Source organism: Theobroma cacao, chromosome 9 (genome assembly GCF_053813885.1).
Source record: "Theobroma cacao isolate CCN51 chromosome 9, ASM5381388v1, whole genome shotgun sequence".
NCBI lineage: Eukaryota > Viridiplantae > Streptophyta > Magnoliopsida > Malvales > Malvaceae > Theobroma > Theobroma cacao.
The window spans coordinates 7,687,588-7,802,368 of record NC_142647.1 but is presented as its reverse complement, the minus strand read 5'-3'; the positions used below and the strand labels follow the sequence as shown (position 1 = coordinate 7,802,368).

The 114,781-nt window shown below is 34.9% G+C and overlaps 16 protein-coding genes and 1 pseudogene across 19 annotated transcripts; 9 read left to right on the top strand and 8 right to left on the bottom strand.

Moving 5' to 3' along the window:
• Positions 1–851: 851 nt before the first annotated feature.
• Positions 852–2,356, bottom strand: LOC148760670 (uncharacterized; annotated as a pseudogene).
• Positions 2,357–3,233: 877 nt separating this feature from the next.
• LOC148760669 (uncharacterized) lies at positions 3,234–8,573 on the top strand. The gene is made up of 11 exons (XM_088810330.1): positions 3,234–3,583; positions 4,493–4,615; positions 4,695–4,791; positions 4,988–5,023; positions 5,308–5,495; positions 5,609–5,711; positions 6,313–6,494; positions 6,581–6,658; positions 6,922–7,024; positions 7,099–7,192; positions 8,002–8,573. The coding sequence occupies exons 1-11, from the start codon at positions 3,246–3,248 to the stop codon at positions 8,349–8,351; spliced, it is 1,692 nt and encodes a 563-aa protein (XP_088666456.1). The 5' UTR covers positions 3,234–3,245; the 3' UTR covers positions 8,352–8,573.
• A 503-nt stretch (positions 8,574–9,076) lies between these two features.
• On the bottom strand, positions 9,077–13,884 carry LOC18588868 (protein OS-9 homolog). The gene is given in 9 exon segments (XM_007013564.3): positions 9,077–9,331; positions 10,032–10,138; positions 10,268–10,334; positions 10,506–10,621; positions 11,099–11,170; positions 11,362–11,432; positions 11,435–11,564; positions 12,452–12,528; positions 13,690–13,884. Coding segments are annotated over 9 exon segments (870 nt in total). The 5' UTR covers positions 13,775–13,884; the 3' UTR covers positions 9,077–9,186.
• Positions 13,885–17,156: 3,272 nt separating this feature from the next.
• Positions 17,157–21,085, top strand: LOC18588867 (protein PHOX1-like). The gene is made up of 3 exons (XM_018127569.2): positions 17,157–19,913; positions 20,004–20,260; positions 20,602–21,085. Exons 1-2 carry the CDS (start codon positions 17,924–17,926, stop codon positions 20,150–20,152), a joined length of 2,139 nt encoding a protein of 712 aa, XP_017983058.2. The 5' UTR covers positions 17,157–17,923; the 3' UTR covers positions 20,153–20,260; positions 20,602–21,085.
• A 285-nt stretch (positions 21,086–21,370) lies between these two features.
• LOC18588866 (uncharacterized) lies at positions 21,371–30,926 on the bottom strand. 3 transcript variants are annotated; one of them, XM_007013562.3, is made up of 16 exons: positions 30,768–30,926; positions 29,553–29,875; positions 29,343–29,471; positions 29,032–29,239; positions 28,272–28,418; positions 27,697–27,771; positions 27,334–27,405; positions 26,672–26,743; positions 26,163–26,234; positions 25,998–26,069; positions 25,200–25,271; positions 25,014–25,085; positions 24,234–24,377; positions 23,280–23,351; positions 22,287–22,433; positions 21,371–21,812 (listed from the first exon to the last, which is right to left on the bottom strand). In XM_007013562.3, the coding sequence occupies exons 2-16, from the start codon at positions 29,748–29,750 to the stop codon at positions 21,628–21,630; spliced, it is 1,737 nt and encodes a 578-aa protein (XP_007013624.3). In that variant the 5' UTR covers positions 29,751–29,875; positions 30,768–30,926; the 3' UTR covers positions 21,371–21,627. The 3 variants fall into 3 exon arrangements, with proteins under 3 accessions (XP_007013624.3, XP_017983059.2, XP_088665720.1); XM_018127570.2 differs by having other exon boundaries at positions 30,745–30,901; XM_088809594.1 differs by lacking the exon at positions 25,998–26,069 and having other exon boundaries at positions 30,745–30,901.
• An 892-nt stretch (positions 30,927–31,818) lies between these two features.
• Positions 31,819–38,941, bottom strand: TIP1 (Ankyrin repeat family protein with DHHC zinc finger domain-containing protein). The gene is made up of 13 exons (XM_007013559.3): positions 38,393–38,941; positions 37,917–38,057; positions 37,070–37,182; positions 36,341–36,420; positions 36,036–36,199; positions 35,218–35,356; positions 35,037–35,136; positions 34,283–34,340; positions 34,038–34,115; positions 33,841–33,939; positions 33,486–33,564; positions 33,235–33,383; positions 31,819–32,471 (listed from the first exon to the last, which is right to left on the bottom strand). The coding sequence occupies exons 1-13, from the start codon at positions 38,687–38,689 to the stop codon at positions 32,046–32,048; spliced, it is 1,923 nt and encodes a 640-aa protein (XP_007013621.3). The 5' UTR covers positions 38,690–38,941; the 3' UTR covers positions 31,819–32,045.
• A 1,306-nt stretch (positions 38,942–40,247) lies between these two features.
• On the top strand, positions 40,248–42,951 carry LOC18588864 (uncharacterized). The gene is made up of 4 exons (XM_007013558.3): positions 40,248–40,443; positions 40,526–40,681; positions 42,238–42,296; positions 42,390–42,951. The coding sequence occupies exons 2-4, from the start codon at positions 40,562–40,564 to the stop codon at positions 42,718–42,720; spliced, it is 510 nt and encodes a 169-aa protein (XP_007013620.2). The 5' UTR covers positions 40,248–40,443; positions 40,526–40,561; the 3' UTR covers positions 42,721–42,951.
• A 709-nt stretch (positions 42,952–43,660) lies between these two features.
• On the bottom strand, positions 43,661–46,770 carry LOC18588863 (adenylate cyclase). The gene is made up of 2 exons (XM_007013557.3): positions 45,927–46,770; positions 43,661–43,903 (listed from the first exon to the last, which is right to left on the bottom strand). The coding sequence occupies exon 1, from the start codon at positions 46,534–46,536 to the stop codon at positions 45,931–45,933; it is 606 nt and encodes a 201-aa protein (XP_007013619.3). The 5' UTR covers positions 46,537–46,770; the 3' UTR covers positions 43,661–43,903; positions 45,927–45,930.
• A 2,378-nt stretch (positions 46,771–49,148) lies between these two features.
• Positions 49,149–49,764, top strand: LOC18588861 (uncharacterized). Its single transcript, XM_018127075.2, has one exon. It carries the CDS (start codon positions 49,149–49,151, stop codon positions 49,731–49,733), a length of 585 nt encoding a protein of 194 aa, XP_017982564.2. The 3' UTR covers positions 49,734–49,764.
• Positions 49,765–51,271: 1,507 nt separating this feature from the next.
• LOC18588862 (uncharacterized) lies at positions 51,272–53,917 on the top strand. Its single transcript, XM_088809351.1, has 2 exons — positions 51,272–51,680; positions 53,465–53,917. The coding sequence occupies exons 1-2, from the start codon at positions 51,276–51,278 to the stop codon at positions 53,846–53,848; spliced, it is 789 nt and encodes a 262-aa protein (XP_088665477.1). The 5' UTR covers positions 51,272–51,275; the 3' UTR covers positions 53,849–53,917.
• Positions 53,918–59,347: 5,430 nt separating this feature from the next.
• Positions 59,348–64,214, top strand: GUS3 (glucuronidase 3). Of its 2 annotated transcripts, XM_007013551.3 has the most exons (10): positions 59,348–60,058; positions 60,531–60,567; positions 60,649–60,832; positions 60,926–61,074; positions 61,227–61,457; positions 61,556–61,745; positions 61,835–61,960; positions 62,376–62,475; positions 62,556–62,939; positions 63,641–64,214. In XM_007013551.3, exons 1-10 carry the CDS (start codon positions 59,801–59,803, stop codon positions 63,827–63,829), a joined length of 1,848 nt encoding a protein of 615 aa, XP_007013613.3. In that variant the 5' UTR covers positions 59,348–59,800; the 3' UTR covers positions 63,830–64,214. The 2 variants fall into 2 exon arrangements, with proteins under 2 accessions (XP_007013613.3, XP_088666374.1); XM_088810248.1 differs by lacking the exon at positions 63,641–64,214 and having other exon boundaries at positions 59,350–60,058; positions 62,556–63,014.
• Positions 63,004–81,310, bottom strand: PHT4;5 (phosphate transporter 4;5). The gene is made up of 16 exons (XM_007013547.3): positions 80,740–81,310; positions 79,989–80,134; positions 78,569–78,668; positions 78,215–78,267; positions 72,160–72,234; positions 71,500–71,580; positions 71,181–71,242; positions 67,628–67,737; positions 66,102–66,217; positions 65,749–65,785; positions 65,370–65,465; positions 64,888–65,029; positions 64,712–64,764; positions 63,986–64,072; positions 63,724–63,893; positions 63,004–63,429 (listed from the first exon to the last, which is right to left on the bottom strand). The coding sequence occupies exons 1-15, from the start codon at positions 81,121–81,123 to the stop codon at positions 63,792–63,794; spliced, it is 1,644 nt and encodes a 547-aa protein (XP_007013609.1). The 5' UTR covers positions 81,124–81,310; the 3' UTR covers positions 63,004–63,429; positions 63,724–63,791.
• A 2,849-nt stretch (positions 81,311–84,159) lies between these two features.
• On the top strand, positions 84,160–86,392 carry LOC18588856 (protein SRG1-like). The gene is made up of 4 exons (XM_018126738.2): positions 84,160–84,489; positions 84,920–85,167; positions 85,391–85,718; positions 85,908–86,392. The coding sequence occupies exons 1-4, from the start codon at positions 84,229–84,231 to the stop codon at positions 86,142–86,144; spliced, it is 1,074 nt and encodes a 357-aa protein (XP_017982227.2). The 5' UTR covers positions 84,160–84,228; the 3' UTR covers positions 86,145–86,392.
• A 705-nt stretch (positions 86,393–87,097) lies between these two features.
• Positions 87,098–89,618, top strand: LOC108663172 (protein SRG1-like). The gene is made up of 4 exons (XM_018126608.2): positions 87,098–87,581; positions 87,783–88,030; positions 88,294–88,621; positions 89,087–89,618. Exons 1-4 carry the CDS (start codon positions 87,339–87,341, stop codon positions 89,327–89,329), a joined length of 1,062 nt encoding a protein of 353 aa, XP_017982097.2. The 5' UTR covers positions 87,098–87,338; the 3' UTR covers positions 89,330–89,618.
• A 1,430-nt stretch (positions 89,619–91,048) lies between these two features.
• Positions 91,049–93,305, top strand: LOC18588855 (protein LATERAL BRANCHING OXIDOREDUCTASE 1-like). The gene is made up of 4 exons (XM_007013544.3): positions 91,049–91,627; positions 92,005–92,252; positions 92,402–92,729; positions 92,947–93,305. The coding sequence occupies exons 1-4, from the start codon at positions 91,379–91,381 to the stop codon at positions 93,181–93,183; spliced, it is 1,062 nt and encodes a 353-aa protein (XP_007013606.1). The 5' UTR covers positions 91,049–91,378; the 3' UTR covers positions 93,184–93,305.
• Positions 93,306–96,608: 3,303 nt separating this feature from the next.
• Positions 96,609–100,560, bottom strand: LOC18588854 (arogenate dehydrogenase 1, chloroplastic-like). Its single transcript, XM_018126419.2, has 3 exons — positions 99,310–100,560; positions 97,771–98,746; positions 96,609–97,200 (listed from the first exon to the last, which is right to left on the bottom strand). The coding sequence occupies exons 1-2, from the start codon at positions 100,398–100,400 to the stop codon at positions 97,792–97,794; spliced, it is 2,046 nt and encodes a 681-aa protein (XP_017981908.2). The 5' UTR covers positions 100,401–100,560; the 3' UTR covers positions 96,609–97,200; positions 97,771–97,791.
• A 4,345-nt stretch (positions 100,561–104,905) lies between these two features.
• LOC18588852 (arogenate dehydrogenase 1, chloroplastic-like) lies at positions 104,906–107,934 on the bottom strand. Its single transcript, XM_018126603.2, has 2 exons — positions 106,703–107,934; positions 104,906–106,250 (listed from the first exon to the last, which is right to left on the bottom strand). The coding sequence occupies exons 1-2, from the start codon at positions 107,809–107,811 to the stop codon at positions 105,155–105,157; spliced, it is 2,205 nt and encodes a 734-aa protein (XP_017982092.2). The 5' UTR covers positions 107,812–107,934; the 3' UTR covers positions 104,906–105,154.
• Between the last annotated feature and the right edge of the window lie 6,847 nt (positions 107,935–114,781).

The following is a 114,781-nucleotide window of genomic DNA, read 5'->3' as shown; positions in this document are numbered from 1 at the left end:
AGGCATTGAAATGAAAGTCTCAACTTTAATTAGGGTAGTCTGGGTTATGATCCACATAATCTCGCTTTATTCTTTATGTTCCTTTTTCTCCATCCCCTTAAAGGATAGGAAAAAGAAAAATACGTTGTCAAATTTCAACCTTTTGCTTTAACTTATTGTACAGATCGAAAAAAGCTTGTGATAATGTGTGACTAAAAACTGAAGTTCATTAATGTAGCAACTTTCTATCATGGGTGGGTAGGTTTGCAAGATTCAAGAGATAAAACAACTCTTAGATTCTCTTCAATGTGGGGGAAAATAATTTATCAATGAAGTCCCAACTGCAAATTATCAGTTGGTGACCTTGGACAATACAATCTACCAACTGATTATGTGCATGTTACTAATTATTTCCTTTTGGCAAATGACTCTTTTTTGTGAACCTACCAACATACAAGGACTTCATTGTGACAGATTTAAGGTTGCTCAATTCAAATTCATCTGACGGTAGGAAAAAGTTAGTGGCATCAAGACATGGTTGTTTCCCGTGTATAATTTGTAATGTCTTCTAAAATGGTATAATGTCTTCTAAAATGGTGTTCTTTGGAGTGCTAATCAAAAAATGGTTTGGCTTCCAACAATCACACTCTGTTCATATAATGCTTCTATTTTTATGTTCTTTTTACCCTTACTTAAATGAAAGGAAGAATTGTAATTTTAGAACTTCAACTTTTTGTGCCAACTTATTGTTTAGAAATTAGACAGAAGAAGCTTGTGTTCTTGTTTGACTAAAACATGAAGTATTTTAAACAGAAGTTCTCTAACTAGCAGGTTTTTGCTACGGGTAGGTAAGTTTGCAACATTGAAAAGAATAATCTTTGAACTAGTAATTCTACATTAGATTTCTACACCATGTGTATTCAAAACTGTCTAGGATCCAAAGATATCAACATATTTCCCCCAGCAAACTGGATCAAAAGCAATTCCTATATAACATTGAAGTATTCACATACAATTTACCAAGGTGATAATAAACTACAACTATCACTTGGCGAGCATACAATTATGGCATTCATTTTCTCAAACTCACCCAATTTAAGTGCTGAGCAATGGCATCCCAGATCCTCTGCCAGATCTCATTCACCTCTTCTTCAAAGACAGGCCTCAGCTCCTCTTCGTCCTCCCTTAAAGACCTCCACATTTTCTTCTGGCAATGACTCGCTGAACTTAATTAAAAAATTATGCAACAAAGCTCGTCACAATCACAAACGGTAAATATTTAACACATCTCTCTTTCCACCTCTTAGAAAGAAGCTGCCAGCTAGCTCTAACTCTCCCAAAAGCCATCTCAATCAATCCCATTGCCTGACTGTGCACCGCATTGAACTCTTTCTTGGGTAAATTCAAACTATCTCCTTCCTTATTGGGCCTCAAATAAGGGGTTATAAGCCATGGCAAGAGAGGGAAACAAGAATCGTCCAATATGTATTGAGGAACTGAATTTCCATCACCAAGCTTATAACAAGGCCCATTAATAACTCTCTTGATTCCTCTACTCACGAGAAAAGCTTTGTTTGAGGCAAACTTGATTAAGGTTTTCTTGAACAAGGCCAAGTAGTTGAGATATCCAAAAATCTACCTTCAGAGTCCACCAATGCCTGAACTAAAAACGACCCAATTAAACCCATCAGCTGCCCATCAACCTCGAAACGCCGCAACAATCGGGAAGTGAAATCCACCAAAAACCCACCACAATACGGATGATATCAGCTTGAAAATCGAGGGAATTGCCTAATTTATCGTTGATTAACTTGCAAACTGTGTAGATGGCACGGTAAGTATCAGCGAAGGAGGAAAAACTGAAGCGACAGGCGAGGAATTGGTAAGAGGCACCGTGAGTAAGGCAGAAAACAGTAGCGACCAGGGAGGAATCAGGAGGGAAAGAGGGAGGAAAGAAAAGAGTTGAAAGGAGCTGAGAGAAAGTTGGTTAGAAATTCGAAAAAAGCGGGGCCAAAAGGGTTCGGAGATGGAAGAGGAAAGAGAAAGGAAGCGGTTGAACCAAAGGGAAGGAAAGGGAGGAAATGGAGGGGGACGAGGGGAAAGGAGGAGAATGGCGAGGAAAGAGAGGAGGGATTCAAGGGAGAAGCATTGGGAAGGGAGGAGAAAGAGATCGTGGCTGAGGATGAAGAAATGGGCGACGAAAGTGGCAGAGGAGAGGAGGGAGACCAGTTGTGGGGTTAATGCTTGATTTTGGGTTTGCATTTTTTGAACATGCGCTTGGTGGCAGCAGTTGCGATTTTTGGAATGGCGCGACCAACGCCGGTAGCCATGGCTGTGGGAGGGCAGTGGAAGACTAGTAAGAAAGCAAGCTCTGAGACTTTGACAGGGACTTAAAGTAATGTAAAGCGTTTTGTCTTCTTTGATATTTTTTATCTTTTCCGTTACTGTTGCTGGTCTGCTGGTCGCTGAAAAACTTTCCCAGATCCAAGACTTATCACTACAACTTAGCCATACCAAATTAATTTCATATATTAATAATCATAAAAAAAAATTCATACCCATGTTCACATTTTTACACTAGTTATTGACATATCAAATGACAATTCTATATAGTTATCTTATCATTTTTTTTGTTTAGTTTTCACTCAATCTAACTATAGAAATCAAATTATAAGTTAAAATTTTTAATATAGATATTATGAAAAGCCTTTTTATTATAAAGAGAAAAGCATTTTCCTTGCTGCAATTTATTTGTTATAAAGAGAAAAATATGTTAAAAATGATGTAAACAAATACTAGTATGTTGCAAAGTGCAAAAAAAAAAAAACCTGATTATAATGACGAAAAGAAAGGAAGAATATTTAAAAGAGTAACGTTTTTCTAGGGAAAAATAATGGTATTTTATTTGATTTACTAGTAAAGCACTATGTTTTAAATAATAATTTAGGGGAAAAATGTAAATGATAAAATTCAAAAACTTCAATTGTGGCATCTATATATGAATTTGATACTAGACTTTAGGGGATAATATAACCAATCAAAATTTTAATTATTCCAAATGTTATTTTTTCATTAGCAAAGTTAAAAGTACAGACTCCCAATCGCACTGTGGCATTCTAAAATCCAAAGTAATAGCCCCAATAGAACTACGTAACCTTGCTCCCGAAGTTACCCTATCAACTTTTCTTTTTTTTCCTCAATCTATAAATATACACGACACCATTTAGTTCTCCCATTTTTATCTCTCGCACCTACTTTTCACTCTCATGCTAAAAGAAAAAAAGAACATCTTTGCTGCCATGGCGAAATTGAGGATCGGAGGGACATGGGCAGGAGTGATAGAGTTAGAATTGGAGAATTGGACGGTGGCCATGTTGAGGGATGAGGTAGCCAAACGATCAAACGTCGAAGGTCCTGACTCTATTAACCTTATATGTGCAGGCAAAGTATTGAAAGATGGTGACGGCACTGAAAAGTTAAGCCACTTGGGTATCAAAAACAACGCTAAGATTTTGGCCAGTCGTGTCTCTGTTGATGAAGGCAAGTCCTTGAAACATGAGTTGATGGCTGAGGAAGAACGCTCTCGTAGACTTGCTCGAGTCAAGTGAGTCTTTTCGTCAACTCTCTTTCTCTCTGTGTTTCTTTTAATGATTTATTAGTATTGAATTTAATAGAAAAGTAACTGACTGCTTATTGGGTTTTTGGTTTCATTCGAATTCTGGATTTAATCAAAGTTGGCAAATTTATTGTTTTATGAAAAAAATAAATTGATATTTATGATGATTTTCATGTATTTTTGGTATTCGGCTTGTCAATCAAATATGCCAAAAGGGGAATTGTGTTCATGGAATATTTCTGGGTTATTTCTCCTTATGTTTTCTTGGCTTGTATATTATAATTGAATTGTGACTGTTTTGGGTTTGTACATAAAGAGATGGAATTCTCTTTTTTCCTCTTTTGTTTTCAGCGTAGTTAATTCCACGAGGTATTTTGATTTTACTTTTTTCTTATTTTTTATGGAATTGATTCAATGTTTCATGTAATAAAATCAAAGTGGTGTAATGTAGTCTGAAGTCTATGATTGAATTGATAATGAAATACTACTATGTTTCCGTGTAGAGAGATGTTAGTCCTTTACAGTTTACCCTAAGTTGAGATGATATAAAGTGTCCAATTGGAGAATCGATTGTCTTAACTGCAAATTTCAGTGTTGTTATTTGAAGAGGGGGGAACACCTTCAAAAATGTCTCTTCCACTCTTTGAACTTTTCAGATGAACCAAGGACTTACCTTTGCAAATAGTACAAGGACCTTCTTGGCAAGTTTGTCAAAATGATAGAGGAATTTTTTTACTGGATGTGTTTATTTTATAGTTTTCCTGCATTCTGAAGTCATTGTCTTTTCAGGATTTGGTAGGCTGGGAAAATAATTCATTTTTCTGTATTTTTTCTGTACCGTTGCATATTGTTGTGCAGATTCACCAGTTACTAACTCATAGCTATCTCTATTGACAGGGCGGCTGCCACTGCACTTTCCAAGAGGCATGTGGATGGCTCGTTGCCAATTGAAGACTTTAATATTGAACTTGAAGACCAGGGAGGGCAAACAGTACAATTAGGAACTGAGACTGATCAGCGGTATGGAATTTATTCTTATGTGTTAAACCTTTGGCCTCGTTTTTACAACTAGAATAAGATTTGAATTTTCTTTGAATAGGGCAGTGATGATGGGTCTGATGCTTCATGCAAATGCAAAGAATCTAATTAGGAGACAACTGTATAAAGACGCACTGGAAGTGCTCACAATGGGGGAGGTCAGTTGCTAGCATCCGCCCACATTTGCTTCAGCACTCAATTTTGTTTTTATTTTTTTCTTGCTTGCAACCAGATTGTTGGAATAGCTTTCATTGAACATTTGTCAGCAAAGCTGATAATAAGGTTATACAGTAAAATGTTTTTCCGGTGAGTTTGAGCACTCATTAAATTAAGTGCCTTGTTTCTTTCTTGTAGGAGGCCTTCTCTCTTTGTGATCCCAAGGTCCTTGAGGTGAGACATTCTTTCTTAGAATTAAAGAAGATACATTTTCAGAATAACTTTTAAGCCATGCTGTTGTTCAGTTTATATTTTTTGGAAATAGCTAAAGGCTTTTAGGTAATCTTTTCAAAATTTTAAACATGCATTGGGTATTGAATAATTGCTTGCATGTTAATTTGGATTTAAAGTGAAAGATCTATTTCATCTCTACGTAAAATTTTCTCTGGATTAGACTATATTTGTCAAGAATGTTTTCTTAATATCCTACATATTTGGCTGTATGTGTTTGCTTGCAGCTTGTTGACAATGTACCAATGCTGCAAATAGACATGGTTTGGTGCTATTTCTTGCTTCGAGATATCAGTTGGCTTTCAGTTGCAGGAATACGTATTGAAAAAGCCAGAGAAGGGCTTGAACGTTGTCACGGAAAGGATCTCTCCCGTGTTAGACTCCTTCAAGCTGGTTGCCAGCCAGAGCTTGCACTGTCAGTATTTCAAAACATTGTTTCAGAGACTCAATTTCTACATTTCTGGCCAGTAGTCAAAATGCTGTTAGTTGCAATGTGAAGCTAATCTCTTTTGCATGCTTTCTTTGTAGACATATGAGATTGGAGTTGTTGGAAGGGGTAGTGGCATATCATAATGGTCAGTTTGATGAATCTAGGAAGGCATTGACCTCTGCACAAGCAAAATTCTCACAGGTTAGTTTAATTATAACCCAAAGCACCTAGCTCTTTTCAGATATCTGGTTCCGGTTGTTCCATCTTTCTTCTAATGTAAAGAAAGGGGAGAATTTGTCACTTTATTTTTTGCGTAGTTGATCTGGTCAGTCCAGGAAGACCACCACTGCTCCTCTCTTCTCAATATCCTATATGGATTCCCTTATCAGTGTGTGGACAGCATCCTCTTGAGCACAGGTTTAGATTTGCCTTCAATGGGAAAATAAAATGGAGTACCGAATGACATATCTCACAGATAAAGAATTAGTCGACTGGATTTGCAATTACTTTGCTGTATTATTGCAACATTTATTTACTGAAAGATATTGGTTAAATATAATAGAAGTAACATATATCAATAGTTTAAAAAGGTTAAAATACATTCAGATATTATTAACTGGTAAAATTTATCAGCAATTAGTTGTGGTTATCCCAATTTATTGTTGCTCATCCTTTGCTTCCTTCTGCCACTTTCAGTTCTTTTTTTTTCCTTGCCATTTCTTTTGTTTTTGCCACCTTAATTAACATTATGGCTTTACATCCTTTCCCAACATTAAGCCCAATTTTTTGCTGCTGATTTCAGTTACAAGTGCCTGACGAAGCCTTATCTCATGTTATGAGCATGGGCTTCAAGGAACATGATGCAAGGAGGGCATTGCGATTGAACAATCAAGATATTGGGAGTGCTGTTGATTTTCTCTTTGATGAAAAGGCAAAGAGAGCACAAAAGCGGGAGGATGATATCCGGCATAGAATGGAAATCATGTGGGTGTAAATATACTTAACATAAGTTTCATTTATAACTGGCATATTCCCTTTATATACAAATAAATAACCCAACAAATTTGCAGGGAGCAAAAACAATATGGAGTGACACCATTGAAGAAGGCTGTGAATCTTGAGAAATTGAAAGAATTAGTCGCCATTGGGTGAGAAGGGCACTCCTATCTTCTTGTTTGCCTTTTTTTAATTTTCATATTAATATGATATGGTAACTATAATCTCGGTGTATGCTTGTGGGCTGGAAGTTTGGGTTGAAAGTTTTCCAATCATAGCTTCTTGGTCATGAAAGTAAAATGAAAACAAGGACAATATGTTAAGGTTATTTTGAAGCTTCTATTGTACCATCCATAACTATCAATACATAGCGAAAGCTTTTCTCCTGAAAGCTAGGACTTTCTTGATTTGGCAGATTTGAAAAGAATCTTGCTGCAGAAGCCCTTCGGAGGAATGAGAATGACTTTCAGAAGGCATTAGATGATTTAACAAGTCCAGAAACTAATTCTGCAATACAGGTTGGCTGCTTTTTGCAAGAAACTTTCCTTATTCTCAATTTTATTGGCTATCACTTCTTATGTTTGGTATGCAGCTTGATATTGAATCAAGGAAAAGGAAAAGAATGCAACGAACTGCCAATGCTAGAATTGAAGAGCTTGTATCCATGGGATTTGACAGATCAAGAGGTAAGAGGGAACTGTTCCAAACTACTGTACTGGTTTTTTATAATTATTTTTTCTATCATATAGACTCCACTATTGTCAGAGATATTTTTGTAAACAGCATATATTATGTGTTGGGGGGAGGAGGGGTGTGGAGGGGTGTGGAGGGAATTCTACAAAATTGAAGTATTATTATGGGCAAATTTTAATTTTCAATCAAAAATAATTTTTAATGTCTCATAACAATTCTAAAATTAGAAACAAATTTTAAATTCGTGCGATGTAAGCTCTCATGTTAAACTCTATGAAGCTTCCAAATGGTCAAAGCAAGAAAAAAGAGCAATGATATATACAAGAAAAAGAAAAGGTGTTTTTGTTATTATTCTCAACAATCAGGCAAGCGGCTCTTTTTAGAAAACTAATATAATGAATTGGCTCATAAATATCTTCTAGATATTATCTGCCAACTGTTTTAACATTCTAATAATTCATATTGGGAGGGAAAACTTTTAAATAACAAATAGTTAGCACTCAAAAAGAATGACTGGAGTAAACTAAAAATTCTTATAACAAACATTATATCTTTCAAATGGTAAAGACAGTTGCAATCTGTTCAGTTTACTGGAAAATGTACACAAAATAAAGTACTACACTGCCAAAATTCATGGATGTTAGTGTGTTGTGATAATATATATATATATATATATATATATATAATGAGAACTTTTTAGTGCACAAGAGGATGCGAATTTGATAAAAGCATCTCCAAAACTGTTCATTTATCCTTATGAACTTAACATGGATTAGCATTCTGATACTTTTCCTGGGTTCAGTGGTTGCTGCTGTTCAGGACGGTGAAACAATGGAGCAAACCATTAGTCGCCTGCTGTCTGAATCTGAACAACTCCCCACTGTTGATGCTAACAGCAATGGAAATCTTGCTTCAGAGCCTAACAATGTGAACCCTGATAGTTTGACCAACAATGATACTGATGAAGGTCCGTCAACTGCTGGCGAGGAAGAGCGGGATGTGGAGATGGAAGATGAACTTGCGAAAGAAATAGAAATTGCAGATGCTTTATCAGACTATGACATTGAAATTACGAAAGAAGGTGAAGCCATAAATGAGTATTTGGCTCTTTTGGCTTCAACAGATAATGGCAACAAAGCTTTATCTTCATGATGAGAAAACAATTCTAAACAGTTACTTTGTGAATAGGATGTATCCACTGATACATGCCTCCGCTTAGATGGTAAATGTCATTAATTTCTGGGGTTTTATAAACTCTGTCTATCAACACAAAGAGCTTGTCATTTCACATTCGAATCCTCAGCCTTATTAATGTCAGCAAGTAAATAACGACATGTGGATACATACATGAAGTGTGTTTACACTTTGCATGCATGATCGTTTATGTGCATAAATGTCTGTACTTATACTGCATTCCACCTGGCTAGAATTATTGCATCTTGACTTTATAGTTCTGTCCCATCTAGCCCTAAACAGTTTATATGAGTGTATCTCATCACTCAGAAGCAGTTATAAATAACAAAAGATAAAATAAAACCCAACACCGGATGGAATAAGGCAGAAGATTGGTGATGTGCAAATACTAGCAACTATCTTGAAAAAGAAGAGAAAAACAGTTTTTGCAAGTAAAAATGAGACGGCAACTATTGAGTTGAGCTTAGTCAGCATGATTTCCCTAGTACTGTAAGTTCTGCATTTCAATGCAGGAAAGTTTCAAACGTCTGCAGTATCCCAATTCCAATCTGTTTCTGTTTTTCTTATTATTTGATAATTCATTCAATCCAAATTCTAATAGTATAAAAGATGTATGGTGGAGCTTTAAGTTCTTGAATTATAATCTTTTAAAGTAATGAATGTAATCCGAAAAGGAAGGGGAGGAAAATAAATGGATATTAACAATCCTTCTTTAATTTGATGCTGCACCACTTTTACTTTGACAAGGCTTATCTGTATAAATAACCAAAAAGTGTACAAAGATTTACAACATTCATTCTCTTGAATCATAACTGGATTGATCTTCCGAGTCCATGATCATAGTAATATGTGCATCCTCAACCTTGCTATCCTTGTAATCCTTTGGAAGCACATTGCAGTTAATAGTGTGCCACACCGGTCTCTCTTCTTGGAATAATCTGCAAAATCAAGGACAGCAATCCGTTTTTTTTTTTTTTTTATAATAAATAAATAAATAAACACCAGAAAATACAAAATTAAATGGTGGCATTAGAAACATTATACACCCCCTGGCCCCTTTGTTTTTTTGTTTCATGTGCCCACGCGAATCAGAGAGATATAAAGTTCCTTCACTGCAACAAACTGCGCTAACTAGATAATTATGGATGCCAATTTGAAAGCCTGTCAACACTTCACCAGTATTTATAATGTTGTTGTTTGCTAGTATAACTAATTGGTATATATCGACAGTTATGTGACCTATTGGTAAAAGTTAAAGTTCGCTGACCCAAGTGAGAAAAGGTACAAGATTAGTGGCAGCTGGTAAACTCTACCCTTCTGTTTCTGTTATATAAAACAACTCAAGACGGTTTTTTTTCTCCCTGAATTGTACCTATCCAGCACTTTTGGCAGCATCTCAGAACACTTGCTCATTGACCATTCAATTAATGGCCCAATGCTTGGTTTTTTCAGGTGACTAGACAGTGTATCTATTGAGAAGAAAGGATAACAAGAAGTATTCACTCATGTTCTACATACCCTTCCCTATTCGGCACTTGAATAGTAAATCTTCGATCTTTCCAATGGGCACAATCAGATACACAAAAACTAGCATCCATAGTTCTAATCTTAGCACATAGAGTAGAGAGAGAGACTCACGGGTGTTTGCATAGCATGGGGCATTGAATAGTAAGTGCATACTTGCAGGTGGATAACTCTGTAATTGAACTAATCATTGCTCTGGGCTCCGAGCACACAAATCTCACCTGCAAATAAAAATAATAAAGCATTAAAAGAAATGAGAAAGAAATCTAAAAGCCAAAAACTAGGTCTTTTTTCCCTCCAAAGAAACTCTAAAAACAATATATAAATTCTGCAACTTTTTTGCTTCATACCTCCGTTTCTCGGGGCTGATTAGTAAGATCACATGTGGTTCCATTTGTATACTGATGAGCATGATACCTGTACGAGACAATATGATTATTAATGTTTTTCCTTTTTTTTCCTTCTTTTTAATTAAATATTATCTTTTACTTTTCCTCACTTGAAAACTCTTTTTCGGAAAAATAAAATAAATTGAAGACGCCAAATGGTCAGTGCAACTTAAATTTTTAAACCATACTGAAGTCACACCTTTGTGATGCATCTTTTGAGCGAGGATCTTTTAAAGTGGAGATATCAGAGAGATTCTGGTTGAAAGCAGCAGTGGCCTCTTCATCATATACACCCAAGACAAACTCCTGAACCACCTGCAATGGTTATTTAACAAATATCATTATTTTTCACGCTTGTACAAACTATCAGATCTTCAAGTCCAAGTAATTCCAAAATGAAAAGAAAATGCCCAATAGAAAATTAATAAAAACTGCTGTTGGGGTCTTACTATGTTCATTAGGTATTAGAGAATACATAGGAATCCTCAAAATTATTTTTATGATAGCAAAAGATACTGCTTCTGCTTTTAATAACCATTACTACTACCACCTATGATACAAATTACTACTTCAGATCAAATAGATGGTGCCGACATCATATTCAGTGTCCAAAACCATCAGTTGAGTACACATAGCAGGTTCTGCTAATCAAATACATTTGGTACCTTTTTACTGCAGTTCATTTCAAAAAGCATGATATTCTACATACCTCAGACACATAACCCTCAAAGCAGTGAAAAAAGCCTGGTCTAATGTAAAATAGAAGCACTTTAAGTTCACTTAAAAGACTACCTTATCCTCTTCCAAATGTAGTTGTCGTAACTGCTTTTGGTAGCAAAATTCGTAGGACCACCAACCCTCTTGCTGCATGAAAGAGTTGATAGTATAAGCACAAAACATTTATGGTAGAGTAAGCAGATAACAAGATACGCAGCAAGTAATTCCAAGGAAGAACAAAGGCTTTCTCAATTTATTTTGTTTTGATTTTAGATGACAGAAACATCATTCAATATAGGAAACACCAAACAAACAGTTTGTAGGAAACAAATGCTCACTCTGAGAAAGCAGCGATCTTTCAGTACTTCCAGTAGTTCATCTGGTGTCTTCAGTTTAACCCGTTTCTCACTTCCACAATCATGCTGCTTGTGTTCTGCTGAGTAACTGGCTTTCCAGTCTTAGCTTTCTCCACCTTAGGCAAGAAACATAAAAAATTCTTTCCATCTTTATTAGGCATAACAACAGACTCTTGATCATCATCCTGCACAATATTACAGGCATTATAATATTAACACAGTTCCAGAAAAGAAAAAAATGCACATGGAACTTGATAGGTTTACATGAAAGAAAAAACCAGCCCCTTGAAGCTACAAGCACATGGCAAATTTATGACAGGACTAAGAAGCCAAGATTTCATTATTCCTATATCCTTAATAACCATCTCACAGAGAAGCAGAACCATGCCGCACTCTAATCATAAATTCAACACATTCTCTCCAGTTTCAAAGTAAGAAATTTCTTAAGCATTCCAACATAGAACATGAGATCCTTGGTTGAGTCAATGATGAGGATGTACAGAAGATGCATGTTGCTAATGTATTTGAATTGGTTAGTACGAAAAACAACTATAAGCTGCAAATATTAAGAGCATGTTATGTATAAAACTTTAAAATTAAAAACTTCCTGCCTACCTTAAGATGTACGTGTCAGTGGTTTCAGGATTTTTACATGTCACTGTTTACAAATTTTACTTGCTCAAAAAAATTAGTAGTTTCATTATACAAATTCCATCATGCAATAAGATCCTAAAAGGGTCATAGTGGCACTAACAAGGCATTACTTACTAAACTTAAACTCCATTTTCATGTTTGAAGAAATTTTTAACGAGATAGATATGGATGGTACACGAAGAATGAACCTACGAGAATGATCAGTAGAAAAGGAGAGGCAAGAAAGAAAACCTTCCTTATCAATGGTAGAGATTGATGTACTCATATTGTAAATACAGGGACATGGTTGCGAAATCTACAACTAAGATCAAATATGAAGCAATAAGCAGGAAAGAAGAAACTGCAAAGCGTTCATCCACATTGTATCAAAAGCAGCACTGAAGAGCAAACATATGTTTAAAATCCTATGCTTACTTACAGGATGGTAGGGGGAATCTTCTGTATGAAACTCAATCTTGTATTTTGGTTCACGGGAGCTCCGGCCAAATGTGCCAGCTGTTGATCAGTAAAGTATCAAAGAAGCATCAGCAAGCACGACAAACTTGAAAGCAGTAGAACCAATATTCTAAAATACTAAAATCAGAAAACTACGACCACAGCCAATAATCAATTTCAATATAGTTGGATGGAAACTCTGCATATGATAACATCACCCACAAAGACTTATTTGTGTAAGACAATAATCATTATTGGCACCTAATATGGCCTGAGTATAGCTTAACTACTCCAAATTAATAGATCTTTCTAAAGGCCCTTGTTGTACGAGAAGATAGTGTATTCTACTTTTATTTTATTCAGTCTCTGGATTACTTTGTTTCTGAAATTTCTCGCTCTGTATTTTAAGTACCAATAGCCTTTAATTAGCCACAGATGCACAAGCTCTTAGCATAAATTTTCTCTCAACAAATCAATAGTCAACTTAAACCTATTAGCAACTCTGTAAAAAACATTTGCCTAACATAGTCAGCATTCACAATTAAAAAACTAAATACAATTGCAAACTCTTTCTAATTGGGGGGAAAGGGAAACAACACTTTGATGCTGCAATCTTTTTACTTAGATCGTGACAAATATTTACCATACTGCCAGGTAAAAAGCCCGAGAACTGAAGTAGGCATCAATCTCAGGCCACTGAAGAACAATCTTATATCTAATGTTCACCCCATTTTATTACAACACTCAGCTGAATTAAAATCAAAAACCACAACATCCCCTTTTCTTACTATGAAGGGCTTTAGCTCTAAGAAGCTCCTTCCTGTCTTTGGTGCTCATTTTACCACTCAAGCACAAAAATAACTCAGTCATCTATTTCTGTTCATATAAATCACTCTCTATTTGTAAATAAACAAGGAGCTTGAAACAAGTACATTATACTCATTAACAATAATAAGTAGTATGTCTTATAACCCAGGAAAATTCATTAATATAAAAAAAAAAAAAAGCAAACAAGGAAATCACTAAGCATAAATATTTGAAGTTCTGTAATAAGCCTCATGATCTCAACTCTTCTATGTTTCACACATGAAAAGAAAAAAATTAAAGAAAAACCCAGATGCAAAATAACAAAATTAAGATGACTTAGACCAAAAAAAAAACTATGGAATTTACATTAAAAAGTTGAATTTTGAGATTAAAAAGAAATATGTATGGGCTTACCTACATGAGATGGGAAAATCTGATCGGCTAAAACATTGCTCCATAAGATACAAAAAACTGCTACCAAGCTAATAAATAATCTCATATTCTTATTTCTTTTACTTTGAGAAAAGTTAGTTTAACTCTTTAAGTAAATACAAACCCTGCTAAGAAATAAAAATATCAAAAACCAGCAACAACACCCAAAGCAGAAGAAGAAAAAGAAGGTGGGTGGAAGTCTGTATCCAATGCCGTTGAAGATGACACAACTCCATGCACGTTGCCCAACCAAATCTCGCCACGTAACGCAAAGTAGTCACTGAGGAATTTGACCCAAGGCCTAAGGGGCCATTTTAATCTATCATGTGTCGGACCAAAGGCCCAAAAACAGCCCGTTCTATCAGTGCCCAATGGAAGAATAGGAAATTTCGTCTTCGATCGAGAAATGATAGGAAACTTTTCATTGATTTAGTTTGATGTCAAAACATAATTAAAGCTAGTACTCGTTACAAAGTATAATTACTCTCTTTCTTTTTTTGGCTGCATCTTTTGTAACAATGGACATTGACAATGCACGCAACGATGTGAATTAGTTTCACTTATTTTCTTTACAAGAGTTTTAATCAATGTATTTAATGTGGAATCTATGTTTATAGTTATATTTTCTATGCTTAACATTTCTATAATTTAAATAATTAATTAGAATTGGGCCCAAATGGTCTGACTGATAGAACCAATAATTTGGTGACCAGCTATTCAACAATGTTATGGACAAAATTTTTTTTTCCCTGATGAAGTTACCATATTCACGATTTTAAAATTATTATTATTATTGATAGAATTATTGCTTGCATATTTTCATAAAGAAACATTACTTGCATTAAGATTCCTTAGATATAGTATTGGATATTTACTAGAATCTACCAGGAGTCCGTTTTGAGTTTTTTACTTTTTGTATTCCATAGTCTGCAGTAATTATTAAACTTACTGGACAAACTTGAGACTACATGCTTTTTGCTAGAGAAATATTTGGGTGGATAATTAAGAAACCAGGCCAGCAACATGGAGATGAAGTTCCTTTTTAATTACTTGATGCCTGATTAATTATAAATAATCACTTAATTTGAAAAGACTAATACGGAAAGTGTCAACTTTGGAGGAGTTGGTTTGTGCACTGATTGTTTTCCTCAAGTAATGGATTAAGATTAGAAAGAGAAAAAGCATAACCCTTGTTTTAACAAATTAATCTTTTGGTGCTAATGCATCTTTCTCATAACATCATTGAAGTAAAAGGTTCATTGATTAGACCCAAAGTAAGAGTTAAGAGTGAACATGACAAAGATGAAGAGAATATGGGATGAAATGGAGAAGAATACTAGGCACTTTGTGTAACTCTAAAGTACTTTCAGATTCAAGAGAAAAACCTAAAGATTATCAGTAAGACCTTTTAATTTATATAAAACCCTAAAGATTGAGTTGTTAACCACTAAAACAGAACATTTACTTTTCAAACGACTTATAAACTTCCTTTTGGTCTATATGTCCTGTGTTTTTCATCTTCTTTTGACCCAAAATAGAAGAACAATGAAACTGTTAAAAGATAGACAATTAGATATAACAGAAGAAGAAAAAAAAGATAAGATTAAAAATAAAATGCATAATGAAGAAAAGGTAAGAGTGAGAGATGGTCATTAAGAACAAAAAATAGGAATATGCCCGAGGTTTTGCCATGTGAGGTGAAGGCGCGAGTGTCTAAGATGTATGCCAAAAGATAAATGAAAGGCCAAAAAGATTCGGTAAAAAGAATTGCAAGAACAATTCTCTGTTCTTGTTGGGGCATTTGGTCAAGCCCAAGGAGGAGATGAAAGGATTGTATTTTCAAGTAAACAATTTTAGGAGGCGTCAGATTGGGCGGTCAACGGAGTAGAAGGGCATCGGGGGGGCGGTGACTTGTAACTGTGGTTAGTGTCACGTTTCTGTAGGAATCTTTTCTCACAACTTTTCCAACAACATGTCCGAACCAAGTCACCCACCGAAACCCAAGGAAAGGTTTCCATCTGAGTTCCCAAGAACAGCTGTCTTGCCGTTTACAGTTTGCACTTTTCCAACTTATTGCCTTGCAATAGCAGAAAACTCATAGTTTTTTTATGCGATTGGCAGTTGTTTTGGACCCACCATAGCCCATAGGTTCGTTACTTTATCACCACATGGGGATAGAGGGGGTACTCTCTCTTTTAGGCTTTTTGTGGCAGACAACATTGTATAATTATTATATTTTTTTATCATAATCTGCCAAAAGGGGCAAAGAAGAATTTTCCCATTCGACTCATCTCTATTTTCTTTTTCTTTTTCTGTTAGGAAAAATAAAATATTTTTGTCATGATATTGCTGTAATTTGGAGCTATAAGAATTTTCAATTGTCTTCTTTGACATGACTTTCCAACCTGCCTTCGACACTAAGGAATGAATGGCTAGCTATTGCCAGGTTTTTTTTTTTTTTTAAAGTTTTCTTTTCAATTGGTTTAACTCTTTTTTATTCAGTATTTGTTTATCAGCCCCTATTTGTTTTTATGGTTACCATAACACTTTGATGATGCCATCTAATATCAACATTAAGTGCTTAATCATTACTGTTTATATTAAAAAGATACTAATCATGATAATCTTTTATTCTTAAGTATAATGCTAATAAAAAAGATGCATTAGCACCAAAAAGATAATCAAAGCAAATGATTTCAATGTTTGTTGTATATTTTTCTCTTTCCAATCTCAACCCACTCAATATATCTTGTTTGAGGACAACAATTAATTCACAAACTAATTTCTTTCTAAGTTATCATGTTCTAGGCTTGATAAATCATTGGATTCACTTACTTTTGGGATTAAAAGTAATTCAAATATTACAAGATTTATTAACTTAAATAAAGTGTTTGGCATCATAAGTTGAGATTAAAAGGTGCTAATAATGATCAAACAGCCGTGCTTCTTTATTACTTTGAATTAATACAGTATATAACTGGAACACAAATTGCCTTAAATTCTTTAATCTCAATTAGCATTAACGTCCTCCTCCAAATTGAATGAACCTCATATGTTGACCAAAAATGTCAACATGTTTAGCATTTGCAGGAAGCTATTATGGGGCATGATGGGATTGGATGTAGCAAAAAATTCAAGGAAGCTGACAAATCTAATGACGAATGGAAGTGGCAGTTGTCAAACAGATCTGTGCCTTTGGCTTTTATCAAACGTCCCCAAGAAATTTGGAATCCCACGGAAAATGGACCCCACTGAATTTTCCTCAAATTAATAAAATAATTTAAATACATCCCAAAAATAAGATTAATATCCTTAAACTAATAAAGCAATTTGCATATGAGAGATGTAAAGAAGGATTTTGGTTTGGCTAGAGCTTTTTGTGGCGTTTACGTTAAGCTGGGAAACTCTTAAAGACATTACAATATAATACAAAAACCAACACCCGATAATATAAAATTAAAACAAAAAACCGGAAAACGTTGGTCTGTTTTCTTTTCTTCCATATTCTCTCTGCAACACAATATATTATCCCATTTTCTCATAAAAACATTCTCTTTTGTGAGTTTTCCAGGAAATTTTCCATAGCTCATTCTTGAGATTTCATTTCCCAGATAAGTCCCCTGCCTTAAAAGTTTTCTTCTTTATTTTTGGTTTTGCGTGAAGGTCTTATCTTTTCAGTCGAAGTTGAAGGATTGTGGATTGATTTGTTTCTCTCTGAATTGGGATTTGTTATTTCTTTGTTAAGGAGTGACAACTCCTGGTTTGGAGGGGGTAAAGACGATACTTTTCTTTTTGTGTTTTCATTTTCTGGTAATTTATATTATGTATATGTTGGTGTGCTAAGGGAAGATCCCATTTTAGCTTAGAGGGAGAGATTTAAGTTTTTGGAGTTGTTTTGGTAGATTGACACCCAATATTGGACGTTTTGTTTGGAAAAGATTTCTGGGTTTTGATGGTTTTAGCTGCCTAAGAGCTTTTGTTTTGAAGTTCTTGTCTTATTTGGTGTATTTGAATTGGTTTGTGGATCTGTGTTCATAGTCGTTGGGGTTGGATTTTTAACTTGTGTGAGAAGTTAGACAAAGAGGGTAGTGATCTTTTTTTTTCTTGCTGTGTTTCGTTTGATTTGTTTGTGGAGTTTCTAGTTTGAGCCAAGTTATAAAGTTGGTGGTAGTATTTTGGGTTGGGTTTTTTGTTGTTAGAAATTGTTGGATTTGCAATGGGGAAGCATAATGGAAAGAATAAGAAGCAAACAGGACAAGCAGGTGATAGTAATGTGAAGCAAAGCAAAGTTGGAGATAGTAGTTCGAAAGCCGATGACAAGGACACGGCAATTTTCATTGCCATGTCTCAAGAATTGAAGGAAGAGGGGAACAAACTGTTTCAGAAGAGAGACCATGAAGGAGCAATGCTGAAATATGAGAAGGCCCTCAAATTGCTTCCAAAGAATCACATAGATGTATGCCATCTTAGGAGTAACATGGCTGCATGTTATATGCAGATGGGATTGAGTGAGTACCCCAGGGCAATCCACGAGTGTAATTTGGCACTAGAGGTAACACCCAAGTATAGTAAAGCACTGCTAAAGAGAGCAAGGTGTTACGAGGCTTTAAATAGGTTAGAATTAGCTTTCAGAGATGTTCATACAGTTCTGAACATGGAGCCAAATAATATCATGGCATTAGAGATTTCGGAAAGGGTAAGAAGTACACTTGAGAAGAAAGGGTTACGGGTGAATGACACTGTGATTGAATTGCCTCCAGAATATGTTGAGCCTCCAAGTGCTTCACAAAGTCTAAAAGTTGTCAAAGAGAAAGCCAAGAAGAAGAACAAGAAGAAAAGCCATAAAGTTGAAGAGAACAAGGCTGTGGACCAAATTGAGGAGAAGAAGGTTGATGAAAACATAGATGAAAAGAAGGCTGAGGATAAACGGGTTGTAGAAGAGAAAATTAGCAGTAAAATGGAAGAAGAACCGAAGAAGATTGTGAAGTTGGTTTTTGATCAAGATATAAGATGGGCTCAGTTGCCACTTAATTGCAGCCTTTTGCAATTAAGGGAAGTTATTCATGATCGATTCCCTAGCTCAAGAGCAGTTCTTATGAAATACAAGGATGACGAAGGTGATTTAGTCACAATCACCAGTGATGAAGAATTGAGATTGGCTGAACTATCAGCAGAATCACAGGGTTCTGTGAGGCTGTATATTGTAGAAGTCGACCCTGAGCAGGATCCATTCTTTGAGAGATTTAAGTGTGAGGAGGTTCACAATCTTAACATAAAACAAGGTAAGGCAGCTGAAAATGGGGATGTCAGAAAGGGTATGGAAACAGGAAAAGATTCATGTTGCATTGATGACTGGATAATTGAGTTCGCTCAACTGTTCAAGAACTATGTTGGCTTTGATTCAGATGCATACTTGAATCTTCATGAACTTGGTATGAAGGAATATTCTGAGGCCATGGAGGACACAGTTACGAGTGAAGAGGCCCAGGACCTTTTCGAAAGGGCAGCTGAGAAGTTCCAAGAGATGACAGCATTAGCATTATTCAACTGGGGAAATGTTCACATGTCCAGGGCAAGGAAGAGGGTGTATTTCACAGAAGATGGTTCAAGAGAATCCATACTTGTGCAGATCAAAGCTACTTATGAATGGGCACAAGAAGAATATAGCAAAGCAGGCAAGAGATATCAAGAAGCATTGAGAATCAAACCAGATTTCTATGAAGCTCTTCTAGCTCTTGGGCAACAACAGTTTGAGCAAGCAAAACTTTCTTGGTATTATGCAATTGGCAACAATGTTGATCTGGAAACATGGCCTTCCGAGGAGGTTCTGCACCTTTATAACAATGCTGAGGAAAATATGGACAGGGGCATGCAGATGTGGGAGGAGTTAGAAGGGCAACGCCTGCATGAACTATCCAGATCAACGAAGGAACAAACCCAGTTGCAGGAAAAGGGATTGGATGGTTTATTCAAAGATATATCAGCAGATGAAGCTGCAGAGCAGGCTGTCAACATGAGTGCTCAGATAAACCTTTTATGGGGTACCATACTTTACGAACGATCAATTATGGAATTCAAACTGGGGCTACCTGTCTGGCAAGAATGTTTGGAGGTGGCTGTTGAGAAATTTGAGCATGCAGGAGCTTCTCCCACAGATATAGCTGTTATGGTAAAGAACCACTGTTCAAATAACAACGCACTGGAAGGTAACATACTGTTGGGAATTCATAACTCTGCATCAGCAACTAACATCTGCATAAACCTTAGAAGCATAACGTATATGTTTGTCATTGCAGGTTTAGGGTTTAAGATTGACGAGATAATACAGGCATGGAATGAGATGTATGAAGCCAAAAAGTGCCAGAGCAAGATTCCATCATTCAGACTAGAACCATTACTTCGGCGGCGAGTTTCAAAAATATATCATGCATTGGAGCATGCATGAGTTGTGTGTTGTTTGAGTGGGATTTCCAGAAAAACAGGTGTTCGAAAGGCATGCTTAAGTCCTTAATATTATTTGGAAGTGGTACATATAGTCGTGCATTTGAGTTAGGTAAGCTGATTTTTTAAAGTATAAATAGCAATCGATTGTGTGATGAAATCTGTTGCAACCATATGATCCAAAAAGCTGCATAAGTCAGGTTTCCCTCAGAAAAATATTGCAAGAATTTATCTTGCTCTAGTTTTAGCTTCAACTTTGAAGTCTGCAATCCCAAATTCACTTAAATGAAGTTGCTTTTTTTTTTTGGTTTACATGCTTTCTGCATGTTGTAGCCCTAAATTTGAAATACCAATTAACTTTCACTGCTCTGTGACTTCTGATTATTTGTCAGAAAATACAATTTATTTAAAGCATTCATTGCCAGGAATAACCTTGGATCATCTATTCTGCAGGTTTTCTTGCTATTTTCTTTTGAGATCAAGCTTCAGCCTTGTACTTTCAGATCAAAGGAGAGACTGTTGTAGTCTGAAAGTTTCGTTTGGTTTTATAATTTCTTTTCCCAGAAAATTGATACAGTTATTGAATCCTTACATGTTTGGGGACGACTAGAAGCTGCAGCAGGAATTTCCATTTATTTTTTTTTTGTTGGTTTCTGCTCTTGCCTTCATCAGCTTTCCCCTCAAAGAAGCAGAATATACACGCTGAATTCATTATTTAGTTGCAATAATTTACAGATTGCTTACCTGATTGATTAGTTATTTCGAGCTGTAAGTTGCTCAGTTCTGATTTCTAGCTTAGGCATGCTTATCAAGAATTTTGGGAGACAGATATTTCTAATGGATTGATGATTATAGATTGGCTTGTTGTACTATATGTAATTTGAGGATTGGGGATTTGTTTTCAGCTTTTGCTTCTATATTATCAGACATTCACACATGTACTTCTGATTGTATGCTTGCAGCCGGATCTTATTCTGAACAAGCTGGCTTCAGCTCCACTGAAAGGATCCCTTAACTCAGCTTCTCTTTTTTCTTTTTATACTAAAATTGATTTCAGTTATTTGAAACAAACAGCCAGGACAAGCTTGTCTGATTAGGCTCTGAAAAAATTACCCAGGCTGAGTCACATCGCCTGTTCTGTTCAAACCTCTGCCCTTCTTGCTTTTGCTTTTTATTTTGAATCTCCAGAACGAAAGCATAGAAGACAATGTGCAGAAAATAGTTTGAACAAGCATAAAAACTCCATGTACAATTTTTTATTTGTTTTTATAAAACAAGAGACGAAATGTCAAATTCAGCAGCCAAACATATTTACAACCATACCCTTACATTGACTGTCCAATAATTTACCACAATTCCCCTGACCCCAGCAGAAAGGCAGCCTTTCACGCTTTGGCATAATATACCTATTGACCTGTAGAGAGAGCTATCTCCAGCTGATAGCAGCTATTTACAGCATATGTTACAGTTGCTTCAGTATTATTCTGGTCGGAAGCTGATAAGATTGGGAAGAGCAGTTGATTGAAGCTTCTTGATTTCAGAGGCAGTTACCTTGCAGGACTCCAAAGATAGGGAGCGCAAATTCTTTAGAGGCTTTAAATACGGCAAACCGTCATTAGTTATGTGAGAATTTGAGACATTTAATGACACCAATGCTGTCAGTCCTGTAATTACACCAGAAAATGAAAATCTATGTTTAGAATATCTCAGTGAGTTCATCAAAACACTAGTAAGACAAGTGGAAGCTATGGACTAGGTTATTTTCACATTTGGGATCCAGTTTTAACAGGATCCGACTAAGCTCTCAATTTACCAAATTTCCTGACTGCCCATTCATCTTGCATGTTTAGACATATTTCTGGACCAACTAGTCATATGACAATGTTAAACATCTGCAGCAATAATGCTGCGAATCAATGATCATGCAGAATGACAAGTTGGACTATTGCCAGATGAGATAATCTGACACTAGAGATACAACTAGCTGTCTCATATACGTCTCCTTATCATTTTCTGTACAAGCATGGCAAGGTTTGTTCTATTCAAGAATAGCTCTAACAATGGCCAAAAAAGGGGAAAGAAAAAAGCTAAACAACAGCATAAAAGTAAAAGCCTGAGCAATGAGAAGCATAAAATACCTGAAATCAATTCCAAGGATTTGTTTGTCAGGCTGCAGTTTTGTGAAAGGTTCAATATCGTTAAAGAGGCAAGATCCTTGATATTTTTCACCCCAGCATCAGTTAAACCCCCTCCACATATTTCAAGGGATTGGAGATTCCTGAGGCCTGTTTGGCATGAAAACAAGCAGAGTAAGACCATTTAACACAAAAAGAGAACAGGTAAAACAAAATTCTTGAGAAAAGTTTACATTGAAATTGAGATTTTGCTGAGCTCAATATTAGGCCTATGGATAAAAACCATAAGAAACTTTTTAATAAACATGATAGTAGAAGTTCGAAATATTGTACTGATCATAGTTATCATACCCAACTGACCCGACGATCGAGTCGATCAACCTGGTAACTAAGCCCTTGACCTGGGCCAATTCTTTAATTGGACTGTTTGTGCAATTTGACCCAGAAAAACCTATTTTGACCCGTCAGGTTAATGAAAAAACCGGTGACCCATCGGGGTTTTTTATTGACCCAGATCAATTAAATATGACTATTTAAAATGATTATAAAGTCATACCTAACTTAACTTTTACATACTAATGAGTGATTCTTTCATTCTTTTAACTAAAAAATTATTTCTTAAAGAAAGTAAAAAATAAAAAATAAAAATACATTAGACAAAACTGAAAACTAAAAAAATCTTTGTAAGCTTAACCTTCCTTGCAATTTCTTAAATGCTAATAAATATTTCTAATTCTTATTCTGATAACCATGGTACTGATACACCTCACTAGATCAACTAAAGGGACCTTATATTTCTCAAAGTTACTCATGAACTTTCTCAAGTATGTATATCCAAACTATATCAAATCTTTAAGGCAAAGAGCAAACCAAAACAATAAAGTTTTTCAAACAATTAAAATTAGAGCATCTAGGAAAACAAAGGTTAATAGCCACAATCATCAGGCAACTTGGAATTATTAATTACTTAAGCAATGGCAATATCTTACGACATACATCGCAAATAATTTGTTCCAATGTCTGAAATCCTAGCACCAAAAAGATCCAGATGCATCAGTCCAGTTAAACCTGCAACAGCAAAACCAAAAAATGTGATGATTCGTATACATACTTAAAATATTAGATGATGGGAAGAAAGAAGAGAGAGACAGAGAAAGAGAGAGAGAGAGAGAGAGAGAAGGGGTGATAAAGAACTGACAACAGATCAGCCATTTGGTGCCACTTTGACTGAGCTTTAGAAAAATGAATTGGGCAATACAGACATAGCTTGGTGCAGCAATAATTGATATGAGATTCTTAAAGGACAACAGAAGGGCTTTTCACAAAAAAAAAAAAAAAAAGGACAACAGAAGGATACACTAGGCCTAAATGGTGAATTACACTATGAAACTGGTTACAAAATAATAGCACAACTATACACCAACAGCCATAAATGAAAATAATGTAAGAAATTTGCCGTCTTAATACTAGAAAAGAATGACTTGGTCCATGGGAATTTTAAGTTATTATTTATTTACTTTCAAGTAAGGTTAATGAAGAGTACATTAGGAATTATCAGACTTGCCTGATCTGTTCAAAAACCTTTGGAGGTATATGCTTATGTACTTTCAAAGATAGAATTTTTCGAAGCTGAAAGCTCAGGAAAATTTATGACTCCAAACCTGGCTATCCTGTAACAGTCTAAGGCAAGGAAACAGAGAGAGGGGGGGGGGAGGGGAGAAGACATCCTACACTACATAGTGGTTGCTAGTAAAACATAAAAATCAAGGTAAAAAAGACTCCATATTTCTTCACTCCAAAAAGACCAGCAAAAGGACATTTCCTTCAACCAAAAGATACAACCATATAATTCAACAAGCCATAAATAGGAGCAAAGGCACACCAGAATGCCACCAACTCAGCAGCATGCAGTTAGAAGAATGGTACACAAAAAAATGTGAAAATACTAACTTGTCAGAGCTGACAGTCCAGCATCTGTAATTTGGCGAGCATCAAGATTAAGTGACTTAAGAGCAGTCAATCCAGACAACCTTTTTAGACCACTATCAGTCACTAAAGTGAATGATAGGTTCAAGGTCTCCAGACGAGTCAATCCTAATAAAACAGAACCAAGTCAGCATGATGCATTTAACATTATAATGCACTGAATATTACAGAAACACAAATATTGAAACCAAGACAGACTTATAGTTTAACAAAGAGGGCCATGTAGTACAGGGCAAGGATCAAAATTATTAAAGCTTTGTTGCTTTGCCTTGCCAGGTCATTGACAAAGCAAATAATATAACAAATGTTCATGATTGCCCCAATATCTGTAATACATTCTAGTCATTGATATAAGTTCAGCCAGCATTCAGTGTCAATGTGTAAGGCATAAATACACTTTCAGAACAAACAAATGACTAAAAGCATCAAATGTTTCCCTTTTCTCCTTCAGAGAATCATCATATACAAAAGGCAACAGCAAAGGAGCAATTTAAGTTAAAAATATACAGGTACAATGACCATTCAAAGTGTATATAAAACTGAATTAAGAGAACTTGTTAATTCAATAAAAAGGATGATTCTCCACAGAAAAGAATCTTGATAAAATCTGCAAACAATGTTATAGGTAAAAGCGCACCTAACTGGAAGATATGTTTCAAAAAGTATCACTGAAACTGTCATGTTTATTGCTAATATAAGAGTTCAAAACTAATCATATCACACAGATAGAGATTGATTACTAACCAGAGAGGTGTCGGAGCCCATTGCTTCCAACTTCAGTATCAGACAACTCCAGACTTTTGAGGAGTGAAAGGCCTGAAGAGAAAATCACAAGATAAAAAACTCAGTCAAGAAAATGTTCAAAGCAAAGGGAGATCCCCCAAACAAAACAGCTTAACTACCAGAAATAATGGAACATGATACATAAACCTGTCAAATTAGCAAGGCCTTCATTGCCAATTTTACACGAATCTAAATTCAGGCTCTCCAAATTTGTTAATCCTGCAAAGAAAAGATATACCAAATCAAACAAACTTATCCCCATTTCAAACAAAGAAGTCATCAGAATCAAATGTAAAATGAACCAAAGGATTAAAATTCTATCAATAATAATTATTTGAAAAGCATACAAGCATGAGAACACAAGGGTAGGTATAAAAAATATATGGGATCAGAATGAAAATTGTCCACTCTTTGGACCACAGGTTTTCTATTTCACCGTAGGATAGCAAGAAACATCTTAGGACAAGTATCTCTTATGATAGTCAATCAATCACGTACAGTAAATAAACCAGAAATCAGTTAGCATTGCATTTTCTGACTTTATAAGCTTCACCACAGGAACTTTCAAAGCAGTATTTTTAAGTGAAGGGTCACCTCACACACAGTCTATTCCACAATTAGTAACTATCATGTTGTGGTCACAAATCATCAGCATAATATTTGTCAAAATTGAAAGCATAAGATTGCAAATATCATCATTATAATTAGATCAAAACCTTTTTTCAGAATGAGATCTGAGTGCCAAATCAATAGCCGCTAACTTTAACAATAGCAAGGTCTTTACAATTGTCATATTTTATATAAAGCAATTCACTGAGCTAACCTAGTAAAATTCATTAACTTGCACAGCCCTCTGAAAGTTGTACAAGGAAAGGAAAGAGCGCAAATGGTCCAATCCCAATAAGAACTAATGACCACAATGTAGTAGCAAGGGGGAGAGAGAACCTTTTAGGTGTGCTAAACATGCATCCGTTATATTGTTAAATGCCAGGCTCAATACCTTCAAATTCTTAAGTCCTGCAAATGAATGGTTTACTAGCTATGTTCAACCACGCAGTAGTTCTATGATTCAAAACACCAAAGGGCTAAAAGATATCAAATATAACTCACCAGAAAACTTGTCACATCCATCATCAGTTAGGCAACATCTACTAAGATTTAAGTATGCCAAAGCGACAAGAGCTGCACAAAGGATAAATAATTTTTATAATGAACTGAACATAATAGATTTTCTCTAGTATCTAATTGTATAACCTATTCCAATCCCAATCCCCACTTCAAAGGGAGGAAAAACTAAGATAATCACATAATATATGAAAATTATTATAATTCCAGGAAATCCAGTAATTGCTCAATGTATCGACTTTCAACCAAACTCCATGAACTTGTTAACAATTCATTGTTTGGTGCAATATGGTAAAGTTTAATCTTCTACCACATGATAATGATAGAGAGATTATCCTTGTCCACATAATCTCCTAACTACATCCACTAACTGATTTCCCACACAAATCACGTATGATTACATTTGAAGGCACAACCATTGTCAATATATAGCAGCTAGTAATTGTACTATTATTGTAGGGATCATTGGAAAGGCTGCTAATGAGAAAATGCACCTGAGATGGAATCCAAGCATGCAGCAGTAACATAACATCCCTCCAGATTCAACACAATAAGCTTGCGCAAACCTGCCAAGGAGAACGCAAGACTGCACCTTTTAACAGATTGTTTCCAAACTACATAAGATAACTAAGAAAGACAAATCACCAAATTGTACGGGCATTTAGCCCACACGAAATTCATCTAATAAAGCACCAAAAAACAGAGTTCAAAGAAGTGGGGGAACACAAAACATTTGCCTAAAAAGGAATCTTAGGGGAGTTTAAAAAACCATAATGTTAACACATACTCCTTGATAGAAGGGTGGAGTTGTTAAAATTCTTGAGGTCAACTGCTCTTACTCAGATGATAGATTATTAGCTCTATTAAGTAGGTAACATGACACAACAGCAAAGAAGATTAAGATGCCATTAATAGGAGATCCCAAAAATGATGACATAAAACAGAAAGGATTCACTCCTAGAGTGCCATGATGGAAAACAAAGCTAGAAATAGAACAGTTAATATGAATTAATCATGTAACATTCAATGTATTAGGAACTGAAAGCAAGAACAATAAAATATTAACAAAGAGTAGTCCTATCCTTTTACATAGCACAAAGGACAACAGTTTATTCTGTTAGTATACTAACATGCAAAAGTGCAGGTAGATAAGTACCTCCCAAATAAGACAGTCCAAAATCTGTAATGTTACTATTCGATATTTGCAACTCCTTCAGATTATTAAGCCCTGAAATTTAAAAAAAAAATGAGAACCCATACAAAAGTTCTGGAATACATTGCCCTTTATTGCAGGTTGGTGTGTTTTCAGTTTTACATACTACATTTCACTTGATTATTAACAATAATAATTGTGAATAAAGTGACAACCATCTGGTGACAGCATGCAATGATGGCCATTCATGTCGGTTTGATCCACTGTTGTGTTCATTAAAAAAAAAAAAAAGAAGGAAAAACTACTTGATGTATATAAGCAACTTCAATTAGCCTAAACAAAAACAGCATGTATTGTCAAAATCACCGGAAATAGCCTTCAAGTCCAAGTCTGTGATACATTTACAGCATCTGATATTAAGAGACTCAAGTTTAGATAAACCTGAAAAAAACAATGAGCAAAACGATAAGGCTTCTGAGAATAAGAAACAACAGTGGATTGGATAAGATGTTGAACTAACTGGCTAATATAGGAACTCCAACTCAAAATTCCATAGTTCATAAATCTGACTGACACTCCATGTAGTAGACATAACAGTCATATTGTAATGCAATAAAGAGATTGAATCATGGTTTAGTTTATCTGCTAGCCTCGTCCCTCTTTCCTCCCAACATATGATAAATAAACATAAAAAAGGAGTATTCCCATTTCCCCAGGTTGTTCGCAGGAGTGCATCATCATAACAAACCAAATTGTTGACGCAAAACAAGATTAATTTTATTCCAGCAATTTAAAAAATACATGAAATAGTGTTCAGAAGATGCTAACTTTCACAAACAGCACATTTCGGAAGTGGGAAAATTTACACTGCAAGTTTAACAGTTCATGAGAAAACAAGCATTCTAAATTTTCAATAGGAAATTTATTCATTTATAACAAACCTTTAATATGCACAAATCCACCATGAATCCCTGAGCACCTCTCCAGGTCCAACTTTTCCAAGTTAACTAAGCTGGAAAAGGCACGCATTCCTTCAGTGGTAATAGCGTCGCTCTTTTTAAAACTCAAGGATGTCAAGTTCATCAGACCTAACAATCAAGGGAAATATTGCCGGTGACCACCATAGAAACAATGTCAAACAGCAAGCTGATCCAAAGAACTATTGCAGATATCCTAATGGTAGAAAGGCGCTGCTATACAAGATTTGATTATACCAATCATAATAAAGATTATATGGCAATAAATCGTCTGTAACCATGAAAGTTAGCACAGTTTTATAGAAATTCTTTTCAATATTTTCAAGACATTAAATAGATACTTAACAGTTTCCAACATGCTATCCAGGAATCATTCCATCTTTTTATTTTAGGTTTTTGTTCCAAAGAAAGAAGAAATATATCCGGGTTGACAAGAGCATAATGCCAGAAAATGCAAATGGTTACAAATGATTTCATTTGTTGATTGCACATTGTCGTAAATCTAAAAGAAGGCTAAAACTACAACTCCTGACCATCCATCCTAAGTGTAGGCTACAAAAACTTTGACAGTGCAGTTCAAGATCATGTCCTACAATGCTTACAAAAGCATAAAGCAATCATCAGCTCTAGCAAAGTTGGTGTCAATGTCAGTAGAATCAGAGAACAAAACTATAAATTCAGCCCTATAGTAACCAAGGTATAAAAGAAAGTAATAGAAAATTACTGCTAATATGCTTCAGCCCAAGTTCGGAAATGTTTTCACAATGATTAAAAGTTAAGGCTTGGAGGCTCGAGCACTCTTTTAGGAGACCCAAACCAGTATCGGTCACATCAGAACCAGAAAGATCAACAGAAAGCAATGATGTCCTTTGTGAAGAGATCACATCCATCCAACTATCCTGCACTCCGGGATATTCACCCAACCAAACATCCTGTCAACATAAGATGCAAATCTGGTAAATAACATCATCTATGAAGACTTATAAAAAAAATTTAAAAGGTATACCATATATAAACCACTCAAAGAAAAATTACCTCAAGAGCACAATCTCGAAACTTTTGAAGAGAAACATCAGTAAGAAGATGGGATAAAACCAACTTGTTGAAAATTTGTTGACTTATATCCTTTGGCAGCATTGAAAATGAACTATACTGGTCGATGTCCTGTGACAACCACAGCATAAGATGTCAGAAAAAACAAAGAAAAACAATCCTCTAAGAAACATGCCAATGGAATAGACATACCTCGCATATTTTATCGATGCATAATTCCATGAGAGACGGGCAAATGGTCAATCCAGGCTGGTGAACTACCATGGGCCGTGAAAAAGAGGTTACAAGCCACTTTGAACTATTACTTTTACCATACCGTCCAGACACCCCTCTTCGCATTCCATCTTCAACAACCTGTTGGTCTCTCTTCCTTGAACACACTCCCCCCATTTGATCAATAGTCTGATAGATTATCAATGAATATCATGAAGCAAGCAGAAAAACCAATTTACACTCCATTTTAGAACCATAAAACATGGTCTGAAGTCTAAACTCTGCTTCACCCTCCAGCACATCTGGACAGAAGTAGCAGCCTTACAGAGTTAGCTCTTTAAGGAGTACTATAATTGCAAAAACCAAAAGGCTTCACATCTAAAATTTTATCACTGAAATGATAAATCAATGGTAGCAATATTCATCAGAGCATTATGAACACGTAAACTCTTATTGGCTCCTAAAAATTCATTTGGTAAACATATTCAGAGCCATGGATTCATAAAAAATCACAATCTTCCTCATTTCTACCAAAAAAACTTGAATTTTGAAAGCATCAGTTAGAAGAAGCTCTGAAATCAATCGAAGAACAGTTCAATGAATACTTCATCCAGAAGCATTAATTAGAATAAGTTCACTAAACCCAGATGGATACAGAGCTTCAGAAACAAAACATTCGGAGTTTAGGTGACTAAGCAGCATCTAATTCTTGGCTTGCATCCCAAACAAGCCAATATACAAACATTAAAAAAAAAAGGAAAAACAAAAGAAGAAACAGAAATAATCTTCAATACCCCATCTAAAGGATAACGCAAAAACTTCATTAAAGCATAAAACTTTAATAAATGCAAATATATATCATACGAAACGATGATCACTAAGCTTTTTACACACACATATACCTATCTACTCTACCATCAACAAAAACGGTTTGTAAAAAGGGAAAAAAAAACTCTCTACTTAAAGAGAGCTAAGTAGCGTTAATTCTGATGGTTTTAGAAAACAAAGTACAGGACAAGATATCGGGAATTGCATTTTCACTTTTTCTCTAAGGAATCAAACAAAGAGAGGACGAAAAAAGATTCTTGAAATAGTGATCACACTATCGAATAAAGATCATATTCAAACACAAAATATATATATATATATATATATATATATATATATATACCTTAAAAACAAAGATATCATCACCTGATCAGAATCATAGTGGAAAATAGCAATCATTTATGGAAAAGAAAGGAGAAGACTGAAACTGAAAGAGCAGGGGGAAACAAGGAGAAGAAGAAGAAGAACAAGCGAGGGGAGTGTGGGAGAGCTTGAACCGTTCGATAATTGCCACGTGGCGAAAGGACGTGGGATTGGGACAGGTGGTGATGTATGAGATAAGGAAATGGTGGGTCCACTTTGTCCGCGTTCTTTTTCCTTTATTCGGCAAGACCGTTCGGCGGGAGATAAGACTTACTATTTTAGTTTTATTTTTTAAATATTATTTACTCCTTTCTAGTCATGATATAAAATTCGACGCCGCCGTTTTGGTGCTTCTTTTGCTTTTGCTTGCATTTGATGGATTATTATCTTATATCAATATTCGGTTTTTTTTTTTTATAAAAAAACAAAGATAGAAATAGTACATGTTTGTTTTAGCATGATATTAAGATAGTGTAAAAGGGATATAATTCCACCTAACATTGAAGCCTGACCTGAGCGAGTGGCTAACAATACAAGTCAAGTTCCTTTCGTTTCAAGTTCAAGTCTGGAAAAGGGGGGCTATCTCACGTTCAATTTCTTCCTTATTTAGGCCATAAGATTCATGTTTACACTCAAAGCACTAAAGAAAAAGTTGATAAGGAAAGGGTCAAAAAGCCACCGACCTTGCACGATGTTGACAATCGTATGCAACGGTTGGAGAATACTTGCGTTGGGGGACAAGCAAATACATAATACAGATACTTGCAAGAAATAACTGCTAATGAATTTGCAGCTTGGTTGGATGATTTTGATGCCAATGTCCTTTTCTGCCCATTGCCGGCCTTTTTAAAAGTCCTTGCAATTGGATATGCTTACTCATTAATGGGATTGCTTTAGAAGGAGAAACCTGTCAACAATAGTCAATTACCATTTGGTTGATGTGTGCTTCAAAGGATGTCCTACTCAATAACCTCTTTGGGAAGAAGCAACAAATATTTATGAATTCAATTAATCCATACTCAATTGTTTTAATTCATGTTATCGACAACAACTATTTACATTGTGCAATTAAACCCAAAGGGATTCCATTCGAGTTTCAAGCAAACAAAAATCTAACAACAGCAGCAAAAATCATACTATGAAATGAGACAAATTGGAAGAATTGGCGCACCCATAACCTTGGAACAAAACGGAGCAACCAATAGATCAACAAAAGCTGAAATTGGATGTATGCTTATGATACAATGCACATTTAGTTTCAACTTATACTGAACATGAAAATCATGAGGTCGCAACAGGACGGGCGCTACTCCGTCCAAGACCAAGACCCAAACCTAAGGGAATGCTCTCAGTTTTTGACTTGCTATGGTTACTATGGCTGCAGTGCGAAGAATGAATGTGGCCATGATGTGCATTGGTGTTGTTGGAATTGACATTTATAGCAATATGGCCATTTCCGTTTGCCTGAGTATGCATATCACCATTTTGCAAGTTTGAATCCCTCGACATTTGTACCATTCCTATTCCCTCAGAATGCACTGAATCTTCAGTAGCCCGCAGGTCCTCATTGTAGCCATTGATCAAGAAATCTGAGCAGTTCTTCTGGCATCCATGATCATATGGGTTTCTAAATCGACCACCAGGGCCCCTGAGGTAGCTATAGCGCATGACATTTGCCATTTCATTTGTTGTTATGTTGCGAGATATCTGTGGCAAGAAAAGAACAAAATGAGTCCCCAAATAAAAGAAAAGAAAAAGACAAACTGAGTTATTGCTCCCAAGTTTCTGAAATCATTCATGTTCCTTACAAATGCCTCAGATATGCAACGTTACCTAGGACCTAAACTAAAGCACCACCACAAATGCCAGAAATAACATGGAATTTAGCCAAAGAAGAGAGAAGGTTGTGGGGGTAAGAAGACCACACATATGGACACAAAACTATGCAAGCATGTGTAAAGACACAATCAAGATTAAGTCCAAAAGAATGGTGTGACAAGGAAAATATCATATGCAAAGGGCTCTATCTATTGAAGATGATTTACTCCTTGGGTGAGCCATGCCTTAATTGTAAATATCATTCTGGTTGATACGCGGTGTTTGTGAAAAAACTGGTTGGGTAATAGTTAGCATGGTGAAGGCAGAAGATCACCTTAAACCACCTCTCAGGGTTAAAATCCAGGCAAGGACAGGCTCACTCAATCCAAAATCACTAATAAACTACAATGAAAGTTAGATTAAGATATATGATGAGGCAGATGAAACTTGCATTTATGATGCCACTGGACCAAATCTAGTTTAGGATGACAACTTTACCCCAAAAACTCAACCAGTGCCATCAAGACTAAACCTAAAATAAGAGCATAGGTGAAGCAGACATTTATTCTCTATTGTGGCCCAGGTCACAACCATAAAAAGTGTTTCCAAAAAAAAAAAAGACAACTAGAGATCAGAAAACCTGAATGCATACCTGAGAAGCCTGTACAACAGTTAACACTGCCACACCAAAGAAGAGGAAAAAATCCACAATCAAAAAAGATATAGCACCAATATGATGAGTACCAGCATGGTTCATCCATGGTAAGAATGAAGATGGAGCCGTTGGATCTGTCAAGATTCCTGTATACAAGAAGTACACATTGGCAGGACATTCAAGGAGGAAAATTTTGCCAAACTAACTTCAGAAAATAGTTTGAACCTGGAACTGATTAAGAGACATACTTGTAATAGTAACTCCACCAGTAATTAACATCGCTGAAACTTCTAAAACAAGGAAAAGAAAAAAATCCCATTTGTTTTTCTGCATCACAAGATATTATAATAAAATTAAATCAACAGATACCATGACTATTTGCAAGAATCATGTTAAATTAAATGTTAGACTCTTTCCACATAGGAAATGTCTTATCAAATTGATATATAAACAATTGCAACCAACCAGCAATCATGCATAACCCATATTAGTCTACCTATTGTAGAAGTTGAAGCACAGGATGTTAAACATGCAAGAAATGAAAACATCAAAATAATAATGACAGAGGAAAGAAAAACATTTAACTTATCAGCAAGGAAGCACCTTGCCAACACAATTTGACACCCAAGGGCAATGATGGTCAAATTGCTCAACACAACGATCACAAGTGGAGCAGTGTTTTGCACGAAGAGGCCTGACGATCTGGTGATGGTATATAATAACATAGCAAAACAATCAGAATAAAAGGAAATTATCAAATAAGTAACATACAAGGAACAGAGGCTAGATTAGAAGAGCACCTTGCATGTTGCACAAAGCTGAGACCAATTTCCAGCTAGCAAAGCAGGATTATTTATCTCAATCTTCAATAAGGGTTCCTAGCAAAACAAACAGGATAAATATGTTATATATACATCAATTATTTAAAAGATATATACATTTGGAGAAACAAAATATAAAGGACTAAAACTTTAAATTTCCGGAAGACAAAATTTACAAACCAAACAAAAACCAGATAGACTCTATAAGGGAAATTTGAACGCACATCATCTTTCATATTTTGTGGATCATGGACATTCATCCTGATATAACCGGGATCCTTGCTGCAAAGAAATTTAAAATGACAAAAGAAACTAGATAAGTACACTCCTTCAACGAGTCTGATGACTAAAAATTACATGCAATAGAAGTAGTATCCTGCCTAGCACAGCTAGGTGTGATATACACCCAGCCCAGCTTCTATTACAGAGAATTACCTGACTAAATCTGGGAAAACAATGAAAGAATGACACAAAGTACTACAATTTTAATAATATATCTTGTATTATCTTATAAACCTTTGACTACATGTTAACATACAATCTCCTGAAGAATATAATAACTCACTGCCTTTGTAAACCCCATTACAGCCCCTTCAAAATAAGATTCCCCTCCTTCCAACATAAATAAAAATGAGCAAACATCAAGAATCTAATTGCTAGATGCTTGAAACTCATCGCATGAAAAACCAAAAATTAAAGGTACCAAAGATATCTGTCCTGAAAATTGTTTTAGCAAATTAAAAAAGGAAATGAATCAAATGGTACAGACAATCCCTTCATTCCAACTCCAGCCATACTATGATTTCAAAAACAATTGTCTCCTTTGACAGCTGCTATACTCTGAAACTCTTTGAAGGGGAAAATTAGGGCTAACAAACTGATAAATGGACAGCTAGGCAGTGTCCAAAACAAATGTATTCAGTGCCACAATGACCTAACAGACTTAAAAAAAAAGTAGGTCCATGTCAAAGAATATACCCGCTACACCTATAAAACAGAACCAGACCAGCAGATGCTAGGAAAACACCCAACCATGCAAGAAGGCCAAACCCAGCTGTCAACTTTGGCAGATTTGAAGCTGCAACCAATGTTCAAAAACACAAATAAGTAGGCAATAAAGAGACCTAGATCACTTTCAAGAAGATACCAAGAGACAGACCCATTATGACAGATTGAGTATAAGTCACCAGTAGCAGCAAGATAATGCACCAAAGAATTGGTGCAAGTCCTAATTTTGAAAGTCGTCCAAGACGGCTATTCCCATCACACCGTTTTTCAAGCAACCTCCTAGCATTTCCCTGCAGAATCAGATGTATAAGATGATAAGAAACATAAATAGGTGAGGTGGTAAAATTCATCTAATTTCATAAGCACATCATCATAAAAATTAAAAGAGAACAACAGCTAGGAGACAAATTAAGCTACTTATAAGGAAATTTTACAGCTTTTTAGGAGACAACTAACAAGACCATTCAAAATCAATAATAATTACATCCTAAATAATTCTAATAGTGAAGTCAAAAATTTTCAAATGTGCAATCATGTTGGGCCTAGACAAGGAAAGGTCAAAGGTTGGGCTATCCAACAACAAAATACTAGTTATTTGACATATCTCCGCTTCATAAACCTGAATGCAACATAAACATGGCGAAACAAAATTTAGAGTTTGCACATGCATAAGGAACACTTCAAGATGTTAGCAACAAAGTAAAATGAATAAGAAAGACATTTTGGACCTTTATGTAATGTTTAGGAAGTACATTTCACTTGCATTTTTATCAGTAATTAACCCAACATTCTTTATGTTGGGTAGAAGGAAGCAAGAAACTGTCTTTCATTCAGCCCAAAGCATTCATCAGTCATCATTAACAATAAGAGCTTGAAATGTGTAAGATTCAAAACATAAACAAATAAATATATTAATTACTATTCATCAAAAAAATCATTAATTAAAAGCTACAATGCTATGGCACCTACAAGGAAAAAAGCAACTTGTCTGTGATTTTTATCAGAAGCAAGCTGTGCGGGTGTAAGGCCAGTATTATCAGTGACCATCAAATCCTCCTTCTTGCCAGCCTGTACTAAGACTGTGCAAGCTTCTAGATTACCCCTAATAGCCGCCCAATGGAGAGGAGTGCAACCTGATGTAGAGATGAAACATTGTTAACAGAGAAAAACTACACATGCAATCAAAATTTTCACAAATACAAATTGTTAACACTAGATTAACCAGATGAAAATCCCTAGAAATGGCAATTTAAATCTGAGAATCAGAAAATTACCCTCTTTGTCCTGACGCCCTCTATATGCATCAAGAAATAAAAGAAGACGTATGCAATCAGCGAAACCTTTATAAGCAGCCCTAGTTTTCTCCATATTAAAAAGAAGTTAGAATCACAATAATAGACACGACAATTGTAAACTTTCATTACAGAATCAAGCAATTTGCAGGAAAAACAAAGTGGTCAGAATATGCAAGCAAACTTGTTAATGTTAGAGAAATAACTCAGAGAAATTTCACAAAAGGAAAATAGAACACTCTAAAGACTATTTGACATTTTCAGAATGAAAACTCTAAACCCAACTACGGTAAAAATTACACAAGTAGGTTACATTCTGATCATAAAAAATTCTTAATCCAGGTTTACAAGAATCGAGCACTTTGCAGAAGCTTATTAGTCTCATCACTAGGCATCACAAAATCACGAAAGAAAACTGTTTTATAATCACAAATACTGGGTTTTCAAAAGCAGTCTTCCTTACCAGCAAATGCATCAAACAATAATTTTATCAGTATGAAAAAAAAAGGTTCCTTGGTTAGTTAAAATAAATTTGAAGTAGCAAATTAGTCTAAGGAAAAGCATTGTCATACAAGGAAAATAATCAACCCTCACATAAGAAAAAGAAAAAAAAAGCAGATATTTAGATCCAAAAGAAATCATCACCACCACAGTGCCTTATGCTAGAACATTCAAGTGAATAATAGTAAGGTGTAAGTTGAACTCATGTACCAGTGCAAAGGGCTTCGCCCATCATTATCCGGAACATCAGGGTCAGCATTCCATTTTGAAACAATGTGATAGAGAAAAGCAGTCTGACCATATTGGGCAGCAACATGAGTTGTCTGCATCAAATTACAATTAATAAGCACTCATCCATCTGAAGGTGGAAATAGAAACAAGAAATACAATATTTCAATCATCATCCTGCAATTAAATTGTAAAACACAAACCATAAGCATAAGTTTCAGAATTCAATTAAGAAATAGAAACCCACCCTCATGTTCTAGACTTCTAGATAGTAAAATACTCCACCAAAAAGAAACAATTGAGTGTATCAGCAATATCGGCAAAGAAAAACTGCATGAATTGCATTTGATTGAGATGATACCAAAATGAGACAAATTAGGAAAAGAAAGACCACGGAAGGAAAATATATGGGGAAAAAGTCACAGTCAACAAGAAAGTATAGCATGGAATGCTATGCTTTCCAGCTGTCTTTCAGGTCCTAGACAAGTAAGAGAAAAAGGGAATGAACATCATCTCCAGCTATGTAGACAGCCTCAAGTAAAATGCATAGCAAAAACATATCTTCTTTAAGCCTCAAAATATCAATATGATCTACTCATTTTATGGAAACCATATATTGCGGAGTTCTAATGCTCCTAAAAATATATATACATAATGCCTATGCAGATATAAACCAATTTCAAACAGGAATGTATAAAACAGCTAATGCTGAGTAAACATTACTTTACATTACTGATCACTGTCCCCAAATCCATATTGCGTGAAACCATACTAAATTCTTGACTGAGATAGAATATTAGACAAGGCACCACGATGAAGAAAATCTAACCTGGTAGCCATAAATGTCTGCGGCATCCACCCGAGCATCCTCTTGGAGTAAAAGCTCAGCAACTTGTATTGCACCCCGGACCGCACTCCAGTGCAAGGCTGTCTGCCCAGTGTGATCTGCCGCATTTACATCTCCACCATGCTGGCAAATCAAGACAATGCAAAAACTTCTCAATTAAACCAAATTTAATCCAATAAAAACCTCAAGATCAACATGTATCAACTAAACCGTAAAATCCAAACAACTACAGAAAGCGTTTCCCAACCTCAAAGGCATGTATTCCCTAAGTCCTGAAGTAAACCTATTAAAACCCACTTAATAAACCTTTTGAAGAAAACAACTTCCATAAATTAGATACCAAATAAACCAATTTCAATAAATCCAATAGACTCCAAATCCAAAACTCGAAAAGAATTCCCAACTCTAACAAGAAAGCCAATTCAGCAAATCCATCAAAATAACCACAAGAGAAAAACCTCGATAATGTACTGAGCAGCGGCGGTTCTATTATTCAAAGCAGCCCACTGCAGGGCATAATAACCCAGGTGATCAGGCTCGGAAACAGTGCAGCCTTCGGACTCAACCAACCTATGAAGCTTCTCCAAATCCCCATACGCAGCGGCCGTGTAAACATCGTTCCTCAAGCTCTCATCATCAGCAACACCACCAACAACCCCATTATTCCCTCCTCCATTTCCATTTCCATTCGCTAAAACACCACCAGATTGCTTCGAGGGTTGAACCTCTTCCACCACCTCGATCTCCGATGACATCTCTCAAAAACCCCAAAGAAAAAACGAAAAACAGATTTTTTTTTTTTCCTTTTTCAATGATCTGGGTTGACTTTTTTATCAATAATTTTGTTTCATAATTGTTTTTTTCAATAAAAATTTATGGGTGCGATTAGGGTTTTTCGTGAAAGAGAAGGGCAGGGCTGGGTTTGAGGGGTCGTTGCGCTTTGGCGTCCGTGCCGTGTTGACTGATGAGACCGAAGCCGAAGCCAAAGCCACTTGCCTAAGCGATTATCCGTAAGAATTAACTCGATTTTGACATGGATGAGGATGTGAATCCAATTGCTCGCCGTATTTTCCAAATATTTTCACATTAACCCCGTTAAATTTACCTATTTACATAATGGGACATGGCCTTTTCCTTTATGAACATTGATTGAGCTGGCTGTATTTATTACCACTACTGCAAGTGTTGTAATAATTAATGTACTCATCCAGAGAAGCTCATTATACAGAAAGATGTATAATAATCCTTATTATTTTTTATATGAAGATATGTATTAATGTTTTTTTTGGGTACCAGGATATATAATAATGCTTATTATATTTGAAACAGGGCTTTGATTTCCAATTCACATATATACATATGTATTACCTTTCCAAGTTTAAGGTGCTACTCAATTTATTAATCAACTTTCTTCTCATTATGCTTCGAATATATATATATACTTTTTTTCTTAATTAAATCATAATTTACTAATAAAATTACAATAATAATCGGTCAACCTTCCATATCATAATATAATTATTACATTCAATATATGGAACAAATCAACAAACTAAATAATATAACTTAACTCACGTATTGGAAGACTCAAATGTGAAACCTAAAGAAGTCAAAGTCTCCCACTTGCCATTGCTCTCATGGACATATAGACGTGTTACCATTTATTCAAGGGAAAAAATAGGTGGAATTAATGAGGGCAATAACAGTTAGATTATTTATTTTTTTCATTACGTTAAACATGATATAATCGCCTAAATATTATACTAACTATATCTTTTTATTTTTTTAATTTCTGGTATAAAGTTTTTTTAGTAAAGTAATTAGTTTAGACGAAGTCAGGGTGGGCCTGCACGGACGAGACTAATTCTTGCTCATTGGTCAGTCAATGACAACTTTCCCCTTGGAAGATTACACATGGGCCAGGCCAAGCCTTCTACAAAAGCGCACTTGGGCTAGATTGGTCCAGTCCATCAGGCCCAGTCTAGACCTTCTAAGGGGGCCCCTGTTTTATTCTGTCCCTAATAGAGCGACAAGTGTGCAAAAAACAAAATTATAATTTTGTACTTCAAATCCCATTAATTACACTAGGCTCCACCAATCAAATTCCCGAACTGAGCACAAATCAGGAACCTGATTGGAGAATTCCACCAAGTTTTAGTGGCCCCAGTACCACGTGATTTTCTCCCCCCCAATTTGACGTGAAATTGTCTTGACACTGGATCCAAAGCGTCAAGTGAAAAATATCTTTTAAATAATGTATAAATACACTCACAAGAAAAGTCAATTTCACCCCAAACAAAAAAAAGAAAAAATTAAATTAATTGTTTCAAACCCATTTGTCTTTCTTCCACTCCACTTTACCTCTTTTCATCCAATAAATGCCTTTGATCTTTCGTGCAAGTCAACAAAATCAACCTGGTAATATCAATTTTGGCAACCAAAACCCTAATCCGGACCAAACCCTAGGGTTTACCCTAACCGGACCCAGACCCAGAACCACTCTGCTCAGGTCTTTCTCTTTCTCTCTCTATCTTCACTCTTTTTCCAAAGTCTTTTGCTTTTAGTTAACTGATTTTTTTTTTTTTCTATAGGAAGTGTAATTTTTGTTTAGCATAGTTGAGGCAGCAATGGAGGTGGGTAGATTGAGCCCAGTTGAAAAGAGCATCTGGGTATGCTCTGTAATGGAAGCTTTGGTGGCTGAGACTTTGGTTCTTGCTGGAAATTCTCTTGCTTGCCTTCTCATGCTGGTATATTTACTCTCTTTTTGGTAATGGCTATTTTTTCCTGTTAGTTTGGGAGTTGTGTTGTGTTGTTTGCTTCATATGCTGTTTTCTGCTTTTTGCGTTTTGTCTCAAAAGCATTATATTTGTTTGTTTATAAGGTTTTTGCTGCTTGTGTTGTGTTCTTCTTCCACACCCCCTCCCCCATCCCCTTTCCTTTTTTTACTGAATTTTGGTGGTTGACCCTCTCTTGTCTTGGTTGAGGTTATTGTGAGCTGTTGAAGTGTTAGAATTGTTACCTTTTTCTGTTATGAATTTGTACATTGCTTGTTCTTGTTTAGGGCAAGGTTTGCTTTTGGAGATTGAAATTGTGTGGAGTGTGGACTGACTGTCCGGGTCATAAGTTTTTCCCATATTAAGATTCAAGAAGTGGGGTTTGTGGAGGATTTCCACTTGTTTTCACCTTTTTTTTTGTAATTTTTTTATTTGAGTTTGTTATGTTTAAGCTAGCTTTTTCTTGTCTGAATCTTGTACTTACCTGAAATGTTGTCGGAGTAATTGAGATCTGTTTTCCATAAAAAGTTTAGTTACATTTTGGTATGATAACTAATATGATTAGAATCTTCTCGCTACAAGTAAAATATATGCTGTTTGTTGTAATGCTGCCTGCAATCAACAATGCCTTCTTCTTTTCTACTGTATGCTGGTGGCTACAGATTCTTTAACTTGCTACCTGAGAGGTCCTACAGCTTTTGGTTTTTAGTTGGATTCAGCATAGAATATGAGAATCTTTCTATGCCACTTTTATTGGTTTCTGACCTTGAATGGATATTCCTCTGCACCTTTTAGTGCTTGGGATGTTTGCTGTTTCTCTTACCATTTATACCAATACAAAAACAATAATGTCAAGTTTCAATCTGTACTGCAAATTATCAGAACATTAGGGAACAATGTGGAAGGGTAGATCGCCTTCTATTTGTTATTTAATGCAAGATTACAAATTTGGGCCCCTGGGTCAAAGTTTTTGCTGCAGTTCTTAGACATGAAATGTGGGTCTAGTTTGCCTTTGTAGCTTATTGGGCACTAAATTGATATTTAAGGACCCTTTTTCAGGGTTTGATTAGTGACATCAGGGTTAATTTCTGACTTAGTTTTGCAATGTCTCCATTTTTTTTTTCCTTTTCATGAACATGATTATTTTAATCATTTGAAAGAAGTTTTTAGCATGTCAATATATAAAAAGCCTGGCTTTCAAATAAGCAACAATACTGAGCTCTAGAACTGTTGCTCCTTCTTGCCTGCAGCAATGTCCACACTCCACTTTTCCTTCACGGTTGATTCTCTGATCTTGATTATGTTTGGAGTGTTTTTTTTTTTTCTATTTTTGAGAAAACTTTATGTTCAGAGTGTACGTTCATCATATGGTGGACTTTGAATTGATGAGGGAATTTTATTATTGTTTCTCTGTAAAATGTTTAAGATGCAAATAGAATCCTGTTGTCTGTGGAAAGCATACATCATCATATTTTTGTTGTATGTATCTTGCTTAGGATCCTTTCTAACATGATTTAAGATTGTTGCAGACAGAGTCAGTGCTGAAGGATATGAATGCATCACATGGTTTGACTGCAGTGGATGAGAGGTAATGTGTTTCCTTTTCTTTTTCATTGTAATTTATCATTAATGGTTGGTAAGAGGAAATCTAACAGGTTGGCAGGATTGACTTCTTTTTTAGGTTTCCATTTGATGAACTGCTCAAAATGAAACGTCCTGATCCAGAAAACAAAGATGCCAGTGATACAGAGGATGATGATGAAGAAGAAGATGATGACAACGCAGATGATCCAGATGATGATGCAGCTGATGAGGATTTCTCAGGTGAGGAGGATCCCGAGGATGACCCTGAGGCCAATGGGGATGGAGGGAGTGATGAAGAGGATGATGAAGAAGATGATGATGATGGGGATGACGATGATGGTGATGAGGATGGGGAGGATGAAGAAGAGGAAGATGAAGATGATGAAGATGATGAGGTTCGTCAGCCACCTTCTAAGAAGAGGAAGTGAATTAATCATAGGCCTTTAGATTTTCTATTGTTTCTTTTTTTCCTTTGGGTGAGGAACTTTTAGTAGGGAGGGAGAATTCAGCATGTTTGTCTGCATAGATTAGAAGATTCGCTATCCTTAGTTCTGAAGGAACCTTAATTTATGGCATTTGTCATGTAGTTACGTTACAGGTGGTTCTGATACATATTATTCCATCGTGGATTAATGGTCATTCCTATTTGTTCTGTAGAACTTGTGACTTCTACATGCATCTAATACTCGGTTCGTTTCATTACGTCTTGGGCTTTTGGTAGCCTGGTAAGGTTTGATGAAACAGCTAACTGGAAACTTAAGTATATTTAATTATATCAACTTAGCAATTAATACTGGAGTAATGATCATTCTATCAAACTGAAGTTCAATTACCGCTTGATCTTGAATGAAACCTGGCTTTTCCGAAAGGCCAGAACTGAGGTTTCCAGGTCCTGAGAATCATGCTCGAGGGAAAAAAATTCCGATTCTTAACCCCCAAATAATGCAATTCGTTTTAATTGTCGTAAGTCATTCTATGCTACCTAGTCGATACGCAGGTATACGTCCGATCTTTCGGTATGAAAGAACAGTGTGTTAATTAGTTTGTGTAGTTAAAGGCCAAACTTACCGGGATTTTAAAAAGTGTAAGTGATGTTGGGCAGACCCCAACACGTACATGAACAGCCATTTGTCCTTCAGCTATTTGATGGGAGATGGTGCTTTTTTTTCTTCTTTTTTTTTGCGGTTGCGATGATACCTCATCTTAGGTGATTGTGAAATTCTAACTCACCTTGCATTCAGAGCACCCTTTGTTGGGACTAAGGGCTTGGGACTTGGTAAAGACGGAGACAGGTGCAAGAGATGATGAATAGGGATGATGGTAGAAAAGCGCCACATCATGGACAAAATTGTGAACATGACAGAAGTCCAGAGAAAACACCCAGAGAGGCAGAGAGCAAACTTCTTAAATAAGTTATGCAAACTTGTCAAAGAGTATTAACATGCAATTATAATCACGTTCATTGCTAATGATATAAGGTCTCAGAATCATGCTAGAAAGGAAAAATTATTTGTTCTCTTCAAAAGGAAGATGGTAAATTTTGCTCCTCCGCCATTGCTTGCATGGTCTCTTTGACATGGATCAACATTCATAATCATTCTGCATGACAACCTACAACAGAAATGGCTCATCAATAGATCAACTCAGTGAAGTCCATGAACATCAATACTGCAAGAATTAGCATTGCCTATGCAGCTAAGGGAAGAATAAACTTGCAATTTAACTCTTTTGCTGCTATAAACTAGCAATTTAACTAAGATACACATCATATTTCAATTAATACAACATACAAGCTCTTTTATTTCCGTCTTCCAGCCCTGATACAGTTTTAGACTGCCAACATAAACCCACTCAAGATAACTCCCTTCTCATCATGAACAATCAAGTAGTTAACACCATAATGACCTAAAATACTTTTCCTTTCCACAAATCTAGAGACAATTAGAGAAAGAAAAGAAAGAAATCACATGTTCATTGGGATAAAGCTCTTAAGAAAAAATAGCATATCTCAGGCACCCCTAGCATAGTTTCCTGATAAGAAAAAGTTGTTAGAAACATCGCAGTCAGTTTCTTCATGCCTTGTTGGATAAACATAGGGAACCAGATAGGCAAAGCTCAGTTTTAAGGTCCCAGGATACTTTGAAGGGTAAGTTTGAATGGCTGGACGGGACAAAACAAAAATGACAAGAGAGAGAGACCTAGAAAACAAAATTCAAGCTTCAGAAGCACCTAAGTCAGAGGTGCAGATACCTAAACAGATTTGACATTGCTTAAACATTGACAAGCTTAAGCCAGCTCTTCATGTCCCATCACAGATGAGTTTATGGCTCCTAAAATTACAAATTTGCAACTTTGCATGGCCAAATGGACTCCTATATCTCAAAGAAGAAGTAAAATAAGTCAGAATTTACCATCTGGATGAGTCATGTGACCATATGCTGAATACAGCCATCATAATACGTTATCATAACATTTTGGCAGATGGACATAAAGAGAATAATGCATAAGACTTAAGCCCCCAAGTGGATACATGAAAATCAGAAAAATATAAGGGAGAATCAAGTGCCACAAACCTACATCAATGTGGTACCAAGCAGGTAAAAAACCAATAAAAATTGAAAAAGTTTAGTAAGTAATAAGTAATAGTCCAATACTAATAAGTAACATGAACAGAAGATTTAACAATCAGTTAAGAATTTCAGTAATATACGTTTGTGAGAGAGAAATAATTTAAACCAATTAAATAAACAACAATATCCAAAGATGATTATAATAAGGAATATGGCTACAGCATATAAGAGTCCATAGATTAAGGCTACTGACAAAAACAACTGAAGAACCAAAAAAGAACCTTTCTTCCAAGTTATAACTACAAAAGCAGCTAATAAAATTAACCGATCTTGCATTCATCATCTTCATCTCTAGTTTTTCTCTTGCAGCATTTAGGTTCATATTTTCACACTAAAACCAAAGGACACAGCTCTCGTCATTCAAGAATTCAGAAGGCCTATGAAGTATTTGTGTTTATCAACTTCATTACCAATTAGTTGTGTCTTATGATACAATGTCAGTAATCTATACATTATACAACACTCATTTATGTTTCAATAATTCATACCACAAAAAAATATGGCAATCAGTATAATCCAATCACAACAGACTTCTTTTTCTTTGTCATTGTTTGAAAATTAAGAATGAAGGCACTCTCAGGTGGTTCCAAGGCAAAACATTGCAGAATATGCAAGAATTCTCCTAGTCGAAGGAATTATCTTTTTTTTTCAATATTATGATTGCTGATAGATTCAATCCGGAGAATAAGCAGTAGCATACTACTTCTATTTAATGCTCATTAGTGTAGCAACTTAAACCAAAATGTAATAAGAAAAGCTGCAAAAGAAACAAATTAACATCACCAAAAACCCACAATAACAAGCAGCCATAATTTCATCCAGCATTAACAAGGGCAAGAATCACTTCAAAAACCATTTAAAACAACCAACCAAACAACTCTTATAAAACACACACACACACAAAACAAAAAAAACAAAAAAAAGGAAACAAAGATTTCCCCAAAACCAACTTTAAAGTGACAACTTTTGATACCGTTTATGCAAGATATTAATCTCAAACTCACTTTGCTAAGGCAGCTTCCCAGACCTAAAAACAGCAAACTTTGTCATCTTAGAGTAAGAATATCCAATCCCATTTTCCTTCAAGAAGTCCTCAAGCAATTTCTTAACTCCATCAGGATCCCCACTCTCACATTCGACCTCGTAACAAATCCCAAATTCATACTTAGTCTCGTCCACTTCAAGCTTCAAATTTTTCCAATCAAAAACCTCTCTTTTATTCTCAAACCCACCTAAACAAACTAACCCCATTTCTTCCCCAACCCCAAACTCATCTTTCACCCTCTTCAAAACCCTGGACTCAATCTTCCCCAACCTCACCGGGTCCTCCACGCAAGCGCGTGCGAAACACGGGTCTAGTTCCTCCTCATCTTCCTCCACGCGGCTGACACCGTCTACCAGAGTGGGTTTGGATTTGAGGGAAACGATGCAGCGGGCATCATTGTTGAGGAAGCGGAGGCGAAGAACCGAAAGTTGAGAGGAAAGGGTATTTGTCGAGGTGTCGAAGAAGAGGTTTTGTTGGTGAAGGGTTTTGGAGAGGAAAGGAGACAGGATGGTGGTTAGCTGATGGTGAGCGGCGGCGTCTCGGAGGCGGAGTTTTACTTCGACTTCCATTAGGGGGAGAGGCCGATGCGTTGGACTTTGGCGGTGGGGTTAGGGTGGGAGCGGTCGAGGAGGTGGAGTAGGGAGGAGGAGGTTGAGGAAGAGGCAGTGGCTGTGGGGGGAGGAGGAGAGGGTTTGCGGGAATCTTCAAGTTCCTGTTTGTCTTCGAGCTTGACTTCAATTTTGGTGGGTTTTCTCCTCAGCATCTCTTTTGGCGTAGAAAAGAAAGGGAACAATAGAGTTTGGAGGGAGACTGATGAGAATAGGTTTATTCCAATATATGATGAGAATAAAGTTTTTTTTTTTTTTTCAATTTCACACTGTAACTAAAACAGGTACATTACTAAAAAAAATAATTAGTAACTTTTAATTTCACGCATGAATTTTACGAGTACAATAATATTTCAAAACTTGTAATAAAATTTACTTTAATTCATCAATTTACACCAAAATTAACATCACTTACAAAAAAATATATTCAAAACTTATAACAAAATTATCACACATGATACACTTTAAATGAATGTTTTCTAATATATCATTCATTTTTACTAATAGAATTAATAAGATGCACGACTTACTTAACAAAATGAAAATTAAAATATTCAATTATATTTTTGTAAATACTAAATCAATAATTTCACTACAATTCGAGTACAGTATATGTAATTGATCCTTTTAAGTTATATAAAAGAAGGAAACTGATTTTCCTCTAATCCCACAAATTCAACTTTTTATTGACAAGATTTGAATAAAAAGATTTTAAAAAATTTCAAATTATAATATTGAGAGTATTTTCTGATCTAGAACTTACAATTATTCTTTAAGGTTAATATAACGCCTATTTTTCATGGCATATAAAAAATGCATTTTATTATAGTATTTCAAGCTCTCACTTTATAATAGTCATTTTTATTATATACTTATAATTATAAAAATTTGAACCTTAAATTTTTAATCCTTTGTAAAGAAAAGAATAACTGCAAAACAAATTCGAAATATTCAATGCATCTAAATACAAAGTAATAGTTAAAACCGACTGCATAGATACGTTTTCAAACGTTTCCCTTTTTTCGAATCACTACAAATTAATAATCCCTCCCTTCTTCTTCCATGACAGCACCAAAATGGACAAACCCATTTGCCATGGCATCATGGCAATGGTGCTGGCAGTTTGCGTAGCCGCAATGGTCCAACCGGGACAATCCCAAATGGCACCGGAGTCTCAACTTTTCATACCAAGAGATGGAAACATACCACCAGAAACTTTAGTATCGGAGAAATTCATTAAAAATCTTTTCCCTAAGAAGGGGAAGACAAAGAAAAATGCACTTGACATAGGAGGGCTGATAGCAGAGTGCCTTGGAAATTACGACAATGTCAAAGATTGTGTTGCTGAGGTTCAGGAGGTATTTACCACTGGAGACTTGCAAGGTCTAACCAGTGATTGTTGTGACGCCCTTACTGGAATAGCTGACGATTGCTTGTCAACGACCTTTGTTCGATATTTGCCTCAAATTCGTGCACCTATAACCACCGTTACAGCCTATTGTTCACTTGTGAAAACACTGCAAAGCTATTTTAATTAAAAAAAAAAACAAATTTAGATGATCTTTTCATTGTTGTTTTCTCCAGAAAATTCCTATTGGACTGTTAGCATTTAAAGCCTTTAGGTTGGTAGCTTTCACGAGGAAGACGTGCTTTCTTCTGGTGTTGTAATGTCGGAATGATAATAATAAAAGTTTCATTTACATATATGACCTGCTCATTTTTTGTGGTATAAAGTTATGGGAATATGCAAGCAGGAACTTTAGTTTTGCTCTTTGCATGCATCTTATTTAACTAAATTCATTTGGCAATCTAAACAAACAAAATATGCTTCTCTTTTACTAAAACCAATCTGCTAAAACCTGTCCGAGTTGATCCCCAAAGTTAGCCACGTTTTTTGGGGTCACAGACTGTAGGCAAGTGCAATATATATCTTGCCTGGAACTTTGTTCTTAACTAACCCCTTATTCCTCCAATTTATGATAATCAAAAAAAGCATCTTTGTTCATTAAAATATGATCCACACCTGAGTAGCATTTGCTGAACTGGAAAATGCCGACATAACCAATTCTTGATATTTGTTTCTGCTGTTATAGCACAAGTAGTAGTAGTTGTTGTTGTTGTTTTTTATTTCTTTGGAGAATGAGGCATATATATGAGAAACCGCTGCTCCAATAAGCTTCCACTCGTTTTATACTCAAAACTTGTAACACGACAAAAAGGATGAACACTAAAAAAGTAAAGGATAAAACAACAAATTAAGATTTTTATGGCAGAAAAGTAAAACCATATACTTATTAGCTGATTAAATGCTGCAGTCAAGCTGAAGGAATTTCACAATTACAAACAAGAACGGCCTCATCAGTTTACAAATAAAACGTTTCAGCATTAATAACTCTAGTACTATAAATTCTCATCCATCTCCTTCCAGGCGATCCACTGGCACCCCTCCAAGTCCAATATTCTAGAAAGCTTGCAGACTTTTCCTAGTCAAATTCAGTATGGTGGCGGTATCGAGAAAGCCATTGCCTATGCTTTTAAATTTAGCATGCATGACCGTGTTGGCAACAACAGGAATGGCGCAACTGTTGCTGCCACCATTTTCTTTTTCGCCAACGTCAGGTGTCCCAGGACTACCTTGGCAGCCTGGAGAAATACAAAAATGCTGGTCATCTCTTACCAGCATAGAGGGATGTATCATGGAGGTTTATACTTCACTCTTCCGTGGCCAAGTGGGCATTATTGGCCCTGCTTGTTGCCAGGCCATTACTCAAATTAAGGATAATTGTTGGCCTAAAATGTTCCCCTTCAACCCTTTTTTCCCTCCACTGCTCAAGACTTCTTGTTCAGCTACACCACCTGCAGGAACTTTGTTGAATGACATCAGCAAGCTGTCTGCGACAGAGTTATTACCAGTGCAGCCCGGAAACGAAGTTGCAGAATGCTGGTCTTCTCTTACTAACAGTAATGGCTGTTTATTGCAGATTTTTAAGTCACTTCCCAGTGGTCAAATTGGTGCTATTGGTCCTGCTTGTTGCAAGGCCATCACAGAAATCAAAGACAATTGCTGGCCTAAGTTGTTCCCTTTTAACCCATTCTTCCCTCCATTGCTCAAGAACTTCTGTGCTCAGATCGGTGGGCTTGCACCAGCACCTAAGTGAACTAAACAAGCTCAATTGGTGAAGCCCTTACACAGAGCAAACCTGAACTGAAAAAATTAGATTGAGTTTTCTTCCATCTTTATAGAATTACATTGCTAGCAATTGTCTGAGGGAGTGGTCCTGTTCAGAGAAATTTTCTTTGGTATTCTAGGTTCCACAAGGAATATAGTTATTCTTGTGATGTTTTAGGGTTGTCTTTTGATTCTTAATAATAAAAGTTTCGATTAAGAACAAAATGCTCATAAGGTCTTTCCTGCATGTGCTTAAGTGTACGAATGCTTGGAACAAATTAAAAGATGAACTCACCCGGTGAGCCGGTCCAAGGCTAGGGCAGAGTGTTATTAAACTAATTTCTAGGCATCTTTTCATCAATCTGAAATTGCCTGAATTCCTCAATATACTTAAACCGAAAGCTTCTGCTTCCAGTTGCAAACATATACTCTTTATTTGTTTGACTTCCGTTGGGTGTTAGCATCAGAATGACTTATTTTTTGAAATATGATTCTGGACTACTTAGACACACCATTTACGCAAACTCTTTAAGTAGTTTCTTTCAGCAAATTAATTTAGTAGAATGAAGCTGAATTTGAAAATTTGCCAGAACAAATGAGAGGTGGCAAATTAACAGGCTTTGGTATAGGTCATGCTTTTGAATTATGGATAGCATCAAAAGTTTTCTTACCTAATAAAAGATTTTGGGCTAAGATTTGACTGGTAATGAACTGCTAAAAATGCCAATAAAAAAGAAGCTTTGTTCCACCCAACAATATGTTGTTTGCTCAGACAGCACTGCTTATTCAAGCAAATAAAACTTTCACGGAATTTCTTCAAATTAAAGAGCCTCAAGCTATCTTGAAATTTTAAGTTCTCATCTGTTGTGTGATGGATTTGGTTATGACTCATGCGCAAACAATTCTGTGCCTAAATCTTCTTTATGTTTTCTTTAAGGTTGAAGCTTATAATTATTTAACGAAATCTTCCTGACAGACAGCCAACAAGAAATCATATATTACACATTTGACATTTCCATTATCCAGAACTGGCATGGTTAGTCCTCAACCAACTGCAGAACTTTTGGTAGACCTGTTATGGTTAAATAATCAAACTCTGTTCTATGTAGATATCGATAGATTTAAGAGTACAAGAATTTTTATATAGAAATTATTATTTTGCTTCTCAATTTCACGTCTGTTATATCAGTTATGCTGGAAAATTTATTTTTGTTTTAACGTGTATTGGTATGTTAGACCACCTGTAGAGACATTACTGATACTACAGTTATGTTAGAAAGCAGCTTAATGTAAATTAACGGTCAATGAACATCACTAATTCTACAGTTTAAGGCTTTTACTGTAACTAAAATACAATATTAAAAGCCAGAATCAGTTGAAGATAAGTAAATGCACAGTTCAGGGACTAGCTTGAAGGGAGTTTATTATCTCTGCCTATAAAAATGCACCCTCCACTTCCCAATTTCCTCACGATCAAGTTCAAACCTGCAGCACCGACAATAGTGATCACTTACCTCTGTCTACACTCAAAATGGGTCCTGGCACAGTTACATACATTACTGCGTTCATTGTAGCTTATGGATTCCTGTTGCAGGTTCCGGCGCTAGCAACGCCGCCGCCGCCACCAAAAACAACAATCCCATTTCCACCATTGTTCGGGCAAGACCCAGATGTCCAGATGTGCCTAACAACTTTGCAAACCGTCCAGGGATGTCTACAAGAGGTCATAACCTCTTTCCTTAGCCTCCAGCTCCAACTCGTTGGCCCTGCCTGCTGCAAGACCTTTCTTGAAATTGAGGATAAGTGTTTGCCTAAAATTTTTCCCTCTGACCCTTTCTTCGTCACATTGCTTGGGAACCATTGCTCAACTGTGGTGTTGCAAGCTGCACAAACACCGCCAGCAACCGCTGCCCGCAAAGTTATTGGAAACCGAAACAATTAGGCTTGGGTGAATGCTGTAGGAGAGTTGACCGATCTCTTTCATGAGCATGGACACCCAAAGCCAGGACGTAGTCTCTAGTTGATATTTGTTATTTCAAGAATATTGTTAGCAGTTGGGAACGATTTTATTTAGAAGTAGTATGATTTAGTTTTATCTTATCTTCGGAGAATGATAATGAATAACAAGATCGGTTTTATTAAAAGTAATAGTAATATTTTTTTTATACTTATTGATCTAAATTAAAATTTAAATAAGTCAAATTTCCTATGAAATGTCTGTAAATATGTTATAATTTAAATAATAATTATGATTATTATTACTTGTAGTAGTTTATTTGTATTAAAGCATTCACTGCAAAGAGATCTCCCTAATATCACAATTTCGTGCTCATCTCTCGCCAGCTGCAAACTAGGGTAGACTGCTGCTCTCTCGTCTTGAATAACAAAAAAGCAACAAGGATTTTCAATCTTATTAATTTTATAATGATAATTTAGCATCGATATGATGATGAACAAAAATAACAAGCAACCAATATAATCTGAGTTGTCTGATAATTAAGTTAATTTCAATATAGGCCTCATAAAAAGATCTAACAAAATAAATTATATGTATTACACAATCAATTCACTAATTAATATAAGGATCAATTTGTTAATTAATATGATAAACTATACATATATATATATATATCAAAACTTTTATTTAGATTAAAGGGTTTTTTTTTTTTTTTTGGTCAAACGGATTTTTTTTAATTTTAAATGCTTACATACCACACTTCTTTTTTAACCTTTCCCAAAGTCTTTTTGTTGACTTGTAGTTAAATTTAATTGGTTACATGGTGGGATATGTCTCTTGTAATAACTAGCAATATGTACCCTTAAAATTGATTTGAGTTAAATATTTAATTGATACGAGCATTTAAAAGGTAATATCTAAAATATTTGAATATGAATTTAGATAATAATTTAAAATTTTTATAAAATATTTATACAATTTGAATACTTTATCAAATAATAAGATTCGAGTTCAAAATTTTCAAAAATAATTGACTATCCTGTGACAATAGTATAGTAATTGCCTGTTGCTCCAAAATCCCAAACGCCAACATAATGAACTTGGACTTGTAAAAGAAAACTAGATGAATTATCCACACAATGTTGCGGGCCTAATCAACTTAAAATGAAAGAAAGTCAAAAAATATAAAGATAACTCAATAATAGTGAAAGTTAAAGTCTTTAAAGAACATAAATTTAAAAAGTTTAAAATTAACCTGAAACTCCCCATCAATTTGAATTCAATCCAAATCAGATTATTATGTGTTAAATAATTAGATTATATAAATATCAATCAACTAACTTATTTAGGGACAATTTTTAATGTATGTAGATTGGTATTTTCTTGAATGTCAGGGCCCCTTTATTTTTCCCCCTCTTAACCGTAATACGTTAACTCCATGGACATTGATCATCTCTGTAATCAAACGCTCCTGACTGAAGAAACGGACAAAATATTCAGGCCAAAAGTATACTGCGATACAATAAACTCTAACATGTATAATGAGATACATTGCTCAGTGTTTACTGTCAATTTATTTCCAAAATTTGTAACTTCATCACTGATAAACGTGCGCAGGAAACAGTTTCTAAAATCAATTACTTGCTCTGTCTTAGTTTTTCTTCTATAAATTGTCACCCACTTTACTCCTTCACCCACCAAATTTACCATCAAGGCCTTTTATCAGTAGTCTATTGAAAGAGGTCCCATCTTGCTAATAAAAGATAACCATGTCAAAGAAAGCTGAAACAACTATTTGCTGGCTGCTGTTGGCCACATGCACTGCAGTTTTGATCCAGCCAGGGCTAGCTCAGCTGCCCCCACCTTTAGGGATCCTACCATCACCAATTTCAGGCCTGCTCCCACCAAGGACGCCGGAAGTACAGCAATGCTGGTCAGCTCTAATCAACATACAGGGCTGTATATGGGAAATTTATAGGTCTTTTTTCAGTGCCCAATTTGGTAACATTGGCCCTGATTGCTGCAAGGCTTTTGCCACAGTCAATGGAAATTGTTGGCCTAAAATGTTTCCATTGAACCCTTTCTTCCCACCCTTGCTCAAGGATAGTTGTGCTCGCTTCGGAGCGGTTGCCCCGGCCCATAAGTGAATGTTGCCGCTGCTAAGACAGACGGTTTCAAACTTCTAGTATTCTAGCATTAAGTAAGGATTAAGAATTTTTGCTAGTTCACGTAACGAATAAGATGTTTTAGGTACAGGAGATTTCAGACCTGTGTTCAATAATTTGAAGTAGTAAATAAAGATTGGTGTTGTTAACATTGCTTATTTTACATTTGTCCTTTGCTTGCGTTTCACCCTATAAGTTTCCTACCAAAAGCAAGTTACAAGCCAAAGTAATTAGCTAAATTACACCAAGCAAACTAATTAAATGCCATTCCTTTAGCAGTGAGTGCAAAACTCCAAAAGGCTAAGGCCAATGTCGTTTATGCGAAGAAATTATACAGTAGATTTTGAAATATTCTTTCGTTCTTTTTCTTCCTCTAGAGACATATAGGCAAGAAGCTTTTTCTTAAGAGAGGATTAATTGAGTGAGCGTAACGTATCAACCGAACCAAGGGTTCGTCCAGGTAGACTAGGCCCGTAGGAGTGGATTATCACTGCAATTGGCTTCTTTTTGTCTTATACGTTTAACAATATCAAGTCTTTTTCGTAACATTTGACATTTGAGTGCATTGACATTAAGATTTGAGATACACCAAAAGTTATTGTACTAACATAAATATAGTATTTTGACTTTCCTCTACATATTTTCTTTCAAGAAAGCAAGTTGCGTGTGTTTGTCTGTTTCATCTCACATTTTGATTCCTAAAACAAGGACAACGACTTCACCATTTGTTAGTTCACCAGTCTCAATATGGGCAGTGTGAGGTGACCCCAAAGGTAATCAAGTTGGCAAAATTGGCTTGAATTCTAAACATTAGTTTGATTGATTTGAATTCAAACTCAACTAAGATTAATTAAATTAACAATTTAAATTTATCCAACTCAAATCCAAAAAGATTCAAACTTAAATTAATTAAACGATCCAAAACTCCAAAACGAAACAACTTGAACTTCGATAGAGTATAATTTTATTTTAAAAAAAATATTAATTTAATTGAAATAATAAATACAAAACACAAACTATTAATTTATTAATATTTGAAAAACTTTAAATTATCTTTTAAAACTTCCTTTATTTACTCTTACATTTTTTATAACTTTGGATATTATTATTGTTAATTACAAGTAAGAAAACCAATTTTTTTGTAATTATAATTAAATTTAATTTCTACAATTATACATCATATATAAAAAATATTTTTTTCCTTTTTCTTTACTCTTACCAAATAAAAAATAAAAAAATTAAAATGTAGGTCAAAATAACTTTAAAAACAAAAAATAATTAATGTAGTATAAAAATAATCAACAATAATTCAATAAAGGTAATTGTGACACCTACTTTTAAATGCTTTACTTTTATTTCACTTTAAGTAGATATTAATTAATTGTAAAAAATAAATTTGAACTCTTAAAAGTAGCTAAAGAAAGAATTAAACATTTTATATTCAAACCTTCCAATAGTTTTTTTTATTTTTGTCTCTCAATAAAATTCTAATATTCAAAAGACTAATTATCACAACTTCTAACTTGATTTATAGTTGACTTTATAAATCATGACCCGTAATCATAATTCTGGTGAGTCACTAATAATAATCATTGCATGAAAATGAAAATTAAATATTAAATAAATTTTGTTCTTGGAGAACATTATTCTTATGATATCAAAAATCAAAATTAAAGATAAGTTACAAGTTGACGAGAATGCAACTTTGAATATCTTAATTGATAAAATTTGACTTAATATGAATCCTTCTAAATCTAATTTGATTTGATCTTAAAAGTAAACAAGTTGAACCGAAATCAATCCGAATAACCATTATAATAAATTTTGATTTTAATTACATTTTTTTAAGCATATTCTATGTAATAAAATTTTAAAAAGTAAAGTTATTTAAATTTTTAGTTATACTCTTTGATTTTTTAAATTTAGTAACAATATTAAAACTGCATAGTTAGCTAGTGTTTGCAATTTTTACATTTATATTTTATTTATAATTCTGTTAAAAATCTATATAATGTAATCAAATTTATAATAGTATTGTAAAAAATAAAAAAAATGTTATTAAAAATATTTTTAATTATACATTGTAATAATGTACAATTCTAAATTGAAATTATTGTAATGAAACTCAAACACAATATTTAATGACCCGAATGTCCTTCGAACTGTAATGGCCCAATTCAACCCAAACCGGATCTAAATCCAGACCCGAATATTCTCTGTTTGTCTACATTGGCTGGCCTTTACATCTGATTCTGTTATCGTCCGGGAAGCACTTGGGGTTGGGAGGCCTTGGATCTAGCAAGAAATCCAACCACAAAGCAACGGGCTCCGCCGCTCTGCCATCTGTCTCTAGACTAATTAGTCCATACATGTACCTGTTCATTACTTCCCTCCATTGATTTTGTTCTTTTTCGATTCCCGCCACTCAAACAAAACAAGATCAATCCGGGGTTGTCCTCACCACATTGTTCAGTTTATCATCATCCTGAAAAAGGTTAAAATGTTATGGTCATATTCTTCAATCCATTGAAGAAAAGTTAAGGGAACAGACAAATATTAGGCATTAAACACAACAGACACTAAAAATAATCAACCAAATCATAAACCAATTATCTATCCAAAAATAAATATAAAAAAAACTAAGTTCTATTTTTTTTTTCCATTGAGACCCCATTTTGTGGTACCTAATGATTCAAAGAGGAAAATCAAACCCAGATTAAAAAGGTGATTAATACTGATAGGGACTTGCACGAAAGAAACGTTTAATTTTATTTGCTGGTTCCTGCCAAAGGGGAGTTCGCACGTAAAGATACCATCGAATTTATTGGGGATTGAAACTTTTATTTGAAACTTTTGGGATAAAGTCTTAGCATAATAAGTGTCCTTGACTGTGACCAGGATGATTACAACTTTTTAGAAAATTAATTTTCCTTTAGGAAAAATTCTGTCCATTGGATTTATTCGAAGTAGAACTGGAAATATCAGACTCATGTAGAGGTTGAGTGGAGTTATCATAAAAAGAAAATAAGGGTAGCTTTTTTCTCTCTAATTTACTCATGCTTATTGGCCTAATTGTCAATTCGCGAATGCCAATAGTTTCAGGTAATATGTTGCCATCACGTTCCACTTCTCTGTATTTTTCTTACTTTAATTTATTTTCGCTTTGATCATTTTCTGCTTTACCCTTGATATTCAATGCCAAACTCGACTTTCCAATACGATTAGTTAGACTAGTGTATATTTATATACATAATGTATTCACTTGGTCGATTTAGTCTGAATTTTTTTTATTATTTAAAACATAATATTTCTCTTTTCTCACTTAATTTCGTGAGAAAGGCAAAAGCAAAATTCGATGTCTAATTCTCTATCAGCTAAGATTTTGGAGGGTATTTGACTTTTTTTTTTCTTTTTTGTTCGGTTAGCAGTTTATTGCCAATGGACGAAAAATTTCAACTTTCCAATGCGAAAAATCTTTTTTCTGAAAAGGTAAGCTTACATGCCAAGATACATGCAAATACAAAAGGAATACCACATGGACTTTCCTTGCAAAGCCTGCCAGAGATCAGGCAGCTCTCCTTTTCCTTTGGAATGTTCTCCATTTCATGTCGAAAGCCAAAGCTTTTTTTGAGAATAGGTGATCATTTTGCTGGCATTTCCTCCCATTGAAGGATTGGACGTGGACAAATCTAGGTGGTGGTGTAGTTGATGACAGAGCTTGACAGCTGAGTTAAAGAAGAATTTCCGGATTAGAAAGGGTGTTAGGTTAATGTGCAACGACAAAGAAAAGGCTCCCCTTAACTAACATTGAATGGATTAGGTCTTGGTGGTTCCCTTTTGGGTAGAGAGCCTCACCAGATCCTCATGGAAAAACAGGATAAGGAGGAAGACAAGGGTGCTGAAAATCTCAAACGAACTAGTTGGATAGCATCAAAGGGACCAACTCGTGACAGATAAATCAAACCCTTGGTTTTCACTCAAACTTAATGCAATAACCTAATAGGTTGTCGTTGTCACATGAGCTTTTGATGTGTGCTCAAAGAAAAGAAACGTAGAACAAGCAATTAATAAAATTTACTCCAACCCTTTTGTCTCAACTTTTACTCTTATATGATATAATGTGGTAAAAATTTATTAAACAATGGAAATCTACCGTTTATAAATATATAAATTGATAAAGTTTTGTCATATCAGATAAGATAAAAGTGTAAAAATGAACAATATTCTTTTAAAATGTAATTATAAATATTTTACTATTTAAAAATCAATATCAAGGCGATTAGATATTTTAGCAATCTCCTTAAGCCAAGTTGTAAACAAAAGTATTCTTTCAATCCTGTTATTATATTATAATTAGAAGATTGCTTGTAAATGTACCAAAGTATACTTGTGATCTTTTGATTCCAAGTTTATTGATCCATGCCGACAGAAGTTTGGTTAGATTTGTTTTCTCTCTCTCTCTCTCATTTTTTAATGGAAGCTTTGGGTGTCATCCAATGGTAAAACAAATACATACAAATGAAATGATTGTATGATTTAATGAGCGGTCCGTGGGATACTTAAGCAGTACACGATAGTGACCTACTGACCTCTGCTTGTTCACGTGCAACTTGCTACTACACATACATTCCCCTTCCAACTCATTTCATGCACTTTGCTTCCATTATAATTAATCATTATTTTCAAGATTAACATACACCCTTTGCTCTCTTTACAATTTATTTATCATTGTTTTCACCATTTAACTTATCATTAATTAGTTAGTGCATTTGCATATAGATTCCACCCAAGTATAGACAAAATTTGTCCCATTCTCCCATACTATTAATAAACTTGAATTCATCAAAAAAATTTATCTGGTCAATAGACATCGCTCTAACACAACCTATAAGCTTCATCATTTTTTCATAACTTAATCTTTCATTGGACAATAAAATCTAATCTACGCCACCCCTTTTACTAATCTATAAGTTTTTTCATTTTTTCATAACTTAATCTTTCTTTGAATAATAGAATCTAATCTATTTCACCCCTTTTGATATTTAATAGCTAAAAGATATGATATCACCATTAAATCAATTGTTAAATAAAATTTACTGCATAATACACAATACTCGATGCCGACACAATAATTACCGAGCTATAAAATATAATATAAAAAAATAAAAAATAAAATAGGCATACTTTTTGTTTAATGCACAATCCAATAAGCATTAACGAATAACGATATTATTGAGCAAATGAAAATTTGTGTTATGGGGTCTCGAGAACTATATATTATTATTATTACCTTTAAAAAAAAAATTATATTATTATTATTATTATTATTGTTACATGTAATTTAACCTAAGCTATAAATCTTATCATAAAATGGAGTTTGCGGCTCGCGGGATTTCCAGTTCCCAGGGTTCTTGCCAAAAAAGTGGGCCCCACATCGGGAGGATGCAGCTTATTTTGAAAGGTAAAAAAATCTTGCTGTTTTCCTTAAGGAAAGCAAAGGCCGAAACACAGCCGAAAATGGTCCCGCCTCTGCAACAAACCTCACTTTATTCTAAACTGCTAAGATAATTCACGAAGATGGCAACGATGGCAACCTTAACTTGATTCCCCCCCACCTTCATAAAAGATCATATTTATTATATAGTAATACAGAGATGCCATTCTGTTTGCATTTATATCTCACTTTCTGAACAAAGTTTTTATTACTGTACATTTCTTTTATTTTATCTTTTACTTTTGCCTCCAATGGCGAAACCTGTTACAAGTTCGTATCTTCAGCTTCATGGTTATCTAGCCCATTTATAGAGGAACACTATAGGGGTTCGAAACCTGTTACAAGTTCGTATCTTCAGCTTCATGGTTATCTAGCCCATTTATAGAGGAACACTATAGGGGTTCAAGATCTGAGCTTTTTTTCTGTTATTGAATCCAAAGATGGGTTGTCAGATTTGGCAAATGGGGTTTTGTTTTTGGGTGTGTCTTAGTTTGTTAAGCCACAGCTTGAGTTCTGTAAGTTCACAAGCTGATGCTGCTGAAGGGGATGCAACTGTTGAAGGAACTGTTTTCATTGATGGGAAAGCTCCCATTGGTTCAATAGATGATGATTTTATTTGTGCTACTTTGGATTGGTGGCCTCCTGAGAAATGTGATTATGGGACATGCAGCTGGGGTCTCGCTGGACTGCTCAATCTGGTATGCTTTTTTTCATTTTTCCAGTTGCATTTCTTCTTTTATTACTTTCCTTTTTCTTTTGAACAATCAACCAGCATGTTTTCATTGTTGTTTGATATAGTTATTTGGTTTTCCATGAAATTTTTTTTCCCATTTTCAATCTTCCAATCTTCTATCTTTGCTTTATATGTATAAATGATGTACTCAACACTGTCCTCGTTTCCATGAAATTGCTTTTCTCAACTTTTTGCCCCAAGTTTCGTTCAGAGAAATGATTTTCCAGCATTTTTGTGGACAATCTGGGATTTCTGCTAAGAATTTTTGCATTTTGTAACTTTAATTATAATAAGATTCTTAATCATGATTTTGAACATTTTACGCTTTAATGGTCTTTTCATACTTAGAAAAGGTATTTCTGTTCAATCTGGAAAGCATATTTCCCAGTTTAAAAGTGCTTGCTGAAATGTGCTTCGTCCTTCTTTTCCTTTTGCAGGATCTTAGTAATAATATATTCTTGAATGCCGTGAAAGGTAAGTTAATATTTTCATTCGGTGCATTTTTTTAATCACGATTTTTTTTCTTAATTATTTATTAATCCCTGTATTGTTCAGCTTTTTCACCATTGAAGATTAGATTGGGCGGCACATTGCAAGATAAGGTCATATATGATACTGATGACAATCGGGAACCCTGCACTCCATTTGTTAAAAGTACCTCTGAGATGTTTGGTTTTACTCAAGGATGTTTACCCATGAATAGATGGGATGAGCTTAATGCCTTCTTTGCAAAAGCAGGGTAATGGCACCATCTTTCTTTCCTCTTTTATTCCTTAAGAGCTTCACATTATGAATGTTAGAGCACTAATGTAACTCAAGTTTCACTATTCAGGGCGAAGGTTATTTTTGGATTAAATGCTCTTACTGGACGATCTATAAAGTCTGATGATTCAGCTGTAGGAGCATGGAACTACACCAATGCTGAATCTCTTATACGGTATACGGTTGAAAAGAACTATACCATCCATGGTTGGGAGCTAGGTAATAATAGCCTCCTCTGTTTCTTGATCACTATTTATGCAAAACTATCAGAAGGAAAAAATGTTTGGAATTCTCTTTAATTGATTGATGAGGTGGAAGATAGTTCTCATGTTAGATGGAACAACTTATGGTTGTTATCTCTTGCCTGTCAGGAAATGAATTGTGCGGGAGTGGGGTTGGAACTAGGGTCTCAGCAAATCAGTATGCTGCTGACACAGCAGCTCTACAAAGTATAGTGCAAAACATATACAAGGATGTTGATTTCAAGCCCTTAATCATAGCACCCGGTGGGTTCTATGACTCAAATTGGTTCAAAGAATTCATAGATAAAACAACCAAATCCTTAGATGTGGTCACTCATCACATATACAATCTTGGACCAGGTATGACTCATCTCGTACAATCCATTATTTGAATCTTCTAGGAGCTTTTGACTTGGAAAGAAGGTTCTAACTTTATTCTATCATATTCTTATGCATAGGAGTTGATGAGCACCTTGTTGAAAAGATTCTTAATCCATCTGTTCTTGATGGTGAGTCCGGAACATTCAGGGGCCTTCATAACATCATCAAAAGTTCTACAACTTCAGCAACTGCCTGGGTGGGTGAGGCTGGAGGGGCTTACAACAGCGGTCATAATCTTGTTACAAATGCTTTTGTGTTCAGTTTCTGGTAAAGTGGCAATAACTTGCTATTAGAAGCCTTATGCCTTCTGCTATGATTGATTTCTAAGTGATATTTGCCTCGGACATGAAATGCAGGTATTTAGATCAACTTGGCATGGCATCGAAGTACGATACAAAAACATACTGCAGACAATCACTGATTGGCGGAAATTATGGTTTACTAAACACTGCCAACTTTGTACCAAATCCAGACTACTACAGGTTATTCCTTGTTGGAACTCTTTTATTATGAGACTCACAGAACTACAATTTATTACTACAGTATGTTTTCCTGTAAAGAAAAAGAAAGGGGAGATATTTCTTTCTGCCCTTATTACTGCAACAGTTTATTTCCACATAATTCAAATTAAGCTTTTAATAATTTGTGTAAGAGAAGAGGGAAATGCAAAACTCTAAAGACGGATCATAGTAATCAGTGAGAATTATTGCCCTGAGACAGGTTGATGCCCATTGAGACTTCATTTACCCCTCAAAGAACTAGATCATCTTATCCATTTTGCCATTTCACATACGAAGCTAAGGTTGAGCTTGAGATATGCATAAATTGTACTAATGAAGAATCTACAGTAGGTGATCTAAGCTTCATGTGCATGATACTCTGCTTTCTCCATTGCAGTGCACTTCTCTGGCACCAATTAATGGGAAGAAATGTTCTGTCCACAAGCTTTGCTGGGACTAAAAAGATACGCTCTTACACTCACTGTGCAAAACAATCAGTAAGTTAGCCCCATTTTGCAATTATCAAGCAGGTAATCTTCCCTTTCTTAGTATTTGACCTAAGTTTCCTATCTTGCAGAAAGGCATCACGCTACTATTGATCAACCTTGACAATAGCACTACTGTCCAGGCAAAACTTGCATTCAACAGTACAATGACCTTGCAACACAAGCACAGGTCTCGGACTTTGCACCATAAGCACAGGTCTCATAAGAAATCGATTATCCAGCTGCCTCAAGGCACTGATGCTGAAATTAGAAGAGAGGAATACCATCTAACAGCAAAAGATGGAAATTTACACAGCCAAACCATGTTACTTAATGGAAACATTTTAAGTGTAAATTCATCTGGGATCATACCTCCTCTGGAGCCATTACTTGTAAATTCACCAAAGCCAATAATGGTCGCTCCTTTATCTATCGTGTTCATTCACATGCCAGATGTTATCGTCCCCGCTTGCAAGGTATAGCACTAGAGGGATCTAAAATTGGTTCCTTTTAGCGATTGATCAAATAAGAAATAGAACACATTGCAAATATTTCATTTTTTACCCATTCCATAGTGAAGAATATAATGCAACATACGTTTTTCAAAAACACTCATAATTCCTTTCTTCATTCTGGTTTCTACAATAAACATGAGTGTCTATACATAGATGTGACGAATTGATGCATGAGAAACAAAACAACCTTACTGCTCTGTAGCTACCGATGAGCCAAACACTGGTGCATTTAACCTGCAAAATCCATCCTTCGACAGGAAGCACAATAGCTTAGATATTACCCTAATTGTTGTCCTAACAGCTTTCAGTAGGCTGAATGTGTGTTAATGGAGATATCTACCATTAAGTCAATCTCTGGTACAACAAATTTGTCATTTGTCACATAACAGGTTGTGGGAGAACAAACCACCTCTCAGATTGGCCCAACTGTTCGTCCATAAGTAGAATGTGTCTGTGTGGAAGAGAGGGAGAGGGTAAGATATCCAGCACGGATGTACTTCACTTTCTAGGAATATTATTTATTGCAAGTTCTAATAAACAACCGCAAAAATTTTGAACTGCAAATATGTTAATACATTTTGGTGGCCAACACTTTTACTTGAATATACAAATGATATCAAGAAAATGACAGATTGAATCATACATGTATATTTTCTATGCAGGTATATGGACAACCACTAACCACTATTACCGAACAAGGTCATTTTCCACTTAGGCACAGAGGAAAGGGTCAAATTAGGGATACCTTAAACACCGTGTATTTCAGTTTGGATGCTTCAATCAAGAACACCAATAGAAAGCACAGAACCACGGTCAGTCACTCTCCGAAAAGCTTTGAGGCTTACTGCTAGCGAATGCCAACCAGACAATGGTACCAGTCAAGTAGAAGAATATTGACGGTGCAAACAATGACATCTGCATAGTACAGAAGTCCAATTATTTTGTTTACAGTATTGGGGGAGGGGAGGAATGGAAGGCATCATTTCCAATCAGAAAATAGAACTTACACTCCATGAATGAGTTGAATCAAGAAGAAAACCAGTAAGGGCAACACCTACAATTCCAGGCACTGCTCCGACAGTATTGGTAATACCCTATGAGGAAAATTTCAGTAAAGAACCGTTCAATTTAATTCATGCAAAGCACGCTTTAGTGTAACTGTCTATGTATGATTGCAACATTCAGCAGATATAAGAAAGTCAAGGGTCTGCTCCAACTTCATCCACCTTTCATTCATATCCAACCGTCTAAATTGCTAGCCACTAGTCAGTTAATGACGCTAGATTTCAAATGATAGACGCTTTGAATCTTAGGCTTTGGAGTCAAGTCTAGAGACTAAAATTTGGAAGATAATTTATCATGAAAAAGTGAGCAGAGTTCAGGGAAAAAAACAAAAAAAGTCACCACTTTCAGTAATCATTCACAAATGGAGCAAAATCTTAGTACTAAATGGTTGAATTCTAATACTTGCCATCACAATAAATATTCCAGTCAGAAGCAGAATTCTGATGAACATGATTAAGAACCAAAACACTTAGTGTGTTGAAGCAGAACAAATGCTTTTGGTTCTCCTTCAAGGAAGTATTCCACTAAATCAGAATAATCTATTGATAATGGCATGAAATTACATGTTGATCAAAATATAAAGTATAAGAAGACTGAAATAATCATATTCTTTTGACATGAGCTTCAAGCACATAACCAACCAATTTGGACTTTATAAACTTACATACCAAAAGTATACTTGCATATTCCGGTGACATATCTTGATGCGTACAATAAAGCCCTGCAGTTGGGGTGGCGAAGTTAGTACCAATACTGTATTAGTAGCTCATGAAGAAGGCAGGTTATGCATAACAACTGTTGTTTCCTATAATGAGAAAAAGTAGCTAGCTGGATTAGTCACTACCAGACAAGGCAAAGCTGGAGAGAGCCAGTCCACTGGAGAGGATCCCCACAATTTCCCATGGTTGCAGTCCTAAATCAAGAGAAGATAGAATCATGCAGATTGCCGGAGATAAAAAGGAAATTGTTTGGCAAATCTTTCGCACCTGCATGCACAAAATTAAGGCCATCAGAAGGTTCAAATCCCCAAATAAGATTAGATTCCTATAGGTAAGCTTATTTATGTTATATTGCAAGTTGAGGTCCTTAAAAAAATTAAAGCTTCAACTTGCAAGGAATGATAAAATGTCACAGATGAGCTTATACAGATTCACATACAATTGTATTGACAATGCTAATCTAAGAGTACACCATATATTAGATCACGGACATGTCATATCATTCATTGGAACAAGCAACAAGTGATTCAATAGACTTGGCATTTTTCGATGCCCTCAGAATGAGAATAATGATATAGAAAGGTATAATTCTTTGATGTCTTCATACCGTAGTTGTCTCAACTCCATTGGAAATTAAGTTGTCAGCAAACTGTGCGGCTATGCTTGTTACAAAAACTGAAGCCAGAGGAGGAAGGATGGAAACCTGTGATTACATAGCTTATTGTTTGTAAAACTATAAATGATTCATTTTCAATCTGAGACAGCACATAAAACAGCTATAAAAATTTGGTGCACCTAATGTAAAATTCACACACAATTTCTGAGTTTGCTTTCATCATTCATAATGATAAACTACATAACAGTTAGGTAACGAATTGGCTTCATCTGTTTTTTTTTTTTTTTAAAACTGTGCTCATTGTAATTGAAACTCTGACAATATACATGACAAGGAAGCAGAGTTTAGAATATAGATCTTTTAACCTTACCTCTGCAGCTTCTGTCAAATTTAGATTCAGTTCCTCACTGCATGGCATGCAAAACAGAAGTTAAATTTCTACATGAGTGAAATACTAACAAGAAAAAACATTGCCGTACAGCTGCAATGTTTATACAATTTATATTGGGAACATTTTCGAGGAAGTAGAATTGACGAGAACTAAATACTCAATTATAAAAATTGTGAAATATGACAGTTTCATGCAAAGAAAGGGTGGATTATAACAAGCCCCTTGAAAACAAACTGTTAGTCCCTGTGAGATCGTAACAATTCTTGGAAGCTCCAAATTCCATAAAGCAAACCAACTGAAAAACTTGAAATATTGATCAATTGTGAACTTACCTAAAATAGGTGGGAAGCCAAGATAGACAAGTATAATGACCCCAACTTCCGCAAAAATGAGTATATATCATAGCCCATACAGCTGGACTTCGGAAAAATGCCTTCCATGGTACATCCTATAAGACAAAAGCCATTAAGAAAACCAAGGGAAACATGATCAAGTCCAATATAATGAAACATTAGAAGACTCCAAATTTTAAAAAGGATTGACAATAGTTGTTGATTGAGACCACTATGAAGTTTGTTTTGTGATGATAGCAATAGCAGTCAATAGGACCATTCAACTACCTGAGGCAAAATACTGCACATACAGATCACAGATGACTTTATTTTAATCATCAAATAACATGTTATGTGATAAATCTTGTAAGCTACAATGTAGTTCATGGTCATTGACAGGCTACATAATTTTATTCCCATCTGCTTAAGTACGAATAGAAAGGGGTTTCACGCTTCATCAACAAGGTCAATATATTTTATAATCATAAAATAATGTCTAATCCCCGCTATATAAATTATGGCAGTTTTGCTAGACTATGTAGCCAAGACAAAGTAACCGGCTGTTAATGAAGATCCACCTATCAACAGGGTTACCATTTAACTGAAGATACCTTTGAATTATATATCCAAGATCATTTCTAAGATGCCCTACAAGTTACAAACTACATGGTTCAGTAGAATCACTAAATAAATCTATATGCTCTTGGGCCAGCGTAATGCGTGTAAGCAAGAAAGAAAATGCAAGAATCAGTTACATTTTGGCCCAGTATGGAAAAGGAAAATAAGTCAGAGCAGTGATTATGGTTATGCAGGAACCATACGAGGTCAGTTTTAATTATTATCACACATGCAATAATGCCTACTTTTGGATAAAAAGCGATTATATGAATGGATATGTATTATATGAATGGAAAATTTTGTAATCCTTCTTGCTATGATGATATGCCAATATGGGTGCAACTGTAATGCTCTATCCGATAAAAGCTTGGTTCACAGATCAGAATCTGTTCCATGATATTGAACGGAACTCCACCAAGTATCATGCAAGATTCATGCAATACATAGGCTCTTGCAGTTTGCTGAATGGTTGAATCTCTGGGCATGGGACAAAACAGTATACAGGCAATTATCATTGTTTTATGGTGTTGTGTTAAGCACTAAATGATATTAGGGTGCTGTGTTAAGCACTAAATGATAAGGTTAAGCACCAAGTAAGATAAGACTCTTAAGAAGCTGGATATGCAACCAGCTTATGTTCCATAAATCAGAAGTCAGAACTATCTTATGTAGGGCAACGAAAATACTAACACACAGCTGAAGTAAATCAAACCATAGATGATTGAATAACCACAACCAAAAAAAGTATTTACATGAGTCGAGCATATGCCCTAGATGATAAAGTACCCACCAAAATCTAAGGACACCAAAAAGCATAGAACTTCAAGTAACAATTCCCCTTTTTTTTTTTCTGGGGAAGATAACAAGCTTCATTGTCAGAAACAGGAAATCAAACATTGACATCATACCTGCAGTGAGGCACGCAACTCATCTAGAGAATTATTCCATGAATTCTTCTGATCAGCAGATTCTTCTGGAGAATTATTCCATGACTTGTTCTGATCAGCTGATTGCAATACTGTCATATACCAAAAGTCATGATCATTAACACGTTGAAGAGGAACTCAAGGCAAGAATGAAAGAGTGGAAAAGAACTAACACAAGTAGTAACATACTTTAATACAATCATTTTAGCAATATGTGATTAAATTTTACAGCACTACCATGCTTTGAGAATCTTCTAACTAGTTATTTAAGTATGCAAAATGCTCAAAATGATTCTGCTCAAGTATTTGAGCACCTTGGCATATCTGTGAAGTAATGCTACCCTGCATCAGGTTTGTCAAGACCTTACATTCAACTAGGGTCTCTCCACTACATGGAATCAGCTATATTGTTCATATGGGCCACTGTCCTCTATTCAAGACCATATCCACTTTTTTTTGGTTTTCATCCATGTCCTTTGCTCTTCCTCTTCTTCTCTTGAAAGAAAACCACTATGAGATTTCGGAAATTTAATAGGAGCATAATGGTCATGGAGAAGGCACTCCTAGTGTAAAAGTTGAAAAGAGACTGCATGAAGCTTGTCTGTATAAGGCTGAAGATCTTTGAGAAGGCAGATGTAGGTAAAAGTAATCCTCAAGATTGAAAGAGCTTTTATTTAGAAGTTGGGCACAAATCAAATTTTATATATGGCAGTCTTTAGACATCTATCAGCACTTTATTCTCCTTACTCTGAAAAGTTTGCAAACTAGAAGTGAGTGCAAATTCTTCACTACAACTTCAGATGGAAATGCAGAGGACAAAATCTCTTTCATAATGAAGAAGCCCTCAAAAATAAATTAAACTCCCTTCAAGAGGCCTAATTTCAACAAACATATATTTAGTTGTCATTTCCTATTTCTCTTCGGTTCATCTTGATGATGATAGATAGGTAGCATAGTATTCTCTCCTTGCCATTTAGATTTCACATATTATATCCAAAACAGTAGTAGACATGTCATAACATGGACAACCTTAAGTCAGGCAACTGTCCAGTTCTTTCTTTCTTCCATTCTATATTCTGTTTGCTAATCGGAGTGAAGATAGTGTAGCCAGTGAACAATTTTGAAATCATTATATTATGTCTCCATCCATCTGGTATGATCTCAAATAACTTCTGTAAAAGTGGAGACAAAATCTAAAATCATACCAATCATGAGCCGGTATTCCTAGCATAGATTGTGGTCTTCAGGTGATGTAATAAGAAGGCTTCCCTGTTAAAGTACACATAGATATCTTGGTAATACAATGAAGAGTTTAAAATTCTATCAACCTATAAGACCCTCTACTTACACCCTCCAATTACGTAATGCCACATCATAGTCTTTAACTTTATAAATAGGTTACAATCTACACATAATTTTGATTGCTTTCACCCTCTCAAGATCCCCTCCATGGTGTCCAGCTATACCTGTCTTCTTTGGTATTTATTTTCTGTACTTGTTTGGCTTGGCTTTTTTTCAGCTTATCCACCTCGTAAAAGCAAAAGTCAGGCCAAACATATATTTTGAAAAGCTCTTAAAAAAAAAAATAGGTTTTTTTTTAAAGAATAAAATTTTGAAAAAAAGAGCTTCAGGAACAGGAGCTTTTTCTTCTCTTCTTTTAAAAATGCAAGAGAGTTTTTATTTTTGTTTTAAAAATATCCTCATCTGTTAAAAATAATTACAATATTACCCTCTAAAAAAAAGAAATACCCTTTATGATAATTTTAACCAAAATTATAACTTATAAAAAGAAATTTACCAAACAACTTTAGCTTAATTTTAAAAGCTATTATTTTTCATAAGAGCTTCATAATAGCTTTTAAGCTAGAAAAAAGCTAGGCCAAACAGGCTCTCTATAACTTTTTTCTTTCCTAGTGCACTCTGGTAAATTTTTTTTTGCTTGTTGGTGTTGATTTATCTTTTGTTCAATATTCTCTTGACAGTCTTCTTTATCAGCTTCTAGTCCTAATAATCTATCTTTTAAACTTTTATTTTCTATTTTGTCAATAATTTCTCTCTTCTACCTTTTAGTTCTTGCCTCCCTGATTTTTATTTCTCAGTTCCTTTTGCATTCCAATATTTATTAAGATTTTCATATTTTAAGGTCAAAATAAAAGAATCTTAAGAAAGAAATTAAAATAGGGACAAAGAGTGTGGGTGGTGTAATCTTAATTTAGAATAAAGAAAAGAAGAAGTGAAGCAAGAGAGACGAATAGTTCCAGGAAGGAAAAAAAACCAACATTGTGAAATTCTGAGGTATTGAAGAAATTATTTGATCTGGAACAACTTATTTTGAAGAGTACCAAAAATATGATGTGGCAATAGATAATTGGAGGGTGTAAATAGAGGGTTTTATAGGCAGTCCTGATAGAAATTAAACTCCATAATGAATACATAAAAATGGTCAAAACGATTGTGCCAACATCCATGGCGATGGAAAAGAGTCTTAATTGTCAGCAGCACCAGCAGCATTTTGATGAAATGGTGTTGGATGCAGTGCACTATTACGAATGTAATTGATGAGACAGCCACAAAAATGATGTTGAATTAGGGGTGTACAAATGGTTAGAAAACTTAGTTCGGTTATAGATTTCCCAAAATCGAAAAAACTGAATTTCCTCTAAAAAAACCGAAATTGAACCAAAAAATGTTGATAACCAAAAAACTGAAAACCGAACTACTTAGGTTATTTTGGTTCGGCTATCGAAAACCCAACTTATGAAAAATATACTGAAATTAGATATATGTTAGATAACATACAATGTTTGATTTACTTACTTGGGCTCAAATCCACATGGTTCTAAGCATAATTTCTTCACACCTTAACTTAACTATAATAAAAGTTAGAATTCCTTTAGAAAAAGACTTGTGTAATCAATAAAATTACACCTCTTTAGATAAGCATTTTCCACTTCGGTTAGTTCGGTTGAGAATTTTCCCAACCAAAAACTGAACCGATTAAACCGTTGTAATCAAACATATTTAACTGAAATAACCAAACACTGAACTAACCGAATTGAAAAAATCGAACTCACTTCGGTTTGGTTCTTCGGTTCAGTTTGAATTTGCACACCCCTAATGTTGATGTAGACAGTAGCAATTTTGTTGTCCATAGGAGCATTCACAAAAATAGCAGTAAAGAGCAGGTTGCATCTATGGTGATGACAGAACAGTAAAGAAATTGGAGGGGACAGCAAGAGTAATGTTTTCAACAAGGGTCAGATACCTAAACAATGTAAGGAGCTAAAAATGAGCTAAATGGTAGAAATTAGATTACATATGTTCTAAGCATCCATCATCAGCTTACTAACCAATAAAGTTGTTAGTTACAAATGAATGAAGAAACCCAATTATTTGTTTTATTCAACAATAGAACTACCATTATCTTATAAATAACTCAGGAAAATGCTCAACCTTTCATTATCCATATGACAAAATAAGCACTTCACTTTTTCAAATAAAATATAATGAAGATAAAAAGGGGTTGGATGCTCACGTGCAGCATGTTCTACAGCATTTAAAGCCCGTCCTTCTCCAATAAAATGAAATCCCAAATACCTTCAACATTTTGGTGACAACAAAGGTTGAAGTCAAATTTCAGTTCAATTATCCCATAAATATTTAAAAAGAGGAAAAGAAAACCCTCAATATTAGATTGCCCAAACACTCTTAGAAGGCAGTTTGTGGACAAAGAATAATCATCTTTTATGTTTAAGAAAAGATGTACACATATTTGCATGTTGCACAGATGAAATGAACACCTCTAAATCAGAAGTAACATACAATAATATGTAATTTTAGAGCTAGTGACGTACCAGCCTATCCCCAGAATGCCAAATATAGAGAATACGGATTCCCAACCAAAATTTTGGATGAGCGGAGGAGCCAAAAGAAGCCTGCAACATTTTCAAACAAAGAAAAGATGACAAAAGAAAATGAACTTGAGCACTCATTTAACCCAAGTGGATGGCATTTAATAAACAAATTTGTTGATGCTACAATGAGAAGAGCAAAATCAATTTGATGGCTATCCACTAGTGTTTGTTTGCTGATACAAAAATTATTTTCTGGTTATGATATCATAGTCCAAATCCTTTTAAAACGAAACATGGAAAAGAAAAGTCCCTTGGCAGAATTTTAAGAACCAATAAATGGGGCCTTTGGCAGCAAAAAGATTCTACACATCCCAAAAATATAGGCATAAAAGGATGTAATGGTGATCAGCTTAACAGGGTGGATTCTTGTTCTTTACAACACTCCAAATAAGAATCAACAACTTTTACATTTTTCTGTTCAATTTAACTTTTATTTTTGCACTTCCATTTCAATGAGAATGCCATTTCTCAGTTGACTAAATGTCCCCATAGATAAATTGTGAAGTTTAATTTTTTGAATACATGAAAATAAACTTGAACCATTTAGTTGAATGTTAATATGTATTTACCTACTTAAGATAAGACTCCAACAAAACATACCCTGTTACACTTCCTACACTCAACCCACCAAAGACAAATGATACAGCCCTGGAGCGCTCTTCCAAAGGTATTGACCTGCATGTTGTGTTGGAAAATGCCAACAAAAGGAGACAAGATGGTGTTAGTTATTTGTTAGGAGATTAACCATATCACAAAAAGTGCCAGACTGGCAGGACAAAAGATCAACAATGCAATAAGGCCAGATAATAATATTAGATTCAGACCACAAAATGCTTTCTATTTTCGAGAAACTATATAACTTCATCTGCATCTCTAAGTGTAATGTTCAATAAGTTGAGGAAAGCAATTTCTTCCCACAGGACAGGGGAGGGTATTGAAGACAAATACCCAATATTTGCCCTCCTGATCTGGAGATTGATATCTCCAGGAATTGAATGAACAATACAGAATTTTTCTGAATTAAGAAACAGTTACACACAGACACAAAACATCCTTTTAAAAGGATTTGTTCTCCTAAATCAGGACTTCTTATTTTAAAAGGTGATGCCTTTATTCCTGTGTTTTATGTTGGTACTAATTTCTGTTGAAGGTCTTCAGTACCAACATAAAAACACAGGAATAAAGACATCACCTTTAAAAATGATTTAGAAGAACAAAATCCTTTCGAAAGATGTTAAGAAAAAATGTTGAGAGATCTAAACCTGGAAAGAATTTTGGAATTCTTATGGAAATGGGGAATTAGAGTCTAAAGAGAGTTATGAACTAAAGATATCTCATTAATTATAGTCTAGAAGAACCAATTGACACACAAATAAACAGAAATATGTATGTATATGATTTTACTACCTATCAGTCTTTAAATTCCAGTTTCCACATGCATTATGCTAAAAGATTCCCAGGGAAGCTTTGCTGAGCAGCTTTTTTAACTATACTTATAAGGGGGAAAGAAGAGCTAAATTATCATGGTAGTGAAACCATGGAACAAAGTTTCAAGTCAACAATGCAATTCAAGTGGACAACTTGAATACAACAAATCAGAGGCTTAAACTGTTGACAGCTTATCAATTTATTTTATTGACTATATTCCAGATTTGTAGGAGTTAGTTTAGGGATATTATTTGCTTTCTTTATTTTCCTTTTTTTGCTGGATTATTTCCTGATTTCTCGTTCCCTAATTTCTGGTAATTTACCAGATTCTCAGACTTAATTTAGATAGGTTTTCTTGTATATAATTAGCACCAAGAAATTCAAACATGATATAAGAGAATTTTGTTTTATTCTCTGTTTTCATGGTATCAGAGCTTCAATTCCTCTGACCATTATTGTTAGCCAAAGCAGCCATGGCAGATGCAACTCTAGAAGGTTCCTCGGAGGTGTCATCTGAACCTTCTAGAAATGTGTCTTCATCTGTGATTCCTACTGTCGGGGAAACCCATTCTCTCCAAATAACCCAACACAAACTCAATGGGGCCAATTTCCTTTAATGGTCTCAGTCGGTTATGCTAGTAATATGAAGCAAAGGAAAGCTCAGCTACTTAACAGGTACAAAGGTAACACCAAAGGAAGGAGCAGCAGGTCATTCAACTTGGGAGTCAGAGAATTCCATGGTTATGGCATGGTTAATTAATTCCATGGAGCCTAAGATTGGCCGGACTTATTTATTCTATAAGATAGCAAAGGAGATATGGGATATGGCACATGAAATGTACTTAGATCTGGAAAACTCAGCACAATGTTTTGAGGTCAGATCTGCCCTAAGAAGCACAAAGCAAGGTAATCTCTCAGTGACTGAGTATTTCAATACTTTGACTAAGTTATGGCAGGAGATGGATATGTTTTATGAAACAAATTGGCATTGTCCTAAGGACAGCTTAAAGTATAAGCAGATGCTTGAAAAAGAACGGGTATTTGATTTTCTTCATGGTTTAAGTAAGGAGTTAGATGAGGTACGAGGTCGACTTTTGGAGACAAAACCTTTTCCAAACATTAGAGAGGCATTTGCAGAGGTGAGAAGGGAAGAAAGCAGGAAACGTGTTATGTTAGGAGTGTCTACAGAGGTTATTTCAGATAACTTGTCCCAAAGTTCTGCTCTTGTTTCAAAAAAACATGAACCTGCTAACTCTAGTAATCAGCGTGGGAATCGGAAAAATGATAAAAGCATGGTGTGATCATTGTCAACGTCCATATCACACTAGAGAAACATACTGGAAGATACATGGAAAACCAGCAAATTGGAAGGCATGTAAACAAGATGAACAAAGTAGAGGTTTTCAAGCTGTCGCAAAGGAAAACAAGGCTGGAGGATCAATTTTTAGCAAGGAACAGCTTGAACAACTACAAGTCCTTCTTGCCCAACACTGAACTAGTGCACAAGTTCCAACTTCAAATTGTTCTATAGCCCAGAAAGGTAATTATCTCTCTGCCTTGAGTGCAAATTCTGAATCTAATGGCCCTTAGATTATGGATTCAAGAGCTTCAGATCATATGACTGGATGCCACAGGTCGTTCTCTACCTATGCCCCATGCCCGGGAAATTCCAAAATTCGTGTTGCTGATGGTGCTTTATCATTTGTTGCTGGAAAAGGATCTGTAAATTTGGCTAATATGACACTAAAATCTGTTCTTCATGTTCCAAATTTAAAATGTAATCTAGTGTCTATTAGCAAATTGACAAATGATTTGAATTGTGTGGCTAAGTTTTATCCATCATTTGGTGAATTTCAGGATTTACTATTGGGGAGGACGATTGGCAATGCTAAGATGCGTGATGGGCTGTACTACCTTGACGATAATGGACAAGTGAATAAACAAGCTCTGGCTCTAAGTGGTGAATTAACTCCAGTTTCCAGTAAGATTATGTTATGGCATAATAGGTTAGGCCATCCTAGTTTTCCATATTTGGAAAAACTTGTTTCCTTCTCTATTCAATAATAAAGATATCAATTCTTTTCGTTGTGAAACTTGTATATTTGCCAAACATACCCGTACTTCTTATCCAAATCAACCATACAAGTCCTCGAAACCTTTTTCATTGATCCATAGTGATATTTGGGATCCTTCAAGGGAAAGGAATATTTCAGGAACCAAATGGTTCATAACCTTTATTGATGACCATTCAAGAGCATGTTGGGTTTATCTTCTCAAAGAAATATCAGATGCAGCCACAATTTTCCAACAATTCCACAAAATGATCCAAAACCAATTTGATACATCAATTCAAATTCTTCGAACAGATAATGGTCGGGAATATTTCAATTCAATTCTTGGCAATTACTTTATAGAAAATGGAATTTTCCACCAAAGTTCTTGTGTCGAAACCCCACAACAAAATGGTATTGCTGAACGTAAAAATCGCCATCTATTGGAGACTACACGTGCATTTATGTTCACAACTCATGTTTTTAAACAGTTTTGGGGTGAAGCAGTCCTAACTGCATCATACTTGATAAACAAACTTCCATCTCGAGTCCTCCGATTTAAAACTCCTTTGAGTATCTTACTGGAAACCTACCCTCAAACTCGATTATTCACCTCCTTGTCTCCAAAAGTCTTTGGCTGCACTTCCTTCGTACATAATACCAGTCCTACCCGTGAAAAATTAGATCCTAAAGCTATAAAATGTATTTTTGTTGGATATTCTCCTAGTCAAAAAGGGTACAAATATTACTGTCCAACCACAAAAAAAATGTTTGTTTCCTTAGATGTCTCTTTCCTTGAAGATCAACCTTTCTACCCAAATCCTACTCTTCAGGGGGAGATACTAGGAGAAGAGAAGCTTTGGGATTGTCTTATTCCTCTTCCTGTAGTTGCTGACATACCTGAAACACCACCAGAAAATAGAAATCCTCCAATTATGTCATCAACAGATTTTGGCTTGGAAACAGGGGAAGATCCAAATGGGCTTAGTCAACAACAATCAAAGCTTCGTGTCTATTCACGAAGAAACAAAAAGCCTCAAGAAGTGCAGTCTTTCAGTCAACAACCATGTTGCCAAGAGTCCAATCCACAGGTAAATGCTGAAACTGAAACTGAAATTATTGGTGCTGGTGATAATTTGCCTCAAGTGGAGATTCAACCTAATGAGTTGGACATTCCAATAGCTCTCAGGAAAGGGGTTAGATCATGCACTCAACATCCTATTTCTAATAACTTATCTTACAGCCAATTATCAGGAGCATTCCGAGCTTTGACAGTAAAGATTGAAAGGGATGAGATTCCAAAAAATGTTCAAGAAGCTTTTGAAAAGCCAGAATGGAGGGCTGCTGTACTTGAAGAAATGAGAGCCCTAAAAAAGAATGAAACTTGGGATGTAGTGGAGTTACCTGAGGGTAAGAGTTCTGTAGGGCGTAAATGGGTGTTTACCATTAAGTACAAGTCAGATGGTGAAATAGAGAGACACAAGGCTAGTCTAGTTGCCAAAGGATTCACTCAAGTTTTTGGGGTGGATTACACAGAAACGTTTGCTCCAGTTGCAAAGTTAAACACTATAAGGGTGCTACTATCACTAGCAGCTAATCTTGATTGGGCACTACATCAAATGGATGTCAAAAATGCCTTTCTCAACGGAGAGCTTGATGAGGAGGTTTACATGGATTTGCCTCCAGGTTTTGAAGGGGCAATTGGTAACAGAAAAGTATGTAGATTGAAGAAGTCACTATATGGATTAAAACAATCACCAAGAGCTTGGTTTGACCGATTTGCAAAGACTATAAAGAGGTATGGTTACCAGCAGGGACAAACTGATCATACTCTTTTTTTCAAGCATTCACAAGATGGAAAGAAAACTATCTTGATTGTGTATGTGGATGATATTATTTTAACCGGAGATGATACAGAAGAAATGGAGAGGCTTAAGAAAACTCTTAGGAGTGAATTTGAAATCAAAGACCTTGGGCAACTAAGATATTTCTTAGGGATGGAAGTGGCAAGAAGCAAGAAAGGTATTATTATCTCTCAAAGAAAATATACATTAGATCTTTTGAAAGAGACAGGGATGCTTGGTTGCAAGCCAGCTGAAACACCGATAGTTATGAACATGAAGCTTGGAAGAACAAGGAGTGGAATTCCAGTAGATAGGGGGAGATATCAACGTCTAGTGGAAAGATTGATTTACTTATCTCACACAAGACCAGATATTGCATTTGCTGTAAGTATAGTGAGCCAGTATATGCATTCTCCAAGTGAAGAACATCTTGAGGCAATCAACCGAATCTTGCGGTATCTAAAATCTACACCCGGTAAAGGCTTGTTCTTCAAGAAATATGAGCTGAGAAGTGTGGAGGCATTTACTGCTGCAGATTGGGCAGGTTCAGCTGAGGACAGGAGGTCTACATCTGGTTATTGTTCAAAGGTTTGGGGGAACCTGGTTACTTGGAGAAGCAAGAAGCAACCAGTTGTAGCTCTCAGCAGTGCAGAAGCAGAATTTAGAGCCCTTGCACAAGGAACCTGTGAGCTGATTTGGTTAAAGAGGCTAATGGAAGAACTGAAAGTGCCTAGTATGGGACCTATGAAGCTATATTGTGACAATAAGGCCGCAATAAGTATTGCACATAATCCGGTTCATCATGACCGAACAAAGCATGTGGAGATAGATAGACATTTTATCAAAGAAAAAATAGAAGATGGAGTGATTTGCATGACCTATGTGTTTACCAAACAACAAATAGCTGATGTTCTAACAAAAGGGCTGCCTAGACCGAGTTTTGAAGTGCTAGTAGACAAGCTGGGAATGACCAACATCTATTCACCAGCTTGAGGGGGAGTGTTGACAGCTTATCAATTTATTTTATTGACTATATTCCAGATTTGTAGGAGTTAGTTTAGGGATATTATTTGCTTTCTTTATTTTCCTTTTTTTGCTGGATTATTTCCTGATTTCTTGTTCCCTAATTTTTGGTAATTTACCAGATTCCCAGACTTAATTTAGATAGGTTTTCTTGTATATAATTAGCACCTAGTAATTCACACATGATATCAGAGAATTTTGTTTTATTCTCTGTTTTCATAAACTTTTGGCAAATATGCATGAAGATTACGGATTTTGTATGATAGGTTATAAACAACATGCTCTTAAGAGTATGGATGTCATAAGTGCCTGGCAATAAGGTCTGTTGCAGCTGATGGGGAAACACCTTCTCCTATCCCAACCTGGATTTAAAAAAAAAAAAAAGAAAAGAAAAAAAGGTTGAGGGATAGTGATTAGCATTGAACAAAAGAAGCTCCAAGTAGCACATTGTATATGCACTCGTACACATGTCAATGAGCGAGACATTAAAAGCTGAACAGCTTCAGTGAGATATTATTATCAATGATGATGTAATCTAAGAAAGAGAGATAACCTAAACACTTTCAGTTATACAATTAAAAGAGTTGAATACATGAAAATAGTAATCCAAACATGACTAGATAATACAAGTTAAAGAAATGATAATAAATATGACCTACATACCAAAATCCTTGACAAGAGTAGTCCAGGCATGAATCCAGCAAGAACAGGAACAAGGGCCGTAGCCAACGACCAAGCCAATACTCCAATCTCAAGAACTTTTCTGCATGAATAAGAAGATAGTCGGTAATATGATGCGTATACGAGACAATCTCACTATGCCAAAAAACAAATTAATTTGTTGTCCTTCACTAATCTCTCAAAATTATCATTTTAGCATCAAACAAATGACATTTATTTGGATGCTGTTTATTACACCATAGCCATCTAAGATGTTAATAGTCAGGACCACTTTTTCCCTTTTTTGTTTCTCTTTGGAGGAAAGGATCATCAACATCTTTAGCTTACAAGCATGATCAGACTTTCTGCCCTTCAGTAGTGTAATCAGTGAATATTGGCAATAGAAAAACGCAATATAATAAAGCAAAATTTCAAAGGAAGAGAGAGAAAATGGACAATTAAGAAAGAGACCCCGTAAATAGAGTTGGTATTGTGTTCTTTGTCAATTCTAAGCTCATCAGAAATTTGATGATAAAAGGTTGTTGGTGAAGCAGGATCAATCATGTATACTTAGTGCAGATATGTATATTAAATACATTGACAGGAGCAGTTATCATTAATCAAGAGTCTCGATAATCACTCAAATAAAATACATATTGCATTTGGACCAAATGTTAAAACGAGTGGAGAGAGAACTTACAAATTACAATAGAATGCTTAAAACAATTATAAACCTTACCAGTTTAATGTGATTGCATTATTAACTTGCATGGCAGTAATATCAACAGATTTTTATTGCTCAAGATTGTAAATAGTATGACAGCCACAGATAACTTCTACATTTTATATGAAGGGTGAGCCATTCATTCGTTTTCAGTAAATGAATTAAACTAAGAAACATCTGCATCAAAATAAATCTTTAAGATATACTGGAAGAAAGTTGGCAGTATTGCAGAGAATTGGGCCTCCTAGACACTTTCAGTATGATATCTAAACAAGGAATTTCATTTAAGGTATCTTAAGTTCAAAGGGTGCATAAATTATTAGTTATCAAAGTCAATCCAGTTATGTAATTAGTTTCAGTCTGCTATTTCCATATCCAACTCAATCAAGTCCAATTGGTCAGCTTGAACAAGGCATCAAATTAATGTGCTTACACAATAAAGGAATGAGTAGTCTTAAATGTGGTCCAAACCCTAGGAGGTAGCATCCTAGCTAGAAATGGTAGCGGCTCATCAATGCCCGTAGATAGCATAAAATATTCCTCAAATCCTGCATGCAGGCCTTAAATTCTCAATATCATTATAAGATCACCAATTTTCTCTTTATAACTTTTGGCAACTTTCTGTTCTGTTTGGCAAGCAGGGATTAATATGAAAGATTGCACATTTGCACTAAATAGCTGAAGCCTTCAAATACTAACCTTCCACCAAAAATCTTGGAAAGCCAACCCCCTGGCAATTGACTCAATGCATAACCCCAGAAGAATGATGATTGCACTAATCCAGCTACTGACGGATTCCACCCAAACTGATGTGACATTGGAATTATAGCAACACTCAAGTTCACCTATCACATTTAACAAGCTTAACAAAATCAGTTCAACCCTAAATATAAAAACCAAATAACTAAGGCGCCATTTTTCTACTACTTAAATTTGCTATTTGCTTTTTACTTCAAAAAAAGTTGCATTAAAGCAAATCATAATTGACTAAAAATGCACAAATGACTAAAATGTAACACAAATGCAAACAATTGTTCTATATAAAGTAAAATCAAAAGTTTTGTTATCCAAAAATATAACATTATTAATTCTTATATCTTAATTTTGTATTCTAATACTCCTATTGCTTTTACTTCCAGAAAGAAAAAGAAAGGAACAAAGTAACAACCAAAGGCAACCTAACAAGAAACTTGTACAGTATAACCTTAACTGGAATTGGTTCATTCAAAATACAAATGACCCCATAATTCTGCATGCAACAAAAGATTTACATGGAGTTCTGTGTTGAACACCAATTTTTCCAGTGCAATAACGTTACATGTCTCAGAAAGGCAATTTACTTTGGCATCAAAACACAACTTAAACTTCACAATAGATACTTATGAACCACAAACTGTTCGTTAAATTGCCTAAGAGAATAAAAACTAAAGCCAAAAAGTCAACAACCAACCTTATCCATGTTACAAATAACAAAGGCAAGCGAAGTGGTGCCAATGAGTGTATATCTCCTAGGAATATTCTTCCATGGAGGCCAATCCAAATCAAAACCCACTTCCCTTGAACCACTTTCCCGACCAAAACCCGCTTTGCTGTCCAGCTCCTCGACACGTACCCCATTGACTAACCTACCAGCCCTGTCTCTCTCGTCTTTAACGTTCTCTTTCTCCTTGATACTGCATAAAACTTTGAAATTCAACCGATGCTTTGAAGGACTTAACTGCAAGTGGAGATTCTTGCGTGAAGTGTTTTTAAGAAAGATTGAGCCTTGGGAAGTGTAGGTGTTGTGAGAAAGAAAACCTAAGTTATAATCTAGTCTCGAGGTGAATTTTGCCATTTCTATTAGCTTGTGTTTAAGAATGTTCAAAAAGAAATGAAGGGCAGCTGAGTTTAAGGATTCATGATGAAAGTTAAACGTGTAATTAGGAGGGAAGAGAAGAGAAAGTGTTGAGGGAAACTTGGTTGGAAGCGTTGGCGAGAGAGAGAGAGAGAGGACCTGAGTAGGCCACGAGGATGACGGTTTGTGGCTTGGATTTGCTTAGATTTTTGGGCATCTTCTTGAAAATTTGGTCCATGGGTAAAGTCTGTGGGACCCACGAAATCGGGGTCTTTGTAGACTTGGCTGATTCTGATTGGAGGAGGTGCTAAGTTTGTAAAACCTACGCGACTCATGCATTTCATCATAGAGAAACAGAAAGAACGAAACAAAAAGTCAAGTAAGCAACCGAAGCTACTCAAAATTGAGAGACAAGTTGTCAGCTTTTCTTCTACGGGTGAAACTCTGTTGAAATTGAGAAACGTATTGAACTCTTCCTTCTTGTTTTAGGCAGCCGAAGATAGAGCATGGGAAAGCCAAATGTCTCAACGGCGACCAATTTTTGCCCATACATTATATGCTGTTATGGGCAAATACAGAGAGTTTAAACAGAGTCACCATCTGAGTTGAGGGCACTTTTGGCAGACAACACCTCGTTGGAAAACTAGGAACTGAGAGACTACAAACAGGGGGAACGAAAGAAATCAGCACATCAAAATTAGCTTTAGATAATTAAAATGTTTTCATGCAAGATATAAGTATGCAGAAACAAGGAAAGGAATAGAGAAATTCCGAGCTCAAGACAAGGCAACTGCATTCGACAGATCAATTCCTAGACAACTTGATAACTTTCTTTTGCATTCCAAGACATAGGAAATGATAGCCATTGACTCAGAAAGACCATTGCCAGCAGAATTACCTTCAAGGACCAGGAGACGGTTTGTTTTCTTCATTCAACATGAATATGCCCTTGTACAGATAGCCAACATTCACTGGGCAAAACTTGGATCAAATGTAGTTGGGCTGGGACTCTGGGTCATGAACCAGAAAGGGAGAGGCCACCATACTTTTGGGCCTCGACCAATCTGTATAGGTAGTTCCTGCTGATGCAAACCGATACGGTTCTTTCAAGAACTTCCTCCACAGAAGAAGCCAGCCCATAATAATTAATGGCATGGCTTCTTCCTTGTTCTTTGCCTTCCGCTGATTATTATTTTACTATTATTATCATTATTAAAGTACTAATTTTAATTGATTTTTCGTTTTAATTAAAAATGCACACATTTGGAAGTTCCAAAAAAATATGCACACAGTTCCTTTTATACTACTCTATCAGGTCAGGATTGTGTCCCCGCAAGGAGCCAAAACTGAATTATTTTAGGCCAACATGTTGCAGTTTGTCCCCACTTATGCCGCCTTGTCCTCTTAAGAAAATAAATAATTAAATAAGAACAACTCAAAGTAAAATAGTAGTATTTAGTTAACTTGCTTCGTTAACTATGATTATACCACATGGAGTTGTGATCTTTAAGCATGCATTTGCGACAAATTCGTTTATCAATGTTCTGGTTTTTTTCATGTCGGTTGATTTATGATTTCTCTCTATATGAACATATAGAATAATGGAAACTATTTGATAATAATTTTATTAAATAAAATATAAAAGATTCAAGTTTATGAAATTACATGACAAATTTTAAAGTCAATGAATAAAAGAAAATAAAAAATAAATGAAATCAAAAGAAAAGATAGGATTAAATAAAAAAGTTGAGTGTGAATAATTTTATAAATTATTAAAGGGTACAGTGAAAGCAAAACTTTGCATACGAAGAGAACAAAGAGAGAAATTTGGTTTCATATCCTTTTGGTTCTCATGAACATGATAAATTAGATTTGGCCTTATATCAGTGGCAACGGTTGGTTGGCCTGCAAATCTTGTATATTGCTGTGCGTATCCTTTCATTTTGATTATTAAAATGATAAAAAAAACGTGAAATGATCAAAAGTCAAGAAAATAAATAAAAAAGAAAACAGTGTTTGTGAGAAACCAACCCCATCAAAATTTATTTAAACTATACAATTACAAAGTTTAATGCTAGGGACGCAGGAATAAGCTATTGTTTATTTGATCTACAGCAACTTATAAGGATGGATTTAAAAATTTTTTTAAGTGGTGTCATAATTAAAATAATAATTTAAAAATAAATATATTAAAATTTATAACTTCAAAATAAAAAAATCTAAAAAAACTATAATTATTTATGATAATTTCTCATAATTTGAAAACGTTATATGATAATAGCAGTAGAAACACTATAAAATACATATTTTTTAATATGTGTTACTAAGTAATCATTCATCCACTCGTCACTCATTTGATTGTGAACTTATATTTTATAATTATAAATATAAATTATCAAATTAATTAAAAAATATTTAAATATGAAATATTTAAAAACTTAACTTGGATTAAGAATTACTTATAATTGAAAACTAATCGAGTTGTTTTGAGAGAGTGAAAAATATAATCAACGATTGAGAAAAGGAAAGTCACTAACTTATTATAGGTTTCAAGAGTAAAACTTGAACTTTGAAGGGAGAGAAGTTTCGGTTTTGACCTTTTTAACAAAATCTTAAATTATAAATTTTTTTTTTATCTTTCCATGTAAAATTTAAATATCAATATATAAATTATTTTTTAATAATATTCAAATATTATTTTTAAAAAATATTTAAATATTATTAATTTATAAATTTTTTAATAAAATCTATCTTTTGATCTCATTTCTTACAAAATTGTAAAAAATTTAGTGAGTTCATAATATTATTAAATATATAAAATTCGAAAAAAAATAATATAATAAATAATTTTTTTTTAATTGTGACACCACTCTCATGAACATGGGTCCGCCAATGGCAACTTATGTGGATCTTATCATCAAAACCAGTCTTTGAGGGCATATGGCCGACTTCGAGAACTTCTCTCCAAATATTTATTGAGAATAGCACATAATATATATATATATATATTTATATATAAATTATTATAATCTTGTTTAGAGTAATACACTGCTATAGTATCCAATGGTTACTCCATTGGCATTGCTCACCTGAGGTTGATGAGAGATGGCTCTCCTTGCTGAAGAGGTGGTTTCACTGTCCAAGAGTGTCCAAGAAATGTCTGTTGATGGTGATGAACCACCATCCCATTACATAGTTAAAGATTCCTTTATTGGTTCTGCTGATGACCCTTCTCCATCACTTTGTCCATTTCCAATCCTTGATATTAGTCACTTTTCCTCGCCTTCATCTTCCTTTCCTGAAACAGAAGTAGACAAGGAACTAGAGAAGCTCAAGTTAGCCCTCAGCTCCTCGGGTTGCTTCCAGGTTTTTGACCCTTAACCTTAAATTACAATGGAAAAACATTTCACAGCTAGACTTGGTATCCACAACAGACAATCTCCTGTTTTTAACATTATCTCTCCATCCTTATTGAGTTGAGCTATTGTTAATTAGGAAAATATTGTAAATATGATATGTTAGTATTTCTACCTAGAGTAATTTCCTTTCGATACAGGATCTACACTTTGTTTGGTGATCTTGACCCTACTAGGGAGGGCAGACTCTATCTCTGTTTGTTACCCCTGCATGATATGATTGTTGTTCCTGTATGTGAAGTCCATGTCACATGATAAATAGGAATGAAGAACCGCCTATTTCTGATTTTATACTAGAGTTTAGATTTAGATTCTTCTTGTACTTGAATGACGCTTCACTGGTTTTCAAAATTAGGCATGGTGTTGTTTCAACATTTCAGGCAATTGGTCATGGGATCTCAAGCTCATTCCTTGACAAAGTGCGTGATGTTACAAAGCAATTTTTTGCACTCCCAGGGACAGAGAAGCAGAAATACGCCCGAGCAGTTAATGAATCTGAAGGTTATGGGAGTGACAGAATAGTTTCAGACAAGCAAGTTCTTGATTGGTCTCATCGCTTAACTCTTAGGGTGTTCCCCGAAGACAAAAGAAGGTTCAATCTTTGGCCAGAAAATCCGTATGATTTCAGGTATATATTTATCACTGATCGCAACTCTGACAAAAGATTTTCTTCTCCCTCTGAAAGATAATCATCAATCTTTTTCTTCAAAAGAACAAAATCAATTCCGAACCAGCTACATGTTAATGCTTACGATCTTAAGATGGACGATATGTCAGTCAGGGAAGCTTTTCCCATCAACAATGTTAAACGATATGATTCAGAAGCAAACTAAACATTATTCCCCTTGCAGGGACATCATGGACGAGTATGCCTTGAAGATAAAGGTTGTGACTGACGTTGTATTCAAGGCAATGGCAAGGTCACTAAATTTGGAAGAAAACAGCTTCTTGAACCAGTTTGGAGACCAAGCCTTAATGCAAGCAAGGTTTAATTTCTATCCAAGCTGCTCAAGACCTGATCTGGTTCTTGGTGTCAAACCTCATACAGATAGATCAGGAATCACAGTTCTCTTGCAAGACAGAGAAGTGGAAGGTCTTCAAGTTTTAGTAGATGACAAATGGGTCAAAGTTCCTGTAATTCCTCATGCCCTTGTTATCAATCTTGGAGATCAAATGCAGGTAAACCAATAGTCAAATTATTGGCATATTCTCATTTGGAGTAGTCCTTAGAGCTAGAGATCGATAAATAAAACATTCTATAATTAATTTCTTACCTTGGTACATCAGTCTGCACTCTTACTCCAGATAGAGATAGATAAAAGTCTTGGCTATCTAACTTTGAATCTGCTGCTATTTGAATGCATGCAGATAATGAGTAATGGAATATTCAAGAGCCCAGTGCACAGGGTAGTGACAAACTCGGAGAAGTTAAGGATATCTGTCGCCTTGTTTAATGAACCAGAACCAGAAAACGAGATTAGAGCTGTGGATGGCTTGGTGGATGAGAACAGGCCAAGGTTATATAGAAATGTGAAAAATTATGGTGCAATCAACTATGAATGCTATCAGAAAGGGATGATACCACTTGACACTGTAAGAATTTAGTTCTTTTACCCCAACTGTTGAATGTCCAATTCACAACTCTGCTCCTTGTCCGAACTGATGCAAAATAATTTGGACAAGCTTTTAGTGGCGATCTTTGTCATGTAGCTTCTATTTTTGATATTGTCACAAATCCTTATTCAGACCTTTATTTTCCCCGAAATGTCCAATATGTGTGTAATCATAATAGAAAAACGATGACTTCATTTTCCTACCATATGAAACAGTTTCATCAAAGAATGTTCCAACCATTGCAAGAAGTGTTCCTTTTTTTCATAAAATTTGGAAAGCTAGCTTATCTTTCATGTCGAATATTCACTTTGGCATTTTTGTTGCAGTTCAAATTACACTGCGTCTATAAAAACTAATCTACTTTTGGTTTGCTTTGGATTTTCGAGCATTACATAGCTTGCAAATCAATGTGGCCAAGTGATGATTATTTCTAGTGTGATAGTCATGCTAAAATTTCTACTATCTCAACTAATATTCAATCCACATATATGTAATCATTATTCATATTTTTAAATTCAACTTCAGATGAATTTGATATGAATGTATTAATTAATGCATACATTAATTTTTGTTCATTTAAAAAAAATTGCAAGGCAATTATATTTACATCTTTGAGGATATACTTTAATGTTTAAAGCTTAAAACTCTCTTAGTTTGAATCTTGAATTAAGAATGAGACTGGATTTATAGAATCGAAGGACTACCTCATTGTGCAGTCCGCTTGTAACCAAAAGAAATTATATTGACAAAATTTTTCTGTTTCTCACCATAAGAGGTTGGACAAAGAAGCCATCAATTTTACAAGATGATCCCTTATTTGAACAATCTCGCAACTAGTAAACTATTTGATGAGTTGTGTAGCACAAGCAATGGCGACAAGTTCCTTTCCTCTAATCCCTCTTGCTCCATCATCACAAGCCTTTTGCTACACTACTCAAGCTAAAAGGACGGCCAAACCAACAGGCTATTATTCCAAAACCTTGAATCAATCACCTGGATTAATCTTTTTCTTCAAGAGGAAACCATGCATGATCCCACATCAGTAAATGATAACAATGCAATTTAATTTCTCGTCATCTTGTTATATATTCAAGGACAGCAGTCCAAACCACAACAGGACAAAACTCTTTTGTATGTCGTACTAGTTCTCAAGCTGCAAAGCATCCTCATTGCTTGACATCAAACATGGCCGGCATGCCGCTTGCTTCTGATGGGGTTTCATTGTCCAGGAGTATTCAAGAGATGTCCATGAACGGTGATGAGCCTCCCCCAGAATTTTATGTAAAAGACAGCAGTTTCACACACACAGATTATTCCGATCTTTCTGCATCAATTTCAGTTCCGGTCATTGACATTAGTCTACTGCTCTCCTCAAAAGATGAACTGGAAAAACTAAGACAGGCTCTCAGCTCTGGTGGTTGTTTCCAGGTTCTGTATTCTCTTGAAAAGTCCATGGAAATTGCATTGTTATGTTTTAGATAAAGGATATAGTATTCATTTTCGTATTCTTCCCTTTCCTCGCCTTCTCTTCCATGAATGGTAAACCCTCAAATTTGCTTAGGTATTTCCATTGACTCTCATGAAACTTAACGAATTCATATTTTCTCTTGAAATTGTGTTGTGCGCCAGGCTATTGGCCATGGGATTTCCAATTCATTTATTGACAAGGTCCGTGAAGTTGCAAAACAATTTTTTGGACTTCCACAGGAAGAGAAGCAGAAGTACTCCAGAGCAGTTAATGAGGTTCAGGGTTATGGCCATGATCTGATAGTCTCAGAAAAGCAAGTTCTTGACTGGAACAGTCGCTTGTTTCTAAGGGTATTTCCTGAACATCAAAGAAAGCTCGATCTCTGGCCAGAAAACCCAAATAATTTCAGGTATAATTTTTTTTTTGCTATGTTTCTCAAATATTTGTTAATTAACAAAAGAAAATGAATTTTTTGGGATAAAATTGTGCACTTAGGGCTCAAATTGCTCCTAATAGAAAAGCAATAATAAAAAATGCTACCCTTCAACAAAGTAAATAAACTATCATGTTTGAACCAACTTTACTTCTGATGTAGTTGCAATCTAATGGTTTGTGTTTTGTGAGAAGTTGCATTTTCTTGAAGAACTTGAACTAGGAGTTGAATTCTTACAGAGAGGTCTTGCATGAATATTCCATCAAGGTAAAGCACATGATGGATCTTCTCTTTCAGGCGATGGCGAAATCACTGAACTTAGAAGAGAATAGCTTCTCGGACCAGTTTGGAGACAATCCAGTAATGCAAATCAGGTTTAACTTCTATCCACCTTGTTCAAGACCAGACAAGGTTCTTGGGGTCAAGCCTCATTCTGATAGATCAGGCGTGACAGTCCTTTTGCAAGATGAAGAAGTGGAAGGTCTTCAAATTGTCGAAGATGACAGATGGAGCACAGTTCCTGTCATTCCTCATGCTCTTGTTGTCAATCTTGGTGATCAAATGCAGGTATGTCTTAAACTTGGAGGTATGATTTTAAATTACTATTTAGCATTCAGAATTTTGAACGCTGTTGTCTCTGAAGATAACACATTCCCTCTGACAAACATGTTGCTGGTCTTTTACTTTGTACCTTTTACCCTTTTCTTACTACTCATCTACAAAACATGGCATTTATATTGTGGCAATTGAGAATACTATAACAGACTGTTTGAGGCTTTGCGTAACTCCTATTTATTTCACTCCTAATAAACCAAACACGAGGTAAAGTTACTGTAATCTAACTTTTAAGTTCTTGGAAATTAGTAAGATTTCTTAACAGAAACCATGGCATTGACCGCCAAGAAAATGAAACAGAAGAAATAGAAATTATAACATCCATCATAATTGCATCTAATAATTCTACAGTATAGAAGTCACCTGCAAAGAGAAAAGCAGTGCATAATTTGTTTGATTTACATTAATTTGCTGCAGATATTGAGTAATGGAATCTTCAAGAGCCCAATGCACAGGGTGGTGACAAACACAGACAAGTTGAGGATATCTGTGGCAATGTTTAATGAGGCAGAGCCAGATAAGGAGATAGGACCCGTCGAAGGCTTGATAGATGATAACAGGCCAAGGTTATATAGAAATGTGAAAAATTATGCTTCTTTCAACTATGAGTGCTTTCAGAATGGCAAAGTAGCTCTTGAGGAAGTAAAATTTCATGCATAAGAGTATGTGATCAACTCATCATGTAAGGATTATGGCTCTTTTGTGGAAGCAGATTCTGATGCATGCGTAGCAGAGTCCTTCATCAGCAAGAAAGTAAGAACAAGTGTTAGGTTATTTTTGTGATGCTTAGAAGGTAACTTCATTAAGGCTATTTATTTTTCACTAGTGCTTTACGTGATTATCCAGAAGCTGGAAGGGAAAGAATTATAATTGCAGCTATAAATTGAGACTATGATGTATTGAGAATTTAAGCATATTGAAGCATGAAGTTTAGCAAAATTATTTCTCACTCTGTACTGTTATAATTGACGAAAATATGTGATTAGTCTAAATGTGGGAGCAAGCTTTCATTCATAGAACTTGATATCAGTTTCTCTGCAGCAGATTAAAAGTACTAAGAATTCATATGAAACTTAAAATCGACTCTTCTTACCAATGCCGGAAATGTCATAAATTACCATGAAATGGTCACATAATATGCATGTTAGTCAATTTTATTGTCAGGATAGAATTCTGTCAAAAAACAAATCTTTTTACCTTGTCACCAGCACTAGGATGTTGTAACAGAATGAATGAATGAATAGGGGAAAATATGAGAATCTTACTAAATAAATTTTATGATCCAAATTTAAATCAGGATTAGAACAGTCTTTTGGTTTGGGCATTGGTACTGAAACATCGAAGTTGATATCAAATCATATGAGTTAAGGAGTCAATGGAATTTTTAAGGGCTTACTGTTCAGGATGGTGGCAAATTCAAAGAGATAAAAGCACATTGTTCTAGTTTTCAGATCCAGAGGTGGATATAGATCCAGCTGAAAATGTGATAGATGAAAAAGCTACAATTGCACAGGGCATTGAGATTTGAGTGCTGCTTTGGAAGTTGAAAAATAGCACTTGACACTGTCAGAATATAGAACGCCATAATCATTTCGACTTGTTTGCTCCAATAACTGGGTTTTGAGACTCTTCTCTATTAACAAAGCATGTGTTTTGTTGATGTTTATTGCTTGTTCTTCCTCTTTGTGATGGTGAAAATAAGGCACTGGATCATCTTCTAAATAATATAGAAACCAAGAAATACCATATATTCTCTTATTTTCTTCCACTCTTTCCGGCTGAATGAATGAGGATTCATCGGAGTTGCAACCCAGGAAAGTGCCCAAATGTAGCAACTCAAGGTTAAATCCTTCCTAACCCAACTTAACAGTGACCAACTGAATATAGTTGTCACTCTCCCCCAGATCTTTCTGAACTTTTAAGATGCAATGTTGGTTTCCTAAATACCAACTTGTCCTGATTGCATAGTTGAATACTGCTTTTTACACTGTCAAACTGCCAGGTTGGGCAAGACTGAATTATAAAAAAATACACGGTTGTCTGTCAACAAAGGCAGCACCTTCACCAGTTGTCACAGCTTAAAATATGATAGTTTATGATATCTCCAACCCACCTCCCTGTTTAATACTAGAATAATTATAAAAATTTTCAAAAAAAGAAGCGAGTTGACTCGCTATTTTTCATGGTTCTGTCCAATGGTTGGCTCCTTCAACGTTGATGTAAATAGGGACCATCAATTTGGATTACAATTCTTTTTCCCCTGCAATTGGAGTTGTCAAAGCTAACGGAGAAAAGCCAGCTTCCAATACTTTGAGGTTTCGAAAAGCCTTACTAACAAAATAACTTAAAAAGCAGTGGACAGAGTCTTGAATGACGACAGGCAGAAAACTAAAAAAGCAAAGAATTTCTTTAAAGAAGAAGAAAATGAAGATAGAAAACACAGAACAACTTGAAAGGGGCTATTAGTTTGGTCAACGTGTGTCCCTTCACCAGGAAGGGAAGTGTTTACCCCTTTTTGTGTATTTGGTCTAGAGGCTCATAATTCTAGCCTTGGCTTATTAACTAGTGGATATAACTGCAAGCTCCAGACGGCTTGAACTAGAAAATTCCTCAGGCCTTAAGACAAAACCCCCTCTAGGTAGCACTATCATCATCACAGCAACTCAACCTGAAAAGTGTGTTCCATTCCCAGTTACTTTCTGAGGCAATATGGCTGAACCTCCTCCTCCTGTTGAGCTTCAACCACAAGCCAAAACTGTGCAGGAACTGGCGGCTACCAACAGGAACGAAGTCCCGGAAAGATACATCTGTAAAGGCGATAATGGTGGAGTCCTAGATGATTCTTTTCCCGTGTTGGACGTACCGACTATCGATTTTGGTCTCCTTGCATCTTCAACTGCCGGAGGAGAAGAACTAGAGAAGCTTAGATCAGCTCTCAGCTCCTGTGGTTGCATCCAGGTCGGCTTTTTTGCACTTTTCTGTAGAAAATTACCTGTTAAAAACTCCATGAAATTACAGAACATAGTCGATTTTACTGTAGTTTAACTTTCAGTGCGTAAACATACAAATCTAAAAGTATCTCAATTCCTTGGGAATTCAACTACTCATCAGTCAAAGTTTATTTATGACTTTTACATGAACATAAAGCATTGAGAGAATCAGTAGGATTAAGCATCTGATTTGAGCTGGTTAAGGCGTCTTTTAAAATTGGATCATCAAGTATCTTATAGCATCAGCCATTAAGCACTCTCAGAGTACAGGAGTAATGACAAAAATTAGTTAGCAATTTCAATCTCTTTTAACTTCAATTCTGAGAATTATTTTACGAGTTTCAGGCAATCAATAATGGAATTACAAGTGCATTTCTGGACGAATTGCGAGAAGTTGCTCGGCAATTCTTTGCTCTTCCAATGGAAGAAAAGAAGAAATACTCCAGAGAAATTGGCAGCACTGAAGGGTACGGGAATGACATGATTCTGTCTGAGCATCAAACACTCGATTGGACTGATCGATTGTATCTTATACTGAGCCCAGAAGATAAACGAACGCTCAAATTTTGGCCTGAAAATCCTGAAGCTTTTAGGTATTCTCGTTCTTGCCCATTATGTCCCAGTAACCCAAAACTTCCAAAAGTTACACACCACTTTTGCTGCCAATACGACAAGAAAATAAACAACAAGAATGAATTCTAGAAGTTACACAACTTAGTCATATTTCTCATACCTTTTACAGGGGAATTTTACATGAATATTCGATGAAATTACAAGTAGTCGCTGAAGTCCTCTTAAAGGCAATGGCAAGATCACTGAACTTGGAGGAGAACTGCTTCTTGCACCAATATGGAGACCAAGCAACTCTGCAAGCAAGATTCAACTTGTATCCTATATGTCCAAGGCCTGATCTAGTTCTTGGGGTCAAACCTCATGCAGATGGATCAGCAATCACCATGCTATTGCAAGACAAAGAAGTGGAAGGTCTTCAAATCCTGAAAGATGATCAATGGGTTAGCGTTCCAATCATTCCTCAAGCCCTTCTGATCAATGTAGGTGATCAAGTCGAGGTAATGACCCCGATGATCTCATAATTAATAAGCTTTTCTATTCGAGTAGACCGATTAGTACCACTTGGCTGATTTATCAAGCTAAAACTTTTAACATTACTTGATAAAACTTTTAGAAGTTCTCTGTTAAAAAGATAAATCATTTTCTGTTGCATATATAAATTTGCTACTATAAATCAAGAATAGATGACAGTAATTGACATGTTACTTTCAATAGATAATGAGTAATGGGATATTCAAGAGCCCATTACACAGAGTTGTGACAAACTCAGAACGAGAGAGGATTACTCTGGCTGTTTTCTGCATTCCACATCCAGATCAAGAGATTGAACCAGTGGACGAGCTCATTACTGAGGCAAGGCCTAGATCATACAAGAAAGTTAAAGATTATGTCAGTATCTACTTCCAATATTACCAGAAAGGAAGGAGACCTATAGAAGCAGCACTACTTTGATGTTCTTGACAATTTTTTATTTTTTTGGGTTGTACTCAGAAGTGGCACCCAAAGCATTCAGAATTGAACCCAGTTATCAGTTAAACTTTAAGGAAATAAACAACTTTAGCTTCTGATATTAATTTCTTAAATTTTCTTAATTTACTCTTTGTGTATAATGTTGATTATGCCTAATTTGCCTGGAAAAGGAACTTCAAACCCTATGTCTGTACAGTTTGTTTTTTTTTTGAAAAAATAGTCATTTTAATTTGGGACAAGTTCTTGAAGTTGCACCATGCAATAGCCCATTTGAATGCTTTAAGCCCACGGCAATGGTTAAGACACTGTGTCGTTCGTTAGCACAGCTAACTTTGTTGAACAAAGAGAAGAGCATAACTGACTTTAACAGACCTAAACACAATGATGTTTAAGACCAGATATCTCAAGGTTCTAACTGCACGATTGGTATGAGGAATAGCATAGCTATTCCCCCTCTATTTTCAGTCATAGTTTGTAAACTTATTTGGTTTAAAAGTGGAATGAGAAATAGGAATTCTTTAGTAATATGTATATTTTAAAATGAGGGAAAAGTCTACTTTTAGTATTCCTGACTCTCCTCCTGATTTTATCTATTCCATGAATCATGAAATAGCTTTGAAATGTTTAATAATTAAAATACATTTACAAAATTACAACTTGATCTATATAAAAGAATTTTTTTCTCTCTCATCCTCCTTTCCCTCTTCTCTTAATCACTCTTTCCCTCTTTTTCTCAGCTGCTCTTCCCCTCTTTTTCTTCGCCGCTCTTCCACTGTTTGGGTTCTGGCAATACCACCGCCTCTCTCATCAAATTTTCTAGCAACGTTACTTTCTTCCATAGTCCAGGTACTTGCTTATTATGCTATTGTTTTCTATTGAAAGTGTTCTTATTATGCTGGTTGTGATTTGGGTTTGCTATGAAAATATTTGGGGTTTGCTGTGATTATGCTTAGTTTGTTACATCGGTTTTCAAAGTTAGTGTTTATTGTGAAAATATTTTGAGTTTGCTGTGATTTATGATTGAGGTGTTCATTCCTTTATAATCAAACTCATCCCTTCCATCTGTTCTTCAAATCCTTCCGGCAACCAAACATAAAAGAAGCAATACTCAACTGAGAGATTTTCAGTCAAAAAATTGTCAGAAGATCGGCTTACAAAAAATAGCCATGGTCAAAGCCTTGAGAAACAAAACACCACACAACATTTAAGTTCTCAATTCACAAGAAAATGCAATCAAAAGACATCAAAAGCCTACAAATGACCCAAACTAGGAATCTATAAAAAAACTTCAGGAAAACAGGACATGTAAGAAAAGCAAACAAAACCTTTCGGACTACTATAATATATATAAACAAAACCAAGAAGCTAGTGATGTCTTTTTTGGTTCTTTCTTAACATGTGAAGGGGTAAATAAATCTCAAAAGAAAAACACTATAGCAGTTAAAAATCTGAGGCTTCAACCTAAAGAATTCAAGATCAATTTTTTTTTAATAATGTATGAGATTTATAAGATAAGAAATGATCACCTTCTATATATTATGTAAATCCAAATCATACATATCAAGAAAAATTATGGAAGGATAATATATGTATGATGGGAGAGGCAAGGATAAAATGCTGTGCATGAAAAGATTTTTTTTCCCATCTCATAAGTATAAGGTGGTGTTTAGTACAAAGAAACTGCTACCAATAAATTAACAAACCTAAAATTAGTGGTTAGCACTTTCCTATTTTATTTTGGAATTTTACTATAAGAAACTCTTGTTAAAATACAAATGCTCTCCTTGAATTTAAACTTTTTCTATGCAAAAGCAAATAAATTTACAAAATGTATGAGCTTCATTATGACTTGTGTGGACAACCTCTTTGCTCACAGTCAAATCACATTTACAATGGCCTCTTAAGAGATAATACTATAATATATATATATATATAATATATATTGATTTCTCATACTTTATGATACTATATAGCACTACTGCATACTAATACTTATTATGTTAGTGTCTATTGTTCAATTTTTAATATATCTTGGAATGAAAAATATTTTTCTAATTTAACAAAAAAGGAAAAAATAAGCTTTTTTACATTAAATTTGAAGTAGATTCACTTAAAAAGTCTCTAAACTTCATATATTTTACTTAAAACATTTTGACATTTCAATTTGAAGGAAAGATAATTTTAATTAATTATTTAATTAATTCCCTAAACCTTAATTTAAATGAAATATAATATTATGCATCATATTACTCATTTAATTAATTTCTTATTTACTTAATTATATAATAATAGGTTCCATTACTTAATTAACTAAATTATTTTATTAACTCATTAAAACCTTAATTATTTTAAATATTTAATTCATTGCTAGATAACAAATTAAAACACGTATTCATTAATTTGATTAGTCAAATTCTTTTTATTACCCTAATACAATCTTAATTAAATTAACTAATTTTTATTTAATCTAAATTTAATCATTCAATTAATTGCTTAATTACCCTCAACCTTACTTAAGTTAAATAATTTTAAAATTTTCCCAATTTATTAATTTAATTTATTGATTAATTACTAATACATGATTATTTTTATTTACTTAAATTATTTAATTAATTCTCCAAGCCCTAAACCCTACTTTAAATGAAATATATTATTATGCATCATATTACTCATTTAATTAATTTCTTATTTACTTAATTATATAGTAGCACGTTCCATTACTTAATTAACTAAATTATTTAATTAACTCATTAAATCCTTAATTACTTTAAATATTTAATTCATTGCTAGATAACAAATTAAAACATTTTTTCATTAATTGGATTAGTAAAATTCTTTAATTACCCTTGTACAACCTTAATTAAATTAACTAATTTTTATTTAATCTAAATTTAATCATTCTATTAATTGCTTAATTACCCTAAACGTTACTTAAGTTAAATAATTTTAAATTTTTCTAAATTTACTAAAAATAGAACATTATACACTAAACTAAACTACCAGAACCAACCACCTTTCTTTTTTCCTGTTTGGCTCTCTAACCCAGCCGCACCACCTTTCACAATTTTACCATATGGCTTACTTATGGGGTTGAAATGTGCTCTAGATGTCACTTACTTTTTTTGTTATTATATGACTTTAATATTTTTTGTACATAATAAAATAGATTAAAATATTTATTTTTTACAGTTATGGTTCGTTTGTATTTGAGAAGAGATGCTGAACGACAAAAAAGGCTATTAGCTATGTTTAAATTTTATATGGAGATTTGTCATGTTAGTTCATTTTTTACTATATTGACTGCAGCGTCGACTGTATGTACTTATAGGCCAAGAATAAGATCTTTGCAGAGAAACAATCCATTGCATAACTATTATAATTGAAAAGCAGAAAGGAGATTAAAGTACTAATAATGAATCAATGCATTTTCTTTTATTCATGATAATCACCACAATGAGATGGGGACAATTATTCGGTGGGGCTCCTCCCATCAACAAAATGGAGTACCACAATTGCTACAGAAAATAAATGACACAACAATCGCCCTTCCCTCTTCCAAAGAATAAATGAACAAAAAATATTACAACATCCTCCAACATGGCATGATATAAGAAAACCGTAGGAACAACTCAGGATATGGTAATTAAATAAATTTGACAAAACTTGGAGTGAAGCATCACATTTCCAGGGCCATAACTCAGCTGAAATCAGATCATCAACATTTCTTTCTTATGACTAGGACCCGTGCCCATCTCAGTGCTGATTGCTCTTTGTTAGTCTACCGTCTACACTTTCCATATAATTTATTCAGAAATTGAACTTCAGCTTGGCATCATTTGGTTCCCACGGTATGTAAAAAACTTACAAAAAGAATTTACTTTTGCAGCTATGACGATAAGCACGAGGTTGGCACACCACCAATAAGGTCTTCTTCACTGCTGATTCCAGTGAGCCATGGGAGACCCAGTCACCATGATGTAAACAAAAAAATGTGAAATCCTTCACAAGAGTCGGTAACAATGCCAAATCAGTATCAGAGTGATACACTGATCAATAAATAATAAAAAAAATTCACAAATACACATGCATACAAGAAACATATGTATATATACAATATCAATCACAATTATACTATTTGAAAGGGGAAAGAGAGAGAGAGAGAGAGAGAGAGAGGTAAAGTTAATGGGGCAAAATTTATTGTTTAGCAAAACAGATTTTAGCTGAGATGAAACGAATATGATTGCATTGCATAACATATTTGTGTCCTGGTAAAGATCCATGAATTATCAAACCAAATAAAGCAATTGAGTCTAGCAGACAAAGTTATACATGAAGCAGAACATGTATATGAAAAGAAATTAGTTGCAAGCCCTAACAGTTGCCAGGAGCAAAACTACCATACCCTCCAGCAAAGCACCATCTTTACGAGTCAACTTGAAAGCCTTGATTTTAAAATTTTTGGCTTGAAAAGCATTTTGAGCTTTAGACAATTAAATAACTATTAAAAATGACCCAAAAAATAGTAGCAACCTATAATAAGATAAAGAAAGAATTAGCCATACAACTTACATGTAAGACGAGAATATAGGGCTAACTGATTTTAACACTCTCTGGAGAAGATGAAAGTGCAGCACCATTTCCCTCAACAGATTTCTCCCTCAAAACTTCAAAGTTCTCTGAATTTCCAAACAGTTGCTTCCGAAGGACACCATGCAATCTACCAAAGAGCTGCTTCTTCAATGACTCAAAGGCAAAATCCATTCTCTCTAGCTGTTCCATTGCATTCACATTGTACATGAACAGCCCATAATAAAGTTCAAAGCTGTCTCCAGCTGTATTCTCCACCAACTTCAACAAAGTATCATACCCTTTTGTGTTAATTGGCGTAGAATCCAATTCTAACTTCTCCAAAACCCTGCCCATGGTGTGGGTAATGAACTGTGACCCTGCCGCATGCCGATCGTGTTCTGCACAACTCATCTCCACCATTCGGCATCCTTCTCGTGCAAAAATATCAAGGAACTTATTACACCGAGCTACTCTTCTTTCATCACTTCCAACCCTCACCTTATCAAAAAGAAAAGGAAGAGAATTCCAACCATTTTTACCACTTTCTGGTCCAAACATGGGATGCGTGCATAGAATATCAAAATCTGATGGTAAATGTTGAAGAAACAAATTCCTTGGGAACTCTTTCACAGACAGCACATCAACAAACAGAGTACTTCTCTTCAATCTCTGAAGTGGCAATGACTTGAGAACTTTTTCAGTCGAAAGAATCGAGGTACACAGAAGAATAACTTCGGGATGTTCTTCACAAAGGTCATTAGCGTCAGAGAAGAAAGAAGCCCCCAATTTCTGAGCTGCATCTCTATAATCAGTTCTTGAATAAGCTAAAACTGAGTGGCCCTGGCAAGCCAGGGTTTTGGCAAGGAACTGACCGAAGTTTCCAAATCCAACAATTGCAATCTTGAGTTTTGAACTATCATCAACACTTTCAGATATCTTTCCTTTAAATTCATATGGTACAATAGCATCTTGAGATCTGAAAGTTCCAGTAAAAGTTTGCAAATATATTACAAAAACAGATTTTGCAGCACAGTTTTCCACACTTATGCTCTTCCAAGCAGTTTTACTGGTCTGCTAATACTAGATCAATGATAAACTCCACAAAGATTACAAATTAAATCTGATATTAAACAAGTCAAGGAAGAAAAATAATATTGAAATTCATTTTTCCTAACAACTCCGTCCATGATCTTGATAAGTATTCCTAATGCCAAATTTGCTCCACACCAAACATTAACTAAATTGGGGGAAATTTTCTCTACTTTTAAAAATATTCTACAAATGCGGACCAGTAAAACCTTGAAAGAGTCTAAATTCTTATTTTGATAATTTTTCCTATTTAACTTCATTTGAAATGGAAGGCCTTAAGTCTGTTAAGATAATTATATAATTATCTTAACATTTAACAAAGTCTTTTAAAGCTAAAAGGACAACTACGATCACATGCCATGTAAGTTGAATTGAATCAACAATTCAAGAAAATAAAAAAGTAAAATGCAAGAACTAAAACCAGAATAATACAATCCATTACAAACTTACCTCAAAGCATTTGAGCTCGAAGCCAAAGCAGCACCATTTTCGTATCTAATTCCTTCCAGACTCTTTCCCTGCTCTCCGTTCTCAAACAACTGTTTCCTCACAACATGATGCAACCTCCCAAAAAGCTCATTCCTCAAAGCATCAAAAGCCAAATCCAACCTCTCAACCATCTCCAAAGCACTCTTATTATACAGAAACAAGCCATAATACAAATCAAAGCTATCCCTACAAGTATTCTCAACCAATTCTAACAAAGCCTCATAACCCTTTGTATTAATTGGCGTTGACTCCAAACCCAACATGTCCAACACCCTCCCAACCGTGTGTGTCATAAACTGTGACCCCGCTGCAAACTTGTCGTGCTCTTGACAGCTCATTTCCACCATTTTACAGCCTTCACTTTCAAATATTCCCAGAAAATCTTCACATCTTTGAACCCTGGAAGATTCGTTTCCGATTCTAACCTTTTCGTAGACAAAGAAGAGGTCTTTCCAGCTTTGTTTGGCACTTTGTGGTCCGAACATGGGATGGGAACAAATGATGTCGAAATCAGAGGGCAAGAAATCAAGGAGGAGATTCTTGGCGAACTCTTTGACGGATAAAACGTCGACAAACAATGTGGACCGTTTCAGTCTTTGTAAAGGAAGAGATTTCAACACTTGTTCGGTCGAGATAATTGAAGTACAAAGGAGGATAACTTGTGGGTGTTGTTCACATAAGTCGTGGGGGTTTATAAAGAAGGAAACTCCCAAACTTTTAGCGACATGGGAATAGTCGGATCTCGAGTAGGCTAAAACTTTGTGTCCTTGAGAGACGAGAGTTTTAGCTAGGAATTGTCCGTAGTTGCCAAAGCCTATAATAGCTATCTTGAAGGTAGAAACGGGTCGGACATGGTCTTGGGCGGGTTCAGCGGAGGTGGTGGTGGAGGAATAACAACACTTGATGGGAAGTGGTTTGGAGGAATGGATGGAAATGGGTTTTGTTGATGTTGGGAGCAAAAAGATAGATTGGAGGAAAAGTGGGGAGGGAGAAGAAAGAAGGAAAAGAGAGGGTTTTGAAAGAGATTGATGGAGAGAAGGAAGAGAAATCATTTTTAGTTTTGCAGAGATTCTGGTAATGGAAGCAAAAATGGCAATAAGCAGCCAGACGGTGGAAGGGTTCGGTCTTTAGGGTCATCAATAACGGCTATGAAGAGCTAGGGGTTTCTTTTCGTGAACTGTTTTTGTTTTTTTCCTATTTTCTTCTCTCTTTGAATACTCACTACATATTTGAGAAAGGAAGTTACATGTGGGGTTTCAGTTCCACATGACTCCAATTTGGTGTAGAAAAAAAAAATGGAGAACAGATAAACGAGTAGCAGTCAGCAGATTCCATCTCTCGCCATAAAATAAAATAAAATACAAAGATCACTCAATTTTTTATTGTTAATTTATTAATTTTTAAAATTAACATTTCATCCTAATCGTATAAACGTTAACGTTTGAATATAAAATATTTAAAAAACTTTTCTTTTTTTTTCTACTCTTTTTTTAATCAACGTTGCTTCCTGACACCGTTTGGTCACTATACAACTAGATCTAATCTTGAAATGCTAAATACTACCAAATCTTCTTGGGTTCTCTTACAGAGCATTAGATCAAGCTAGGTCTGCAACGTTACTGGCGAAAAGAAGTTTTGTTTTAAAAAGAAAAAAATATAATTCTTTTTTTTAAATATAATTTATTGTAGTGATAATTTTTAAAATTAATAAAAGATAAAGTTATTGTAAAAATATTATCACATTATTAAATTAACGAAAATATTAACAATTAACTAACACAGGATTTATGCGTCTAATGAAAATATTTTTTTGAATAAAATGTTCATCTTAAAAATTAGTAGACTTATATATAATTATAATCAAAAGTGGAAGGATTAGTGTATTTTACTCAAAAAAAAATGATGATCATATGATTGTTTCTGCCCTTTTATCCTTCCTAATTAATTGTCCAATTACAATTTCTTCTAATGAATCATGTAAACTTCAATTTTTCTATAAGGTCTTAAAATTGTTTAATTACAATATGTGATGCACTTACACTACATTTGATAGAAAAAAAAAGGGTAAATGGGGATATTGATTTTTCCTTATTATTATATTCAAATAATTGCAATGTATCTTCTTTTATCGTTTAACATTGAAATTTTTTTATTTTGACTCTTTAATTTTTTATAATCTTGGTTATTTTAAGAATTAGTTAAATCATCTTTGCTTCCTTACTTTGTCTATTTTGTTCTTCCTACCAAACTCAACAATAATTAAATGGTAGAAATGCTCACCAAATCTCTATACTCATATATTTTATTCAATTTAATTCCTCTACTCAAAATCGAAGTAATTTAGTCACTTGATTTTAAAAATTACTTCAATTTAATCCCTCTTATTAAAAGCATCTAATTTTACCATTAAAAAAATGACGTCAGTGTTGATATGATATATTTTAATGGCATGGTACTCACATGATGATGTGACATGCCACATGGCACCAACTTGATGACAAGGTAGTCCCACATGGCATTAATATGATGATGTGGTAGAAAAAATAATTTTTAAAAAAAATTTTATACCACGTCAAAGGGACTAAATTGAATAAAATTGAGATATTGAGAGATTAAATTAAAAAAATATTTGAAAAATACAAATCTTTATGTAGATGATATATATACTTATTAATAAGTCAAATATTTAAGTATAAAAGATTTATGATGTTAAAAAATATATATAAATATTTTTATACTTGATTATTTGATTGTACAATATGTATATTAATTTATCTTCTTTTAAAAAATTAAGTTTAAATTCTTTTTCTATAAAAAAAATTTCATACATAAAGTTAAATTTAAATAAATAAGTTACATTATGTTGAAATAAAATAATATAAAAAGATTAAATATTTTTTTTTATTTATAACAATACAAAAATTTAAAATTTATTTGATTTAGTTTTTAACTTGAATTGAATTCAAATTAGCAAAATAAAGAGAAAATTTTTAAAGAAATAGAGAGAGAATAACTATTCCTTCATCTATAAACATACCAAACATGGAGAGAAATTTTTTGAAGAATAAGTTATTCCTCTGACCAAACATCCTATTAAAGATCGCTCACAATTCTTTATGTATATATCCTGCCCCACTATTTTTTTTTTTTTTTGGAATCAAATAATACTTTTATTGAACGTGAAAAACGTAACCCCATACATCTTGAAGCAAAATAGTTTCAATCTCCTGTGGAGGCTCAACATAAACTATAAATCTCTCTATATTCATAAAACTCTTGTTCGCCATATGATCTGCAGCTCTATTCCCTTCTCTAAAAACATTTCTAGCAATAACATTCCAAGGTCTGAAGAGGAGACCCTTGATTGCCTTAATTAAATCTGAATTCTAGCAAGGATGTGGGGATGCCAAGCTAATCGATTGTACTGCTACTCTATTATCAATCTGCAAATCAATATTTCTGTAACCTAACTCCCAAGCCAATGAGAGTCCCTTGAAAATACCCCATAGTTCGGCCCTAAAAGCTGAACATTTTTCCAATTTCATGGAAAATCCACACAACCAGTTCCCATGTTCATCCCTAAGAACTCCTGCTGCTGCAGCTTTGCGTTGGGATTTCTTGAAGGCACCATCAACGTTTAGTGCTATACCACCTGTTATAGGAGGCGACCAACCAACAGATATTTCCTCCTTCCTTCGTGGAAAACAGTAACCTTCTTGGTTAGAGCTTAAATTCGCCAGGTGAAGATCTAAAGACCAGCTTTGTATGATAATTAACCTGCCTTCTGTTGAAGTAGTCTTGTTCTCAAAAACAAACAGATTTCTCCATTTCCAAAGCATCCAACGAGTAATTCCAAATATCAGACTCCATGATACATCATTAACAAACACGTCATGGGTGTTTAAATTAAGTAACAGCCAATCAAGCAAGGGAAAAGAATAAAAATTCCCTTGCAGATTCTGTGGTAAGAGTCTGGTCCAAAGTACAATTGCCACTGGGCAGTCCCGTAACATATGAAGAACTGATTCATCATTTTGTTGGCATTGTGGGCATATTGAGGCATTGGTCATTTTCCTTTGCACTCTCGTTACGTTAGTGAGCAGCTTTTTATTAAAGCATAAAAATAGGAAAGCCCGAACACGCTCTGGCCCCTTCCATGACCAAATTATTTTCCATGGTTTGCTTACTGTCACATCCATTCCCAGAGAAAGATTAGACAAGTTATCATAAGCTGAAGCAACTGTGAACTCACCTGAGCTTGAATGAGCCCAATAAAGTCTAACAGGTTCCAAACAATTGAGAGGGGGGATATCCTGCCCCACTAATTAAAGTTCAACATCTTACTATTTCGTATTTTAGTTTTGTCACAAGATGGAAAACATGTTAAAATTTGCTGGCACTTTTGATAATTTGGGGTCCCACTGTTTCTCAGGGAAAGAAGAAATGAAAGAACACAAAAACATGTCTGCTGTGGGGAATAATTTAGAGACGGTCGCAGTGGGTCAAGCCACCTCGATCAGCTCTGCTCAATATATGATATGATCAATGTTTGCACGTGGTGAAAAAGTAGAGGTAGGGTAGAGCAGACTTAATTGACATGGAAAGGAGACCTTTCAAACAAGGATATTTAATACAAGCAACTTTGTTCCAAAAAACTAAAGATGTCTTTGGTATTAGGGTTATAAAGTCACATTTTTTGTAATGCATTAAATTAAATTATATTATAATATTTATTTTATAACATATCATTATAATATAAGATTACAATTACATTATATTTATTGACTACAATATAATTACAATTCAAAATTAATACAATCACATTATATTACATTTTATAATATCTTTAAAATATTTTTACCCATCATCTTTTAAAAAAATTACTCATAAAACCCTGTCCTTGCTCCCCGCTCCCCTCCCCGAAGACGGCCTAGGTCCCGCTCCAATTCCGTTAACAGCAGTGCATGAAGTTCGCCGTGAAGGCATGGAGCAACGGAAGAGCACGGGCAGGTGTGCTCCACCTGGGCTGCTGCCCAACCCCCATCGAGACTCCTTCTCTTCTCCTCTCCACCTGTAAAGGCCTGCCCCTTTTCATCTCTCCTGACCTTCTCCCTTCCTTCCCTTCCCCTGACTCCCGTCTCCTCCATGTTAGCCCCCTTCACTTGTAAGTTCTTTCTTTTTGCCTTTGATTTATCTCTCATTCCTTGTTTGCTGAAAACATTTTGTATATTTTGCAGCTTGGAAGGCCTTTCGATCAAAACAATATCAAAAATCGGAGGGCTTCACCAGCTGCTCGGTTTGCATGAATATGGGTTTGTGGCTGTACCAGGGATTCCATTCAATGCCTTCCGGAAGTTATAAGGGCAGTTTTAAAAATTAACATTATATATCCTGTAAAGTATTTGTAAAATAAATACTGTAATATTATTTTTTTATATTTTAATTATTATATTATTTATATATTAAATATTACAATGTTATCTTCATGTAATTACATTGCTTACAATCACATTATCTATAATCACATTACATTATAAAATACCAAACGCTACTTAAGTTTTTCCTAATGACTTTTGAGTCTAGTTGAAGTTATCATTCATGAATTTGATGTGTTTATCATATCCTATTACAATTGGTACCAGCTTTGATTCAAACTTATTGGAATAAGCTGATTGTGGGCTCTTGAGGACCACGTACATTCCATGTTGGTTAAAATTTCTGAAGACTGAAGCTAGTCTACAGCTAAGAATTTAAGCAGCAGCCATACTATTTACGAATTGAAGAACAACACAGAGTTTAATTGATTCTAACTGACGCTTTCTGGAGAAGTTGCAAGGGCAGCACCATTTCTCCTAACAGACTTCTCCTCCACAACTTCAAGCCTATTTTCAGGGGATGCCTGCAGTACTGAATTCTCCCATAAAACGTGGAATTTCTCTTTGGGAGATGCAGGCATTGCCGCCCCATATGGCACAACTGATTTCTCAGGAAAAACTTTACCCTTTCCGTTCTGAAGTACTTGAAGCTTCTCGTCGGCATTTCCAACCAATTGCCTCTGAAAGAGACCATGTAATCTACCAAAGAGCTGCTTCTTCAATGACTCAAAAGCCAAATCTAACTTCTCTAGTTGTTCCAGGGCGTTTACATTGTACATAAAAAGCCCATAATAAAGATCAAAGCTATCCCCAGCGGTGTTCTCCACCAAATTCAACAAAGTTTCATACCCTTTAGTGTTAATTGGTGTGGACTCCAACTTTAACTTCTCCAAAACCCTTCCCATCGTGTGTGTAATAAACTGTGACCCTGCTGCATGCCAATCATGTTCTGCACAGGACATCTCCACCATCCGGCATCCTTCTCGAGCAAAAACGTCGAGGACTCTATTGCACCTTGCTACCCTTTTTTCATCACTTCCGACCCTCACTTTATCAAAAACGAAAGCGAGATCTTTCCATCCATTTTTACCACTTTCGGGTCCAAACATGGGATGTGTGCATAGAATATCAAAGTCTGAGGGTAAATTTTGAAGAAACAAGTTCCTTGGAAACTCTTTCACTGATAGTACATCGACAAACAGGGTGCTTCTCTTCAATCTCTGTAGCGGCAATGAGTTGAGAACTTTTTCAGTAGAAAGAATCGAAGTACATAAAAGAATAACATCTGGATGCTCTTCACAGAGATCATCAGCATCAGAGAAGAAAGAAACTCCCAATTTCTGAGCCACAGCACAGTAGTCTGTTCTAGAATAGGCTAAAACTGAGTGGCCTTGTCGAACGAAGGCTTTTGCAAGGAACTGACCAAAGTTTCCAAACCCGACAATCGCAATCTTCAGCTTTGAACTATCATCAATGCTTTCGGAGATCTTCTCTTTGTATTCATATGGTTGAATAGCATCTTGAGATCTGAAAATTGAATTAAAAGTCTGTAAATATGTCAAATTGGATTGTATGGGACCTTGCTCTTTCCAAGCAGTTTTTAGAGGGTAAAATCCCCTGTTATTATTTTTTATCAAACCATGATAATGAATGAATAGAAAAGTAAGGGAGAGCAGCCAACCAGTTCTTAAAAAAATACTAATTTTTCTAGTTATTTTTTTCTATACTTTGTGAAAATCAAATACGACAAAAGAAAAACAAAGGAGTAATAATTGATATATATAATATGGGTGGTTGGGATGCCTTGTTTTGCGCCCTTTATTATTGCTTGGCAGGCATATTTTATTGAACTAAGCTCTGACCGAGGAGGGGAACTAATATTGAATAATCAATAGCAAGAAACAAAGTGATAGTAATATAGTAATAATTTATCTATACTATCAAAGAAGGCTACAAAGTGGACTGTAACTTAAATTTACCTCAGGGAGTTTAAGATCGACGCCATTCCAGCACTATTTTGGTAACTTTTATCTTGCAGACTCTTTCCCCTTGCTGCATTCTCGAACAATTGCTTTTTCACTACATCGTGCAATCTCCCTGAGAGCTCATTCCGCAACTCATCAAAACCCAAATCCAACTTCTCAAGCATCTCCAAAGCACTCTTATTATACAAAAAAAGCCCGTAATAGAGATCAAAGCTGTCCTCTCGAGTATTCTCCACCAGTTCCAACAAAGTTTCATAACCCTTTGTATTAATCGGCGTTGACTCCAGCCCCAACATGTCCAAAACCCTGCCTACCGTGTGCGTCATAAACTGTGACCCGGCTGCCAACTTGTCGTGCTCTTGACAGCTCATTTCCACCATTTTACACCCCTCTCTTTCAAATATTGCAAGAAAATCGTTGCATCTTTGGACCCTGGAGGATTCGTTCCCAATTCTAACCTTTTCGTACATAAAGAAGAGGTTTTCCCAGCTTTGTTTGGCGCTTTGTGGTCCGAACATGGGGTGGGAACAAATGATGTCGAAATCAGGAGGCAAGACGTCGAGGAGGAGGTTCTTGGCGAACTCTTTGACGGAGAGGACATCGACAAACAATGTGGACCGCTTCAGTCTTTTTAGAGGAAGAGATTTCAAGACTTGTTCGGTGGAGATAATCGAAGTACAGAGGAGGATGACATCAGGGTGTTGTTCGCAAAGGTCACTGGGGTTTAGAAAGAAGGAGACTCCAAGCTCTTGAGCAATGTGGGAATGGTCGGATCTCGAGTAGGCTAAAAGACTGTGTCCTTGAGCTACCAGGGTTTTAGCCAGGTGTTGGCCGTAGTTTCCAAAGCCTATGATGGCAATTTTAAGGGTTGAATTGACAGAAAAAGCAAGCCTGACAGGGTCTTGCGTAGGTTCGGAAGTCGATGTTGAGGAGAAGGACGACCTGATTTGGAGTGCTTTGGAGGAATGCAGAGAGAGGGGTGTCGTCATGTAAACAAAAGAAGGAGATTGGAGGAAAAGTGGCGGAGGAGATGGGTTACAGAAATAGACATGTGAAGGTTTTGGAGGCGATTGGTGGAGGAAGGAAAGTGATGGCATAGCCATTTTAATTTTTGGGTTAAGCAGAGTGACTCAAAGAGAGAGACAGAGACAGAGAGAGAGGGAGTTTGGTTATGGAGAAGATGGAAACTTGGGCACTGCTCTGCAGAGAGACTTGCTAGGGTCTTAAATAAATTTTCATCTCCATCCAATCAAAGATCGTTTTGGTTTTTTTTTTCATTATTATTGTTAAGAATATGACATAAGGTTCTGTGAGTGGGTTAATTTATTAGTCAATGCAAAAGAAATATTGCACGTGCTAATTCTTCTTCTCGGTAATTGAGACTTAAATCCAATAATAGCACCCACGCCGGCCAAACCCATCAATTGTAGCAGAGGACGGGCATTTATACTCTGCATGTAGCCATGTACGTGTCACAACAAACTCCAAGGAATATACTCAAGGAATACACTTAAGGACAATAAAACACCGACCACCGACGAAATTAACTTAGTTCGAAATAATTACGTTTCATGTCTTAACTATGTTCACATGAGTATAAAAATTTCGTATTTAAATAATAAATTTATAATTTATTTATAATTATATATTTTTTAATTTAATCATATTAATTTTATATAAAATATAAAATAATATAAATTATTTAAATAAATTATAAATTATATCATATCATATAAAATTTAACTTGATCCGTTTGATAAACATATTAGATATATTATGTCGTATTACACGTTTAACAAATATATTCATATTCATATTTAAAATCTTGATATTTTTAATTAATCAAGTAATGTTTGTATTTATATTTATTTATTACTTTTTAAAATCTATACGATATAATCAAGACATGCAAATATTAATAGAAAAGTCTTAAAACAAGATTTTTAAGAATGAACTAATTACTCTAATAACTTCTCAATTCTACAATGACAAGTAAGAAGAAAATCAAAACACAATCCGACATTTGGAATATAAACACTATAAAAAGAAAAAACACATGCACATGCATGATGCAACCACCATAGGCTTATTTATCTCTGTATATTTGCGATTATTCCAAACCATCTACGACTCTATGTATAATGAATTGCATTTGTCTTCTTCTATGGAAAAAGAAAAACATATAAAAGACGTGGAGACCCGCAGCCTGGTATCTGATGTTTGTCAATGCTCCACGTGAAACAAATAATAAGTACAAAAAACGTTCAAGTGACGACTAATCAAATACAATAAAAACCACAATTTATAATCCCCTTTTACTTTTCTAGAGCCTTCTCTTATGTGATGCAAGGGAAAAAAAATTATAATCAGTGATTATTTTTTAATTTTAATAGTAACATAGTTCAATTTGATTTTATTTTTTAAAGTTTTTGAAATTAAACCAACTTTGAAGAGAAATTACAAAAAATAATGTAAAAGGTTCTTTTGCTAAAGAGAAAAGATGTGTTGCAATAAGTAAAATGGAATGCATTAAAGACGACAGAGAAGAAGACTAGAGCAGTCTTTGAAGCGTAAGTAATTTGGTGGCAGATAACTCAATGAATCTGTCATTCATTTTGAGTTACTTTCACTTCCTCATAAGATATGGTTGTTCTATGTTGTTCTCATACTATAACACAATTCTTAAAGAAATAATGTTTAGCCAAATTAGGTATTTACATTTTGCTCTTTGCATAAGAATTTTGTATAAAAAATTTTTATACATAAAATAAAAAGATACAATTTGAATCATGCACATAAAAAAAGTAATATAAAGCAACACTTTATACGTTTTTTTTTTCTTCAAAAGAATGAGTATCCAATGAAGCAGTTTTTGTGCCTATTCCCTTCAAAGCAATATCTTTTTCAATTAATACCTTTACTGTTTTTGAAGTAGGCTTCAAATCTTGTTTACGCTTTTAGAAAACTTGGAAAAGCACCATGCTTGCAAATTTATGAATTTATTATTATTATAATTATTATTACAACAAAATTTGCTTGTGTTAAGAACATCTACTTGGAGCATTGCACACTTGGAACGGCTTTATGCGTTATGCACTAGGTAACGTCTTTGGGCTTTACACACTTGGAATGTCCATAGGCATTAGGCATCTCTACAGGTTATGTACTTGTCAACGTTTTACACACTTAAAGTTGTTACGCACTTGGAAGTCCTTATGTATTACTGCCTTGAAAAACAGTTAACGTAGTTTTGCCCTACATGAAAATTTTATTATTAAAAATAAAACTTTCATGCATAATTGGAATATTATGATCAATAACAAATCTTGTTGTGTGCAAATGAAACCTTTGATTTATAAAAAGGCTCTGCAAATAATAAAGGGTTTTAGTTATATGCCTTTAGATGATAGCATGATGAGAATACGAGAATAGATGTGGTAGAACTACTTCATACTGTGGGACAAGGAAGAAAATGTCAGAAGTTGCTAGAGGAATATTTATTGATCACTTTTCCAATGTCATATCTTGTCACTGAGTGTAACGACCCAAGTCCAACCATTAGCCCAACAGCTTTTTGGACCTAAACCACGTGACCCTCAAAAGCTTAAACTCAAGTTACTAGTAGTGGTGGGCTTGAATTATTATATAGGTCTTAGCAATCACACTCACATCAGATGTGGGATGTTGGGTATTACAATCTCACCCACTCAAATCCTTGATGTCCTCATCTAGACCACACATTACATCCACAAGATCAAGATCTTATCAGAGTAATGTGAAAGCTCACATTGGACTGACGCAGGCTCTGATACTATTTGTAACAATCCAAGTCCAACCATGAGTCTAGCAACTTTTTGGGCCTTTTTTGAGCACTTGCAACTTTTAACTTGAATAATTTCCAGTGATGAAATCAACACCAATATAAAGTATTCATATCATACTACAACACCAAAATTTGTTTCGATTAAAAAGAACACAAATTTCCAAGTTTCAAAAGCCAAAATTCTCAAAATCGTCACAAAAATACTCAGATTTTTTGGTTTTCAATATCAACGAGCCTATTTTGAAGCTTTAATTCTCTTAACACAAAAAGCCTCTAATCGAGCCATTGACGCCAAATTAAACATCTCATTTCAAACTACAAAAGCCCTCAAAGAAACGACCAAAAATGTTACCGAAATATGGAGTTTTGATGACCCAAAGTTGGGTTGTCAAAACTGTTGAAAATTAGTTTCTGAGATTTTATTAAGCTATAGTTTTATAAAAATAATAAGTAGATATTATTTTAGTATTTTATTTATTTACAACTATGACCTTGGGTGCCTTAATAATTAGAAAATAGAAGAAGGGGTTTTTAAGTAAATAAAGAAATTTAATTAAAGTCAGTTTATTTATCACATTTAAGTTAGTAGGGATTAAGGTCAGTTTTATTTATCATGTTTAAGTTAGTGGGGTTAAGTTAATTTATAAGCTTTAAAAGAACAGACAGGAATTCATTTCAGTTTATTCATCAGATTCAAACAATAGGCAGTTAGAAGAACTTAACACTAAGGAAGAAGAAAGACAAAGGAAAGGCAAAAGTATTCAAGAGATTGCTGATTAAGGTATGTTTGGGGTTATATTTTCATTATTTGAGCATAAAAATCCTAAATTATTTGTATTTTTTTCCCTTTTATTCAAATTCAGTACTTTTCTGATGACTTTTAAATGACATGATGGGTACCAACGGAAAGGTCTTGAAAAGATCTTTCTAATAGTTTTTGTAACATCTCGTTTGGTTTTGTGGTTAGGAATATATGAATTTTTGAAGTTAATTAGAAACCTAGCTCTGATACTATTTGTAACGACTCAAGTCTAACTACTGGCCTAACAGCTTTTTTGGTCTAAACAAAGTGACCCTCAAAAGCTTAAGCTCAAGTTACTAGTAGTGGTAGGCTTAGATTGTTATATATGTTTTAACAATCACATTCACATCAGATGTAAGATGTTGGGCATCACAATGAGCAACTAGCACTTAAAGCTTTACACATCTGTGAGAAGGCATTTAGAAAAGATTCATTGCCTACTGGAGAAGCTTTGGACTATTTGGTGTCAATTCAGACCAGACTTAGGAAATGTGAGGTTGAGTTACTAGATTAGTTCAAGAGAATTCTGAGGTTTCAAGAGAAAGAGTTGGGCTACGAAAGTGAGGGAGGTTATGATAACACTAAAAAGAATTGTATTCTACTTAGATAAATTAGGGGGAAAAGGATGAGAAATTTTCCTTGAAAAAATTCAACAAGCGTTAAATGAAATATAAACAGGTTACTCAATGTTAATATGGTATATTCTCGTTTTCTAAAAAAAAAAAACATAATAGGATGTTTTAGATTTATAAAGTAATTGTTTGATATGTTTTTACTAGAATAGATAATAAGTTCTAAGATTTTTTTTTTTTTTGGTTAGGCAAGTAAGATGTGAGCTTATTTTAGACTTGAACACCATTTTTTAGCATGATAATAAGAAAAAGTTCAAGATAAGAGTTCTAGAAAATATGAAGAGAAGTAGGGATATATGTAAAAAACAAAGAGATGTAAAAAGATTTGCTAAAAAGTGTTAAATTCCTATTAGAAAAATAATTCCTTAAAGTCTATAAATAGGAGAGAATAGTTTTACATAAATTCATAAACAACTTTTAATGTTTCTCCCTAAATTTCTTTGAACAAGTAAATTCTCTTTACAATAATATTTTTTTATATTGTTTTTTCTTGTTTCTCTTTTTTTTAATATTGTTTTTATAAAGGAATAGATAAAAATTTTTTTTAATTATTATTATTGCTACAACATAGCTTTTCATAGAGAGGATTTTTTTTAGGTGACATCAGCACCTCAATCAGGTTTTTGTTTTTTGGTATATGTTTATCGATTTATATATATATATATATATATATATATATATATTCTTATCTATTTTGTTTGACATAAAGATAGAATAAATAAACAAACATAGAACATTACTGTAATTATAAAGATGTAATGATGCGTATGTAGGAATGATAATGAATGAGTGATGCAATATGTGAATACTTATCTAGTTGTTTGTTGTTTAGGAGTTTCGCTTTTTTATCTGATGCCCAAGACTTGTTTTACATTAAAAGTTCGCTATGGTGAGCCTGGTAGAGTTACTCTTGGAAAGAAGAGAAAGGGTATTGCTACAACTTCTCTTTTAAGAAAATGTGAGTAAAGAGGACTACTAAAGTTCCTCTTACGCTTAAAAATTGAGATGATGGTGTCATTATGGAAAAAGGAGAAGATTGCATTTGGAAGCAATGCATGCAAAACAAGTATGTAGGCATCCATGTGCGTTAGCTGGTTATCATTGGGACCGTATTTGTAGTGAAGTCGCTATAGATAGAAGGTATTCCATCCTAAGAGCGTCAGTATTGAAGTTCAGTTTTGAACATATTGAATTCTCACTTGCTTTCACTAAATTTGGATCTAACCTACAATGGGTCCTTGGTTGAAATGAATGGATAGTGAAAGTCTTGAAGAATTCTACCTGCGTGACTACTCTCGACAATGCTGAAGTCCTTGATGCTGTAAGAGTTATCTCTAAACTTCATATTCATTAAGAAACCAAAATTGAAGTATGGCATGACATTCTTGAAAGGTGGAGTACATTTTCATATACCATGATTACTGCTTGAGGAGAGTTTACTTTTACTTTTGAAGATGTGCATATTCTTTTAAAACTTCCTTGTGCTAGGTGAGGCAACTTTCATTCCATCATACTTTCTAGAAAAGAGGAAAGTCTCAAAGAGTTCTTTATATACCTATTTAAAAGCCAAGTTAAAGCTTCTAGGGTGAAGTGCTTCTCTAACTAGGTAGGACTCTTCTATAAGAAATTCAATATTAAAGGCAAAAAAAGTCCTCTTAAGTATCGAGATCACACTCATGAGTTAATAGCTTTGTTGATTATGTGGTTACCTCAATATGTCCTCCCAAGTTGTCTAAATGATGGGATCTCATCTTCAATTATTCCTTATGCAATTAAGATTACTAAAGGTATAAGTTTTCCTTTTGTTGCACTATACTTAGGACTTTGTATAAGAAGTTAGACTTATATCACTTTGAGAGTCGCTATAGTGTCTTCACTTATATGGATGTATCATTCATTCAAATGTGTTTGCGGAAGATATTTCATAGTTGTGTCCCACATCTAACGTGCATCAATCTTCTGTGTCTTCCTCTACGAGTAAAACCTTGAGAGACAATTATAGGGCTTGGGAGTGGCATGACCAGACTTCCAAGGATAATATTCTTGAGGTGCTGGATGAGGCAATTCAATTTACTCCAAGGCCTTATATGCAATCGAATAATGGTTTTGGTGATCCAACTATTTATTATGACAAGTAATTATTTAATACTAAAAAACTAAGCTCGCGTGGATTAAACTTTTTATTGTGGATTCACAGTTTTCAATTGCCTTATATGATTGAGATGATTAGTTCAGGTGCTGAGAGGGACTCATTTTGAGTTATATTCTCCTTATAGAGTGGCACGTTAAATTTGATACAATTAGCTAGCTTCACCAGGACCCCCTTTACTTGAAAAATTCTCCACTTATACTTCCCTATTTCTTATTGAGGTGCTTAATCATCAAGTGAATAAATTCAAAAATTGTGTTGTCTTAGCCTTTGACAGAATAGGCACCTACACTGCTAGTGGTTTTGCTTATTAAGGAGACTATCTTCAAGAGTGAACCTAGTTTGTTGTAGTTAATTCTAAAAAGCAATTGCGCGTTCTTTCCATCAGTAATAATGACGTGTCTTTTCGTTTGATTTCTCTTAAAAGGATTAAAACCTTTCATTAAGTAAGCTTGTTCTTTATTCTCTTTATTTCCCTTTTTACTACATTTTCACTTTGTTATTGAACTCCTCTCTTCTTCTTTTTTTAAATAAAGTCAACTCCAAGTGCAAAGGCAGAGGCACAAGATATCTCAAAGTCTAAGGGTGAAGAAAAGTCATGTGACTACATAAATGATTATAAGTCGAGCAATGAGTCAGTTGAGGAGAAGTTTCCCGAATATAGTTA

Excerpts from the sequence above, each read along its gene's own strand:
- TIP1 (XM_007013559.3), bottom strand. The coding sequence starts at position 38,689 with ATGTCATCGGAGATCGAGGTGGTGGAAGAGGTTCAACCCTCGAAGCAA. Across the intron at positions 37,183-37,916 it reads CAGACATTTATGGCTACCAG|ACAACTCATGTTGCTGCCCA; the intron begins GTTAGATTTTCT and ends AATTTGATGCAG. Across the intron at positions 36,421-37,069 it reads GGGCGAAGCCCTTTGCACTG|GGCTGCTTATAAAGGTTTCG; the intron begins GTACATGAGTTC and ends GGAGAAAACTAG.
- GUS3 (XM_007013551.3), top strand. The coding sequence starts at position 59,801 with ATGGGTTGTCAGATTTGGCAAATGGGGTTTTGTTTTTGGGTGTGTCTT. Across the intron at positions 61,458-61,555 it reads CATATACAATCTTGGACCAG|GAGTTGATGAGCACCTTGTT; the intron begins GTATGACTCATC and ends TCTTATGCATAG. Across the intron at positions 61,746-61,834 it reads GCTTTTGTGTTCAGTTTCTG|GTATTTAGATCAACTTGGCA; the intron begins GTAAAGTGGCAA and ends CATGAAATGCAG.
- LOC18588852 (XM_018126603.2), bottom strand. The coding sequence starts at position 107,811 with ATGGCTATGCCATCACTTTCCTTCCTCCACCAATCGCCTCCAAAACCT. Across the intron at positions 106,251-106,702 it reads TCGATCTTAAACTCCCTGAG|ATCTCAAGATGCTATTCAAC; the intron begins GTAAATTTAAGT and ends TTCAATTTTCAG.
- LOC18588863 (XM_007013557.3), bottom strand. The coding sequence starts at position 46,536 with ATGGAAGTCGAAGTAAAACTCCGCCTCCGAGACGCCGCCGCTCACCAT.
- LOC18588855 (XM_007013544.3), top strand. The coding sequence starts at position 91,379 with ATGGCTGAACCTCCTCCTCCTGTTGAGCTTCAACCACAAGCCAAAACT. Across the intron at positions 91,628-92,004 it reads GCTCCTGTGGTTGCATCCAG|GCAATCAATAATGGAATTAC; the intron begins GTCGGCTTTTTT and ends TACGAGTTTCAG. Across the intron at positions 92,253-92,401 it reads GAAAATCCTGAAGCTTTTAG|GGGAATTTTACATGAATATT; the intron begins GTATTCTCGTTC and ends TACCTTTTACAG.
- LOC18588854 (XM_018126419.2), bottom strand. The coding sequence starts at position 100,400 with ATGATTTCTCTTCCTTCTCTCCATCAATCTCTTTCAAAACCCTCTCTT. Across the intron at positions 98,747-99,309 it reads TCGAGCTCAAATGCTTTGAG|ATCTCAAGATGCTATTGTAC; the intron begins GTAAGTTTGTAA and ends TGGAACTTTCAG.
- LOC18588856 (XM_018126738.2), top strand. The coding sequence starts at position 84,229 with ATGGCTCTCCTTGCTGAAGAGGTGGTTTCACTGTCCAAGAGTGTCCAA. Across the intron at positions 85,168-85,390 it reads GAAAATCCGTATGATTTCAG|GGACATCATGGACGAGTATG; the intron begins GTATATATTTAT and ends TTCCCCTTGCAG. Across the intron at positions 85,719-85,907 it reads ATCTTGGAGATCAAATGCAG|ATAATGAGTAATGGAATATT; the intron begins GTAAACCAATAG and ends GAATGCATGCAG.
- LOC108663172 (XM_018126608.2), top strand. The coding sequence starts at position 87,339 with ATGGCCGGCATGCCGCTTGCTTCTGATGGGGTTTCATTGTCCAGGAGT. Across the intron at positions 87,582-87,782 it reads GCTCTGGTGGTTGTTTCCAG|GCTATTGGCCATGGGATTTC; the intron begins GTTCTGTATTCT and ends GTTGTGCGCCAG. Across the intron at positions 88,622-89,086 it reads ATCTTGGTGATCAAATGCAG|ATATTGAGTAATGGAATCTT; the intron begins GTATGTCTTAAA and ends AATTTGCTGCAG.
- LOC148760669 (XM_088810330.1), top strand. The coding sequence starts at position 3,246 with ATGCTAAAAGAAAAAAAGAACATCTTTGCTGCCATGGCGAAATTGAGG. Across the intron at positions 5,024-5,307 it reads GTGATCCCAAGGTCCTTGAG|CTTGTTGACAATGTACCAAT; the intron begins GTGAGACATTCT and ends GTTTGCTTGCAG. Across the intron at positions 6,495-6,580 it reads CGGCATAGAATGGAAATCAT|GGAGCAAAAACAATATGGAG; the intron begins GTGGGTGTAAAT and ends ACAAATTTGCAG.
- LOC18588862 (XM_088809351.1), top strand. The coding sequence starts at position 51,276 with ATGGGTCCTGGCACAGTTACATACATTACTGCGTTCATTGTAGCTTAT. Across the intron at positions 51,681-53,464 it reads AAGTTATTGGAAACCGAAAC|ATAACCATGTCAAAGAAAGC; the intron begins AATTAGGCTTGG and ends TGCTAATAAAAG.
- LOC18588866 (XM_007013562.3), bottom strand. The coding sequence starts at position 29,750 with ATGGGGGGAGTGTGTTCAAGGAAGAGAGACCAACAGGTTGTTGAAGAT. Across the intron at positions 29,472-29,552 it reads GCATCGATAAAATATGCGAG|GACATCGACCAGTATAGTTC; the intron begins GTATGTCTATTC and ends TGGTTGTCACAG. Across the intron at positions 26,235-26,671 it reads ATGCTTGGATTCCATCTCAG|CTCTTGTCGCTTTGGCATAC; the intron begins GTGCATTTTCTC and ends TCCTTTGTGCAG.
- LOC18588864 (XM_007013558.3), top strand. The coding sequence starts at position 40,562 with ATGGAGGTGGGTAGATTGAGCCCAGTTGAAAAGAGCATCTGGGTATGC. Across the intron at positions 40,682-42,237 it reads TTGCTTGCCTTCTCATGCTG|ACAGAGTCAGTGCTGAAGGA; the intron begins GTATATTTACTC and ends AGATTGTTGCAG. Across the intron at positions 42,297-42,389 it reads TTGACTGCAGTGGATGAGAG|GTTTCCATTTGATGAACTGC; the intron begins GTAATGTGTTTC and ends CTTCTTTTTTAG.
- LOC18588867 (XM_018127569.2), top strand. The coding sequence starts at position 17,924 with ATGGGGAAGCATAATGGAAAGAATAAGAAGCAAACAGGACAAGCAGGT. Across the intron at positions 19,914-20,003 it reads AAATAACAACGCACTGGAAG|GTTTAGGGTTTAAGATTGAC; the intron begins GTAACATACTGT and ends TTGTCATTGCAG.
- LOC18588861 (XM_018127075.2), top strand. The coding sequence starts at position 49,149 with ATGGCGCAACTGTTGCTGCCACCATTTTCTTTTTCGCCAACGTCAGGT.